Genomic DNA, 132,319 nt, shown 5'->3' with positions numbered 1-132,319 from the left:
AGGTGCATTTTTAGTTTGTTTGGAAGGCACAATGTCTTTCCGTGATGTACCCCCTAAAAGGTAAGAAGGTAAATGTTCAAGTGCAAGTGGCATGTATAATGAAAGGCTTGCAGGGCCAAGCCCAGTTGATACTACGAAGTTGAGAGGCAAACAAACTTGTCAAAAAGCTCAATAATATCCACAATTCATATCAATAACATAGGTCTTATTTCATTTGATGCACAAACGATAAAAATTCATAATTATAATTAAGATTAATTTGCTTCAAACCAGATTAAAATTGGGCCTGTTGCAAGTTACTGCTACTGCTGAGGAAGTGAATCTGTGTATGTAATTTAAAGTACAAAAGTATAATATAAATAATAATATAAGAGCGTATAAGACTTACCAAGTTGTCACAATGAGAACCTACTGTTTTATAGATACAATAGATACAAACGCTGAGTTTAATGTTTTATCCACTATATTGAGACATATATGATAATAACTCATAACAGGAATGACCTGTAGAACTGGGTTTAGGATTGATGAGTGCATAACACTTAGTGTTCAGTTCCACATCCCCCCACTAGAAGGCAGTATGCACTCAGCTCTTGGTACGCAAATGGGAACAGGGTAAGAAAGAATCCAACTTTCCCATACTCTACGTTTCCCTGATTATATTGGAGATTTGAAGCGTATGGCTTCATCCTTAACCCGTGTATTTAGTCTTTCATTGAGCTATGCACTGTCAATTTTGCCATCTTACACTTTGCTGAACAAAATACACTTAAAAAAAAAAGCAACTTTTGATTTAGTACGTCTACATTTCTGTACACAACTGTATGACTTGATGTCTATAGTAATTTCTCCGGCCATTAGATGAGACTTCACCAATGTTTGGAACAGTGCGTGCTGAAATACTTCCCTCTGAAAGAGAATTGAATACAATAAAGAGAAATAAGCACAAAAGACTCCATCAATCTAAACGCGCTCTTCTCATCCACTCAAAACGAAAGGAAATAAAGAATAGCTCAAATAGTCCAGCAAACTGCAGAGACTGGCTGCATCTTTGTGTGTGCGTGTGACTGAAAAAAGATGACAGCTTTCCTTTCATTAGTTTCTTTTGCAGCATATTCTCCTTTTTATTCCAATTCAGACTGAAAGGATACTTTGAATCATAAACATGTTTTGCATTTTTCATGCTCTTAAAGAATGTGTTTGAATGCATGTGTTTTTGTGTCAGATCTGGTCAGTAAGGACATACTTTTACATGGTTGTCATGGGGACAGCATTCAGTGGGAGGATTCAGAGCACGCACACACAGGGGTAAGGTGTGCTGAGCTTCCTCGCTATTATACAGAGCGCTGCTAAATGCTCTGTGCATTAATGAGTCATTCTGCAAGTTAGAGTATATTTTTTGATTAAAAAAAAAAAGATGAAGTCTTGTTTTTCTTAAGAAAAAAAATGTATCCATTAAGGAAAAACAATATTTTATTTACTAAGGAAAACATATTATAATCTCACACAATTATTTTGTGCACCCTGTGTTTCAGTTTGCTGAAAATTGCCTTGATGTCTTGTGCACCCTGTGTTCAGTTTTTTTTATTTTATTAAGGTGTATTAAAGGTATGGTTATCAAAAATGTTTTTGATTTTGTTTTATTGTTCTCACCCTCATTGGAGAAATCTAGCATTACATCACTTGCTCAGCAATGGATCCTATACAGTGAATGGGTGCCGTCAGAATGAGAGTCCAAACAGCCACTCCAGTCCATCAATTAAAACCTTGTGAAGGGAAAAGCTGCGTGTTGGTAAGAAACAAATCCATCATTAAATCCTACAGTGAAAAAGCCCATTCTGTGTCGTCCTCTCACATTATAAATCCACTGACATATTTGTTTAGAACTGTTGGGACTGTTTTCTCTTGTAAACAGTGCTTGATCTGTGCATTTCTCTTCTGATTCAGAAAAGATTACTTTTTTTTTTTTTACTGGAGAAAGCATTACTATAGATTATGGACTATTTATCTATCTATGGATATTTTGACCAGAAGCAATGATGGATTTTTATTTTTTTGGTGTGCAAGTCATGTAATGCTAATTTTCTCCAATTCCAGTTCTGAAGAAACAAACTCTTCTACATCTTGGATGGTCTGAGCAGATTTTCATTTCTGAGTGAACTATTCATTTAAACAAAAGTTTTTTTTTTTTTTTTAAGTTTGAAGTTTTTGAAGTGAGTGAGACTTGAGTTCCAAATGACTAATAAAAATGTTATTAATAATAAAAACAATAGGAAAAATTCTATTGGGGTTTTGTCAAGGGAAAGAGGGTGGTGCTGACTTCTGGGTTGTCCTACAAAAATACGTCATCACAGTATTCCATTTACTACTTGCACAAACATTTGGCAGTAACTCTGTCGCCCCACTGAGTAATGGGTTTTTTTTACTACCACAGTATGCAAGAGCACACTTGCAATGCTCAAGTTTCTAGCTAACTCTCTCTCTCTCTCTTTTTCTTTTTTTTTGTTGTTGTAGTAAATCAGAATTAATGAGCAGTTCTGGGCAGATGTCAGAGTCAGATAACTAATTAAACAACACAGGAAATTGCTCTTCAGGAGAAAACACTTGCATGTGAGTGTGTGTGTCTCTATGGGAGATTTATAGACAGGGAAGATGGGTAAACAAGGTCTAACCTCGCTCTGACCCGTCCTCCTGGCACAACATGAAAAACAAACATCAAACATAGTACACACTTAGATAAAATGTCTACATATATTTCTATCACAGTACACTTACAAATATATATTTAATAATGAAACTAAGATGAAACAAACACATTATGCTCTTCATAAATACATGTTAGGTTCTTCACACAACACACACAAGAGGAAGACTCTTCTTCCTTACGGATGTGAAGAGTGTCTCTCCCACAAGGAGCCACAGGATGTGTGGGACAAACCACACACACACACAGGTTTATTATAGCGTCTTCAGACAATGAAAGCAGTGTTAGGAACATTGTGCTCTCCTTCTTGCAACAACAGTTCAGGCAGAGAGCAGATTAAGCTTGTGTTCTCCTACAGATTCAAGACACTAAAGTCTTTATATACTGTAAAAAAAAAAAAAACTGTTTCAGTGTATATATTTTAGATGTGTATTATCTGCTAGTTGCCAAGCTTTGTCATTACTGTTTTGATATTACAAAGAAACTGATGTCCCTGTATGCCAACACACCTTTATGCTATACATAAAGTAACGCATGTATTTAACCAATCATTTATTTGTTCTGCCATATAGCCTACAGTGATTGTTTTGAAAGAATGTTAAAATGCATTGAGGCAAGTTGGAGATAAACTCTGCAGGACAGTGGTGGACAGTTCGGTGACCCCTGTGCTAAATCAAACCCTAACCTGAACTCTAACCCAAACAAATCTAAAATCCACAGGTTTCACAGAGATCCTGATGGTGTTTCTCAAATGTGTGTGTGCCTGTTTGAAAAAGACAATGACTGGAGAAACAGAAGGGAAGAGCTCAAATGATCTGGTATCAAACGGTTTGATCAGACACACACAGATGTCATGGTAACATGTGCCAGGCAGGTGGCACGGAGCGGACAAGGTCATTAAGTTTTTGATGTAACTTAGGACAACCGCAGGTGATTACTCTAAGATCAGATAGCTAAATACACACAAGGTTAATACTGACACACGTTTACTTAGCTATCTAAATGGGGACATTGCATAGACTTCTATTGTTTTTATACAGATAGTTATACACATTTTTAACCTAATCCCACCCCTCACAGAAAAGCGTTTTTACGATTTCAAAAAAACTTTGTTTACTCTATTTTTATACCAGTTTTACAGATGAGGACTTCCCCAAATGGGTGTTTTTTGGCGATTCTGTCAGGTTTTGCTCACTTATTGGGTACAAATTTGTCCCAAAAATATGGTAAAGTAGGCACACACACACACACACACACACACACACACACACACATCTGTCACATGGGTCCTGGGTTATTTGAATTTAGAGTTTTTGTCTAACTTTAAGCAACTGACAGGCACCTCAGACATTCAAAGACAGACGAGCCACTTTTTACTGACAATTAATGATATGTGTTACTGAAAATGTATGCTGAAAAACATGGCAAATTCTAAAGGCTGTGAATCTTTAAAAACACTAATAATTATTAAATGTATAGCCAATAAATATCAAGATGAATATTTGTAATCTGTCCTGTACATTATAATGATATGATGCCTAAATTGACTTGTAGCATTTAAAATTACTGATTTTTAGTTTATTTTAAACAAATTTAGACCTGATATTAGGCCAGGCAGGGGTAAAAAAAAATATGAAAAACAAATAAGTCCCCAAAGTAAACATTAACTGAAATAAAATAAAATGTTTAACAACAAAAATTATTTCAGCTAGCTGCCAATGAAACATTTTTCATTAAGTTAACTTGATGTACTAAAATAACTAAAACTAAAATTGAAACATATAATAATAAAAACAGACATATTTAAAAAATAATAATAATAAAATCAACAAAATCACACAACAAAAGTACAAAAATTTAATTAATTCAAACTATGAATAAAAATTACTATTAATAATAGCAATCTTCATTGCAAATTTTTTTAGTTTTTACATTAAAATTATTTTTGAAAATTGAAATTTTAGTAGTTGGATAATGCATTATATACTTTCAGCCCATGGCCCTCAATCAAGTTAGGTTTTTGGACCTCTGCATTAAACGTTTAAGCACCAAAATAATATAGAATTGTAATATCTGCAATTTATGAGTTATTAGCCATAATACACAAATAATTATTGACTTATCTATATTATCAGTTCAGCAGCATTTAGAACAAAATGAGGCTAAATTCATCAGTTGAACATTCAATTTAGAGTAAACTACAGAAAGAGACATTATAAAAATACTTTTTCTGAACCTACGATGATGAAAACCTTTCGTGTGCAGGGACATATGAACATATCTGACATCACTTCCTGCCTCGGTCACAGGATATGACATCACTGGTTCTGACAATAAAAAAGAACTATCTATTAAAAGGAGCAAGAAATGATAGACAGGTTGATGTTATGTTTATGTGTTTGTCCTTTCTGAGGGTGAAGGTTTTTGGGTCTTCAGGGAAGCAGCCGTGTAAAAAAGGTGGTATGAGGTCTTTCATGTCAAATGACCAATTAATGGAGCTGAAGAGGCCCTTAAGTGTGTCATGTTTGCACACACCCTCCCTCAAACATCCACACACTGGCTGAAAAGACCCATTTTGCGGCTCTCTAACACATCAGGCACTCACACACCTGTTCCCACGTCCACTCTCTCACACAGACACACGCTGCCCTGGCACTAAACCAGAAGCTCTCACGTTAATTGTGTCCTGACTTTCACTCCGGCTCTCTCAGGTGCAGCATTGAACCCTCTCACACACATATACAACCGTGCACACACACACAGCTCTTTGAAGATCTGTGAAAAGAAAAATGATTTTTTTTATCCATTTTAATTTTGTACTTTCAAAAGAGCCAGCTGAGCTCTCCCACTCTCCCCCTTTTCTCGATTTTCTTCTTGCAAAGACTCTGTTTAGATTTTAGTGCAGTATAAAGGAAATAATGTAATATTGTATTTTGCTTTTGGATTTCTATAAGCATTTTTTTTTATTTGATAAACTTATTTTTACTTGATATTATTTAAATTTAAATACCATGTAATCTGTTAAGTCAATGTGTTTTGTTACTTGTAATTAGTTATTTGTACTTTTCTCCTTTTTTTCTTTTCGTCAAAAATCTGAAGGCAATGACAAGGAAATTTTTATTATTTGTGTTTATTTTTTTAATTTATATACACACGTTTATGGAAAAGGAATGGTTTGTACCTTATTTTATGATATTTAATAATAGTTGACTTTATTTTTGTACTCTAATTTTTTTTAATACCATTAATAATGTGAAGGCAATGAGAAGGCAATTTGTTATTATTTGTATTCATTTATTTCTTGAATTGTTTTTTATATTGATGTGTTTCTCAATTTATTTCAAGTTTTTTCTTCAATATTTCTTTCTTTCTTTCTTTTTGCACTGCATTAAATAATGAAATATTTAAATTTTAGGAATATGATGCAAGTTTTCACATATCATCTTTTATTTGAACTAAGTCATGCTTAAAAATGAAATCTGATTGCATTAGATAAAGGAAATAGATTATAAAATATCAAAACATGCACTTCTTATTTAAAAAGAAAGACAGCGTAAGTCCACATTTCACAGTAAGTGGTTTAGTGGGTTTAAATAAATTAAATGAGATTTTATGTTTGAAATGCTACATGGCTTTATACTGTTATCTAATGCAAACTAAGTATGTGTATGTAAGTTTACCTTGAAATATCAGTTTCAAAATCATTCTGATGGTACAATGACTTCTAATATGGCGAATGGCTTCTGTTTCTTTCTCTTGGTATTCTGCGAAAAGGGCGGATTGCTTTACAGCAACAATAGCACGCCTACAGCTATCCGTAATTATGAATGTGATACATTTAAGACAGTGATGTCGCAAAAATACCCAAAAATAAATAAAGTTGCAAAATTTCTGACTGAGCACCACTGAACATGACAACACCTTTAGACAAATAACTGAGGGAAACTAATATCTGCTGGTTGAAATCATTTGTATTTATTCATTTGAAACAATACAGATAAGCACATTCATAACAAATGTCATTAACACAAACATGTTACATGAAAGAGAACCTGACCAATCAGACACTCCACTATACAAAAATGAAACATGCTGAGATTTCATAATCAGCTTGGCCTAAGCTTGAGAGGGGCTTAATATTGAAATAACAGTCACATACACAAACCCTCTTACACACTCACACAGAGACTCAAACACACATCTGAATCAATATTTATGCCCATTGATTCTCTCAGCTTCACAGGATCAACAGTGTTAGTGTTAAGGCAGAATTGCGAGTCCTAATTTACCTCCCCTTTACTCAGCATATGCACACACACTCAGCTCATTTTAAACATATGATGGTGCGGTGATAATGCGTGGGTTTTAGTGTGAAGTGCCTGATCAATACTTGTACAGGCATTAAGATTTCTGTTCCAAAACCTAGTGCTCTGCCTTGCTGTCTACTGACTTTAATGCCTATGTAGGCTGCACTCTTTTCATCATGACACTGCATGAGTGAATAACTTGAAATCTTCGACAAGGACAGCAGTTCAGCGTGGCACAGAAATATGCTAGATTTGACTCACTATAGAGTCTTGTGTTAGCAAGTTGCTAAGATGAGGATGTGATACTCAAATTACTCCAGTCTTCAGTGTCACAAGATCCTTCAGAAATCATTCTAATATGCTGATTTGCCCAAGAAAAGTATTTCTTATCCGTGTGTGCTGCTTCATATGTGGAAACGTAATACCTTCTTTTCAAGATTCTTTGATGAATAGAAAGTTTAGAAGAACAGCATTTATTTGAAATCTTTTGTAACATTATAAATGTCACTTTTGATCAATTGTTTGCTTGCTGAATAATTTAAAAATCTTTTGAACTGTATATATGTATATTACATTAATATGCAAATTGTGTTCTATGTAGTTTATTTAATAAATAGAAAGAACAAGTATATGTTTGATTAGGTAGTGTTTTTTTTTTTATGTTTTAGTATTTGCAGTACTTTTTAGCATTGAATGAAATAAGTCCTTATCTTTTGATGACTGTTTTTTTTTAAGAAGGTGTGTGTGGGTATTTTTTTTTTTTTTTAATGTGGGGTGTGTGTGACAATCTGTTGCTTTTTTAAATAGAGTGTTGAAGGGATGATGAAGCATTTTACGAAGCACTTCCGGTTCCATCGTCCTTAAGTCAATGGGGATTTGAATGGGTTTTAGTTAATATGCCTATGTTTAACACAAGCTCAAGATATTTTCATGTTTTATTCTATAACATAAAATACAGTAATATGTGCTTGTGTGTGTGTGTGTTTTTTTTAAAGCTTTTACTTGACTGAGATGAAGGCGGTTGCTAACAGCACATCACAGAGCTTATTTTCTCCAATAATCCAAAAACAAATGGAAAATTCTTATTGTTTTTTTTTTTTTTTTGTCAAAGGAACCAGGGTAATGCTAACTTCCTGTTTGGCCTACAAAATAGGTCATCATAAACACAGTCATTAACACTGACATCTCCCCTCTTTCCCTTCAGAAACACAGTGGCATGGTTGATGAGGTTTTCTGTGTTCAAAAGACGACTGCTGCAAAACATCTAGTCGATAACAGTGTCATCTGTGAAAGGAATCGGGCCTGTGAATGTGTGTGTGTGTCAGATGCAGGTTCTCTTGGCATGCAGCATTTCTATGAGGAGGTTGTTGCATGGCACCTCTCCGCTCAGGTGTTTGTAGCACAGGTAGTCTTCGGATTGTGTGCTCAGTGCTCTGAGCTCGGGAAGGCGCAGCTGAATCTGGGTAAACCTGTCCGGGAATTGCGGATACACACACAGTGTGTACTCCAACAATGCAGCGTTCACCTGCTCGTACACGCTCTCCACGCAAGGCTGGTTTTCCAGCAGTTTCACATCTGCAGTTAGAGAGAGACAGCAGGGTTATTATCATTAACTAAAACTATAAAAACATTTACATTACATTTACTTCTATATATAAAATTGACATATTTATAAATTGTATATAAAATAAAATAAAAATAATACAAAAAAATGTAAACTGAAATAATGAAATACAAAAAATGTCTTCAGCTAGTTTCATTTTCATTTAGTTTAAGTTAAGTAATAAAATAACTCAAATAAATTAAAATAACTAAAACTGAATAAATAACTAAAAAATAACATACTATATATACAAAAAAAACTAATAAAAATTTCAGCTATATGCCAAGGCAACAGCATTTCTTTCTTTTTTTAAGTTGAAGTATAACTAAAATAACTATAATATATATATATAGATATATATATATATAATATATATCTATATATATATATATATATATATATATATATATATATATTTTTTTTTTTTTTTAACTTTTTTTATATATAAATATTTTAATTCAGGTAACATGTTTCATTTTCATTTACAAGCTTAACTTGAAGTACTAAAATAACTAATAAATAATAATAAATACAATGTGAACATATTTTTCAAAACTGATACAAATTTTAGCTAGTTGCCAATGCAACAGTGAGATACATCGATGGAGTCTCAATAAAGACTGCACGAGTGGAAAATGGGTTTTCAAGCACTTTCTGAACGCACACAAATACAAACGCGCGTGCACGCACACAACTCTCTTATGTACTTTTATTTTGAAAAGCAGCTTTTGTTGGCGCTAAATTGCTCTCACTTAAGGGAACGCGAACAATAAAGGAGCATTTTCTCCTGAAGCTGAGAAAGAGAGGGCCATGGCGGCATGGACAAATATGGGGTCAATCCATTAAACTTCTTTTGAACCAGAGTCTCGCTGTAGATGATGTGTGTGCGTCTCCGAGTGGATACGGGGTCCGGATCGCTGCCTTTGTAAACGGGAGCAATTCAGCATGCTTTCATTTTAATTAAAGCCCATTACCCAGTTACCGCGCGCCCCACGGCACACAAAACATGCTGCCACTTACAACAAATAGCCCGATACACGAGCATCCTCGTTAACGGAGCTCGAAATCAATGCAATATTCATCTTTTGAGAAGTTAATTAGCCTCGGTCAAACCCCAGCAGAGGAAATATGGATACACTCAATAAGACACGGAGGACGGGGTGACGGGCGTTGACGCCGAGCCTATGAAAATGTCTTTTATATTAAACTATTAAAAACATCAGCAGCAGCATTTCTGAACAGAGAAGAGACTCAGAAAAAAAATAATAATATTATTCACGCCTTTTCCTTATTAGGCCTAATAGGAAGTTTTGGCCTCTGGAATTAGTAAAGAACTAGGACATAACTCATTAAAACAGCTGAGCGGAACATGTTAAGGGAAACATAATTAAAATAAAAATTATAAGACATGCTACCAGGAATCGAATGATACATGTGCATAACTGAAAAAAAGCTATCATTCCATCAGCCAGTCACGTTAGAGGAATTCAACAAGTGTAAGCGAAACATTTACTTTAAGGAGATTTTAATACACAATCTTAATAAAAATGACATATCGTGGGAAAGTTTTTTTTTTTAGTCTTTTGAAATAGTACATTCTAATAACATTAAAAAATATATATTATTAATAGCCATGATTCATCATTCCTCAAAATATGAACTGCTAAAATCATCTTTATTATGATGTCAAAACCATGAGCACATTAATGCACTAGTGCAAAGTTTTTTTTTTTTTTTTTATAATATGCTACTTTTATTAATCAACGACACATTAAATTGATTGTATTTGTAAGTCACAGTTAACACATTTATGATGTCACAAAAGATTTCTATTTGGAATAAAGGCTGTTTTTAAGCTTTCTATTCATCAAAGAATCTTGAAAAAAAAGTATCATGGTTTCCAGAAAAATATTAAACAGCACAACTGTTTTCAACATATAGTAATAAGTTATGATGTTTCTTGAGCAGCAAATCAGCATATTAGTATGATTTCTGAAGGATCGTCAATGAAGAGTGGAGTAATGATGCTGCCATTTCTGCTTTGCAATATATTTAATTAGAAAACAGTTGTTTAAATTGTAATAATAATAAAAAAAATGTTTAAAAATCCCCAAAGGTTTGAACTGTATAGAGTAAATGAATGCCCATTCAAACCTAGTAGTTCACACAGAAAGACATCAGCTATTTCTCCCAGTATTTTTTTTTTTACCAAGTTTAATAATCACATTAACTTTAAGAGTTAACATGATTATTAAACTTGTTAAAAGTTAATAATCATATATAATGTTATTCAAGGTTTCTTGCACTATTCAAGAACACTAAACCCAAAAAGTGGCCTATTTGCAAAATTAAGTACTTTCTCTCAAATTCTCTCCATTTTAGAATCATAATTTTCAGGTTTAAGTTGATATTTGTGTGCTGTCGTCTCACCAGGGTTGAAGAGGATGAGGTATTTGAGACAGGCGGTTTCTCTGCGGTCCAGCTGAAGCTCTCGTAGACGGTTCACCAGCTCCTGACCTCTCTGTATCATCCCGCTTAGAGTGACCCCTGCCTGGGCCAGTAAGGACGCAAGCTCAACCTGACACACACACAAACATATCCTACATGAAATCAACAGATCAAGTACATATATGTGCCTATTGTGTCTATTTCAAATGGGTGTGTGTGTGTGTGTGTGTGTGTGTGTGTGTGTGTGTGTGTGTGTGTGTGTGTGTGTGTGTGTTACCTCCTGTCCAGTGATGAGAAGCACACTGTCCTCTTTCCCATGATGCAACTGTCTGGCGATGTAGTCCAGCACAAGCAGCTCACTCCAGCAGTTATGTAGCAACTTCATCTGATCTCCCACCTGTGGAGCAGAGAGAAAGTATATATATATAGTAATATATATATATATATATATATATATATATATATATAAACTCTAGAGGAAACGTTTTTATGAAGAAAAAAGCAGAAGACATCAAGTCTCCATTTTTTTTATTAATTTGAATACATTTTTATTTTGTACAAAATATTATTACTCAAATGTTGCACTTTCATTTAATAAACAAACTTAAGGTATATTTATTAATATTTGATATTATTTAATATATTTACAAATGATGTCATATTATATTAATATTATATATATTTTATATATATATAGTTTATATATATATATTTAATAACTATATATATATATATATATATATATATATATATATATATATATATATATATATATATAGTTTCTCTATAAACGGTAAAGTAAGTAAAAACAAACAAATGAGTCAATTATATAATTTAAAAGTATAGAGATATAGGCCTATAAATATGATAAAATGAAAAAAATTTAATTATTTGATGAGAAGTATTTTAATTTATTTATTTGAAATTTTTGGAAAATGTTATTTTATTCTATTTTTATTTTTTATAAAATTTTTTTCTCTTTTTGATTTTTTTTTTTTACCATTTTTTCCCCTTATGAGTCTATTTGCCTTCTAGGAAAAAGAACAGAATATTCATCCCAGTTTTCTAAATCTCTATATGAGACCATTTTTTCCCCTTATGAGTCTATTTGCCTTCTAGGAAAAAGAACAGAATAATTTAATGAGAGATATTATTTTTGTTTTAAATTTTCATATTCAGTGCAATACAATGTGAATGTGTCATTGTGCCCACACACATACACATTCAGACATGTTTAAAAGGAGCCTCACCCACACAAAATTTCCAGAGAGCTGCAAGTTTTCTACCGCCAACACAAAAGCATTGAGTTACTGTATAAAAATGGAATAGAATGGACTGAACCATCATCCAGGTTAGCAGAGATGTGAGTCAGGCTTAATTGAATAGCCAACTGCTATTGTGCGTATTCACAGTCCAATTAGCAGGTGGAATTGGATTGAAAATAGGCAGTTATGTGGATGATATAATTCTACAGAAACAACTTTCAGCTCACTGTTGCATATACTGTTGCATATATACAAGATTTGTGACCCTTCAGGAGCCTCCCGGGGTGGCACAGTTAATTGCAGCAGAAACGCAGTTGTTATTTTTTTTTAAAGTGCATAGAATTGGACGGCAGCTCCACCATTCCCTTTATTCCACGCTCCTGTTGCCATGACAAGAGATCGTACGGCACATTCTGCACACAGTGAAGGAAGCTGGAATCTGTCTGTTGCTGTAGATACGCAGGTACATCGTGTTACACTGCTACACGATCGACAAAAACACACATGCAAAGCTTTCTATGCAAATAGAGGAAAGCAATACTAAGGTGAATGTTATTAAATACCACTTCACCATTCTCTAAACAAATCATTTCAAATCTAAAGAATGACATTTTTGTAGTTATGTAATCAGCTGATTAGTTGCAAGCAACCAGTGTTATTAAATATGAAAATCAAATATACGCCTTTATAGTGCACTCAAAATGCAAAAGAGAAATAAACATGGGGCTGAAATGACATGAGGGTGAGTAAATGGTGATATTTGCAATTTTCATCTATGCTTTTAACCTTGTCATTTAAAAACAATAAAAAGCAAGTAATGCTAGCTTATTTAAGCTTACTGAAGTAGCTAGTGAATGTTGTGACGTTAGTTAGAATACAAAGAAACAGCTTCAGAATAAAGCGCTTTTGAAGCAAGTCATTTCATACTTGAGAAGAGAAAATCTTTCTGCATTTCCAGCTGCCTGAATGAACAAACATAACACTTTTATTAGCCTGAAGTGAACCTGCTGCAATCTAGTGTTTAGCAATGCTACACTACTACACTAATGCTACTTGTTTCAACCCAACATTTTTAAAGAGTGTAGCCATTACTGTAAAGAATCAAGGAACGATCAAATGATAGTATGATTTACAGCAAAGTGCTCATGGTGAAAGTAGAAATAACGTTATAACTGCTACCTCAAGTTCAGAGTCACATTACAAGTGCTACCGCAAAACACACCACAAAATGACACATTGAAAATGATACAGAGTCAGGGGAGATGCACATGCTCTGAACAACAAGTGCACAGAAGTGGCACACCGCACAGGCATGACCTGAGCCACATTTAAATTCCCACATTTCCTATTCATTCCCATTAAAATTGTGCATTAATAATGCAAATAAATTAACAAACAAATGAATAAAAATTTATTCTTTGCAGTGAATGGGTGCCGTCAGAATGAGAGTTAAAACAGCTGATGAAAACATCACAATATTTCATACGTTTACAGTCCATCAATTAAATGCAAAAAGAGTGTTAAGAACAAATGCATCATTAATGTATTTTAAATTTAAACCTCTGCTACCAGCTAAAATATGAGTCCTCAATCCATTATAATGCTTTCTCCAGTAAAAAAGTCATCTTGTCTGAATCAGAAGAGAAATATGCACAGATCAAGTACTGTTTACAAGCAAAAACAGTCCAAAACCATTCTGAACAAATACGTCAGTGGATTTTGATGTGAGAAGACAACAGGAGATGGACTTTTTCACTAGAGGAAGCGTTATTATGAATTATGAACTCGTTTTTGCCAAAGAAAAAACAGCAAAGAAAATAGGTTTATCAATTAAATTGACAAAGAGCCCAAAGAAAATAAATCACAACAAAAATAAATGATACTAAGTGCTACAGTAAGGACTTCCCTTTTGAATACTGAACCTTCAACTTACTACCAATAGTGTACTAGCATTTTTCAGCTTGTCCTCGGCGGCATCACCATAAGTGCTGTGTGAGGCCGCTTCTGGAGAGTGTCAGATGCCCTTGGCACCCCAGTCTGGGCTATTATATGGGACAGAGAAAAAGCTTTGCTCTGAAAAGATTATGAGTAAAACAAGACCCTTGTCCATTTCTCAGCAGTAGCTGTTGACTCTGAAATCACACATGGACACATTCACATTCACATCCACACTTGAACACCACAACACTTCCCTGTCAGCACTCTAGATACAGTGGTGTGAAAAAGTGTTGGCCCCCTTCCTGATTTCTTATTTTTTTGCATGTTTGTCACACATTAATGTTTCATATCATCAAACAAACAAATATTATTAGTCAAATATTAGTCAAAGATAACACAAGTGAACACAACATGCTGTTTTTAAATGAAGGTTTTTATTGTTAAGGGAAAACAAAATCCAAAACTACAAGGCCCTGTGTGAAGAAGTGTTTGGCCCCCTGTTAAAACTGTGGTTTATCACACCTGAGTTCAGTTTCTCTAGCCACACCCAGATCTGATTACTGCCACACCTGTTCACAATCAAGAAATCTCTTAAACAGGACCTGCCTGACAAAGTGAAGTAGACCAAAAGATCCTCAAAAGCTAGACATCATGCCAAGATCTAAAGAAATTCAGAAACAAATGAGAAAGAAAGTAATTGAGATCTTATCAGTCTGGAAAAGGATATAAAGCCATTTCTAAAGCTTTGGGACTCCAGCGAACCACAGTGAGAGCCATTATTCACAAATGGCAAAAACATGGAACAGTGGAGAACCTTCCCAGGAGTGACCGGCCGACCAAAACTACCCCAAGAGCACAGCGACGACTCACCCAAGAGGTCACAAAAGACCCCACAACAACATCCAAAGAACTGCAGGCATCACTTGCCTCAGTTAAGGTCAGTGTTCATTACTCCAGCATAAGAAAGAGACTGGGCAAAAATGGTCTGCATGACAGAGTTCCAAGACGAAAACCGCTGCTGAACAAAAAGAAGATAAAGGCTTGCCTCAGTTTTGCCAGAAAACATCTTGATGATCCCCAAGAGTTTTGGGAAAATACTCTGTGGACTGACGAGACAAAAGTTGAACTTTTTGGAAGGTGTGTGTCCCATTACGTCTGGCGTAAAAGTAACACAGCATTTCAGAAAAAGAACATCATACCAACAGTGTATATGGTGGTGGTAGTGTGATGGTCTGGGGCTGTTTTGGTGCTTCAGGACCTGGACAACTTGCTGTGATAAATGGAACCATGAATTCTGCTGTTTACCAAAAAATCCTGAAGGAGAATGTCCGGCCATCTGTTCATGACCTCAAGCTGAAGCGAACTTGTGTTCTGCAGCAGGACAATGATCCAAAACACACCAGCAAGTCCACCTCTGAATGGCTGAAGAAAAACAAAATAAAGACTTTGGAGTGGCCTAGTCAAAGTCCTGAGCTGAATCCTATTGAGATGCTGTGGCATGACCTTAAAAAGTGGATATTACATGGTGATGACATGACCATGTAATAACATGACCAAATAATTGGTTAAAATATAACCAGAAAAACATGCATTAAGAAAATCAAAATGGTCAATTTCCATTTCTTGTTGACTTTAAAATATTATAAACAGAATGAATTTTGTAATAATAGACCATTTGCAAATGTTAATATACTGCTTTTTTCACGTGGCTTCAAGTTTAATTAATTGCGACATATCCGTCATTCAGTTAAAAGATTTGTTTTTTTTAATTACATAAATTTTTTTCTTTGCTTTTAGCATTAAAATGTCTTAACTTTTTACTTAAAAATGCCAGGTTTAATTATTAAAAAGGTAATGTCATGGGACAGTTTTGTTTATTTATTTATGAATGAATGAAGTTTTTTTTTTTTTTTTTTTTTTTTTTAATTTTTATAAATTCATTTATTCTAGCTCTATAGATAATGCTATTTAAGTTATAATATCGTTCAAAAGTTTAGGGTCAGTAAGATTTGAATACTTTTATTTAGTAAGAACACGTTGAGTAATCATTTCAAACTTTTTTTCAGCACAGATGATAATAATCAGAAACATTTCTTGAGCAGTACATCAGCATATTAGAATAAAAGATCATGTGATGCTGAAGACTGGAGTAATGATGCTGAAAATTCAGCTTTACATCACAGGAATAAATGACATGTTAGAATGAAGAAATTAATACTTTTATTCATTAAATTATTTAAAACTGTAATAATATTTTATAATATTACAGCTTTTACTGTATTTTTGATCAAATAAATGCAGCCTTAGTCAATCTAAAAGACTCATATCAATCCCAAACTTTTGAAGTCATCGGTGTATTGCAGGCATACAAAAAACAACAACAACAAAAAACACCCTTGGTCTGCAAGTTTGGTAGTGTGCTTTTCTGAACATTGCTAGAGACTGGTTGTAAATTGAGATGCACACAAACCATCATAAATATCTTTCAAACTGTCAGTAGACACACACTGTTTGTCTTCAGAGGGTAAATAAACTGACACTTCACATCCGGTGTATATGTGTGTATGAACACACCTGTTCAGGTAACAGTGTGAAGTGGAAACAATCTATCAGCACAGACAGAGGAAGTGATGATGGTATTAGTACTACAGCATCCTGTCTCAGTGTGTTTGGTACAGTCAGTCAGTATGTCATGTCACTTACAGAAACTACCATGCTATCACCGTAGCTTATATGAATATGGTATTTTGGTACAGGTATAGGCCTATATCAAAGTACCATGGTATTACCAACTGACTCCATGACTGTACACTCTCAGAAAAAAAGGTGCAAAAGCTGCTGTGTTGCCTTTTCAAAAGGTACACTTTTGTACCTTATTTAACCTAAATGGTGCATATTAGTACCTTTTGAAATGATACTGCCCCAGTCACAGCTTTTGCACCTTTTTTTTTTTTCTGAGAGTGCAACACAACAGTGTTATTTTAGTTTCACTGATACTATTATATTATGTTAATATTTTGAATCAAATTTTATTTTTATATTGTAAAGTTTCACTGTAATTTTAGTTAAAGTTTTAGTAATTTTGCTGAGTGTTTTTGTCATTTTAATTTAAAAAAAATTTATTACTTTATTTATCTTTATCTATTTTAGAACAAGTAAAACTGAATCAAAATGAGAAATGTTGCCTTGGCAACTAGCTGAAATAATAATAAATTAAAGTTTTTATACTTTATTTTATATTTTATTTTATTTCAGTTAATGTTTATTTTCTTTAAGTAAACAGATTATTTTTATGTTTATCATTTTAGTTTTAGTTAACGATAACCCTGCACAACTTAGTACTTTTTTTTTTTAAATAAGCGATTAATATTAATTCTGAAACAATGAAGCCTCTTCAGAACAGCATGACATAAGAATCCAAAAATACACAGTTAGTTAATGACAGAATATTTTGTCCGTTGAAATCTGTGTATTTTGCCTAAAAACAGCACGCTGCAAATGCTTAAAGACAATAATTATAGGCAATCATGTTAGCCAGATGAAACTGTGTCGTTTGTCCTCTGAGCCAGAAATATGATCTCCATAAATCAAATTTATGGACCATAGAAGCACATTTACTGCATTTTAAATTGACAAAATAAATACTCATTAAATGCTCAGAGTAAACACTGATTACTGTCTAGAAAGGATTGAAAAGTGGAGGTAAATATGGATTTTACTGGTATTTATAAATCAGTGAGAACAGAAATATCAACACTCTTAAAATGAAAGATTCTTCAATAGTTCTTAGGTTCTGCAACGAATGTTATATGTTATATAATGTTATATGTGTACTTGGGGTCCTTTGGAGATGAAAATAAAAGTTCTTTAGGTTCTTCAGATCAGCGTATTGGTTTCTAAAGAACTATTAAATAAAAAGGTTTCAATGGAATGTAAAAAGGTTTTCTTATTTCATCAAAATAAAAAACCTACTTTGTTTCTAATTGAAATCCTTCAGGAGGAATAATAGTCAGTTAACTATTATTTAAAATATTACAACTATTTTCTGGAGGAATCTGATGAATTAAAAAGAGTAAGACTTGTTGAATAAGAAAACTCTTCAGCCAGACTGAACACACAGACACTGCAGCATTCACATTCTCCCCTTATCTGGAGTGGAATGCTGTTGCTAAACTCCCACACACACATGCATGCGCACGCACACACACACAGGTACCGAGAAGCAAAAGCACAGTTTGCACTAAAACTGAAAAAAAAAAAGTAAAAGATTCAGTCCTTTCTGGTGCAGACACTAAAAGATGTGTCTTATTGCTGTCTTGGTTTTTTTTTTTTTTTTTTTTTTTTTTTTTTTTTGAAGCTAAAATTGTATTGTGATATTAATGCTGCTTTTTCAATACGATGTTTTCATTCTCTCTCTCTGTTTTTTTTTTCAGATTTTAATAATATTTCAGATTTTAATTTGGCCTTCCTTTTGTTTTCAAAGCCTCTGTTTATCTCTATTATGTGTGTGTGTGTGTGTGTGTGTGTGTGTGTGTGTGTGTGTGTGTGTGTGTGTGTGTGTGTGTGTAGCGTTTTGGGTGTTTTATGAGGACACTTCCTGTGTACGTATAATTCAAAAGGCTTAAACACATACTGTTTTTTTTTTTTTTTTTGGAAAATCTAAAAATGCACAAAGTTTTTTGTGAGTGGTAGGTTTAGGTGTAGGATTGTATAGGGAGATAGAAAAGTACAGTTTGTACAGTATAAAAACCATCACACCTATAGAGAGTCCCCATAAACCACACATACCAACGTGTGTGTGTGTGTGTGTGTGTGTGTGTGTGTGTGTGTGTGTGTGTGTGTGTGTGTGTGTGTGTGTGTGTGTGTGTGTGTGTGTGTGTGTGTGTGTGTGTGTGTGTGTGTTGAGAAGGTTATTCCATTATGTGTGTGCAAATTCACAGCGTATCACTGTCCATGTGTGCGTGTACGTGTGTGTATAATGGCCAGTGTTACTATGTATATTGTGTGTGTGACTGAAATGCTGTAACGTTATTGTGTTCATACTGCATTGTCAGCAAGGTTTGGAAACTACAGAGAGCGACAGGAGCTCAGAATGAACAAAAGAAAGGAGTGTATCCTCTATTTCCTCTAAGACAACAAACACTCTTGAGTTTATTTAAAGAGTCTTCAGGACCACCAAATCTCAAGTGTTTTATTTAAAGACCCCTCAGTGCCATGGGTTATAATGGACAGAATATAACCGAAGCTCTCAATTTATGATTGTCCTGAAAATGTTGAGCCTTCTGAAGAAATACAAGTAGAAATACAGTATGCAAGAAACGACCCCTCTTCAATTCAGAATGTATTAATGCAAGATTCACGAAAATTCTGCATCAGCAAATAGTTTTAATAATTAAATAATCAAAGTTTTAATTAATCAAAAGTGAAGGTAAATACTTTTTATTTTTAATGTTGCAAAATATTTCTATTTCAAATTAATGCTGATTGTTTTACATTTCTATTCAGAGATTCCTAAAAGAAATGTATCACTGTTTCCACCAAAATATTAAGCAGCACAACTGTAAATCCAGACATCTTATGCTCAAAAACATTAATAAATCTTTATATAAATGTGCACAAAACATGCCCAATTATCATTATTCACTCTACTATGTCCCGGCTTTTCCATCAATATCAAACCATCATTACAGTCCAGTGTTTCCTGCTATTTGTGTCATTTATGCTACAAAACCTCATATATGCTTGGTCTTCTTAAAATTACCAGAAAGCCATAATACTTTCCTCGAATACACCTGTTGATTGAATCACATGAGACATCACTGTCCACACGCTTGAGCCATTATAAACATGACAGCAAGCCAGAGCAAACACAGCAGGCTTGGACTCTTCAATACACACACACACTCGCTGGTTTTCCATGTCAGCATCATTTCATCATGCCAACTACATCCGTTCTATTCATGCAAACATTGTGTGTGTGTGTGTGTGTGTGTGTGCGTAAAAAAGGCCTAATATTACTTCAACGTATGAAATTAAATATCAGTAAAACTTCATTCATGTACAGTTTTTTTTAATAAAATACAAATTAAGAGTTAAGATTATATATATGCATCAGCTTTGCACTTATAATTTAACTTACAATCTGCCAATAAGTGAAAAAAAAATGCTCCATTTAATGTCAAATAACTTGACATGAACAAGCTTATAAATAAATAAGCTTTTTTTCCCAAATCTGTAATTTTATTATCATGTTTGCATTTTCTTGTTACTGGCCATCATTTTAACCTTGAAATCAGGCATATTTGAACAAATAGTTGTAACTTGGCTTAGAGGAAGATAGGAATCGTGTCTTTGTGGCATAATACAAAATGTCTTCACCTTATAAATGGTGGCAAAAATGCATACATGTGACATGCTTGAGCAAAATATTTTTGGAATCAGCATCCCAAAATTAGTAAGAAACAAGTATTGGATTTTGTTTATCAAATACGATGCAAGGCGGTTGTATCAAAACAGGAATACATTATAAGATATTTTGAAGGGTGTTTGTATCAGTTGAGAGTAGTCATTGAGTTGATTTTTTTAAGTTTTTTTGTAAATGTTGACAGTAGTCAAAGTCAATGGCTTCCGTCAATTCAGCATTCTTCAAAATATCTTCTTTTGTGCTCAGCACAAGAAAGAAACTTGTATAGGTTTGGAACAACTTAAAGGTGAGTAAATGATGACAGAATTTTCATTTTTGTATGAACTTCCCTTTTAATTCAGTTTCACTCATGTTCACACTTACCTTGAGCTCCTTAAAGAAGATGCAGCTCCGCGCCCACTCCACTATAGAGAAGAGTGTCTGATCGGCCATGTGGCACATCAGGCCAAAGGTGCTGAGCCGTTCCTGTTTGGATGCGAGACGTGTATTCTGCTCCTGATTGGCCGCCGTGCTCCGAGAGTTCTGTTCCTGCTGCAGGTGGGCCAGGTGAGCACTTATCTTGCTTTGCACCTGCTGCTCATCTTGCTCACAGCGAACAAACTCCAGAACCAGCGGCGGTACCGTTAAGCCCGGCAGGGCGAGCGGCGGGCTGGTCGACACTCGCGTCTGGTCAACGTACGTGTAGCCTGAAATGGATTCTGGGGAGCTGGCGCTGGTGTAGTGGTCTGAGCTTGTGTAGTGGTCCGGGTACTCTGACTTGATGGCACGGCTGGGCAGGGTGGGATACGTTGGGTACTGTGCTGGCAGAGGGGTGTGGGCTGGGATGGGGACGGATAAGCTCAGGGAACTGGGTGTGTAGAGGTTGCGTTCGTAATCGATAGGGGCCACCGAGGTGCTGATGTCTGGATGCATGATTTTTGGAGCTGGGGTGGACAGAGCGGTGCTGAAGCTGTAGTCAGACTGAGGTGATGACAGCAAAGGAGGCGTGGCTTCCATCTTTAAGCCGCTCGCCCGGATGAGAGCTTTCTTTTGCTGCTTTAATGCCCGGTCTCGTTTGTACATGGGGCCAAATTTATTGCGCCCTCCTCGCATCCTATCCGCACGGACAGCTGTGGGCATAAATCATACCATATTACATCACATTGAATAAATAATGTTAATTTACAGTATAATATTGATATTTAAATGTATTATAAAAAAATTGTATAATTGTATATTATAATCGGTCTAAATAATATATTTTTACAAAAAGTATAATAGCCTATAAAAACAGTATGCCACATGTTCTGAATTATATATATATATATATATATATATATAGTAGTTATTTTATAGTATAGTTATTTTATATGTAGTTATTTTATAGTACAATACTGTATAGTAATATTATATAGCATGATAAAAAACTATTGTATAATTGCGTATTACAGTCAATCCAAATAGAAGGTGGTTTATATAAAAAGGATATAATAAAAATAGTATGCTACATGTTCTGTAGTGTGTGTGTGTGTGTGTATACACATAATTTTTATAACATAATAATAATAATTATAATATATACAATCAAATTTTGTATAATTATAGTCAAATAAATGTAAAATAAATGTTCAGTACTCTGCTTCAAATCTAATTTCATTTCTTGCTTTCAAGTTTTCTTTCTTCCTAAAAATAAATAAATAATTATAAGATATTTGTGAAACTTCGAAAGGGTTCTTCTATCACATTGAACTGTTTAACCGATTTGGTTCTAATTGCAATCTTTATATTTAGAAGACCCTGTTCATGTTTCTTCTAGTCCGTCTCTCTAAAATTCGTCCTTCTATTAACTCACGAACTAGTTAAAAATACCTCTATAGCCTGACTGATTAAAAATAGAGCTGTGCTTAAATGAATACTTAACCTTGATCCAGAAGCAAAGCGCGCTCAGCCGGTAAGGCAAAGGTGCCTGCAGATAATAGCGACCTTGCAACAAAAGCGGCGATTTTTTTCTCACTGTTGATTTTTTTCTCGTCTTTTCTCTAATTCTACAACTACATCTGAATCTACTCAACCGGCTGCAATGCAATTAAAATTCTTATTCGTTAAAAAAAAAAACATGGTCTTTCAAAATATGGTTTAATAGTTTTTTCAGCCAATTTGTCGATATTGAGCTGTCACAATCTTTATATAAAAATTTAGATTCTAATAATGAATTATAAGATAACAAAAATAGTAAGAACATATTAAGATATATATAACAAAAACAAACAGCTCTAAAAATGAAAAATGTAATTTAGGAAAATATTTTCATTTGTATACATTTATTTTTATTATTATTATTATTATTAGGCTATTTGGTCTACAATTATCCTTTCTGAATTTCAGATTTATGTAGCCTAGTTGTCTGTACCGAACTGAATGTGAGATTAAACATATTCCGCTCACCTTCCAGCCGCATCCCGACGTTCAGACATTTCTGGAAGCGGCAGAAAGGACAGCGTTTCCTCTGGGTTTTATCAATCTTACAGTCCTGACTCTCCGCACATGTGTACCGTTTGTTATTCTGTACGGTCCTCTTAAAGAAACCCTTTAAATGAAGGGGGAAAATACTGTTTCATTCGACCACGCTAAGAAAGAAAACAAACATTTTAAAAGACTATTCTATAGCTAGAATCAATATAAATACATTGCCAAAGTGACTTTTAAAATGAAAATCGAAATATAATTTATTTCATATCTAATATATCGACAAAAAAGTCTGTCCCTTTATATAATGAAAAAAAGGAAACTGCATTTGTCATCTTAAATAGCTGTTTCTACTTGAACTGACCCTTAAAAATAGCCTTCTTTGCTAAAAGGTAGCTATAGGCTAAGTCAGTAAATTCAGTAAATTATTCAGGATAAATATATTAAATATTTAGATCAAACAAATGATTTTTATACTTCAATTAAACCTGATAATTAAGATGAATGTCATCACATAGGCTAGGTAGATTTGAGGTTACTCGAAACGTTTTAAGTAGGCTATAGCCTATTTAATCCGTCTGATTTAATACCTTGCAGCTCTCGCAGGTTAATAAACCATAATGATATCCAGAAACTTTATCCCCACACACCGGACACAACTCTTCCAGGTCCGTATCATAACTGTAGTCCATCCCGCCCCGCCGAGCGCCTGCGCACAAACATATGAACACACACACTTTTAAAACAGAGTTTCTTCAGTGCTTCAGCAAGCAACCTTCTTCTGATCGAAAATTTGTATATGGTTCTTGCTGTGGTTCAGCACCATAACCATTGAAGGTTTTCTAGAAACAATAATAATGATAATAATAAAAATAAACAATATATTAATAATATAGGCCATAAAATAAAATAAAAAAGATTGATCCACCGAAACCCTTGCTGACGCTAGATGTAGGCCTAGGTCTAACCTTTATTTTAAGTGTAACGTGATATGAAAAGAACTATAATAAGGCCTTGAAATGATCACATTCAATATATACACCCTAAAAATAATTTTTAGAAGATGTAAATACAACAAAGAGTTTTACAGGAAAAACTATTTCAGCAGGCCTATTTCTACTTCAGAATTTCGCGTTAAATTCAACGTTATTAGCCTACATAGCCGTTTCTGTATTTGTTTGTGAAATTTACTAGCAATTTCTGCGTAAAATATTTCTACACCATGCAGGTATTTACTTTCCTGTCATTGATAAATCTACGTTTCTTTCGATAAAATGTTATAATTGACATTTTAGCATTGCCATTTTTGTGAGTTTTAAAAGTAAATATTAATAAATGTTTATAAAATCACCTTACAGTTAACGAAAATATATTACTGCGTTCATTTAAGAACTAATACTTGCCAACCATGTGCCTATTTAGTTAAATATCAATATATTACATCTGTCATTATGAACTTGGTTATGTGTTGTAAAATGTTATGTTTATTAATAGAATAATCATCCTTTGGTTGAAATGCAAATAGGTTCAAATGACTGAGACGACAGCATGTGATGTTGACGTGAAAGGAAACTCTTACCTGTCAGTGACTCTCTGCTCCTCTGAGGAATTTAATCTCCAGAGCCGCGACCCTGCGCGATCCTGCCGCCTCAGTGCGTGAATGTTTCCCCAGAAAAACCCGCGTGATGTGTGCGAGGACAGCGCGAGGGCAGCAGCTCTTTAGTGTTTCGCCTCGTGCGTTCACACAGTGGACATGCCCTCATATTCACACACACACACACACACACAAGAGTCGATGAGCGACAGAAAGAAGGGCTTATCTGCAACAGGTAGCTATAGGGAGGAGACAACAGTTTCCAAGCGCTTGCTTCAAATGAACTCTGAATATTTACAGAGAATTTTATATTTAAAAACAACTCCACATACAGTCAGGTTTGGTTTCAAATCGACCTACTTATTTTTGTTGTTAATATGCATATAGATAGGCTATATTTAAAGGTACAAAAGCTATCACTGCGGTACACTTTAAAAAAATACTAATATGCACCATTTAGGTTCTAATATTTACATTTTAGGTACTAATTTATTAATTTACTTATTAATGTACTAATACGCGCCTAAAAGTGTACTGCCCATAATGACAACTTTTGTACCTTTTTAATCAACCTTTATATCACTTTCATATCTTAATGTAACCTTCAGTTTATATATATATATATATATATATATATATATATATATATATATATATATATATATATATAATATATTATATATATATATATATTATATATATATATATTCTTAAAAAAAGTGTAATTTAGAAGCTAAATAAAATAAACTACTATTTTACGTGCTTTTCTCCCATTGAGATCTGATTGGTCCAACAACCGATGATTGTCTTCCAACACCATCATCTTCATCACAATCATACTCGACTAATAAATCCCAGTAAATGTCTCTTTTGTCGAGCTATAAAGGACATCTAATTACAAGAATAACATGTAAAAAAATAAAAATAAATAAGAAAACACGACGAAAATAGATAGGCTACCAATTTCAAAGACCGTAAAGTATCACTGAATTATTGTGATGCAAGAATGTACCTTTTCATAAATTTATTTTTCAAATGTTTTGCCTGTCAAATGAAAAAAAAAAGGTTACACGTGAAATATTTCAATTTAAAGAGGTTGTTTAATATAAAATTAAATTATTAATGAAAATCAAAGCAAAGAATTGCTGTTATTTCTTGACACTTAAAACATTTATCCTCATGTCCTCGTTGCATTTTCATATGACAGTCACTGTGTCCTTTGAATCACATATGAACACACACACACACACACACACACACACACACACACACACACACACACACACATGTTGGGTTTCCATGTTTTATGGGGGTATTCCATAGGCGTAATGTTTTTCTGTTGTACAAACTGTATTTTCTATTCCCTTACCCTAACCCTGCACCGAAACCTAACCCTCACAGGAAACTTTCTGCATTTTTAGATTTTCAAAAATCTATTCTGTATGATTTATAAGCTTGTTTCATCATGGCGACCAAAAATGTCCCCACAAGGACAAAGATTTTGGATATTGCCATCTTTGTGGAGACATTATATCCCCATAACCGTTAACGTATGGTAAACCTGAACCACACACACACTGTATAATTGCATGTTTTCACACTGCATCAATCAAATCGTCCTGCGCAACTGCCATTAACAGCATAAATTGATAACGTTTAATTTCTTTTTATGAAGCAATCGGTATTGGTTTTCTAGCCGCACACACACGCTCACAAGCACAAAAGAATCTGTCATTCTGTGACTTGTGCACACGAGTGTCTCCGTATGGCGCATTTCCCATCAGTCATTGTGCTACTTAATCAATAAAGGACGTGGAAGACAACGGCTGCGTCCGAAATGGCATACTCAATGAGTAGGTACTTCATTTCAATAAGTAACGTACTTAATTATCGAACGCTAAAAGAGTACGTACTCTACAGCCAAATCTCGTGAAAAAGTACGAATGCGATCTGGGCTTCATCCTCCTATGACGTACTGTAATAACAAGCGAAACAACTTAAAAGACAGGCTACGAGCGACAGGTTTGATTCATCTATCTGTAAATATTTTGATGTTGATGAAATTTGCTCATTTTGTGGTCTTGTCTTGTTGAAGTAAACAGCGGCCCTTTTATTGTGATCGTAGTATAACCTATACATTTTGTGTTGATTGAAGTTTTTAGATTTTTAACTCTACTAAAATGACTAAGATATTATTTTTTATTACGAAAACCCCAAATTGTTATTTCTTCAATATGTTAATTTCTTTATTTTATGTGTAAAATTGTTCATCTACATGCAAAACTGGCCTAAATCTCCTTTGTTTTCCTCTTTTTCTTGTTGAATTTCTCTAGTTTCATCCCTGAGGCTTATAAATAACAAAAACAACAAAACAAAAAATATGTATTTTTTTATGTATTATGGTTATATGAATATTATGATTATTCAAAGATATTTATTCTTTTTTTTCTGTGTATATAATCTCATACTATATATGCAAACCCATTATATTTATGTTTTCTGGTTTTTGTCATTATGATCATGTTAAAGATACAGCCTTTCCCCGAGCTTGTAATTATAAGTTCTGCAGTAATAATAATAAAAAGAAAATAAGAAGGACAGGTGCACAAACACCGCATAGCACCAGTAACTCCACAACCCTACCTAGTACAGTTTTCCTCAGCGTTTGTAATATTTGTAATATCTGCACAAAGAAGATCTCGTCTTTGGAAAAGACTGCTGATCTTATACTGGAAAAATTTAAGTATTATTACTGTAAAAATTAAATTTACCCCAGAATGCGTTGCTAGCTCACCCCAACACTTACAAACAATAATAATGATAAATGCTGACCAATAATTAATTATATATTTTTAGTAAAACAAACAAATTGTCATTTGTTTTGTCATATGCCATAGCTATGAACACACACTAGACAAATACAGCCAAGGTGAATACATCTCAATTTTGAGTCAAGTAATGAATTAATGCATATGTTAATTAACTAATTAGGCTATATTTTATTTACTGACAACAACGGGAAACATGAATGAATGAGAAAAAGAATAAATGAAAGTAACCACGACGATAAATAAAAACAAGTCAAGGACACATGAAACAAAGCTTTATTCAAACATATTGTTCTGGCAATAATATATTTACAGGCGGTGAATCCACATCCTACTGCCATCTCAACAGAGGTTAGCCAATTCTGCAACTTTATTCTGATGAAACAGCTGACCACTGTGTCCACCTTCAGCTGTCTCTGCCGTCCATCACTGCAGTCAGACTGAATCTGATCATGGATGGGAAAGGGACATCAAGAGAGGATGAGGAAGACCATGATGACACACCTTAACCACACAACCCTGAGGCAAGAGCGGGAGAATCACTGTGTCTGCTCAAAAAACATTTGTGTGCCTGCTCTCCTTGAGCACCACTACCTGTAAAGCATTTAGACAGAGTAAAACATTTTACAGTTAATGTTGTCAGCATTATATTTCATTTCATATGTTTACAATTACATGCTAATTTTTGATATAGCTTCATTACTTCTGTGGTGTAGTGGGCTAAAGCACTGAACTGGTTCGTGTGTCCTTGAGCAAGGCTCTTTTCTCCAGGTTGCTGCAGGGGGATTGGGGTCCCTGTAATAAGAGCACTGTTAGTCACTTTGCATGAAAGCATTTGCCAAGTGAATAAATGTAAATGTGATTTTTAAATGCTTTTTTGTGTCTTTGGCACAGATGCTCAATAAAGCTGCTTATTTCTTAAAGTTTTTTTCTTCAAGGTATTACTATAATATAAATGCTTACATATATTTCATACAATTTCTATTTGGGGCGTTTAAAGGGTTAGTTCACCCAAACATATGAATTCAGTCATTATTTACGTGTGTGTGTGTGTGTGTGTGTGTGTGTGTGTGTGTGTGTGTGTGTGTGTGTGTGTGTGTGTGTGTGTGTGTGTGTGTGTGTGTGTGTGTGTGTGTGTGTGTGTGTGTGTGTGTTTTCTGAACACAAAATGTGATTTTGGTCAAGTTTGTCCTGCTGGTTTCTGTTCATACAGTATCAGTCAATAGAGCCTGACTTTCAGAAGCTTCATGACATAATTAGATGATGCTTTTGAAGCTTCTGAAACTCATGCTCCATTGAGTACTGTTGTATGAACAGAAACCAGCAGATCAAACATAACCAAATTCATGTTCTCAGTTTCTTTTGGTCTTTCCCTAGATGCTCTCGCTGGCTCTGGGGTCACTGAGGATGAAGAGGCCACAGCGACATCCGGTCCAGATGAGGCAGTAAGGTGCTGCTGTGGACTTCTCCATCCTCATTGTTCACACCAGTCTGCAGACATTTCAGATCACACAAAGATGCACAAATATAATACACAAGCTGTTATTTTAACAGCACAATGTCATTTGGTCTCTGTATTAGTAGTAACAGAATAATCGTACGTTATATTTTTGTTTGAGGTTTTCTCTTTTTTTCACAAATGCAGCCGTCACCTTTCCTTGCAGTTCCTGCTCCACCACAAAAGATCTGCAGCAAATGCACAGAAATCAAGAATCAGAGAAGTGCTGTAATAGCTCTGTTTGAAATTACAATAATTAAAATAAACTACAACTTAAGATTTAAAAGATGTTTTATTCATTTCAATAGTGTACTCACTCAAAGTCTTTGATGGCAGCATTCCTTCATCAGTCACTCTGCACCGTAACATCCAGACAAGTGTCAAGTTTCCTCTGATTTATTTGCTCTACACTGCATTTATATGTTGAGGTAGTTTCTGATGTGTTGACTGGCTTTTTATCCAACACAAATGTTCCTTGATTTACCAACAGTACTAATGGACAAATAAAATAGATAACTTTTGTTTAGTTATTAACATCACTTACATTCATCTAAAGCAGTGTTGACAACAGTGAATTCTGCATAATAGCATACATACATAACTCACTCAGATGTCTGTTCATGTTGTGATGTGCTCATCTGCAATTATTTTAGAACATTTTCCTTTCTCATATTAAATAGACATTTAATCATCTTTAAGATGTATAAATTGTATGTAAATGCACTTTGGAAACGTACGTGTTCTTCCTGGAGCTTTGCTGTTCGCTATACATAATAAATAGTGTTTTTACAGAAAAAAAATCAAACATATAAGTTACTGTAATGTTACTGTCTAGCGCAGGGGTGGTGAACGTCGGTCCTGGAGAGCCGCAGCCCTGCAGAGTTTTGCTTCAACCCTAATCAAACACACCTGAACAAGCTAATCAAGGTCTGAAGGGTTATTAGAAAGCTACAGGCAGGTGAGTTTTAATGAGGGTTGGAGCTGAATTCTGCAGGGCTGTGTCTCTCCAGGACCGGAGTTTGCCACCCCTGGTCTACACCTAAAGCAAATCAACAGTTTACTCTACAGTGGCTCAGTAAATATGATTTTAACTCAAGGAACCGTGTTTTGGTTTGTAATACTCCCATTTGTAAGCACTCTCGTTACTGTTCTCCATCACGTTCGATGATGACGTATCCTCTCCCATGGACTCCTGGGATAGAATAGTATCCATCGATGAGCACTCCAGAATCTGGGATGAAGCAGTAGGACATCTGGGGATTTCTCGCCAACTCTTTTATGAATACTACGGTTTCGGACATACTAATCTGTTCACATACTGTTTTCTCCTTCTGTACTACATAGTAGATAAGTAGGCATATTAGGACGCAAAGTAAAGGGTTAGTTCACCCAAAAATGCTGAAAGCTGCAAAAATGCAAAAAAGCTGACCTCATACGTCATCCCCCCAGAACTGCTTAGTTTACAATAGTGAGCGCAAGCTAGATTAAAGTGATTATTACGTTTTGAATATGGATATTTTCTTACAAAAATGCATGATTCGCTACAGGAGGCTTTTGTTCATTAATATTAATTAATACAATTCTGGAAGATATTTGAGTAGCACAGATCAGAAGGCGAGTGCCAGAACAACATCCGAACTAAAACACAGGTCACATGTCACCGTTTGATGGAAATAATAACATGTTTCAATGTTTCAATGAAGCCTGAAATTCTTACATGTTGTTTCCCTGTTCCTGACTTCCTTTTGTCAGCCAAAATACCCCCCCCCCACAACAACAACAACAACAACAAAAAAACATGGAAAAAATAATGTTAATAAATAAATTAAAATCACCGCTACTAACATTGTTGAAGGTAGTGTAAATAAATATAATTAATTTAATTAATTAAGGAATAGCAATAAATACAGTATTAAATAAATATTATATATAAAAATTATATTATAGTAGTATAATATTTATACTTTATATATTATAGGATAAAATCATTATAATTCTACATTTGGCACATTGTTATAGGCCTATTTCAATATATTAACATTAGCCACACCCAAATCACTGATATCACAGAACCAATAAAATGCTTTGTCATTGTTTACTAGTGTTTAGTGCATATGTTAAAATAAATGGCTATAATGTATATATATATATAAACACACATCAATCAAAAACACCAAAGCACCATCAAGACTAAAGTCTAAGAAAATATTAACAATAAGCTTAAAAGGATCGTTATTATTGTACTTTTGTTATTGTAGAACACATGGTTCCTTTTCTCTGACTTAATTGATGTCTGTCTTCGATTGATATTTTTATCTATGGTCTGTCCATCAAAATATTGTTCCAGAAAAATGAAAAACATTTTAAGTGACAAAAAGAGACTTTGAGTACCTCAATAAAAAGACTCTAGCAAGGTCGAAACCCTGAACGTCCAATGGAGTTGTCATGTCTAGCTCACATAAGAAAAAGGAAAAATGAGAGATTCAAAAGAGTCTTCTTTGTAGTCTTTGCCCCTAGTGGCCTTTCCATCAACATGACTTAACTATAGTTGAATAAAATGGTATTCCAGGATAAAAGATGACTAGAAGAAAGAAATAAAGAATAAGAATTGGGGGGAGGGGGAAATCAATAAACAGTATTTGTTTTCATACTGGCCACACTTTACCTCTTAAGTGCACTCGTTAAAAGTAAGATTAGTTAATTGACAGCTTGTGTAAAAATGATTATTCCTAACCTTGTATATAACGGTTTATATACTCAACACTCTTGCTGTAGTGTGCTTGTGTGTTGGAATGGTGTGTGTGTGTGTGTGATTGACAGCTTGTGTAAAAATGATTATCATGGTGTGTGTGTGTGTGTGTGTGTGTGTGTGTGTGTGTGTGTGTGTGTGTGTGTGTGTGTGTGTGTGTGAACGTGTTGATCTCTCATCTTATCTGTCCTTCACCCGCACACACTTTCTACACTTCTGAAGATTGTTTCTCAAATACACACACTTACACATGTCAAGTGTGTTAAGTACGTATAGGTCTATAACAGCAGGATTGTGTCTGTCCATCATGTATGCATCATAAATTGAAAGAAAAACTTTATTTTATGTTCAAAGAATGCTGTTTGTTCAGTAATACATGAAGTGAAAACTGAATACATGTGAGACTCGATCTGACCTTTATAAATTACTTGGTTTTTTTATGTAACCTATTGTAGTTTAATTCACACACAACAAATAACATTTTGACTTGAATAAAGACAGTGCATTTAAAGATTTCCATATGATGTTTTTAGAAGATAGATAGATAGATAGATAGATAGATAGATAGATAGATAGATAGATAGATAGATAGATAGATAGATAGATAGATAGATAGATATGATGTATTTGTATGTGGTGTGTGTGTTTGTGAGTGCAGCATTGGGCATTGAATGAAAGAAACTTATTTTTAAAAGTATCTAATATTATATTTGTATATTCAAATATATACTAGATAGAAAATGAAGGTGGTATGTGTGTGTTTGTGAGTGAGGCATTGCCACTGGCCCTGAGCTCTGCTGCAGTGACGTAAAAATGTTTCACCCTGAGACCCTCGAAACCTTGAGCCCATTACAAAGATTATTTCAAACGCTCTAATTCACGTACAAAAAACCAAAACAAAAAACCTGCCAGCCATATAACTAACTCTGACCAAGGGCTTTATTAAAACAGCCATGTGTGTCTGTGTGTGTATCAGGAGTGTTTAGTGTGTGAAGGTCTCTGTGTGTTTTAGTTTCTTATCTGAGCCATCAGGAGTATTCGAACATTCAGCTCAGATAAGATTACTGTCAGAGTGAACCTGTGTGACTGTATGTGTGTTTAACACAGATGACAAAAATCAGGAGTAAAAAAGAGAGATTTATTAATTATGAAAGAGAGACATTTAGTATATCCTAATGAGTGCTGTTCTGGTTCCCTCTATGACAAACAATAAGCAATAAGCTATAAGAAGTCATGATTTTTTATGTCGTTAATTGGTTATTCGATGCTGTACAAACCCAATTCCAAAAAAGTTGTGACTGTACAAATTGTGAATAAAAACAGAATGCAATGAAGTGGAAGTTTCAAATTTCAATATTTTATTCAGAATACAACATAGATGACATATCAAATGTTTAAACTGAGAAAATGTATCATTTTAAGGGAAAAGTTTTAAATAAATTTTAAATTTCATGGCATCAACACATCTCAAAAAAGTTGGGACAAGGCCATGTTTACCACTGTGTGACATCCCCTCTACTTTTTATAACACTCTGCAAACGTCTGGGTACTGAGGAGACAAGTTGCTCAAGTTTAGGAATAGGAATGTTGTCCAATTCTTGTCCAATACAGGCTTCTAGTTGCTCAACTGTCTTAGGTCTTCTTTGTCGCATCTTCCTCTTTATGATGTCCCAAATGTTTTCTATGAGTTAAAGATCTGGACTGCAGGCTGGCCATTTCAGTACCCGGATCCTTCTTCTACGCAGCCATGATGTTGTAATTGATGCAGTATGTGGTCTGGCATTGTCATGTTGGAAAATGCAAGGTCTTCGTTGAAAGAGACCCCGTCTGGATCGGAGCATACGGTATGTTGTTCTAGAACTTGGATATTCCTTTCAGCATTGATTGTGCAACCCCATACCATCAGAGATGCAGGCTTTTGAACTGAGCGCTGATAACAACTTGGGTTGTCCTTGTCCTCTTTAGTCCGGATTTCGTCCCTTTAGACAAATTTTGATTCGTCTGATCACAGAACAGTTTTCCACTTTGCCACAATCCATTTTAAATGAGCCTTTGCCCAGAGAAAACGCCTGCGCTTCTGGATCATGTTTAGATATGGCTTCTTTTTTGACCTATACAGTTTTAGCCGGCAACGGCGAATGGCACGGTGGATTGTGTTCACCGACAATGTTTTCTGGAAGTATTCCTGAGCCCATGTTGTGATTTCCATTACAGTAGCATTCCTGTATGTGATGCAGTGACGTCTAGGGGCCCGAAGATCATGGGCATCCAGTATGGTTTTCCGGCCTTGACCCTTACGCACAGAGATTGTTCCAGATTCTCTGAATCTTTGGATGATATTATGCACTGTTGAGTGATGATAACTTCAAACTCTTTGCAATTTTTCTCTGAGAAACTCCTTTCTGATATTGCTCCACTATTTTTTGCCGCAGTATTGGGGAAATTGGTGATCCTCTGCCCATCTTGACTTCTGAGAGACACTGCCACTCTGAGAGGCTCTTTTTATACCCAATCATGTTGCCAATTGACCTAATAAGTTGCAAATTGTTCCTCCAGCTTTTCCTTATATGTACATTTAACTTTTCTGGCCTCTTATTGCTACATGTCCCAACTTTTTTGAAATGTGTAGCTCTCATGAAATCCAAAATGAGCCAATATTTGGCATGACATTTCAAAATGTCTCACTTTCAACATTTGATATGTTTTCTATATTCTATTGTGAATAAAATATAAGTTTATGAGATTTGTAAATTATTCCATTCCTTTTTTACCCACAATTTGTACAGTGTCCCAACTTTTTTGGAATCAGGTTTGTACTTAAAAGCATGGAATCTGTAGTAAAAATCACTGTAACTCATAAACAGAATGATCTATTTCCAGAAAATTGGCAGCAAAGGCAATATCATGTTCAATAAACTGGTTTTATTATTATTAATTAGAGGAAGAATTGTTTATTCTGATAAGATATATAACTCAATTGTTGGCAAACTGAAGGAATAAATCTTATTTTTGTGACAGTCATCAACATCATATTTTGTATCTGAGCTCATATTTAACCCGGTCTAATGCTTCTGGCTGGTGGTGTTCTCGTAACTTCTGCAATGACTTTTAATTAGGCTGAACGTGGAAAACAGTGGCGGCACCCATTTGTTGTTTACAAAAAAAGGTGGATAATATGAGATAAGCCACCAAAACAGTTCCTTTTCTTGTTACGCATGTAGCAGAATCACTTTTAATAAAAATAGTAGTAATATTTGAAATAAGTTGCAGGAAATGAACAAGGGCTGTAAATTAAACAATTAGGCCTTGCTGGTAAAGTTTTTTCTAACACAGTGGAACATATTAGAGGAAGCTCAGCATTTTCATTCATTCGAAAACAGTAATCAAACAACAAGCTACTGACAACAACAAAACAGAAGCACTTACTCTTGGCTAGATAATCGTAGATGTTATAAGCTATCTGAAACTGAATGTTTAAACACAACCTTATAGTTTCAAACAACTACTAAACTATCTGAAACTTTCGTTTTAATTACAAATGCTTCTCAGTCAAACTCCGAAAACTTTTGGAAATGATTAACTGTTAATATTTGGCTTTATACCTGTCAATGTGAAAATGTGAATGTGAAAATGATAATTTTTCATTTTCACATACAAATTTGCCCGATTTAAGCACTATTGTCCTTTGAAAATGTAAAAGAGACACATTTTAGTTAGCTACTGGTCCACTGAGCTATGAGGGATATACATTTCTTTTAATTAACATATTTTAGCATCATCTTCTAATGTAAATAGTGCAAAATTACAGGGACTCAATCAATTTCTAATATTTTTTAGATACGAAACTGCATGTGTCTAGTTGTGGACAGGTAAACTGCATGTTTTTACAGAGAGAATCAATGTAGTGAGAGAAAATAGGAAGAGAAGGAGAGTTGTGCTAAAAACAGTCACAATTTCTGCACTCCCTGCAGGAATAGGCGGAGCCTGACACAGGAAACAGGATCTTTACTTAGAACTCACATAGAACTCTATTATTCTGTAAAATGATTGAGGATATCTGACTCTCTAAGTTTGCTAAATATGTTGTATTGTTCAGTTTAGCCAAACTACTCAATCATAACAGATTGTGATGGAGAAAAGGAGAGAGAGAGGAAAGAAAACTGAATGAAAAGTGAATAAGGTCATGGACATCTAAATTAGTTCAAGTGGACACTCAAAAATTCTGCTCACAAGTCAAAAAGAGACAAAGACATGCTTCTATATTCAGCACCTAAAGGCAACTCTGCAAGTTTTGCCATCTGAGATTTAGACAATTTACACATTAATAAACTTTTTTCTCTCTCTCTCAATGGCCAGTCTTCCTGTAATTTTGCTTAGGCTTCATTCTCAATTCATGAAGATAATATAAGGTCAGATAAATCAGACCCATATCTAGTTCTAAGAAAATCAGAGGTATCAGAGAGCAAAGATACTTTATGTGTTTTAATTGACTGGATTTCTATCCATCAGGGTATTTAGCCACATAAATATGTATCTGCTATTCCTTTTCTATATGCAAATATAACTTCACTTCTCTGATGATGCTAACAGTGTGCAACTGCCTGACCATGTTTTCAACAGCCTTGGCTTTAGAAGTATTTTTCCCATAGGGATTTTTATTTTTATTTTTAAATCTTTGTTTGAAAGTTATAAGCAATAAACCAAACCAATCAGCTATGAGGAACATTATTGATTTTACTTAATACTGTGGTACTTAGTGACTTCAATGTGGGTAAGAACTACTGTCCCATGAAGCATTATGATGGATAAAAATAAAACTATTGAATTAAAGATGTCGATTTCATATATAAAATATGTTTGTCTATATATATATATATATATATAGTATATATATATATATACATATTAAAGTAGTTTGTGAACATAGGGAGAGTGACTCGATTCCATTATCCACAGTGCTTTGTAAAAATTAATTACATTATTATTAATTAATTAATTATTTATGATTGGGACCCAACTGTTGTACTCTATGGTGGACAGCAAATTTTTCTGTTATGTTTCTGTTTTATACTAATTTTACGTTGCATTAAATTTACTGAGTGGTAAATTCATTTTGGGATTTTTCACAAATGTGACAAGCAACAAATGCTGAGTTTAACTGACTGTACAAAAATACATGCTGCAGTTCCTTCCTGTATATATCCACTAATATAGTATATAGGACAGAAGCATGTTAGCTAGTTGCTCACCATCAGATGATTTACCGAAGCAGTTGATCCTTTATCAATCTTAAAACTGGCCGATCCTGTCTTAGTATGATCTCAAAGTTCACACAAGCTGTATTTTCCTGCCTTTTTACAAATCTTCAAATAAATCTTAAGAAATGCTGCTATTTTTCTCAACTGTGATAAGCATTTTCTTTAATGTTATTTGACTGGAGGTGGTATTGGGGGAGAGGCATATACATTGCAGAGAGCATTTGATTGGACAGAAATCTGTGTGGTGCAGGGTGAGTCATCAATAATTTTGTTCCATTTTTCCAGAAGATAATGAATGTAAATCATGTGTACATAGACTAGAGAAATTTGTCAACATTTAGCACATAGATGGCCATAGTCATATAGAGCATGTTAGGATCTGCAAGGCCTCAGAACCGAAGAAGACCAAACAGAGACACTGATGATAAATTAACACACAGAGACATGTTTATCAGGCCATCTTTATGAAACAAAAATAAGTACAATGTCATTTTACATGCTGTAAACATTCAAATGCAGAGAAGAAAAATACGATTCTAAACAGATGAACAATGAATATCAACAGAAGGACAGACAGCTGAGCGATACAGTCCGTTTGCCACCCGGTCTTTATATCATCAACTACAGATGCACTTCAAGGCCTCAGATGGTAAAAAAACAGAGAAACATGGCACGCACAAAGAAAATGATTACCCCCCCCCCTCCGCTATCTATCAGAGCGACCCACGCATGCTATCCTCGAGCGTGTCGCTATACTCTACCCTCTCATTGTCTGCTGCTGCGGCAAAAACAGAAATGTAAACTTTCAAAGAGTTAAAACCACATGAAATTCCTCCAATGTTTAGTAATATTTGGAATGTTCGTCTGTACAACACGATGAAGTTTCATTAAACTCAACCCTCTGGCCTTCCTGAGAAATGGCTCATCTGGTAACAGGTAAAACACATAATAACGTTCAAAAACAGGAATAAAATGATCAAAACAATGAGGAATTATATTTCCAACAAAACTACAACTACGCCAAAATACAAACACATAAACCCTGTTCAAGCATTCACACTTCTTTGAAGACACGTGTGAGAGGAAATCACACATGTAACACACACACACACCTGGGATAAAGAGTGTGCTTATTGCATTTCGTTACCCCGGCGACTGGCTCAAACATTACCGGAAGTCTCCATCCTGAAAAAACTATGGTCAAAAACATGTATAATGTGGCACACTCAGCTTTGGTACTCAAACTTGTGAGCTGCAGATGATCATTTTGACTATTTAAACCTCTAAAGCTCAAATGTAGCTATAATCTGAATAAGAAACATTATTTTTTTGAATGAAATTCAGCACCTTGGCATCTTCACTATTTTATCAGGCATATTTTATCAGTGACATCCTGTAACACAAGGACATTTCATATCATAGCCAGAGGCTGCATTATTCAACAATGGCTTGCAGTGTGTTCATTTGTGGTTTTTCTTTTCATTTTGATCATTAACACAATGGTCAAAGAGTTTGTGGTTTTCCAAAGGCTTGTTCCTGAGTTAATCTTTACAGGCATCTTGAAATCTAATTTGGTAAATCGCTACATTTGGTGCACTTCGAAATCACACACAAATCTGTCAAGAGTTTTACATTCAACTTTGTCATGTAATAAATACATTTGGGGAAAAACAACTAAAACACTAAGTTGGAGTCATGGCTTATGTCTTGAAGGTGGAGCTGTTGGCAAGCCAGGGGTTTTGATTGGTTGTGCAGGAGTACAGTACCGCCTTAAACAGCAGTGGGAGCTGCTCCAGTGGAATGGCCATCATCTTACCTATAACCAATAATGACATAATTAGCCGAGCTACATTTTGATTGGCTAACTGTTGCACATTCAAACTGTGTATTCATGTAGTATCATGAAGTAGATGCGCAACAAGATTTTAAATAGGAAATAATAAATCTCTATGAAATACTTCACACCAAGTCTGAAATATTGTGTTGCAGTGATTTGTGGATTAAATTAATTTGAAGCTAAAAATGTTTTCCACTTAACGCTGGAAATAAGCTGTGAACATCATCATTTGTATGCTGCTGACAATCATAAAGATTTGGAGCAAAATGTGGTTGAGTTGAGTGAACTGTAGCTTTAAAACACATCACTGTTCAAACATTTTGTAAGATTTATTTATATTTATGCTCACCAGGACTGCAATCAATTGGAGTGGAAATACAGTAAAATTTTGGAATATTATTGCAGTTTAAAAAACAGTTTTCTATTTGAATATATTTTAAAATGTAATTTATTCCTGTGATCCAAAGTTGAATTTTCAGCATCAATACTCCATACTTATTATCAATGTTGAAAACAGTTGTGCTGTTTAATATTGTTGTGAAAACTGTGATATTTTTTCAGGAATCTTTGATGAACAGAAAGTTAAAAAAACATATTATTTAAATATATTTTTTTGTAACATTATAAATGCCCTCACTGCCACTTCTGATCAATTTAATGCATCCTTGCTGAATAAAAGTATTAATTTCTATTTATATACTACTCTATTACTCTATAATTTCAAAAAATTGTACTGACCCCAAACTTTTGAACAATTTAAGAAAAATTCATCTTTTTGGGTTTATTCACTCTCTCATGCAGTTTCCGTCTGGTATTATACGGATACACACCTGAGGTGTGGCGTATCTCGGAAAGGCAGGTGATGATGTCAGAGAAGCGTTTGGGTCGACGAGGGTGGAGTCGTTCTGTCAGGTCACGACACACGGACCAGTAACGTTCACTCAACTGTTCCAGTGTGGACGTGTTGCACAAACCTGCCATATCTACAACACACACACACTCAAATTACACACATCCGCTATCACTGCGAAGATCTCAGTGTAAATCAAGGTTAGTGTAGTGTGTGTATTACCTTGATTGAGCAGGGTGATGGTCTTTAAGCAGCTGTACTCCTCGCTGCTGATATTTAGTTGATGAAACTTACGGAAGAGAAAATTTAAACTCTCCATGACCTCCATAGCACCCTCACCAAACCTGCATACACACATGTATACATTCATAGATATTTTGGACCAATGAGATTTTACAGTGGGTGCAGTTACTGTGCATTACAGATCACTACTGTTCATACACATTTAGCTCACCCCTGTAATGTTAGGCTGGACGGTGTGTACTGGTGTGTGATGTTGGCCAGTTCTCCCAGTATCTGTCTGCTGTGCACAGTGAGCGAGGAGAGCAGGATGAGCTGATGCCAGGAAGCCCCCAGTAAACGAGTGCAGTCTTTGATGGACAGATTGCTGTAGAAGGGTAAACGCTTCAGCCAGACAATCTGTCTGAATAACAGCTCATCAGCTATACGGCACAGCAGAGCCAACAGCTCCGACTGAGTCACATTATACCTGAATAAATTACAGAACCTTAGAATTAAACAGGCTGCTTTTGCTTCAGCGTCTTTAAGACTTTATATGTAAATGCCCCCCTAAAAGAACAATGAAAACCTTTTCCATTATGTGTTGAAGGCAGGGTAATATAGAATTGATGTAGCAATGGAACAAGTCTTACCCCTCTTCTATGACCATGGGTGTAGTGAGAGGTGTGAGATCTTCAGCAGCGAGTAGCTGGGCTGACAGTGTGTGCGATTGCGCCTTCAGGCTGCTGCCAGTAGAGGGCGGTAAAGGATATTTACACAACAGGAAAGAGTGTGTCAGCTTAGGACTGCTGCACTGATCTCTACAGGACACAGGGTATGTGCTCACATCCACAGAACGGCTGCACAGCGAACAAGAAAGGAAATTATACATCATACATGTCTTATATGCAAAAGCATTCTTAGCACATAAATGGAATTTGATATAAAAGCCAAAAGTCAACATGAAACAGCATTTGCAACAGTGTAATTTTAGTATCATTGATATACTATTATATGTTTTGATCATATTTTGAATTAGGTATTATTTTTATATTTTCTCTTTTTAGTTTATTTTAAAATTTTCTTTAAGTTTATTAATTTTGTTGTGTTTTTACTATTTTTATTTCATTTTTTTTTTACAAAATATATCTACATAATATTTATAAAGTTATTAATTTATTAGTTTTAGTTATTTTAGTACTTCAACTTCAACTAAACAAAAATGGGAAATATTGCCTTGGCAACTAGATGAAATAAAATAATTTTAAGTATTCTATATATATTTCATTTAACTTTTAAATAAAGTAACAATTTTTTTTTTTTTGATTTTTAGGTAACGATAATAACTCTGATTTGCAACAATTTTAAATTCTGTCACATATTTAAAAGTGAATATTATTTTATCTATAGCATTTAATCCATTAGGAGTTGACCAGATGGTGAAAAGTGTCTATTTATGGAAAGGACCGAAGAATAAGATGATGCTGGAAAAAAAGGAAAGTTGTTTCAGAGGTGGAACAAAGATTATATTTAATTAAAAAGCTAATTATGAAAGCAAACATTTGTATTATTTGTGACAGTGAATTAAAAATAGCATCAACTTTGAGTGTTTCATGTTGAATTGATTATTTTTGTTGTATTATGAATTTGATTTTTATTTGTATATGTTTGTTGTAGTATGAATTTCATTAATAACACAATTTTTTTTTTTTAAAGATTATGAAAAAATTTATATATAAAAAATTTAAACAGTAAAAATAGCACCAATTTTGTGAGCCTCCTTATCTTGTATCATATAGCATATATACGTTCCACAACACAAATTTTATTTAAATGAAAGGGATTTAAACATTTGTCATTATGAAAATAGCATCAATTTTGACTTATCTTCTTGTTTCCACTTTTTGTCTTGTTTCCACTTTTTGCCCGTGTGGAATAACCTGCCACAATATATATCGAAAATCTCATTCGGGTCACACCTGCTTGACAGTCGGAGATACTGTTTCCAGGTGAACTGTGGTTACTGTAGCCGTGGTCCCAAAGCTCCTTCTTTTTCCTGCCAGACATGATTCGTTCGATCTCCTCCAGCGAGATCTACACAGAGAGAAATAGAGAAAATCAGTGATGAATGCATGATGATTCGTTCGATCTCCTCCAGCGAGATCAATAAACTCATGTTTGAATGTATAGCATATAAACAAAATCAATAGCGATGAGGGGTGCTTGGATAGGCACTCAGCTCAATAAGATCTATTGATTATCTTGTTTATATTGTGTCAATAGTGGTGTGTGGTGCTTTTATGGGTGATAGGGTTAGTATAAACTTTTGAATTTTTAAACATCTCTTTATCTTATTTAATCTATTAATTAATGTTTGTTATATTATTTGGTTAGTTTTTGAGCATTTATTTTTCTTTTTTTCTGATTTTTTTTATAAAAAAAAAATTTTTGTTGCACTGTTGTTTGTGGAGAAGAATGAAACGGACTGAACAACTTACAAACATCTCCTAATTCAATTTAATCAAAGCCATTTGTCCCTGCATATGAAAAGGACAGACACAGGTCTGTGCGTCCGTGTGTAAAAGCCTTCGAACATCTCATTCGGGTCACACCTGCTTGACAGCGTGGAAAAAGATAAGGTTTGACCGCCCTCGGAGATACTGTTGCCAGGTGAACTGTGGTTACTGTAGCCGTGGCTCCACGTATCTGATATGGAGTTTTTTCAGCTCCTTTCTTTGCCCTAAAAAAACTCCTGGCCAGACATTGATAAGGGTTCGCATTCATTCGATCTCATTTCCAGCTGAGATCTATTCATATTTGATTTAGAGATTTAAGGTTTTATGTAGAGAAAATCAGTGTTTGAATGCATGCATGTTAGTGTTGGTTTAGAACGCCGCTTGCGTTGTTACTATTTCTGGGAAATAAAGGATGGAGAATGGCGTTGTCAATACCCGTCATCGCGGTTTGCTGTGAATGAAAGCTGCAGTCAATATTGTTGAGCATTCCATGTGAAGTATGGGGTTGGGTTAGTTCAGTGCGGTTTGGTTTGATTTGAGTTGAGATTGTTTTGTTGGAGTGTAATGTTGTATTGTTATTTTTTTTTTTTTGTTTTAGTTAATTATATAATAAAATAAATTAGATATGGGAGGGGATCGTTATATTGAATTAAAGGGTTTTTGTCATCTAGCGAACAATTCGGACTGAAAGCGATATAAACCCTTTTTTTTTTGTTGGCAATCCTGTGTCGTGATTGTGTTTTTTTAAACAGGTTTGTTTTTTTTTCCCCCCTCTTGTTTAATTATATGTGAGGAATGAATGACAAAGAAAATTCAGCTTGCTAGAATGAGGAGAGGGACTATAAAAATGATGGGGACAAGGCAGCAATAAACCACATTGGGTGATTTAGTGCATATAACAAGGACGGGAGGCAGCGAGGACACAATGGAGAACAGGAGCGACTGTGCTCTCCATCTCATTCACATACAGACTGAGGTTGCAGGCTCGTATCCCTCCTTTACTCCTATATTTAGATTATCTTGCCTGTATACATACTAATAAGACAAGAGAGAGACCCTAATGTTGATTAGGACCAAGCTTTCTGTTTGTATCAAGAGCATTTTTTACAACTTTTGAGCGAATCGCCACAGCTCGCTGGCCCATCCATGGCTTTTCACTTTCCGTTAATCTGGCAAAGCAGCTCATATGTTTAATATGGATATTGTGATGATTGTACCGAGAGGAAACATCCTCATTAAATACGATATCAGTGCAGAGACCTATAGACAAGGTTTCGCTCCTTAGAGTCTAGTATCCGAGAGTCCGAACTGCATAAGGCGAAGAACTCTATGGTGATTAGAGAGAAAAAACCATCGAAGAGTGTGGGTGAAACTGAATTCTAGAACAGTATCTTCGCTGCTTTCTCTCTGAATCCAGGTCTGGGTCCCGGGAACGGGACCCTAGGACCGCAGCGGATGCCGCGTCATTAGCTGATGTCTTTGTGGCTGCAAGAAAAAAGAATATGATGGACACTGGTAGTGACTCCCGACACACTCCACAGGAAACCGGTTTGGGTTGGTTAGACGGCATAAACATTTTTTTCATGTTTTTGCGGACAAAGGGCCACACAAGTGCCACAAAATGCTCTAAACTAACTGCTTGTTTATCAGAGGCAGCGCAGCAAAGAACCAAAACCAAAGGTACTGTTACAAGATCAAGACGGTGACCGTAAACGGGAAAGAACTGAAGGCCCTAGTGGATATTGACCATTTAACAGGAAAGAACTCCATCTTTTTAGGGCCCTACTCCTTGAATATTACCTACTTTGAAAGTTGTTCATTTAGCTTTCCTGTGATGGCAAAGGCTGATACCAATGTTCAGCATCATGGTACTCTATGCAGTCTTCCGGTTCACTGTCACATGATCCAATGTCAGAAATCGTTCTATCCATATGCTGAGGGAGGGGGTGTTGATGTTCAAGAAAGGGTGAAAACAGAATTGCTGTGTACATACTTTTGTGGAAATACTGATGATTTTTCTTCCTTTTTTTTATTCAGAATTCTGGATTTATGATTAGAAAGTTCAATAAGAAAAACAGCATTTTGTTTGACAAATAGAATTCTTTATGTAACATGTTTAGTATTCAATTTTTTTGGAGTGCACCACTTACTGGCTTGCACTATTTCTGTTTCTTATCTTTGTGCTATTTGAGTTGAAGTTACCGTGGGCATGGAGGTTGGATGAAGCGTTGACTCAGGTGTGCGTCTTTCCGTCATCGCGCGGTTTGACACAAAACATGAGGCGCGTGCGGGTCAATATTTATGGTCTGAAGCATTCCACTGGAAAACCAACTGATGCTATGTCAATGAAATAATGGTTATTTATTTTTAGTATTAACTATTTAAAAAAATTATTATTGTTTTGTTTGTTTATCTATTTACTTTGATTAGATAACTTGTAACTAATTTGTGGGTTTTTAAAAGTGTTGATTGTATGTTTTCCCCTGTCTTGTTTAAAGTGAGCTCACCGTCTGTGATAAATACAGTTTCTGTTGTCTCATTTGGGGAGTTAGTTTTGTTTTGTTCAGTTCTTCTTAGTTTCGTATATTTTAAAACTGTTTTTGTTTACTTTATTAAAGTCTAGCTAGGGGACTAATTTTGTTGAGACCCTTATTTTTGATTTATTTGTAACTGAGACCTTTTGCTTATTTTTGAGTAAAATAAAACCTTTTTTTTGTTGGCAATCCCCCTCGTGCCCTAACTTGGCGATATCCTACAGCTACGTAAACCCCCCAACCACAATTTTCTTACCCGTACAGGCCCAATCATTTTGTTTCTCCCTCCTGGCATCCCGTCTTCTCTGATTGCTGAAAAAGAGATAAAAAGTTATGTTTTGGACTGCATACTTCCATACTACAAATACTATTTCAAAAACATTCAGTATATATTAGGGCTGTCAAATGATTAATCATGATTAATCACATCCAAATTTGTTTACATAATATATGTGTGCATACGGTGTATTTTTGTATGTATATATTAAATACACACATGCATGTATATATTTAAGAAGAATATGTTTATGTTATATATTTAAATCCAGATATAAATATATCAAATATAAGAATATAAATGTATATACTGTAAATATTTTCTATGCATTTATGTGTGTGTATTTATATATACATAAAAAATATACCCTGTACACATACATTATGTGTAAACAAAACTTTTATTTTGATTCAATTTGACAATCATTTGACAGCCCCATTGGCATAGTGTTTTTTGTATTAAATACTGTATGATTTATTATTATTTTCCAGAATGTGCACAATACGAGCACATCTCAAATATATGCATCAGTGCAATTCTCTCATTATGTTGTTATATGTTCAATTTGACAAATTAACTGGCAAGATCAACCAAGCTTTTTAACGTCTCTTTTTGGACTGATTTCTCAATGGGGCTGCAAAAATGTAAGATATATCTTTTTTTTTTTTTACATAAACTTGATTTAAAAATGACCCACATTGGTATACCTTAATGTAATGCATTATACAGCATATAAGCAGGTTGCCAGTATTGTAAATCAAATATTGCCAGAGGGATGAAAGAGGAAGTTGATGGTTGATCGAGCAATAAATACCAACAGCTCCCTCTGGTGTAAACCGCAGGCAAGCACAATCAACAGTGTTTTTCGTAGGCTAAAACCTAGAAAATGTGTGTTATTTCCATGTTTATGTGTATGAGAGAGAGAGAAACAGACAGACAGGGACAGCATGCTCTGGATCAAGAAATCATCCGTTATCAGCATCGCAACCCAGATCTACTATCTGATTTCTGTGCATTTTTTTCTTCAGGCATGCCCAATCAAACTCTGATCTATATCTCTTCATTTACATAGAAGAAAAATCAGATATCTGCTTCTAAGCATCAAAGAGCAGATGAGAGGGGCTAGTTAAGACGTAAATAAATACTAAAAAGTGCATAAACCTTGAACATTTTGTTTTTGTGTTTATACAAAAGGTGTGCTGCATAATTAGGGTGAAATTGTAATTCTGAATGGATGTGTGTGAAAAAGGAGAAAGAAAAAGAAAAATAACAGGTAAAGATAAGAAAAAACAAGGACAAAGCAGAGGATAAAAGGATGTTTTAGCTGATTAATAGCCAAGTTTTAAAGATCTAAAGTTTTATCATATTTTTAGCATCAAAAACCTAAACTAAAAAGAAATCATGGTTATTTTTATTTTCTTTTAGATTATGATGATGATAAAAATGTGTTTTTATTTACAAAATAAAATTTTCATTTATACATAAATTATATTATTTTTGATAATAAACTAGAATTAGAATTAATATAAATTATATTACATTGTTATTTTTTAATTATATTATTTTTATATTCATATATTATTATTATTAGATCTTATTAATTAATGTTTTATTTTTAATCAAGTTTTGTTTTAATAATAACAATAACATCCTTGATTTAAATAGGTTTGTCACTGTATTTCTTAAGCACAGGTGTGTATGTTAACATGCCCATGAATGTAAGCATGTTGGATTTAATCAGGACAAAATCTGCTGGTTTGAATCATCATCACCTGTGTGTGTGTGTGTGGTTGTGTGTTGCTCGTGTTTCTCTCACCCTTGCGGTTCATTCCCATCTGAAGGCATTTCTGCAGTCTGCAGTACTGACAGCGGTTGCGTTGCTTGCGGGACATCTGGCAGTTCTTGTCCCTGTTGCAGCGGTAGATGCGCTTGTTGCAAATACTGCGTTTGAAGAAGCCCTTACACCCCTCACAGGAAATGATGCCATAGTGCAGCCCGGATGCCCGGTCCCCACAGATCAGACACCAGCGCTCACCGCTGTCCTCTACAGAGAAAGAAAGAGAGATGTGATTTAAGTACAGACCAATCTAAGAGTGAGGCCTCATTTTCGAAATTAACAGGGAGGTCCATAGTAATTAATATCAGCTTTGTCTAAAACAATAGAAGTCTATGGTACGTCCTTATTTAGATAGCTACGTAAATGTGTATGAGTTCTGCTAAGGTTATCAGATGTACAATAAAACATGAATAATCTACTAAATAATACCTTATTAAAAAACTAAAAATGCCATTTAAAACAGATACATTAATACTTTGATTTTATAAATATATTGATAAAAGAAAATACAATCTAAAAACATGTAAATAAATAAAGTAATAAAATATATAATTTTGTTTGCAAATAGTATTCAAATACAATAAAATTTAAATAAAATAAAATCTAAACATGTAATATATAAATAGATGACAGTATTATATTTAATGTTGTTTTAATGCATTATTAAATTAAATTAAAATAGTTCTGTTAAAGAAAATAAAATCTAAAAATAATGAAATAACAATAAAGTGAAGTATATAAAAGTAACAAAATACATGATTTCATGCTATTACTAAAATACATTAGTAATTAGTAATAAGTAAAATTAATTTTATATAATATAAATTATATTTAAATGTAATATATGTTTAGTATTGGATTTATTAAATATTATTTAATATAAATATATAAAAATAAAATTAAATTATAAAAATTAAAAATAAAATAATTTATGATATTAGAATGTATAAATTTTTTTTTTTGTATTAATGAATAAAAGAAAAAGGGTTAGAATTTTTTTCTGATATACATAGCAGCATCAGTCAATGGGATATAAATATATCTGCAAACATAATCTGACAACCTTTTCCGTTGATATTAAGAACAGGAAAACAAGAATGACACACACAGCTATCTCTGTGACGTCTGATAGTAGGTTAATCTAAGTTTACTGAGCTGTCGAAATCATTCTAATCTCAAATTTATAAAGTTAAATAAAGTTCTAAAAGTTCTTATCTAAATCACAGTGCAACAGAGAGCAGGATTACGCAAATATAGCGACCCACACACATGCCAGGAATCTTCTGCAGTCTCACTGTGCATTTGAGATGACTTACAGCATCATGCAGCGTGACCCAGATTTCACTACAAACCACAGAGACAGAGCTGACAGGAAAGGGGATGAGACACATAGAAAGTGAGACAATTGATTGAAATCTATATTTAAACAATATCACACAGTCTCACAGTTGGACTGATATTAAGAATATGTACAATTCCACATACGATCTTTGCGATTATTATCCAAATCAATCTATCAATAGTTTTAACTGCCCAGATGAACTGAGTTACAGAAATTATTCGGCTAAACTTGGCAGACATGTTGGTTTCTCAAAAATGCTGGTGAACTGTAGAGGGAGCAGGTGAGTGTCGGGGTCACGGAAAGGTCTTCTAAAAGCCTGAGTGTCATAAACAGTACGGAAAGCACTCAACCTAACCCTGAACTCTAGAGCCATTTTACAACCCTCAAGAAGGCCATGTGTTGTAAGGGCACAGTATTGTGTAGATTGGGTCAAACCCAGGTCAAACTTTATAGCCAACGCCAACTATGGAACGCACATTTTTAAAATTGAACAGGGTGGCATACATGAACACAAACATCCGCTCTCTCTCTCACTCAATCCAATGTGTCGGATGTCTAAATAAAAGCAATAATAGGATTTTTTTTTAATCACCCACAGGCTAAAAAACTGGCATCACTGTCATTATGCAAAAAAAAAAAAAAAAAAAAAAATTGCATCACATTCTGTCAGAGATAGAATGAGGTAGAAATAATACAATAAAAGTGGTGGGTTGCAAGTTTGCATCCTAGAAATCAGTCAACGTACTGATCAGACTCAGACAGCAGGGAGAACAAAACCATTTTAAATGCATATAATAATAATATGAAATTAACCATATCATTGTTCAAAGTTTGCATAATAAAATCAGCATACAGTATGCAAATTTCAATCTTTTTTTTTTTTTTTGACAATATTATAGACCAGCAGTCGAACCAGTGTAGTTTATTTCCATCTTAACTGGTTTTATGTTTGATTTTAAGGAATTAAAATCTAAATTAAAAACTTTTTCTGATATACATATCAGCATCAGCTATTAAAAAACACAGCCAGTCAATGTGCTATAAATAAATGCAGATATTTAAATGGGACATAACAGACACAGTTTCTGTCAATCTCATGTTAATAATATTTCACAATATTTTTTATGTATTTTTGATCAAATAAATGCAACCTTGGTGGGCATGAGAATGCATGTGCTCATAGCACTTTTGAGGTCATGCACCAACAAAGTAGTGTATGAGTGTTTAAAATGTTTATCATTGCATAATGCATACTGTTTCACATGCAGTTTAAACAAAGTATGCACACAGTGCTTACTGCATATAGTATATAGTAATCTACTACTCTTCACTCTGAACAGGCCTGTGATTCTGCTGATCAGAAGGAACAGTCATTTCACAGTCAGTGTGTAATGATGATGCCGGCCCATCTAGTTCACAGCAGGAGCAACATATCCCTTGATTTCCCTACATCCCTCTGTCATTCTCACTGCACTTCTCTCTATCCCCCGTTCATGCTGTTCTAGATCTGTCAGTGTGTATTACTGCCTCCTACATTCAGAAGCAATGGAAATCACAAGCCTTCTGTGTCTCTTGCTATCTTTCTAGCTTGTTTATATCACTCTTAAAGTATCTGAAGATTGAAATAGCTGAAGATGTTGATAGAAATATACATTTAAAAATCGACATTTCAGCAATCAAGTATCCTTTATATTGGTTTCTAGTCTTATTTAGCTGGTTGGCTAAATAATCAAACCACTGTGCATGCTAAACTTATAGTGATATAGCAATACATTTGTCCAACCTAAAACAACACATTGAACCCTTTTAAAAAAGCATGCTTAATTGTACTGAATGTGCACTTGTAGTGTACTTGTAGGTTATAATATTAATTAAATAAGACCACTTAAGTGTACTTAAGCAAATAAACTTCCATTGCATACACACTTTTAGTACACTTTAAAATTAAGTTTTACTTTAAAGTACATTTTTTAATCTTTTGTTGTGCTTTAAAGTACACTTATTTTGACGTGTTGACCAAACTCAACTTGAAATTAAAGCAACATGTAAATTTTTGAAAATAATTTATATTAGTTTACCATTAATTACTAAATTTACTAATTAATTACTTGATGTGTTATTTGACATTACATTTAAATAATATAATTAATTATATTTTATATAGTTATAGATTTAAATTGCATATTGATAATTACAAGTTTTAATAGAAATTGCATTAAAGTATATTTCCGTTCACCATAAATGCTTGTCAGTATATCCGGCAGTACACATTTCAAAGACAATATTTCAATTATAAAATTATATTTAAAGATGTACTTAAGTCCTTCTTAAGTGGGTTAAACAAACAGCATTTAATATACAGTGCATTTAAACTATTACACACATTAAAACATAGTATCATATAGAATTAGACATACTATCATACATTTTTTTATTGTAAATAACATGCAATTAAGTGTCTGTAAACATTATATTATACTGTCATCATTTACTCACAAGTTGTTCCAAACCTTTCTTCTGCTCAACACAAATTATTATATTTTGAAGAATATTGGTAACCCAAACAGTTTCTGGTCCCCATTGGCTTCCATAGTATTTTTTCCATTCTTTGGAAGTCAGTGGTTACCATCAACTGTTTGGTTACCAACATTCTTCAGAATATCTTCTTTTATGTTTAACGGAAGAAAGAAACTCATAAACGTTTGGGAAATCTTGAGAGTAAATGATGACATTATTTTTTTTTGGGGGGGTGAACTGTCCCTTTAAATTTGCACTTATGAATATTCTTTTCAAGTATATTTTTTCTGTATTAAGTATTCACAAAAAGTGTACTTCTTTAGAAGGGTATTTACACTACAAAGTGTAGCTGTAAATTTCATTTTCACAGAGGAGTGTAACTTATCAGTCTTCCTTCTGATTGGAAGGAATGAAGGATTTAAACCTGCAGAAGAACCTGGTGTGACTGGATCCAGCATCTAGATCATTGGTCTTTGAGCCCCAGTCCTATTTTTTGGGGTTTTAGATATGCCTGGTTACTTTATATGTTCCTATGTACGTGCATTGACCTAGTTAACACATGTTGTGTGAGAGGGTCACCACAGGCAAAGAGGATTATGGGAAATGCACCCCTAGAGTGTCCAGAATGATTAGGGACAAAAATTTCAATGCAACGTAGAAAAAAAAGAAAACCTCACAAACACACATAAAAATGTTTTGTTGTGTTTAGACAGGTGTGTGTTTTTGCTCCCAGCTGAAGGCAGAGCGTAACATACCGTATGAATTAAGCAGATGATAACTGCCCGATGGCGAAATGTATCCATCTACCACATCTCCTCTATTCTCTTTGATCATTATATCTTTCATCAATTATTCCCAAGAGTCTCCCGCCTCTTTCTGTTTGACTTTTTTTTGTCTGACTCTCTGTCTATGCAAATGAACTCAGCCTCAGCCAATCAGAGAGCTCCATTTCAGAGCATCAGGAATCTCAGCCAATCAAAATCCATCACTTAATGCACATGTCCAAATTCGTAGCGGCACATCTTTTGGGTCATATATAGTTCATCTCAAATACAGCAAGCTAACACTGAGGATGCTCACTCTGTAGTGACTCATCCAGCATGTGTGTTTAGCTTGGCAGTTTCTTCATGCGAGAAAGAGAAGAAGCAGGCATTTCTCCAGTTATCATTTAACTCTTTAGACGACAAGCAGCTAGTCTTGTTTATCTGATTAGTGTCAACACGACTGGAGAGTCAAGGTAAATTTGTCAAGGTAAGAATTTCTTATGCTTTCTCTTTTAATGTATTTGTAGCTTTCTCCATCTCTCACTGTAAGTTCAGCTGCTCTTTTGTCTGATTCAGTTGGTTCAGCTTTATGCATTGTGACACTGACCCAGTTCTACTAAATACATTTTGCATATGGAAAAGCAAGTGACTGCCTTGCTAATTAGAATCTAATTATTATATTAAAAGAAATCATTGCCTGTATTGCATCAAGAACTATTATGGCATTGTGATATAATTATGACACCTTATTATATACCATGGTACTGAATGATTATCATATCCATGTACCATATACCATGGTACATAGATAAAAAAAACATACTAATACCATGGTACTTTTACATTTACCCAGCTACTTAATGGTTATAACATTCATTTACCATGGTATTTAAAGGGTGCGCCAAAGAACATCATGATACACATAAAAAAATACCACAGTATTTTGATATATACCATAGTATGGAATGACTACTACACTCAGAAACCAAGCTATTTACATGGTATTTCAAATTATATGCTTTCCCTGAGCACATGATAATAATTATATGCAAAAAAAAAAAAAAAAAAATCAGCATATAATTATACAATCTCCCAGTGTGATCTAACCCACGCATTTAATCAAAGGATAAATCTACATAAGATTCAGAATATTTAACATTGAGGTTGGGATATGCAAAGACACACCTGGTGCATTCTGGGAACATTCAACGCTGTCGGTGAGTTTGGATGCATAAGAAACCATCGACCGTTGGCTGTGCCCTGAAATTACCATTTACTACACGTCAACTCTCTCCTAGCAAACCGATCACTGCTTTTCTCATTTTTACGGCTGCGATATACATTCATTGATGTCGTTGGGTTTAACATGCGAGCGACTCACTGACCAATGAGTGCAAACTGCAGTAGGAACACTGGAACATCATCTGATAAGACATTTCAGACACTATATTTGTGACCTTCAGACCTGAAAAACTACTAACAGACAAAATACTGACCTATAGATGTCAAATTAGCTGAAAAAAAAAAACAGCATAAACTTCTCAAACCTTCACTCAACAAGGACAGGATGGTGTAAAATGTAAGGTAAGCAATGCTGCACTTTTGGTTTTTATTAAACAGCTATCTTGGAGTTTAAAATATTTGTTCTGTCAGGTCAAACGCAGCATTCAGTGGTCAGATACTTTCATAGAGTGACACTACACTGAATAATTAAATGTTGTGTAATATTTTAATATTATGAATACTATAGAAATTATAATATTAAAGGAGTAGTTCACCCAAAAATGAAAATTTGCTGAAACTTTTCTCACCCTAAAATTGTCTCTTCATCAGAACAGATTTGGAGAAATGTAGCATTACATCACTTGCTCACTAATGGATCCTCTGCAGTGGGTGCCGTCAGAATGAGAGTCCAAACAGCTGATAAAAACATCACAATAATCCTCAATTAAAATAGACTCCAGTACATCAATTTACGACTTAAGTGAAAAACTGCATGTTTGTAAAAAAACAAAAAACAAATCCATCATTAAGATGCTTTTAAATTCAAAACAAGTTGAAGTTATGTATCCATAATATTGCTTTCTCCAGTGGAAAAGTCTTCTTGTCTGAATCAAGGGAGAAATATGCACAAATCAAGCAGCGTTTACAAGCGTAAACAGTCCAAAACAGATCTAAAAAAAATATGTGGGTGGATTTTGATGTGAGAGAACACAGGAGGAAGTATTATTATGTATTATGGACTCATATTTTGGCCAGAAGTGACAGTTTGAAGTCATAATAATGGATTTGTTTCTCACAAACACGCACCTTTTCACTTTACAAGACATTAAAGGGATAGTTCACCCAAAAATGAAAATTATGTCATTAATGACTCACCCTCATGTCGTTCCAAACCCGTGAGACCTCCGTTCATCTTTGGCACACAGTATAAGATATTTTAGATTTAGTCCGAGAGCTTTCTGTCCCTCAATTGAGAATGTATGTACGGTATACTGTCCACGTCCAGAAAGGTAATAAAAACATCTTCAAAGTAGTCCATGTGACATCAGAGGGTCCGTTAGAATTTATTAAAGCATCGAAGATACATTTTGCTCCAAAAATATCAAAAACTATGACTTTATTCAGCATTGACTTCTCTCCCGGGTCTGTTATGAGCGCATTCACAACACTGCAGTTTAGTGATATCCGGTTCGCGAACGAATCACTCGATGTAACCGGATCTTCTTGAACCAGTTCACCAAATCGAACTGAATCGTTTGAAACGGTTCGCGTTCAACAATAAGCATTAATCCACAAATGACTTAAGCTGTAAACTTTTTTAACATGGCTGACACTCCCTCTGAGTTCAAATAAACCAATATCCCGGAGTAATTCATTTACTCAAACAGTACTATGACTGAACTGCTGACCGAGCCAGATAACGAACGAAACATTGACTCGTTCTCGAGTCAAGAACCGTTTCTGTCGGACGCGTCCGGTTTGAGAACCGAGGAGCTGATGATACTGCGCATGCGTGATTCAGACTGACACACAGCGCGTCTGAACTGAACTGGTTCTTTTGGTGATTGATTCTGAACCGATTCTGTGCTAATGTTATGAGTGCGGGTAAACCGAAGGCTTGAATCAAGGGCAATCATCGCCAATGAAGTCATTACGTCGAGCGCAAAAGAACTGGTGAACCGTTTTCAGCAACCGGTTTATTGAATCAAACTGTCCGAAAAAAACGGTTCGCGGAAAAGAACAGAACTTCCCATCACTACCGGTGATCCGAAAACCGATGCAACCGGTTCTTGACTCGAGAACGAGTCAATGTTTCGTTCGTTATCTGGCTCGGTCAGCAGTTCAGTCAGTGTACTGTTTGAGTAAATGGATTACTCCGGGATATTGGTTTATTTGAACTCAGAGGGAGTGTCAGCCATGTTAAAAAAGTTAACAGCTTAAGTCATTTGTGGATTAATGCTTATTGTTGACGCGAACCGTTTCAAACGATTCAGTTCGATTTGGTGAACTGGTTCAAGAAGATCCGGTTACATCGAGTGATTCGTTCGCGAACCGGATATCACTAAACTGCAGTGTTGTGAACGCACTCATAACAGATCCGGGAGAGAAGTCAATGCTGCATAAAGTCGTAGTTTTTGATATTTTTGGAGCAAAATGTATTTTCGATGCTTCAAAAAATTCTAACGGACCCTCTGATGTCACATGGACTACTTTGAAGATGTTTTTATTACCTTTCTGGACGTGGACAGTATACCGTACATACATTCTCAATGGAGGGACAGAAAGCTCTCGGACTAAATCTAAAATATCTTATACTGTGTTCCGAAGATGAACGGAGGTCTCACGGGTTTGGAATGACATGAGGGTGAGTCATTAATGACATAATTTTCATTTTTGGGTGAACTATCCCTTTAATTGTTGGACTGGAGTCATGTGGATTACATGTGGATTATTGTGATGCTTTTATCAGCTGTTTGGACTCTCATTCTGACGGCACCCATTCACTGCAGAAGATCCATTGGTGAGCAAGTGATGTAATTTCCTCAAAATCTGTTCTAATGGACAAACATCTTGAATGGCCTGAGGTTGAGGAAATTTTCAGCAAATGTTCATTTTTGTGTGAACTATTTCTTTAAATATTATAATATTGAGAAAAAAAAAAAAAAATCCAGATCACCAAAATACTTTTAGCCAATTAGATGCCTACAATCCCTGCTTGATATTGGTGCCTGATTGCTGACCTAACTTTGACTCCACTGCCACAGGGAGTGAAGGTGATGTCACCGGTATGTGTGTGTACAGTATGTGTGTGTGTGTGTGTGTGTGTGTGTGTGTGTGTGTGTGCTTCTGGAATGCTCTTCCGCCGCTTTACGGCTTAATTGGTTTCTCACATAAATCAACTGCTTTCTCTAACAATGTTTGACCCTGACTTGTACAGCTTTACAACAGCATGCATGCATCAGAGAAGGATTTGTTGGCAACATAAGATTAGAAGCTCCTGAACTAATTCTAACCCCCAAAAGATGCAATTTCACCAGAGCTTTGGAGAATGAGAGAGAGAGAGAGAGAGAGAGCTTGGTGATGTGCTCTACTATTGAAGCTAAGTACTGCAGTCACATTTTACTCTGGATGCTATTTTTTAATTCCCTCTTTTTTTGTTTTATTCCAGAATGTCACAATAGACTTAACTCTTAACTCTTAAAGGGATAGTTCACCCAAAAATGAACATTCTGTAATAATTTATTCACCCACAAGCTGTTCCAAACCTGTGTGAGTTATTTTCTTCTGTTGAACATAAAGAAGATATTTTGCCATTGACTTCCATAGCAAGAGGAAGAAATACTATGGAAGTCAATGGCTACCAGCAACTGCATGGTTACCAACATTCCTCAGAATATCATCCTTTGTGTTTAACAGAGGAAAGAAACTCATGCAGGTTTGGAACAATTTGAGGGTGAGTAAATGATGAAAAAATGTTCATTTTTAGGTTCATTTTAAGAATGTTGTACTATCCATAACTATGTTTTTTATATATATATATATATATATATATATATATATATATATATATATATATATATACATAAAAGAAAAGATTATTTTACACAATATAATGATCACTATTCTGTATTATCTAAAAATATGTTTGAGACACAAAGCACAGAAATGAGTAGGTGTCAGCATGGAGATCAAGCACAGACAGTTCCCTCACCTGTGTCTTCCTGAAGGGAGTTCTCTTCATAAAAACCTGCAGATGAGAGAAAGAGTGAGAGGATATGAAGGGAAGAGAACAAGAGGACATTAGGAAGTTGGTATTTATACAGCAGATTTAAAAAAATTCTAAAAGACATAAGAATTAATGATTCTACTTTTGGAATCTGTTAATGAGCTTTTTGTCCTTATCAACAAATAGTTTCTATATCTATTGTGCCTGTGGATTTACAAACTGCAAAAATCTGACTCATTTCAGTAAATCATTTTTTTCACACTGTTCCAATTAAACAATTTATAAATCAAAGTGAAATCATTAGCTAAATGCTAGTAATAACTGTTTTTGACTTATATTATATTATTATAAATTAATGTTTTCTAGATTTATTTGTTGTGTTATTGTAGTATTAATTATTTATCATTATAACATTTATTAATATTTTGAATTTAATTTAATTTAATTTTTTAGTTTAATTTTAGTAATTTTGTTAGCATTTTATTTTTTTTATTTAGCTTTAATTTATATCTATTTCAGTTTTAGTAATTCTAGTAATTCAATCTAAACTTGTTTAATTTTCCAATTGTTCATTTTTTCTATATAGATGAATATATTTTACTTTATTTTACTTTATTTTACCTTTATTTCAATCAACACCAGTTTAAAACTATTTGTAGTTTTTTAATAGTTTTAGTTTTCGTTAACCAAAACAAAAAGGTTTTTTTTTTTTTTTTGTGGATTTGTGTTTAATACCATGTCTGTCGTTGAGACATTTTTTAATATTTTGAATATAATTGCTGCTAAATCATTTACATTAAAAATGCTTTCTTTGTAGCTAGCTGCTTTTCTTAGCTTGTTTTTCTGAAGGGTAAATTGACTTTAAATTATAAGTAGCTTTAACAGTTTTGAGTGACACGAGGATGAGTAAATGTTTCAATTTTTCATTTTTGGGTGAACTATCCCCTTAAATTCCTTCAATAAATATGTTTGCAGGCATTTCGGCTACTATCATAATCTATTTCAAGCTATAATGAACATTAAAATGTTCTTATAATGGACACACAACAGCAGTTCCTCGTACCACACAAAACATCAAGAGCGCTTTAAAACAAAGCCTCCTCTCTTTCTTAAAACAACACTTTCTCTATCTATCTTCTTCTCATACACACATACACCCATCTGCCCAGTCCTCTCACTTCTGTCCCTCAGGACGTGACCTCCGCGACCTCTTCAGAAAGTGCCACGTGTGTGTGTGTATGAGTGTGATCTCTTTGGCTCGATGACAGCTGCGGATTTCTGATCTGCCACACGCAGGGCTCCACACACACACTCCAGCTATCCACAGCATATGGTGGAGCAGAACACACACGCACTCCACCAACCGCAGGCTCCTTGAAGATAATCTAATATCTGTGATGGCTGTAGGCCATTGGCACTGAGCTACAGTAGCAAATGCTCACCGTCTGCTTTCTGTGTCATACATTTTCTCACTCCATCCCACTCAACCCTCCTCAGACCATTAAGCTACAGTATTTAACTTCTGGATGATGTTAAATGGGTAAGATATCTAGGGCTGGTTCTCTTCAAACCAGAAGTACTGCTATAATTTCCATTAGTGGTTTACTAAACTGTCTTTTTCAGTTATATATACACATACAGTAGCTCTAAAAAATTTTTAGACATTCAAATGTTTGAACATCAATGTAATTGTTACAGTGCTATGTAATTAATAGCAAAATATCAAACAAAGTGGCATTTGCATGTTGCACTTAAGTTTGGCAAACAGAGTGTATTAGTTATCATATAAATTTTAGTATAGCTATTGTTTTGTCAAATTTTGTCAAATGTTTTTATTCAAACAAGAAATAAAAATACATTTATAATATATATATATATATATATATATATATATATATATATATATATATATATATATTATTTATTTATTTATTTTTTTTTTCAAAATATATACTAATTAGTATGATATTTTCAATCTAAAGCATTGAAATTCATACATTTTGTGCCTTTAAAGTTTGCAAATACTTTGTGGTCACTGAAAATATTTATAAAATTACTATTGTAAAATGTAATTTAAATTATAAAATGTAGTGATATGAATATAATGATGGCAAATAAAATGTTTTTATAAACAATATTAAATAAATTGACTAAATGTGTACTTTATTTACAATTTAAATGACAGTTTAATGTCATCAAATGGAAACATTTTTATGAAAAATAAATATATCAACATTAATAAACGTTTTTTATAAAAATAAATATATTGATATTAATATTTAAAAAACATTTTAAACACAATTTAATAATAGAAAATGTAAATGTTTACAAACAATGCTAAATATATTTATATTAATATTAATAAATGCAATTAATTTTATACACAATTTATTTTATATAAATGTGTTTAAGTGACAATTTAATAATAGAACATTAATTTAAAAATGTATTATTAATGTGTACATTTATTGATATTAATATCAATGTTGATTTTTATTTATAAATACAATTTATATGATATGTACATCATAAATTGGGGTCCATGAGAAGCAATGGAACAGGTTGTAAGCTAAAAAAAACAGAATGATACTGCGCTGCACCACCTGTATTCACATAGGACAAACAAACACACACACACACAGTCCAGGCATGCATATACACAGGTATAGAGGCATATGCGTATAAGCACACTCACACATACCAACACCCCACCCCCCGCCTGCAGAAGAGAGGGATGAGGCTGCCCAGATGCCTTCTGTTCCACTTGGCTGATGGAAGGAAAGAGGGATCGGGAGGGGAGCTGTACAGATGTAGTAGTGATATGTAACCTGAATATCCATTTATTTTCCATTTTCCAGAGCTTCATCATTCAGATCCTAGGACATGAGATCCAAGCTGACCCCCCTGGTCTCTGCTCATCACAATGTGTGTGTGCATATGAGTATGTGTGGTCATCTACACTCTGCACACATATTCAGGCCTTAATTTAAGATTTACATACACTGAAAAAATCTGGATTAGGATTTGCTTAAAGAAAAAAAAGGCAACAATTTTCACTCAGTGACTGCTAGTAAACATCACAAATAACTACAGAGAAACTGCAAGTAAAACACCGATTCCAATGAGATATTGAAACATATTCCAATAATCTTTTTTTTAAGAGTGTGCTTGAATCACATATAAAACGTTGTGTTTTAAACAAGCTAATAAACTTAATGTGATCTATATTTTTCAGTAATAAATGGGTAATAAATAGATTAAAAAATTTGTAATAAAGATTTTTGCACTCAGAAAAGATTATGGCATAGTTTATTAATAACTCTTACATCATTTTTGCTAATCTATCAAAAATCTATTTATTATGAACTATTTGCATGCTTTTGCACAGAAGCAACTACTTGCATTTTCTTCAGCTTCAAGTTAAAAATCTAATTGCTTGATTTACAATAGAATCATATTTTAATTTCTGCATGGCAGCAATTTATTGCATGGTGTTTTAGAAGTGTTTCAAAATAAGAGTTGGTTCAAATATGAAAAAGAACAGAAAATGTTAAGCTGGATGTTAAGCAATCTTTTTAAGATGTTTATGTTATATCTATAAAAATGAAACCTAAAAGATTTCAAAAACACAGATCCAACACCTTTAAAGGTACAGTCCTGCCAAAAATGAAAATTCTGTCATCATTTACTCACCCTCAAGTCATTCCAAACCTGTATGACTGCTGAACACAAAAGAAGATACTTTGAAGAATGTTGGTAACTTGGTGACTTCCATTGTATTTTTGACCACTCAATGGAAGTCAATAGAAACCGAAGCTGTTTATTTACAAATATTCTTCAAAACAGGTCTTCCAAAGAAGAAAGAAAAGTCATACAGGTTTGGAATGACATGAGATTTAAAAGAATTTTCATTTTTGGCTGGACTATCCCTTCAAAATGCAATAATGGTTTTCTGCTTTAAAAATGCAATTTATACAGCAAAATTAATGGAAAACAAAAACTCTCATGGGGCAGAAAAAATCTACCTGTTCGACATGTCCGTCAAGGTTTCTATGGCAACACGAGGGTCAAAACAAGGGGTCATGGAGTGGCCAGGGCAAGGGGGGGTTTTATGATCCCTGTGCGGGTGGGAGGACAGGAAGTTTATCTTCTATGCGTTTATGACGTGTGTTTGTGTGTTTGTTTATTTGTGGGGGAAGGGCAATGAACCTTACAGGTAAAATCTTTAATCACACACACACACATGCACATGCACACAAACCCCCTTTCACAGTAATTGTACGACTAGTGGAGGAAATTCGAGTTATTTTTTAGCTTGATATTTAAAGTCTAATTTATATAAATCTCCAAAAAATAATTACTTCTTATAGTAAAAATGTATTTAAATGCATGTGCATGTAAAGCACATACATGTTGGCATCTCCTTCCTCTTTCTTCTTCTGCTCTGTAAGGTCAGTGAGAGGAGAAAGGTCACTCAGAAGTGAAAGGTCAAGGCTGTTGACTATCCAGTTGTATTCTGGTATGTGCAGTGACCAATCCAGTGTTTCTATAGCAACACTGATCAGCTAGACTTAACATAACTGTTGAATTGATGAGTTTCAGGTTCTATAAATATGAAACCTGTCATGCTGAGTTTATGTGTGTTTGTGTTGTGTGTGTGCATATCTGTGCCCAATAGATGCTGGAAATGCAGCTGTAAAATCTAGAAGTCCTTGCAACCTTTGTGCGCGCTAAAAACAAGCTGGTCATCTTAAGAGTGTATGTGCATCTACTTCATGGACTGAAAGCTTCAGGCTTTTCTCTCTTTAAACAATATATATATATTTCTTTATTTATTTATTTTGCAAAAAAAAATGACATGAACAATTTTTTTAAAAAAATATAAAGCCATTCTTCACCATTTGATCAAATGTAAGTTTTATACTGTAAAACTTTTTTTCCTTAAAAATTACGTAAAATGTACTTCATGTTGTAACATATAAATTAACTGATTAAATTTATATATATATATATAATTATGATTTTTGTCATAATCGTGTCATGTCTTAATCCTTACCTTACATTTTTGTCATAATCGTGCAGCCCTAGTATAGTACTTTATTTGTCCTTACATATTAAATGTTACATTATTCATTAGTAATTTTTGTTAAATCATTCTCTTATTACCAGTCCATCTGACACACCTCTTTCCAGAGGGTGAAGACATGAGCCCGCTTTACCAGCAGAAACCAATGATTAATTACATAGCAGGGAGATTAATTCACTTTCTGCAAATTTCACATTATTTCGCATATTACCAGGGTCATAATCACTATAGACATTGAATTTCACATTATCCAGGGTCATAATCACTATAGACATTGAATAAAACTACATTAATAGCTGAATTTTTTTTTTTTAAATGATTTATTTTGAGTAACATCTTTAGACTGCAAATTGCAACAAACAGTGTAAACGATTTTTTTTTTTTACATACAATCTGTTATTTTTTAATGAATTTATTTTCACTGATTAAAAATGCTACAGCTGCTTGTTTGTTGTCATTGACGTGTTTTTGTGGCGCTCGAGGGTAATTCGCTCAAGTTCAAAAGTTCATCTTTTACGATTCCTCACGGACGTGCATATAAAAAACATTCCTCAGCAGCGCTTTAAAAGACCTCACTGTCCCCAAACTCCAGCTCTGGACGTCCATTCATCACATTACACACATTTTACTCCATACAGGGGTAAAACTACAAATTGCATAAACACCCAAATTCCTTTGAGAAAGCTCTAAAAGTAGACTACACTATTTAAAACAAACCTGGAGAGGATACTCTGAGAAACAATAAAGCAAAACAATACACTTTGCCCGAATTATGCCCTCGTTAATCTATAATAAAATGCAAAATTGTAACTGAAGCGTCTTAATTTTCATCTGAGACCGCATAACTGTGCACGAGCACCAGAAACTCACCGCTGCCCAGTAAGTTGTCCCGTTTGGAGAAGTCAAATCCGTTGGGTCGGTTCTCCACCTCCATCCTCCCGTAGATGAACTGAGCGTGTTTCTCCGCGGTCCGCCTGCACTCTGAGCTCTGACCTCTGTGAGCTAGTGATGTGTCATCCGCAAAAGATGCGGCTCTGAGAGCCGATGCTTTGTAGTGAATCAGAAGAGCCGGCTCGCATCGAGTCGAGTGAGAGCCGGCTCCCAGTTTTTTTTCCTTTTGCCGCTTACCTCAAGGCAGAGCTTTGTTTTGATTGGTCAGCAATCGCATCGCGGCCAATTAGATGTGAGGATATGGGATCATACCATTATGTAAAAACAGAGAGGGGGGGTGAAACAGGGCAGATAATCACAGAAAGAAGAAATAGGATCAGTCCATCAAAGCTGAGGCATCTGTTTTTTTTTTTTTGAATGCCAATCTTCACTGAGGACATTAATACTGTTTGCTTGAGTTTGGTTCTAGTTCTATTCTGTGGATTTATTTGCTGTTTTGTTGTTAATTTGTGCAATAAAATGTTTGATTAAAATATTAAACAAAACAAACAAAAGAATGGTTTTGTAACAAAATAAATGCACAAAAAATTAGGCAATTATAAGGATTCTCATAAAAATACTGCACATGAAAGGGTTTTCAACACACAAACCATTAATTTTTGCAAAGTTATGGTAAAATAAAGGCCTACAAAAAAATCCTCAATTAAGAGCCGTTCGGGAGTCGAAAGAGTCGGCTCTTCTTTGGGAGCTGAGCCAAAAGAGCCGGCTCTCTGAAAAGAGCCGAACTTCCCATCACTATTTTGATCCGGGTTTCTGATGAGATCTGAGCTTTGAATTACTGTTGGCCCTCTGCTCTCCGCGCGCTCATGTGAAAACACCTTGCTTTGCAGTTCATCAATAGCAGACAGACAGACAGACAGATAGATAGATAGATAGATAGATAGATAGATAGATAGATAGATAGATAGATAGATAGATAGATAGATAGATAGATAGATAGATAGATAGATAGATAGATAGATAGATAGATAGATATTTTTTTCACTTTTATCTCTCTTATGTTTAATAATGTATTTTAAAAATAGTTCATTATTCGTAGTGGACAAATAAAATAAACTGATTATGAAAACTGTGTGTTTTTTTTAATAGATCCACACACATCGGATAATTATAAATTCAATAAAAAAAGTTGCAATATTTATGATATTTGAACGCTTTTGAGTTAACATATATTTTGAAGAATGTCTTATTTTTTTTATATAATTTACGACATAAATTGGCATATATTATAATACAAACAATTTGATTAGCCTACTTAAAAACATATGATTTTTTTAGTAGCATTTTTTTAGGGATTTGCGCATCCAGCAGGTGGAGGCGTTGCGTTAAGATGAGATAGAGAGAGAGAGCGAGAGAGAGAGAGAGAGAGAGAGAGAGCTAGAGAGAGAGAGGTTGTAGTGGTGGTGATGATGATGTTGGGTCTGTAGTCGCATCAGCGCACACCTCACACACTCAAAGACCGGCGAGATGTGGCGGATAGTGGAGCTCGTGGCGTGTTTACTTATGATGTCCAGTCATGTATCATCTCTGAACAAGGTAAGAAAGAGTCAAAGTTTGAGAATTAGTTTTGCATTTATGTGCATTTATTGAAACAGAAAAAATTTAATTGCAGAACTAGATCATGCAAAAATAAATAAATAAATCTCTTATTCCATTACCAAACATCTCTGTAATCATGCTAAAACGTTTCATTCTTTTATGCGCGAACTATTAAAATATAGAACATAATTTTTTTTATTTTATTTTATTTTTTTATTTATGTAGGCTACTCCACGCATGATATAAGTTATCAGTTGGAAGTTTAGTCTATGGAATGACTTTCTGAATGACTTGTTTTTAAAATAAAAGCGTATGTTCAGATCATTGGTGTTTTTGTAGCTTCAGAGATTATTCGCACGGGTGGGCGCTTTGAAAGTGTTTGGATTAAACTCTCAGCAGTGCAGACACACTGCGCGCAACGCACCTCGGGTGCGAGATCAAAGGTCTCGTGTTCTGGAGTGAAAAAATATCACTGTCTAAAATCCCAGGTGCTCATCCTGCTCCTGAAGCTTTCTGCAGTGCTGCTCGAACTATAATCTAGCGTACACCTGCACAGAAGAACACTCGCTTGCTCTTTCACAGCTCTTTAGTCTTAATGTTACAGTTAAAAGATCATCACACAAGACGCTTTTCAAAAATGGCACTTCTTTCAGCATCTTGCAGAATGATATCAGATTTTTTTTTGCAAGACTGTCAGTGCATGGTTAGCCCAATTAATCTGAAAGGTTTTGAGGAATGCAAAATATATATTCATATCAAGTTCCTTTAGCACAATATATGAAAATCAAATGTTGCCTAAAGGTTTTTCCAGAGGTTTCCACCCCACATAGTGCCTCAAGCATCTTTTCATTTTTTCAGTGGATGAAAAATTGTGGCCAAAACTGATAGCTGGTATAACAAATAGTGTTTTGGTTGTTGCTTTAAAAAAGCATAAGAAATCCCCTCCAAAATGATAATGCCTTTTTTGACTGAGCTCTGATTTAATTAGTTTCCAATATTGCCAAAAACAGCTAAAATTATTTCTATTTTTTTTTCTAATTAATTTTAGTATCAGCTTTATCTCTGATGTTTCTACTGAAATTCCTGTCATTTATAGTGCAATTAAAATATGTATAGCCTGATAATTTACACTTATAAGAATTTGGTGAGTACATACTGAGATCTCTCACTTTTGATTGCAGATATTGGTTTCGCTTTGCAAATCTGAGTGCTCTTTTCTTCAATTCTAGAGGAGATTACATGTTTTTTTTTTTTTTGTTTTTTTTGTCCTCAGGAGAAAGATCTTAAAAAGAGAAGTCTCCATTTGTTCTTTATTTCATCTCATTGCTGTCTAGTAGAAATGCTCAATATATTTTTTTCCCCTAAGAGTGCCTGTCCTTTTCAGGTAATCCATAAGACCTTGAAACACAGGTGTGTTTGATTTGAACCCAGGAAGGTAGCAGAACTTAGAATCCTAAATCATGGGTTTGAGTAACATACAGTAGAAAAAAAATGCAGAAACATCTGAAAAAAATCCAGCAAGACAGTGGCTTTTGAATCCATCATGAAGATTTCCAGTAACCTTTCATTATAATCTTCACTCCAAACTCCAAATGTATTTTTTTGGTGACATCTGGTGACAAAACAAAGTTTTTCAGTTGTTCACCCCAATTGTTCACATTGCACCTAACGAGAAGTGTTTACCACTTCATTGGAAACTTTTCTTTAAGCCCTTCCAGCTGTGGCGGACAGATGAAAGGCTGATGTGTGCACAGAGAAAGTCACTTCGACTAAAACGGTTGATTTACCATGAATAAAACTGCACATGAGAACACGACACTGAGACGTCATGACGCATCAGGAGCTGCACTTATCACAGGTCACGGCTCACTGGAGAGGACGGCAGGGCCCCAATCCTCACTGTTGTTGGATTTTTTCATCTCATTCCTTCCACAAAATTGTTACCTGTTCTGAGCATAAGAAAACAGTATTGATGAAATTCTGAGGAAATAACATTTTCTATATTACATTTTCCCATGAAAAGCCCAAATGCCATGATACTAGGGTCTTGCCAGGACATTGTTATATGGTTACTAGGATGTTGTGAATGTTTTTTGCACATTGCTAAGCAGTTTTGTAGGTTGTCGCTGACTGGCCAAGTCTCTGATATTCTGGTCTTTAGATATGGCTCATAACTTCAATGTAAGCAATAATAATACTTGTGCTTACTTTAAATGAATAGTTCACCAAAAATGAAAATTTGCTGAAAATGTCCTCACCTTCAAGCCATTCAAGATGTAGAAAAGTTTGTTTCTTCATCAGAACAGATTTGGAGAAATTTAGTATTACATACTGTAACTTGCTCATAAAAGGATCCTCTGCAGTGAATGGGTGCCGTCAGAATGAGAGTCCAAACAGCTGATAAAAACAGTAAAATAATCCACACGACTCCAGTCCATCAATTAACAAGCTAATAAACTGTACTTCTTTAAAAAAAAAAAAAAAAAAAATCCATATTGGATAATCCATAATAATGGATTTTTTATTGGAAAAATCCATCCACTGTTGTCCTCTCAAATCAAAATCTGCGCACATATTTGTTTACATCTATTCTGGACTGTTGCTTGATCTGTGCATATTTCTCTCCTGATTCAGACAAGACAACATTTTCACTGGAGAAAGCATTATTATAGATAGAGGACTCATATTTTAGTGAGAAGTAATGGTTTGAAGTTTGATAGATTTGTTTCTTACAAACATGCAGCTTTTCTCGTCACAAGATGTTAATTGATGTCTGGAGTGGTGTGGATTATTGTGATGTTTTTATCAGCTGTTTGGACTCACAGTCTGACGGCACCCATTCAGTGGATCCATTGGTGAGCAAGTGATGTAATGCTAATAATGAAGAAACAAATTAATCTACATCTTGGATGGCCAACAACTTTTCATTTTGAGATGAACTATTTCTTTAACAAAGTGCACTTAAAAGTGGGTCAGTCCAATTTAAGAAATTTCGAGGGGTGTTAGAGGAGGGGTTGGAAGAGAAGAGAAAGACTGTATGAATTAGTGATGGATAGAGAGAAAAAAATTCACATGTTTTCTGTTTTTTTAGTAAATAATTGATTTGTTTTTTTTTTTTCTAAATTACTAATAATCTCAGTTGAAAGTGGAAGGACGAAAGCCAGTCCGGTTCATAGCATGGGATTACAGAGGATTTGACCTACAAGAAGGATTACTCATGTTCTTCTACTTTTATCTGTCCTCTCCTTGTGAAGTTTACATTTCAGAGTTCTCACAGTTGTTATGTCAGCTGCTGTGTGAATCAGAGATTGTGCATTTATCAGTGCATGTATGTGTGCCACACAGGGTTTGAAGCATAGTCCGTTTGGCTCTGCTGATCAGTGTGGATCATCATTCTGCACCTGTGATGGGTGGTTAGTCCCTGTGGTTACAGTCAGAGCTGATATATGGGGCAACAAAGAGAGATGTGGAAACTAGTTCAGTTTGGACAGAATAGACAAATGTTTGGAGTCAGTAAGATTTTTTTTAAACATATTAATACTTTTATTCTGCAGGGATGCATAAAATTGATCAAAAGTGCAGTAAAGACATGTATAATGTTGCAAACGATATCTATTTCAAATAAATGCTGTTCTTTTGAACTTTTTATTCATCAAAGAATACTGAAAAAATGGATCACAGTTTCCGCAAAACTATTAAGCAGCACAACAGTTTTTAATATAAGAAATGTTTCTTGAGCAGCAAATCAGTATATTAGAATGATTTCTGAAAGATCATGTGACACTGAACACTGGAGTAATGATGCTGAAAATTCAGCTTTGGATTACAGAAATAACTTAAATTTTTTTTAAGTGCTATAATATTTTACAATAATATTGTTTTTACTGTATTTTTATTCTAATATTTGTACATGGTAATGAAAATTACTTCTAGTCAATTATTTTTTATGCTTGTAACAAGTGAAAATCTGTCAGTGGAACAAAACATGCAGAATCTTTTTTAGATGATATGTGACCTTGGACCACAAAACCAGTCATAAGGGTCAATTTTTCGAAATTGAGGAAAATATATTGAATAAATAAGCTTTCCATTGATGTATGGTTTGTTAGTATAGCACAATATTTGGCTGAGATACAACTATTTGAAAATCTGGAATCTGAGGGTGCAAATAAAATCTAAATATTGAGAAAATCGCCTTTAAAGTTGTCCAAAAGAAGTTCTTAGCAATGCATATTATGCAATAGGAAATTTACAAAATATCTTCATGGAACATGATCTTAACTTAATATCCTAATAATTTTTGGCATAAAAGAAAAATCAATAATTTTGACCCATACAATGTCTTTTTGGCTATTGCTACAAATATACCCCAGCGACTTAAGACTTAATCTAAACCTTGCACAGACATGCCGCTCAGGTAAATATATCATATTTTACAGTAATATTGAATAGTTTACTCTAGAATGAAAAATTCTGTAATTATTTAATTGCCCTAATTTCGTTTCAAACCTGCATGCTGCATGCATGTTCTACATGATTTAAGAGTTGCAGCGAAGACTATTTTCAGTTGATAGCTGTATGACTTCATAAGTATTTTAATGTAGTGCATTTAGACTACTATGGTACTTTTATTGTGCTTTCGGAATGTTTAAATATAGTGTAAATAACAAATATTACTACAATATACAGTAGTTCTATCTGTATAACTCAATATAGCTATTAATTCTACGGGATTTGTCATGCTGCCAGCATCTCAGTGGAAGAAATGCATCCCTGCTGAGGAAAAGTGGATTCGCTTATTTTAGCACAACACAGCTGACACTTGCCCTCTGTTTGTTTGGACTTTGGTTGCTATCCTAAACATTCCAGATAATAGCTGGGAAAGGGTGATGGTACATCCACGGTGACATGACATTGGCTAATTATATTCGGAATAAATTGCCATCTAGGTCAATAAACTGATGCCTCAGAATAATCCAAACACACATAGAAGTGCGGGGGAATAGAATAAAAAACATGTTCGAACAGCTAGTTAGCTCATAAATCACACACATGCCCTTCACAACCACATTATCAGAGGTGCAGATCAAGCAATAAGATCTTCCTCACGCTTTAAATTACCAAAGCTGGCAGGGTGTGATGATGTGCGTTTCTATTTGTTTTTACAGAAGGTCTCAGAATTGCTGAAGAGCATATAAGTAATCCAAGATGTTAAAAGTTAGCAATTATATGCAAAATTTGATGTAAAAAAAAATCATGTTAAATGTGAAAACGAAAACACACACACACACACTCACACACACACACACACACACATATACCTGCAATAAATTGACTAAATGCATTTATACTTCCTTTAAACAGTATCCAAATTGATCTGAATTAGGACACACTTTGTATGATGTGATTTCTGTTCTCGGAGGTCAAAGGTCACCCTGTTGAAACCATCTGCTTGTTTTCCACCCAGTCCACTGACAATAATGGCCCAGAAGACAGATGAACGGTAACTCTGTAACCCTAAAGATGGTGTATTCTAGAGCTCATGTGACTGATTTACTCATGTTCACACAGACTAGTTGATTTTAGACTGGTCTGTTGAAGCTGAAAGGTTGAGAAAATATTCTGTGTTGTTGGATTTGGGTTTATATGATTAACAGCAAAAGTACATTCGCCATTATGACTAAACACTAATGACATTTTAGTAATTGAGTAATAATGGACATGTGGAGCTGGGAAAGAGGAAAGGTCGTAGGTCACTATGGCACATGTGGCTGAATCCTGTCGTGTGGCACTGGTGACCTCTTGACCTCAAACTTTCATATCTTATGTCAAGAAGACAGCAGTTAAAAGTGCTGATCAATAAACTCAAGCCTTAGGTTGACTTGAGACTGACCTGACTGATTTTTTTTTTTTTTAAAAGACATTTGAATGTTTTTTAGGTGAGTGTGAGTGTATTTTAATCCCTACAAAGATTTAAAGTGTGCACAGTTTTGAAGTGACACCGAAGTAGGCCATGATGTAATTTCCTTCACTTTCTATCCATTTCCTTTTCAGATCTTCGGGGAGGAACAAGTCCGCATGACATCAGAGGGATCCGACTGCCGCTGTAAGTGCATCATGCGGCCTTTGACCCGGGATGCATGTGCTCGCTTGCGGACAGGAAGTGTGCGCGTGGAGGATTTTTACACGGTGGAGACGGTGAGTTCCGGAGCCGACTGTAAATGTTCCTGCACGGCTCCGCCCTCCTCTCTCAACCCCTGCGAGAACGAATGGAAGATGGAAAAACTCAAGAAACAGGCACCAGAACTGCTCAAAGTAGGCCTCATTCACTTTTTACTTTTAAAATGCATCCCTTAATAGTTTAATTTATTTCATGCCCTACTGGCAAATTGTTCAAAAGTAACATTCCCATAATGTTTACAAAAATATAAAATGGAATGTTCCCTTAACATTCATATAACCAAGAAAAACAAACGTAATAAAGGGGAATTTTTTTTTTTTTATGTTTTATAACATTTTATAAAATTGACATTTTGAACACTTAGAGAACTTTCATAAATAATGTTTTCATAACTTAATGGGAACATTAGCAAAACATTCTTAAAACATATTTTTGTTACCTGGGTAATGGGTGTTATATATGCTACTATAAAAATACATCACTGATGTGCTCTTTTTGAGGTTAACAGCACACTGATTCACTAGAGAATGTTGGGACGGCAGAATTCATGTATGTGGCGCACGTGTTCGCAAGTGTGTTTTTATAGCACCTGTCCTCTTTCCTCTGCACCATTCCTGTCTGGTTTACTCTTTCCGTCTTTTTTCTGTCCATCTGTCTGAGCGTTCCAGTCCATATCTCCAAATTACACACACACTGTGATGAGAGCCACATGACAGTCCCGCCAGGTTTAGTTCTTTGTTACTACAACTCTGCTAAAGGCCTCAGAATCATTCAGCTGCCTTTAGTCAGTAGTTAAACACAATGGTTTTAATATTTCCTCCTCAAATATTTGGTGATCTTGTGCTGTTTAGCTCCAAACATGTGGCACTGTTTTGACCTCGCTGAAGCTTTTTCATATCTGTTGATGTCACATGAAGCCATAAATAACCATGAAGTCAAGCTGTTACACGACTGAACTCTCTGCAGCAGGCATCAACAATAAACATACTAGGAATTCACTCTCACTATTTTTATTTTTTTTCATACTTGGCCAGAGCCAGGAATATATTAGTTATTATATAACTAGAAACATTATTGCATTATAACTGCTTAGTTAACCTCCAAACTAATTTTCCACTGATGTTTGAAAGCCTGTTTCTTTGCTTGCAGCTGCAGTCCATGGTGGACCTTCTGGAAGGAACTCTCTTCAGCATGGACCTTCTCAAAGTTCACTCGTACATCAATAAGGTGGTGTCTCAAATGAATAACCTGGAGGAGGTGAGTGTGACTGTACTGCCGAGTGTGTGTGAACATACACATGTGGACATTAATGAGTCAAGGCTGGATTTAACTGGACTCAGGACACTCTGTAGCTACTCACACTGCTCTGGCTAAAGTTATTATACTGCTCCACTTTGGCTTGAGGGATGGGGAAATAATGTACATGTAAGAAACAGCAGGACAGAGCGAGGAAATGTCCAAAGGAAGAAAACCACAGTTATGTAATTGTCACACTTATGTACTGTTTTTATTTTCAATAAAATTTCAAAAAAATTTGCTCAATATTGGGTAAAGCTGGGCTAGAAATCTGCACCGCAAAAGAATTCCAGCATGTACACTCTGGTTCATTATCAAATACCTAGTTACAAAGTTTGAGACCACTGGTGAAAATGCTCCTGTTTTGCATTTTTGCCATCCAAAAGTTTGGGAATTGTAAGATTATTTTGTTTTCCAAAGAAATTCATACTTTTATTCAGAAAGAATCAGTAAATAGACCAAAAGTCAGTAAAGGCATTTAAAATGTTAAAAGGGATCTCTATTACTTAAAAAAAAAAAAAAAAAAAAAAAAGCTGTTATTTGAATCCAGCTTTCAAAGAATAATGAAAGGATTTTTTTACATTTGTGTTGCATTTTAAAAATATTAAGAGACACAACTGTTTTCTACACTGATAATAATCAGAAATGTTTCCTGAGCAGCAAATCAGCATATTACTTCTGAAGGATCATGTGACACTGTAGACTCGAGTAATGAAAATTCAGCTTTGCATCACAGAAATAAATTACATTTTAAAATATATTCAAATAAAAAGACTGTAATAATGTTTTACAATATTAAAATATTTCACTGCATTTTTGATCAAATAAATGCAGTGTTTGTGAGATAATTATTTTAAAAACATTAAAAATCTTACATAACAGTTTGAGTAAAAAGTTGAATTAAAAGATGAACATTTAAGTTTATACAGATGTATTAATGCAAATATTTTTGTGTAGTTGTGTGATTTAAAGTTGTGCATCTCATCTAGATGATAAAGATGAACCTCTCTCGGGAGAATGACTTTGTGAGAGACAGTGTGGCGACTCTGACCAACCAACTACGGCAGTACGAGAACCATTCTGACATCATGATGAGCATAAAGAAGGAACTGTCCAATCTGGGCCTTCAGCTGCTGCAGAAAGACTCCACCGGCTCGGTCCCTAAAAGCAAAGCACAGGTAATGGTCATGATCTTTCATCTCTGACTTTGGCCATTTGAGTTGATTATGTTAAAAAGATAAAAACTGAAGTTCTAGTTAATTTGCTATGCTGGAAATGGATGTCAATCTTGAGATTGTTGCAAACTGTGCTCTGGCAGTATATAGAAAAAATATGCATACTGTGTGCAATTGTAATAGGAGACATACTTATATAATTACATACAGAATATGTAAGTTTTTATGGAGTTTTTGGGATGAGATCTCTAACATCTGTTGAGTTAGACATGCATTATGTTTGTAGGACACACTGGGGACAAATATCAAAGATGCTTCAAAGTTTCCAGCAAAGAAACCAGAAAAAGGGAAACCTCCACCAAAGCCAGTAAAGGAAAAGCCGGCCAAGCTGAAGAAAGAGACCAACAAACCCGGTAAACCAGAGCAAACAGAACTGCCCAGTAAAACCAAACCATCACAGAACCAGCCAGGACTCATCCGGGGAATCACATACTACAAAGCCACCAAAACTGATGAGACAAGCAACCAAAAAGGTAAGACACAGCCAATTATTTTCTATATAGCCAAACCGAACCCTAAAGGATTTGGCATTGAGTAAATACATTATAATTACTTATCAGATTTAGTCAGATTGTGAGGACAAATGTTCACCAGTTTTGCCCACAAAAGTTTAGATATGTCACACACACACACACACACACCCACACCCAGAAACACTCATTCTTATAGAGACAAACTTGTTTCCTTTGTGTTCCCCATAGAAGCACAGCTGCTTGTATCCAGTTCAGACACACGCTTCATTCGATATTAGCATCGTCACACTCTCATAACCTAAAACACATGTGCACACATTCATATCAGCACAGCCAATAAACTGACAGTAAACAAACAGACAATAAAACACTTCATCTGTTGAAAATATTGAGTTACATAGATCTGGCATACAATTATTAATATGCCGACTCGTGCACACACATGCACAAACCTGCCCAATTGTAATCAGATGTGAGAATGCAGTTCATGTTAAGAGCAGAATAAATTGTGATATGAACTTCACGATATACTTCATATGGAAGCTTATTTCCACCACGGAATAAAAAAATAAAATAAACTTTTATCAATTTTTATCTCACAATTCAGACATTCTTTCTCGCAATTCTTAGTTTATATCTCACAATTTAGATTTTTTATTCATATTCATTTATTCAGAAGTGTAAGATTTACCTGCAATTCTGAGAAGTCAGAATTATGAGATAAAAAGCCACAATTACAATTAGTTTTTTTTTTTTATTCTGTGGATATATAAAAAAATATATATGAAAAAAATATAAAATATCTAAAAAAATATATAAAAAAAGTAAAAAAAAGTTGTGATTGTTAGAGTTAGAGTTAGGAGTAAGAGGTAAAAGTTATGATTTTTAGATTTAGAGTTATGATTATTAGGGTTAGAGTTTGAAGTTGTAGATTTAAATTTACGAATTTATAACGTACAATTGCAAGATTCTCAGAAAAAAAGTCAGAATGGTTACATTTTTATTCCAAGATGGAAATACATTTCCATAGGATCAAAATACTAACATAGAGAGATATACTTTATGCAAATCTGCCAGATGAAGTGATATTTTGATTACATTTTCCAGTTGAGCATGTCCTTGAATGTGCTCAAAACTGGAGGTTTTGTCAGATTTCTCTCTCTTTTGGGAATATTTTTGGTCCTAAACTATAGCCAAGTACAAACACACTGGAGTCTCAGTGAAACTGGATCTCAGGATCTTGGGACTTGATGATCCAGCACTCACATTAACAGGATACTAGTGTAGGATGCCAGCCAGAGAGTGACTTTAGAGTCTGAAATGATAGCCAACATGCGCTAATGAACTAGCTTCAGTTTCTGATGCACACATGACATTCATATCGGCTGCAGGGTTTCTACAAAAAATGGTCAAATGTCTCCAATTCAACAGTGTTTCCATTCATATTGGGCTTCACTTCCTTTTTAAGCGCTAAATGTGTTCCTCTTGCCTGATGGTCTCCATGGTTACCGCCGTTTACTTGGCCGTGTGATTGCAGCAGCACTTCTTTTCTTTGAATTATACAATAACATTTCTGAAAGCACCCCAATTGATGCCGTTTATAGTGACATGTAATGCGGTCTGATCTAATCTTGTGTTATCCACAGGCATAACCTAATCGCTGCTTCCCAAATTGGGTCCTGACTATGTCAGTGCACGCTAGAAACAATCACAAGGAATTTGATTAAAGCATAAATTACTGTAAACGAATGGCCCTTAGATTAGTCTGTACACTAGCACTTTGGAAATGTCTCACGTTGCAGTTTTGGTTTACAGATAAAAACAAAATGAAGTTGAGTTTTAAAAATCTTGTGCTTCCAATCTGTAGGTTTTATTCTGCATACCATTTAAAGTTGGATGTTAGTTATTTAATGATATGAAAAGCTATTCAAGATTAGGGGGATAAAATGTAAAATTAAGAACAGTGGTTACAGTCCAAGAGACGTTGTTTAAAGAAACCTTTGATTTGCAGGTGTTAAATTATAAGAGACGTTGTTTAAAGTGAACTTTTATTTGAGTGTTTGCTATGATGGTTTGATTGTCATTTGATTAGTAATGTTTGGCTATTTTATGTGTTTTTTTTTTATTTTTTATTAATGCTGCTCCATATTCTCAGAAGTACGCATTCTTGTGGCTGCTAAAGGAGTGCTATAATCGCAGTTGTCTGAAATGCCCACAGTTAAATGAAGTAACCGCAATCAGATGGTTATTTAATAATCGTGACAGGCCTAGTGTAATTAGATTTTATTTGTTTTTGTTTGTTTTTTATTTTTTGTTGTTATAAAATTTTTGGGAAAGTTTTAAATTTTTTTTTGAACTGCAGACTAGTAATTCAGATGCAAGAACTTACAACTGAAAACACCATTTAACAAACTTTTTGCAAATTCTCTGTGGATGATTTTGAGTAAATTTAGAGTTTTAAATTTGATAACTTATCATGTGTTTCATAACTTAATCTTTGACAAGCTACAATAAAGGTGTTCTGTTGTTTTACTGGACTCTTTGCTGTTTTTTTAAAGTGTTGGTTTTTGGTAAATTGGAAACCAATGGTGAGTCAATTTGACCCCATCACAACTGATGGAACCAAATTTGTACATCCTTTCCAAAACACATCTGTGTGTGGAAACCTTGCATGCACATTCATGACCTTAAATGAGAAAAAAAATTTTAAATGATTTAAAAAAATTTTTTGTTTGTGGAAACCTTGCATGATATATATATATATTATATATATATATATTATATATATATATATATATATATATAAATAAATATATATATATTTAACCAGTGTCTTGAGCAGTTCAAAATTAAAATGTGGATTAAATTGATTGCATATTTCCAAGTTGGAAATCCTGACGTTCCTGTAACACAGCATTAGTCAGAGTAGATGCCATTTTTAATTTGACTTATTTGACGAATATCAACAAGTAAGGATTACTCTTAATTTTTTATCATTGTCATTACTTTAATATTGAAAAAAAAAAAGAAAAGAAAAAAATACTGGTTTAAATTCCTTCACAGCAATGTATGTTATTTTGGATAAAATAATTCGCTAAATGTATATACTGTCTTTAGATCCTAGGTCACTTCTAATTTTCATAATCTGTGCTTTATGTTCACTAAATGTTTACTGTCAGCTATAATTGTGACGTTACTTCTTTTCTCAGTATTTCATCAGTTAAAGCAAACTGTACCTCAGAAGCCTTGTTTTTGTTCACGTCAAATTGAATATGGCTTCTCCTGTGACTAAGGTCTATTTAACTTTGTTAGCGTGTCTTGGCTATAGGGCTGGATTTGTTTGACTGCTTTAAGATAATGTATAACAGAGCTGTGATTGAGATTCAGTATGATCTGTCCTGACAGGAATGCAAAGTCAATACAAAAGCCAGCAGACCGAGCACAAGTCAAGTAAATATGTTTTAATAAACATAAATTACTTTTACTATTAAATGCGGTTTATTTTCGTCGTCCCACCCTGTGATCTAATGTACAGTAATCAAATCCAGCCTTTCGTTAAATATAGCTTTCCCACAATCCTGCGCTACCCCAGCAGGTGCAAATATGACAAACCCTAGTGTGATTGAGCGTGTTATATGCTCGACATGAGAAACCAGGTGTTTTCATATTGTTGGAGAGCAGTCAATTTATAAATACTTTGTTTTTAGATGTAAGTCATCTTGTCCTGGAAGTGTTGACTAATAGAAACTAATTTAAAACTCAAACTTTGACATGTCAACAAGTTTTATTGGGATTATAATGTTTCCAGAGTTTTTATATACCCACACAGAGCAGGTGTAGGAAATAAATAGGTCTATACTTGGCTAGAATCTGCTCTTGTCTATTATTTCAGAATCTGTCAGTTCATATGCAATACCAGTCAAAAGTTTGAAATAATTAAGTTTTTTTTTTTTTTTTTAAGTCTCTTATGCTTCCAAGGCTGCATTTATTTTGATCAAAAATACAGTAAAAAGTGTAATATTCTGAAATATTTTTACAGTTTAAAAGAACTGTTTTCTATTTGAGTATATTTTATATTGTAATTTATTCCTGTGATGCAGAGTTGAATATTCAGCATCATTACTCCAGTCTTCAGTGTCACATGATCCTTCAGAAATCAATCTAATATGCTGATTTGCTGCTCAAGAAACATATCTTATCAACAGTTGAAAAATGTTTTTGCTGTTCAGTTTCAGTTTTCAGTGTTTTTTTCATTGAAGCGTGAAATGTGAGGGGATTTTAATCTCTCTCTGTTTTTATGTTTCTCTTTCTCAGGTGAAGAGAGACCTGATGAAACAGACATGGTGCTTGAGGTAGAGGTAGAGGAAGAGGAAAGTACCATATTTTCCGACACCTTAGCAACAGAGACAACCCTGGCAACCGTGCCCACGACAACAACAACAACCACTCCTCCCACAACAACAACAACCCTGAGGACGGCAACAACTAGCAGAACATTATACAGAGAGGAGCGACCGGCTCCAACCATTGCACTTGTGCTGGACAACACCAGCAATAACTCATACATCGCAAGTACGTTAGATTTCAACACAATCTCATGGCAATTTCGAACTGATGGCTAATTCGGATTAATTCGTAGAGTTTTTCATATGATTTGCTTATGCCCCAGTGATGGTTAAGTGAGAGCTTCATGCATACTTTTTTGAATTCATGCCTACTTTGATACATACGGAATCAACAGCTTGTAAAATGGTTACGTTTTCCTGTGAGATCAGATTGTATTTAGAATGAAATACACACAGTAGAAAAGAAGCATAATAAAAAATTTTCCTAAACTAAAACCAAGACAAACATCTTGGTGCATGTGTGTTGTTGAAGCTGAAGTTCGTGTGTTATTGGCAGTTAAAGAGCACAGCTGTGAAGGGACGCTGGCTTCGGTTGATCTGCCGGTCAAACAGCACAGTTACGGTAGGAATGAGGGCGCATGGATGAAGGATCCCGCCGCCAAGGACTCCAAAATCTACGTCACCAACTATTACTACGGCAGCAACCTTGTGGAGTTCCGGAACTTGGACAACTTTAAACAGGGTTTGTAAGATAATTCATCCAACTTAATGCTGTAATTATTTATTGAATGCAGCTGTCTAGATAAAGACAATGAAAGACATTCTGGGCAATACCTTTTGTGTGACTCAGATCATTTCACAGAAGACACTGTGTTTTGAATTAAAAGGTCTTCATATCGTTTTTAGGAAACAATGATAGGGTTTTTCCTTGGAAAAGGTTTAGATTTCTGAATAAATGTAAATGTGAATGGTGTCAATGTCTGTGCTTGAAAACAAGCCAGTTTGCTTTTGTGTCTGGTTGTGTGCTGCTCAGTGAATATGTGTGTAAGTGTGTGTGTGTGTGTGTGTGTCAGTCTGGCCCTGAAACAAGAGAAAGAGTTATGAAGATGTTACAGTTGATTTTAATGTGCGTTTCTGTAAGTGTGTGTTTGTGTGCCTTTTTAAACTGGTATTAATAGACTTCTAAAAATATTTCCTGTTAAGAAAGAGCCAGGGGAGTCATACACTGAATTTTTACAGGGGCAACAGTGCCAATTTTGACTTGCTTGGCAAGATAGGCAAGATAACCATAGGGAAAAAAACCCTTTAACTGCTTTAAGTTTGGTAGCAATTTACATTGTTTATCTATATATCTATATATTGTATTTATTTATTTATTTAAAAATAGTATCTATATACTATAGATACCCAATATAAAATCTAAAATAAAATTATTGTATTTATTTATTTATTTAAAAATAGTATCTATATTATTACTGTATAATTATATTATTTTTAATTTTATATATATATATATATATATATAGAAACCACATGATTATAGTTTTGTCATTTTGATTTGTAAATTTAAATCAGTTTGAAAGTGACTTTACAATGAGCTTTATAAATTGCTACACTGTTGACAACAGCAAATGGACTTTTTTGCCAGCGAAGTTTCATGAATGTGTACCTTTACTCCAAAAATATAGCAACATTTTACACACTTCTATCTCTTTCCCTGGCAGGCCGTTGGAGTAACTTGTACAAGCTGCCTTATAACTGGATCGGGACGGGTCATGTTGTGTACAGAGGAGGGTTTTACTATAACCGTGCCTTCACCAAGAACATCATCAAATACGACCTCAAGCAACGGTTTGTAGCCGCCTGGGCTCAGCTCCATGACGTCGTCTATGAAGACACCACACCTTGGAAGTGGAAAGGCCACTCTGATATCGACTTTGCCGTGGACGAGAACGGACTTTGGGTCATTTACCCATCTGTTGATGATGACTACGGACAGGCCGAGGTCATTGTAGTCAGTAAACTAGATCCCAATGACCTGTCTGTCAAAAAGGAGAGCACGTGGAGGACAAAACTGAGTGGACGAGAACGGTTCGGGAACTGCTTCATAATATGTGGCGTCCTGTACGCGGTGGACATTTACAATCAGCGGGAAGGGGAGGTTTCGTACGCGTATGATACGCTCACAGGGGCCGAGGCGTCTCCGCGTTTACCTTTCATTAATGAATACGGGTTCACCACACAAGTCGATTACAACCCGAAAGAGAAGGTTCTGTACGCCTGGGACAGTGGACACCAGCTCACCTACAACATCAACTTTGTAGAGCAGGAAAAGAAATGAAATCAGACTTTATCAATTTTATCTACTCGAAGCAAAGGCCACTTCCTGTGTATCTGATTGTAACTGTCTCATTGATTCCACTGACAAACGCTCTCTTGAAATGAAACGGTTCATCGTGTCCTCATGAACTTTAATAGCCATTTGTTAGAGATTACAGTATATAAGAACAAAGGGATTGCATAACCGCTGCTCTAGAACTCACTGCCAGATCTAGAATCCCAACTAACGAAATCTAAAGGCCCTTTCACATGATTCACATTAACATTCCCAATGCATTGAACTCCATGGAACGAAGCTATTACCAACTTCTTCTTATGTTCATCCCATATGCCACTGAAAGTTTTGAAGCATGATTACTGGAAAATTTGTATGACGTTCCTTCTTTTTTGCCACTTAACCTCAGGACAGGACAGGTTTTGCACATAACATTTGTCCTGAAGTCCAATGAAGTTTTAATACAATTCATGTGAAAGGTTCTAAAGAGTTCACAATTGACCCTTCGCAAAGACCCGCCCCTTTTAGTTTAGTTAGTTAGTTAGTTGTTACGTCCGACAAGCCACATCTCTCTCACGCCCACAAATCATGTTCTCACGCAGTGAAAAATACATCACTGAGCAAAAAGGACACTGTCAAAGCCTTAGCTTTCAAATTTTGTCATTTGTCCGGTTTGTGGCTCTTTATATCTCATGACAGATCACTGTAGCACCTCAGTTCAAGCGGCACATGAATTAATCATCTCTTTCTCTTTACTAGTAATAGTGTGAGATAAACATGAATGAACATCAGAAGATACCTTGTTTCAACTGTGGAAAGACATCAATACACCCCATTTTTCAAGTTCAAGTCTACCGACATTAATCTACTCTCCTGTCTGGTTAGTTTGTCGGACAAAAATGATTCTCTGCAAAAGGGTCAATTACAGCTTCTAGAATTTTGAGTAAGTTTTAATATCTATTAAAAAGCCCTTACAAATGTTTACATAATTTACACTGTCCTAACCAGGCATGCTGCAATAAAGCAACAACAAACAATAAAAATAAAAATGCAATTGAATTTTTGTATATAATACATTTAAATTAAATGTAAATATTAAATTAATGAAGAATAATAAATAACATTTAAAAATGAAATAATACAATGCAAGTAAATAAATAAAGTTTTTAATTAGGCTTTTTTTTGTAGAAAAAAATATCTTAAAACATTATAACTTTACTTGAGAAGCATAACTGCCTAAAACCTTTTTATGGATTTAATACAAGTGTATTTTGTCTCGTAACTCCAAAAAAAAAAAAAAAAAATGTACAAATCAGCTAGAGCAGTAAGACAAAATACATTAATATTTAAAATATAATGTATTTTGCATCTCAAATGAATTAATCATGTTAACAGCATAGATATTTTAACAGGGAAATTAGACAAAAACATATATTTAGAATAGGATTTGCCTACCAAGGGCTCTGAAATCCTGCTGATGACCCATGTCTTACACATCGCCCCGGTTATGACATGTGTAAATCATTAAGTTAAGAGTTTTGTGACATGCTGTTCTTTAATAAATAAAAGCTTGTCATGTCAGCCACACCAACAACATAACGTAACCTCATGTTTCATGTACCTGTAATGATATTTTATAAACATAACAAGCATCCAAGAAACACCTGCGGGAAAATTGGTGTATGTTTTCACATTAAGAATGTGCCAGAAAATTGTATTTCAGTGTTTCAGCCCATATAGCCTCAGCAGACTGGTAAAGCATGATATCATAATGGAGAAAGAAAGATTTGTGTGCTAATGAGAGCATATAATTATGTTTGGGAGTCTCTCTAATGACTGGGCAGGGTTATGTATAGAATATTTATAACAGACAGGTCGTGTGAGAAAGCCTGTGACGCATGGGTACGGATACGTCGTGTATAAACAGTTTAACGGCATTTAGAATGTTGTTTTAAAGCAGTTTGTCATCCTCGTGTCCTCTGTAAATAGCAGAAGTTTTAGAAACAAAATATTTTCAAGAGGAGGAGGTTTTTTTTTTTTTTTTGTATGTGTTTTGTGTGTTTTTTTTACACTCTAATTGGATTTTGTTAAATGTGTGCTTGGTATTGTGAAATGTATTTCTAAACAGATTAAAAAGACTTTTGGGATGGAAGTGGGAGTAGTTTTTGGTTTGTGGGATTGTGTGGGTTTTGTTAAGAAAGCCTCGGAGGCCATGAAATCATCTTATTGTGAATGATTCATCCATGCATTTTATATTTGTTTTTGACTTTGCAATCTTTAATCAAAATGTTACTTGCTCTTCTTGTTATATTACTTGCTTGATATACATGCAGTGCTCACTTATCACAATCCAATCAACAACGTATGGATAAAATGTAAACTTTTAATTAAATTTTTTACGTGATATTTAGTTGTTTCATTCTAAAATATACCACAATACAGCAGTAAAGTCAGTTGCAAATTCCATTTCATGGATCATAAATATTAGGTGAAAAACATCTGCTTAAAAAACTTTGCCAACTGGCCAAAATAAAATGAGTTTGAGTTGAAGTACTAAAATTACTAAAACTAAAAATTAAATTAAATAAAAAATAACTAATGAAAATGAAAAGAGTGCATCACAAAATTACTCAAAAGTGACTAAAAATAAAATAATATTATGCAAACTTGCTCTTCTGATATTGGTCATTCACATAATTTGTGCAAATAAGTTTTTATTATTATTATTATTATTATAGTCCAATCAACAACTGGTTGCTAAAATCAAGTTTTTTCTTCTTTTATAGTTGTTTTGCTCTGAAAAAAATGTTGCATTGTGGCAGTAAAGGCAGTTGCAACGTCTGTTTCATGTCGACTTTATGATATTTAATAATAACTTGTTACAATATTTTGAACTGGCTTTCAGAATTTTACTTAGCAAGGCAATGATGGGTGTCACATTTCTGACCTCTAAAAAAAACTACATTGCATTGTGGGATCAGTGTAAACAGTTCTCCATTTTCATAATTAGTGTTATATTTGACTGAGAACTTGGATCTTATTTGCTTAATTTTCTCCCTGGTGTAATAGTGTTTACAGAAAATAACTGGTTGCACATGGTCAGAATGTAATTATAATTTTTTATGACGTAACATTTAACAGATTTTTAATAAGCAAGACAATTACTGCTTGATTTTTTTTTGCCACAACTCATTCTGGGAAGTGCCAGAGCATACTGTGAACATCAAACTATTTCAGGTAATCTGTAAATATACAAGAGATCACAGTAAAGCAAACACAGATAATCAGTGTGATTCTACAGATCAGTGTTGTTACATCAGTCATTTCCTGAGCCTGTTCACTGTGAGCACATGCTATACTGGGTACATTTGGTTTAATTTTATCACTACTGCTACATCATATTATATATATATGTATATATACTATATATATAATATATATATATAGATATATATAGCTATATATATATATAATATAATGTCTCTGTATATATATATATATGTATATATAATAATATTATTAGATATATAATATATATAATATATATATATACATCAAACATATGTAGATATAGACATATTAGGTTAGCAGATATACAGAAAAAAAACATATATATATATTTATATTCCTGTGATGCAAATAATTTCAGCTTTTTTTTTTTCCCAATTATTATATACCATTATCCTAGAAAATCATTAATTCTATATAATATGTCTATAGATACCTTATATGTCTACTATATATAGAATATATATGCATTTATTATAACTAATCTAATAATATATATGTCTATATATATATATAGTTTCAGGTCAAAAGTTTGGAAACCATTACTATTTTTAATGTTTTTGAAAGAAGTCACTTCTGCTCATCAAGCCTGCATTTATTTGATAAAAAATACAGAAAAAAACAGTAATATTGTGAAATATTATTACAACTTAAAATAATAGTTTTCTATTTGAATTTTACTTTAAAAAAATAATTTCGGACGACATTATTCCTGTGATGCAAAGCTGAATTTTCAGCATCATTATTACTCCAGCCTTCAGTGTCACATGTATACATCCAGTCTATCACATGATCATTTAGAAATCATTCTAATATTCTGATTTATTATGAGTGTTGGAAACAGTTCTGCTGTCTAATATATTGATGAATAAAAGGTTAAAAAGAACTGCATTTATTCAAAATGAAAAAAAAATTCTAATAATATATATTCTAATAAATCCCCTTTTCTTTACTATCACTTTTTATCATTTAACACATCCTTGCTGAATAAAAGTATTGATTTTTATTTAAAAAAAAGAAAGAAAAAAAAATTACTGACCCCCAAATTACTGACCAGTAGTGTATATTGTTATTACAAAATATCCCGCCGAGGGTTTTATATTTTTAAAAACATCTTCTTTTTTTTTTTTTTTTTTTTTTTTTTTTTACTTTTTATTCATCTACAGAGTATCCTAAAAAAGTATCATCACATGTTCTGAAAAAATATTAAGCAGCAGAACTGTTTTCCAACTTTGATAATGAATCATCATATTAGAATGATTTCTAAAGGATCATGCGATAATGATCCTAAAGGGGGAATTCAGCTTTGCATCACAGAAATAAATGATAATTTAAAATATAATAAAGTTTTTAAAAACATTGAGTGAGAGGATTTTAAATTGTAATAATATATCACAATTTACATTTTTTTTTCTGTATTTTTGATCAAAGGGGGTCAATGCAGGCTTGATGAGCAGAAGAAACTTCTTTCAAAAACATTAAAAATAGTAATGTTTCCAAACTTTTGACCTGTACTGTATATATATACATATATCGCAGTGAGGATGTATGGTATATGACTGAATTCAAAGGGTGTTTTGTCTGCCTTTGTTGCAATGGTTAGAGTTCTTGTCAGTGGATAATTGGTCAGTTAATGTGTTTTGTTGTTTTTGAGTGGTTTTCTCTCTCTGATGGGCGGTTCTGTGTGGTAGTCCAGTGTTTTTGGCAGTAGTCACGTCTCGGGGCCGAAACAGTCACGTCTGTAAATCATTAAGATTGGATCTGAGGAGGAGTTATTGGTGTTTTTGTAGTTGTGTTGTGGTGTTATTAGAGTGTTAAAATTGTATTAAATGCTGTTTATTCAAATTTAATCAAATTTCCAATGGAGGCAGTGGCATGAAGACTTGCCTGAAAGCACTTGTGAGCCTTTATGGTTTCGCCTTGAGCTATAGCGACAGCTATTTTGAGAACGCCGCCGCCTGTTGCGAGTGTTCTGCGTAGGAGAATTGGCTTGGATCGGGGCCCATAATAAGGCAGACCCTGTCCCGCCTTCATTTGACAGGGTAGCCACAAATGCCTCTACGCAGCCACCCAAGCTGCCATGGACCGCCCAATCGCTATAGGTTTCTCAGAAAAACAGATCAATGTTGAGATCTTGTCTCTATCTCAAATCAGCAGTTTTTAAACAAATGCAGACCAGAACAGCCTGACCTGCTGCCGATTGTTAATAATTTATACCGATGGGACATGATCGTAACATTAACAGATGTTTTTTTATTTTTGAGAACGCCTCCAAGATCTAGCGATCTTTATAGTCATTAACTAAAACTAAATTTTCACTACTTGAAATAAAGTATCACACATTACTAAAATAGAAATTTTAAAAAAGTCGTCCCTCTCCCTGGGTGGAGGAACGCCCAGATTAGAATAATTATATATATACGGTATATATATATATATATATATATATATGCTTCGAACCCAGCAGCCAGCACATATCGTATATATATGTAGGCGGGGCAGATATAATATGATACGCGATCCGGATACTATAGATTCGCCTTGCAGATATACTATATTATATATATCTTTTAATTTTAGTTTAGTAAGTTGATTTCAACGAATAATTTTAATTTAGTTTAAGTTGAAATATTAAAATGACTAAAACTATATAAATAAAAACTAAAACTTAATAAAAACCGACATAATACAAAACACAATTACTAGCAAATTAACTAAAAAATTAAATGAAAACAGAATAAATAAAATAAAAACAAGCAAATAATGAAATCTAATTTAAAATAACACCAAAAACTATATTAGTTCATAATTTTATATTAGTATACTAAAATATCTACCACTGTTTTCAGATAATACGTTGCCCACAGTGCTGGAAAAACCAGGTCCAACCAGATTAAGGAACATGGAAACTGGTTTTTCGTTGGACTACAGTGGTCTACCAGACCTGATGTTCTGCTGACACATACATTCAAGCCACATATGTGTTTGTGCATTTGTTAAGGCCTCAGAGGGTTTAGGGATTAAAACTGAGCCCCAGATTAGATGGAACAGAGGGATCTCACTCTCATTATCTAACATCTCATCCTGTGGTATTTGGGTTGTGGTAGCAGGGGTTAGTTAGCTATGGTCCTCCAACTGTGCTTCTACATACAGACACTAAAGTGTCATATGTTATAATTTATAATCCCTCTAAGGCTTCCTGGGGTTAAGTGCTGCGGTCAAGGGCATGTTTGAAAAATGGCATTTGTGATTCTTGTTTCTGGTTCATCCTCAACCAAGACTGAAGGTGCAACCATATTCATTTCAATACTGATGTTGTTATTGGTAACTAAAATTATTACAATTATTTCTATTCTAATATCAGAATTTTTCTAAATGATTTCCGCTGCTGATTTAAGAAATGTTGCAACTATTTGCAGGTCTGAAAAATAAATCTAATCTAATGTTAATAAATAATGTAATTGTATAGCCTATACATACTACTAAAACAACACTCGCTGCAGTGTGATGTTTTGATTGTTTGATATGTGTAGGCTTGAAACTAATTTGCTTAAAGTGAATCAAACTGAGACCCTTTATGAAAGTGCTCAGAGTTCAGTTAAAACAATAAAAAGTAATAAATAAATACAAATAATTTAATTAAATTTAAAAAATGAAATCTTCATTATTTACTTGCCCTGATGTTTTCTGAAACCTGTATGATTGAAATTCAGTCAAACAAAGAAAAATACACAAAATCATCATAAAAACAGTCCATTTGACTTGTGGACTATATTACTGAAGCCATAAAATTGGCCTGTGTCAGGAAAAAAAGACAAGATTTGAGTAATTATCAGGTCATTAATTTTAGTAAAAACATGGCTTCTTAATAAGGCTTATAATAAAATGACAAAACTCAGTTCTATTTTCCTGCTGCCTTTAATTTTGAGCATAGCAGGCGATAAAGAAAATGTTATTAAAAAGAGACGTTTGTGTAAATTTTTTATTGATCATGAGAGCAGTAATTCATCAAATAACAGTGAAGAGCATTATGATCAGGCATAAACCCAAACCCACAGCACAGTAATGCTCTCTTTTGGCATTTTATAGAGCTGATTCAGGTGTCTGGCCTGCCAGATCGGGAACTGCGGCATGCAAATGTTTGCAGCATCACTCGATTTGCTTTATTCCTCAGTGGAAATACAATGATATTTAGTATATTTAGTGCAGATGATGCTGTCAGATTTGTTTAATAGAGAATTCCTCAATCGGAGTGAAAATATCTTCAGTGTTTTAATGTGCACAATCCAAACCAAACACAAGGAAATGAGGAGCTTTAGTTTGGAGCTGATCTTGATGTCCGGATAGCAAGAATTCTTTATGAATGCCCTTAAATGGGAGAATCATCAAAATAAGTAAACAATTCAGATTTCCAGGACGTTTCTTTGCCTTCATGGGAATACGAAAATGACTCTCTTCTTGCACGTTCTCTTTGTCTCTGGAGCAAATTATGAATATCAGCTCTAAATTAGGAAACTTAAGGAGGCCATGCTCTTTGAATTGTGTTTTTAAGCATGGCAGAGGAAATTTTTATTTGGACTTGACCCAGGAGAGAAATCTGAATAGCAGGATATCCATGCAACAACAATGAATGGGTTTAAAGGCTTCATTAAATATTTTTTGTAAATAAATTTAAAAGCATTAGCAATTATTCTCTGAGTACTTCAAGTCTCCAGTGGAAGAGATTGTGTATATATTTTTAAGAGGCATCTGAAGGTTTTTTGCTCTCAGCTGACCTTGACTATTCAGTCAACAGCAAATACTTTTCTGCAAAAATCACGTGTCTGTCTGTATCGTGGCTGAAACACTCACACAGTCCTTCAGAAGAAGATAAGAGAGACTCAGAAAGAACACAACGGACTCTTTCTTTATCCGGCTGGAGCTGGAGGCGAGGAAAGGTCTGCACATGGACAAACCTCTGCCTCACACATGCACGCACACACACACACACACACACGAATGCAAAACACACACATGCCACAGACAGTGAGTGGAGATGATATCTCTCTGATATGTCATTCTTATATGCCACTACTGTTCTCAGGAAAAAGTCTTCATTTGGATATGTATGGTGAGCAACTAAATTAAATTAGAAGTTAGCCAGGAAGAACACTTTCAACACCACCACTGCAATGCTAAATCACCTCTTTTGCTGTTTATATATATATATATATATGATATATATAATATATATATATATATATATATATATATATATATATATATATATATATATATATATATATATATATATATATATATTCTTTCTTCTTCTTCATAGGAAATCAATTTAATAAACATTTGCACATGGATGGTTGGCTCAGATCAGTGGTAGGAACCAGATGACAGATTGAGAGTGAGAGCAGATAGCGTGTGCATGTGTGTTAGATTTTCAGTCAGTGTTCATTGTTATTGATGTACAGCAGATCTTTCTTTGTTTTAATAATGAGATTGGCTCGCAGATAAATGGCCTCTGAGAAGTGAGATGCTATTCTTCTCTCCATATGAGCACACCAGTGATTAACTTTGACCTTTGCTATGACCTTATTAGCTATGTAATTATTAATGATTTAAGAAGATGGCCCCAAAAATGCATTTGGACTTTAACCCAAAAAAAAAAAAAAAAAAGAAAATAAAAAAGAAATCAATAAAAAAAAGATTTTTTTTTTTTTTTTCATTTTTAAGATAGCATTGGCACACTTTAAGCAATAAATAAATAAATAAATAAATTTTTTTTTTTTTTTTTATTTTAATTACATTTTTTTTTAATTTAAATAATTAATTAATTAAATAAATTTATTTTTTTTTTTTATTTATAAGTATATTTTTATTTAAATAAATTAATAAAGCAATAAATGTAATGTTCAAAATCATGATCAAAGTGTTGTCACACATGTACTGTACCTAGTAGTCTTGGCCCCACCTCCTCATTTAAACTGAGAAATAGTCCCTCCCCTCTTTCAATGACACACCACCTTTTCAGACTTTTAGGGAGTCTGGCATCCATTTGATATATTAATCTCTCACTCAATACAGAGTCATAAAATGAGACTAAATTAAGCTGTTACATTTCTACACCAACCAGTACAGTTCTACTGCATTATCATCATTACTCACTCAGACGCTGGTCAGCATCTCCACCCTGGCCATCCATTAGCTGATGAAGAAATGACAGTAGTGTATAATGGCATGAAGGCCTCCAAAATCTCAATCAGATGTCTGGCTGCTCCTTTTGAGATCATCCATGAAATCCCCAGATCCAGTGCAGTGATGTGATGTGAAAAATCTGTTTGTTTAGATTTTTCTGGTCCAGGTTTTTTGTGGGATGCTCACTGTAAAATGACAGCAAAGAATTACGATTAAAACCAAATTCCATAACCACAGGTTAGATCAGAAACAGACAGATGAATTTTAATTTTTGTTGTAGAGCTATTTTTAAAATCAGAACTAACCTCACATTACTCTGCTGGAAGAGCCAAACCGTTAATCTGCGTGTAGAAATTAAAATATGGAGGAAATATAGATTATATAGGCAAAGCAATTAACTATATGAAGTGCAGTTTTATGTTAAATGGCCTGCTTTCCCCTATCCATAAGTATTAAACTTCAGAGTACATTTCATCCCACAAAATTTGTGGTATGTACATGAATGATGCCAAAAATCACGCAGCTTGAAGAAAGGTATGTTATTAATTTTAAGTCAAATGTCAAATTTCTGAAATAAAATGAACAAAAAAATATATTGCATATTGCAATCTTAAACAATTGCAATTTTAGCAAGCATATTTTCTATAATTATATATAATTATATATTATATATAATTATTTTTACTACAATTATTTAATTATTTTTCACAGAACTGAAAGGGAAGGAAACCCATGTATTTATATTTCTGTAGAATAAGGAAGGATTAAAAAAGGCAATATAAAAACACCAATTATTTATGACATTAAATAGACCATCATTTGAACCACTGAGATAATGACAGTCCCATTTGTTGTCTTTATTATTTTTTTATTAACATAAAAAACGTAGACAGTTAGACAGCCAGTATATCAAAGCATGCACAATTATTTTGCAAAAAAAAAAAAAAAAAATCACGATTGTTATAGACATTTCACCATATTTCTGAATTATGAACAGTTGAAACATCCACTTGTGCCAGCCAGTTTAAAACTGCACACACATACACACAAAAATAGCACAAATTTAAAGAATCTAAAGGCTTTACCTTCACCAATTCATGAGCTTTTTATTAACTTTTTTGTCGTCTGTTTAATGGGTTTTATTAACTGTTTATTAAACGTTTACTGAGTACCCTAAGCAACATGCAACTGGTACTTTCACTTTCTTCACTGTTCTGTCTCTGTGTACTTTCCTTTTGTATCCCTTTCCCCCTCAATGACTTCCTTTTATCTCTCCATCACATCCCCATGTCCTTCATTTCTCACTTGATATCTCACTCATTCAATCTTGCTCATGCTGTGGCTTGTTAAAGGCTATGTGATTAATTAGCTCATGTCAAGCTCTGCTCTTTGTTACCAGAAACAAAGAGCTATTTACGCTGTAGATAAATGCATACTCTCTTTCAAGCACCACACATTTATACTCTTTCTCTATCTCTCCCTCAAACTGAACACAGGCTTGCAGAGCGACTGCCAAATGCACAAACATGTAAAATGTCACTGACTTTTAATACACACTAGCATACATGCACATTGGCTTTGCTTTATGTAAAATGTTCGCTTATAGCAAGATAAATTGTGCATGTGGCTGGATGCTGGCCATTTTCCCTCCTGTGTGCCAGCTGTTGTCCCCAGAGATAGAGGTTGTGCCTTGTAAACATAAAAGAAACACTCCTCAACTGGCAGTCCTGCATAGCAACAAAAGGCTCAAGGCCTTGCTGGTTAGCACAAGCCCGTTATTAGCTCCTGCTGGTTGATTGCATAACTACATCAAGTTTTTAAAAACCATGTGACCTGTTCTGTTATTTTATAATATTTTGTGTGTGCATATATATAGTGGGATACTGTATTAAACTTTATTAAAATGTGCAAATTATATTGCTATTTTTTACATAAACTTTTCCTAGTAACACCTTTGACTGCCAGTAAAGATAGTAAGAAAATTAAATGAATGAAACATCGATTAAGGCTACAACTGACACGATCACTCGGGGAAGGAATGAGGAGACACAGGAGAATACTTTGAGACTTTAATCCAAAAAGCAAAGTTATACAAACACAGGAACTCATGGATGACATTTAACAGCCGACGCTAGACACAGGGAAACACAAGGCTTAAATAGACAAGGAAACTAATGAGGGAACACCTGGAAATAATGAACATGATGGAAAACACAGCTGGAACCAAATAAACATAATGAGGACATGAACAGGAAACATGACCAAAAAAAGGAAAAAGGAACTAAGACAGGGCTAAAACAAGGAAACACAAGTCCACAACACTGACATAACTCCCCCTCCCAGAGTGCGCATCCCGCGCCATAAAACGGGGAGAGGTGGGGGCGCCCTGGAGGCTAGTACAGGACGGAGACACAGGAGGGCTCCATGGCAGATCAGGGAGCTCAAGGAGCCATGGAGGGACAGGCAGTCCCAGGAGCCAAGGTGGATCAGGCTGTCCAGTGATCAAAAGGCGGATCAGGCAGGCTAAGAAGCTATGGTGGAGCAGGCAGACTAAGAAGCTATGGTGGAGCAGGCAGACTAAGAAGCTATGGCGGAACAGGCAGTTCAGGAGGCCATGGCAGAGCAAGCAGACTAAGAAGCTATGGAGAATTTCATCTTTAAAGGGCCTCCATATGCGTAACTCAGGAACAGTGACCCTCCCTGGGCTAAACTCAGGGACTAGAGCCTTCTATGTGCTAAATTCGGGGACAGGAGCCCTCACTGGGCTAAACTTGGGGACAGGAGCTCTCTCTGGGCTAAACTCAGGGACTGGAGCCCTCTCTGGGCTTAACTTGGGGACGGGAGTCCTCTCTGGGCTAAACTCAGGGACTGGAGCCCTCTCTGGGCTAAACTCAGGGATAGAAGCTGACACTGGAGCGAGCTCTGGGGCTGGAGCCAACACTGGAGCGAGCTCTGGGGCTGGAGCCAACACTGGAGCGAGCTCTGGGGATGGAGCCGACAGCCTTTTCCTTCTCAGGTTTCTTGTTTGATTGGTGGTGAGGTAGGAAGTTGCCTATCGGCTGAGGGCTTGTGTGAGCCACGGCCGGCGGGCTTTCTTTTTTGGTTGGTGTTGAGTTAGGAATTTGCATCTGACTTGGGTATTGAGAATGCTGCGGCTGGCAGGCTTGACTGTGGAATGGCCAGTGGAGGGGTTCCGGATCGGGATCAGAGACTCTCCAAACACCGGTTAACCGCCTCCTTCCAGTCGAGGTTGGTGGTGTCTGGGAGCTCCATGGAGAGATGGTATGTTATCCAGAGCCAGAACAGAGTCAAGACGGTTTCCCCATCAAGGGAGCTGGTGAGGGCAAGCGGCACAAACGCCCTCGCATAGATGATAGGGTCGTGGCTTGCCTGAGCCATGGCATTGAACATCGCTCATTCCTCCATTTGGGCAGGGAGAAACAAACAGGAAAAAAAAAAATACTTTTCAAAAAACAAAAAAACAAACATGGGTAGAAGGGGCACCACTTACTGTCACGGTCAGCTGTTCTGTCACGATCACTCTGGGAAGGAAGGAGGAGATGCAGGTGAATACTTCGATTGAGACTTTAATACAGCAAGCAAAGATATATAAACACAGGAACTCAAGGATGACATTTAACAGCCGACACTAGACACAAGGAAACATAGGGCTTAAGTAGACAAGGAAACTTATGAGGGACACCTGGAAATAATGAACATGGTGACATGAAGGAAAACACAGCTGAAACCAAATAAACATAATGAGGACAGGAACAGGAAACATGACCAAAAAAGGGAAACTAAGATGGGGGAAAAACAAGGAAACACAATTCCACAACAACAGAACCATCCTGAATGGCAAACCGGGTTATATTGCAATTTTGTTGATTATTATTATCAATTTGAATTTTGTAGCATCATCACTTTTATTTCCATGGACAGTGAATTAATAATCAGAGATTCAAACCTGATAAGAGAGGCAGAAAGCATGCAGTAGAAGCTGCAGAAGTGGAGTGAGCAGATGAGAGTGAGTTATTTCCGCTGCAGATGATTCTTGTTTCTGTATTTCTGCATTGCCTGGAGGACATCTGCTGCTTTTAACAAATACAAAACCCAAAACAAACCTCTTTCTATTTTATCACATCCTGCTTCGTGGGAAATGAACATATTTGATTGATCCCATACTTGATTTCTTTAAATAATATGAAGGAATCATTTAAGATCCTGGACCAAAGACAAAAGAAAAAAAAAAAAAAAAAAAGAATCATCATAAAAGCTGATGAACACATGTAGCGTTATGAAGGTGCTGAGCTAAAAATTGAAATACAAATACAGAAAGTGTTTAGCGAGTGCTATTGACATACATTCCTCTGCACACACCTTAACCATTAGTATTTCTGAGCAAAGTTGGATGGTGCAAAACTCATTTTAGGTGTCAGGTTGAGCTTAAATAGGACACTATGGCAGATACTTTTTTAGCATTAATTTTAGTGCTGTCAAATGATTAATCGCGATTAATCGCATCCAAAATAAAAGTTTTTGTTTACATACTATATGTATGTGTACTGTGTATATTTATTATGTATATCTAAATAAATCATTACACATACAGTAAATATTTTGAAATATTTACATGTATATAACATTTATATATTTATATTCTTATATTTTATCTTATCTATAAATATATTTAATATATAAACATAACATATTTTTCTTAAATGTATACATGCATTGTGTTTGTAATTATATATACATAATAAATATACACAGCATACACGCATATATTATGTAAACAAAAACTTTTATTTTGGATGTGATTAATCGTGATTAATCATTTGACAGCACTAATTAATTTCAATGGAGCAAAGATCAGAGTTCATTGGGTAACAATTAAGCATCATGAGCAGTGTTTGCATGAGTAAAATGATCTGATTGTTATCATGGGATTTTCAATCAATGCATTTTTTCCTCTTGGAAGCCCATCTTCTCTTTACTGTGTGGTGATTGGTCGAGCTTTCACATGGGCAGGGCTTTGTAACCAACAGCCAATAACTGCAACAATGATGTGCTCAGAAATACAGATGCAGTTGGTTTAAGTGTGTTGCAACATTTACTTTAATGTTCATAATATTGTCTTTGTCTACTGATATTGTTAACATGGAAAAAAATAAAATTATGAGCTTTACTCATTTACGAGTTCATTGCAGTATACATTGTTATATCTACCAAAATATAAAATGAATACATATATAAAATATAAATGTATATATTTAAATACATATAAATGTATTAATATGTAACTGCATTAAATTGATCAAAATTGAAAGTAAAGAATTATGTTGTTGCAATATTTAAATTAAAAAAAATGTCCTATTCATCAACGAATCCTGAAAATCCATTGTTACTAAGTAGCATAGCCATTTACAACATTGATAATAATGTTATATATATATATAATAATTTATTTATTTATTTTTTACAAAAAAAATAAAAATAGCTTTCCTCCAAACATCAGTCAGCATTGTTGAGCATGTTTGGAATTCTATGCCACTCAACTGAGTCTAAATTTCCTTGATATATTTGTCATAAAACATAACCACAAAAACACTTTGCTCTGTTTACAGTCACACGTTCGTGAGACACATGCCAGATTCTGGGCTCTGTGCTGGCTTTTGATTTTGACATGGGTTTGTTTGGTTAGCGTTTGAGCATTAGGTATGTGTTTGTGGATGAAGGTTTGTAAAGTAATTGGCTAGTCAAAACAGTTTTAGATCAATCTATCAGTTAGCCAATCCCCTAAAGAAAACCTTTCTGTCAACAAAACTAATTAATTAGCAGTGAGCTGCATAGTGATTTAGAAAAGGGCAGTAATCATATATCATGTCACACTAAAAGGATTTGTCATTTTTCAAATCAATTGTACATGTATGTTTTGGCAAAAACAAAGAGGCTTTATTTAAGAAATGTGAGACACTCCATTGTTCAAATACAACATGGGGGGATTTCCAGTGCGGTGAGCGTAGTGAGGGGAATTTCCTTCTCTGAAAGCTAGATTGTGTATTTATTGCCTGATGTGTCTCACATTTATTTTAATAGCAAAAAATGATATCATCCAATAAAGATACGGGTATTGCAGAATGCACAATGTTGGATATGTGATTGCAAAAATAAACTAGAAATTCCCTATATTTTTTTTTTTTTTTTGTGAGCTGTACAATGCATAAGGTGCTCTAAATACTAGGTATGCAAATCAACAGGAAGTCATTAATAAGTAATGAAAATTAGAAATTTTGAGGCACTATGACACGAAATCACGTGAATCCAAAACAAGCTTAACTATACTGGGACTTTTGTTTACTTTTTTTTTTTTTTTTTGACATTTTCATATGTTCTTCTTAGTGATTTCTTATCAGTTATGTGCATTAGTTTTGTAATCTTACGTTGTTAAATTAATATTTACTGCATTATTTGTGCCATGTGTTACTATGATGGGGTTTTGTATTTGTGTGCACCTTCTATATCTTAGTATTTCCCTCAGCTTGTGGAAAAGCTACTTGTGGTGAACATTGATTCAGGTTCAATCCGTAAAAACTATAATGCTGCTACCATATTTTTAAAGTAAAGTTCTGTCAAACACAGCCTGTTTTTTACTATAACTTTCACAGATTTTTACAGTCACAAAACCAGCTGCTTTCTGTGTGTGTGAAAGAGAAATAAGGATCAGGTGAGGATGGTCATTAACTCATAAACCTGCTGATTCTGAAGTCACAGGTCATTCACCTGATGCCCTCCAGACAGACAGCATGCTGGAAAAGCATGAGCATCTACATCATCCAAGCGAAACCAAGCACAAACATCAGTCTGACTTACGCTTCATCCACACACACACATACTGTAGGGTTTGCTCAGTACATTTTAACTGCTACTTGAATGTGGAAAATATTTTCTGCTTTTCCACAAGGTCATCAACCTTAGTGTAAGATCAAAGAGTGTATTTCAAGGTCATCAACCTTAGTGTAAGATCAAAGAGTGTATTTATGAGCGCACGCGCTCATACCTAATCAGAGATTCAAACCTGATAAGAGAGGCAGAAAGCATGCAGTAGAAGCTGCAGAAGTGGAGTGAGCAGATGAGAGTGAGTTATTTCCGCTGCAGATGATTCTTGTTTCTGTATTTCTGCATTGCCTGGAGGACATCTGCTGCTTTTAACAAATACAAAACCCAAAACAAACCTCTTTCTATTTTATCACATCCTGCTGTCGTGGGAAATGAACATATTTGATTGATCCCATACTTGATTTCTTTAAATAATATGAAGGAATCATTTAAGATCCTGGACCAAAGACACACACACACACACACACATACCATCATAAAGCTGCTGAACACATGTAGCGCTAGGCAGGCACACAGCTAAAAATTGAAATACAAATACAGAAAGTGTTTAGCGAGTGCTATTGACATACATTCCTCTGCACACACCTTAACCATTAGTATTTCTGAGCAAAGTTGGATGGTGCAAAACTCATTTTAGGTGTCAGGTTGAGCTTAAATAGGACACTATGGCAGATACTTTTTTAGCATTAATTTCAATGGAGCAAAGATCAGAGTTCATTGGTAACAATTGAGTTTACATCATAGCAGTACTGTTGCATAGGTAAAAATGATCTGATTGTTATCATGGGATTTTCAATCAATGCATTTTTTCCTCTTATATTTTCCTCTTGTCTCTCTTTACTGTGAGGTGATTGGTCGAGCTTTCAGCATGGGCAGGGCTTTTGTAACCAACAGCCCATATAACTGCACGCAATGATGGGTTAATCAGTAAATACAGATTGTTATCGTTTAATCGTCTTATCCTTGCAACATTTAATGGAGCAAAATGTTCATAAAAAAACCATTTACTTGATTTTTAATGATTTTTTTATTTTTGTAATGATTTTGTTTATGTGGTTTAAATTATTTTTGTGGTTTTTTGCTGTATACATTGTTATATCTACCAAAATCTAAAATTAATACATATATAAAATATAAATGTATATATTTAAATACATATATCTAATATTAATATGTAACTGCATTAATATTGATCAAAATTGAGGTAAGAATTATGTTGTTGCAATATTGCAAATAAAAAAAATTAAATTCATCAAAATCCTGAAAATCCTTGTTACTCTAGTAGGATAGCAATTTAATGGACAACATTGATAATAATTCTGTTTTATATGTTTACATATATATATATAGCATATATATATATATATCCATATATATATATATATATATATATATATGTTATAATATATAATTTTTTTTTTTTTTTTTTTTATTTATACATTTTTTTATAGTTTTCTTTGAATGATTATTTAGTTTTGTTGTGTATGTTTTTTTTTACTGTGCTCTATTTATTTTTTTATTTATTTTTTATATTTGTCATAAAACATAACCACAAAAACACTTTGCTCTGTTTACAGTCACACGTTCATGAAACACATGCCAGATTCTGGGCTCTGTGCTGGCTTTTGATTTTGACATGGGTTTGTTTGGTTAGCGTTTGAGCATTAGGTATGTGTTTGTGGATGAAGGTTTGTAAAGTAATTGGCTAGTCAAAACAGTTTTAGATCAATCTATCAGTTAGCTCAATCCCCCTAAAGAAAACCTTTCTGTCAACAAAACTAATTAATTAGCAGTGAGCTGCATAGTGATTTAGAAAGGGCAGTAATCATATATCATGTCACACTAAAAGGATTTGTCATTTTTCAAATCAATTGTACATGTATGTTTTGGCAAAAACAAAGAGGCTTTATTTAAGAAATGTGAGACACTCCATTGTTCAAAGACAACATGGGGGGGATTTCCAGTGCGGTGAGCGTAGTGAGGGGAATTTCCTTCTCTGAAAGCTAGATTGTGTATTTATTGCCTGATGTGTCTCACATTTATTTTAATAGCAAAAAATGATATCATCCAATAAAGATACGGGTATTGCAGAATGCACATGTTTGGATAATGTGATTGCAAACATAAACTCAGAATCCCTCTTTAGGTTTTTTTTTTTTTTTCATTTTGTGAGCTGTACATGCTGCATAAGGTGGCATCTAAATACTAGTATGCATAAATCACAAGGAAGTCATTATACGTAAAGAAAATATTAATTTTGAGGCACCATACACGACAACTCAAATCGATGTAATCCAATACAACTTCATCGTTGGGACTTTTGTTCTACTCTTTTTATTTTTTTTTTGACATCTTCCATTGTTTCTTCTTTAGTGATTTCTTGAGCATTTTGCATTAGTTATTGTAATCTTACATTGTTACACTATATTTACTGCATTCTTGTGCCATGTTACTTATGATGTGGTTTTGTATTTGTGTGCTACCTCTATCATCTAAGTATTTCCCTCAGATTGTGGAATAAGCTACTTGTGGTGAACATTGATTCAGGTTGCAACGTAAAAACTGATAATTGCTGCTACCATATTTTTAAAGTAAAGTTCTGTCAAAACACAGGCTGTTTTTTTACTATAACTTCACAGATTTTTTACAGTCACAAAACAATGCGCTTTCTGTGGGTGACTCTTTCTGTTGTGAAAGAAGAGAATAAGGATCAGGTGATGAATGGTTCATTAAATCATAAACCTGCTGATTCTGAAGTCACAGGTCATTCACACCTGATGCCCTCCAGACAGGACAGCATGCTGGGAAAGCATGAGTGAGCATCTACATCATCCAAGCGAAACCCAAGCACAAAAGATCAGTCTGACTTACGCTTCATCCACACACACAGCCACATACTGGGTGGGTTTGCCTCAGAACATTTTAACTGCTACTTGAATGTGGAAAATTATTTTCTGCTATTTCCACAAGGTTCATCAGTCATTAGTTTAGTGTAATAGTGTGTATTTATTGTAGGATAACTTAGTGTAAGATCAAAGAGTGTATTTATGAGCGCATGCGCTCATACGAGAGAGAGAGAGGGTACTACTGTACAAACCACACTCTTATCTAAAGTGACTTACAGTGCATTTATGGCAGGGTTAGGATAAGATGGTTATAGGGGTTTTGTTCAAGTCTGGTATAGCTGATGTTTCTCTTGCTCTGGATTTATTGAATTATTGCATTTGATAATTTCTATTGTAATTGCAATTAATGAATGTAATAATATGCAATATTATTTTTTATTGTGCATATTGCATAAAACATTATGAATTATATGCATCTGTTCCATTAAGTGTATTAATGGAAAGTGTATATTATGTGCTTTTTATTTTCAATTTTTACATTTTTGTTTACACTAAAAAGGTCCTATGGTTGACAAATTAACTTTATGTTAAACAAATTAACTTTAAAATTATTAGCTTTAAAATTTTAAATGTACAAATATTGTCATAAAAAGCTGAGATTCAAATTACAACTATACCAAGTATTATAGATAGTATATATATATATATATCATATATATATAGATATATAATATAATATATATATATATCTATATATATATATATATTCATATATATAACATAGTATGTACTGTATATAAATATTTAAGCATTTTAAAAATTTTGGATTAGGTTTTATTTTTATATTTACATATTTACATTTTTTTCCCGACATTTGATTAATATTGCCTGTGGGAATTTTTTTTTTTTTAGCTTATTTTTTTATTTTAGTTTTCATTTTAGTAATTTTACTTATTTCAGTTTTTTTTTAAGTTTATCTTTAAGTTTTCATTTTAATAAATTCTTTATATACTGTTATAGTATTATTGTCTATTATTAGCTTTTGTTTTTATATTTTCATTTAATTTAAATTTTTTAGTTTAAGTTTTAGTAATTCTGTTCTGTTTTTTTGTATATTTCTATTTAGTATTTCTATTTAGTATAATATTTAATATATTTTTATACCAATTTTCAATTTATTTATTTTTATCAATTTATTTTACTTACATTTTATTTCAGTTAGTTGCCAAGGCAAAATGTATCATTTTTGTTTAATTTTTGTAAGTTTAAATTTTTCATTTTTTTTCAGCTTTTTTTTTTTTTATTATTATAGATTTTATTAGTTTTATTTTTGGTTAACAATAACAACACTGATCCAGACTACATTAATATGGGTAGACTATCATACTGTTATTGTTAATGCATTTTCCAAACTGTCCATTTTCTTATTTTCTATACATGATGTTAATTTTACATACTGTTGGGCTTATGCAATTTAGGCTAACATTAATATAGTCCATTGTTTTATAAAGGACATTTTGTTTAAAAATCCTATTCAGATTTTTAGATTATTTTTGATTCCATGTGTGTCTCCATGCAAAAGCAAAAATAATAAGTATGGTTTACTTAGCAACACACATTAATGCTGTCAATATTTTTTTCTTATTTTGTATTTTGGTTTGCTTTTGCTTCTGGGATCACTGTCATTTGCATTTTTTATGGTTTATTTAATTAATAAATAGCTGTCCAAGAAACTGTGTATAAATGGGTTCATGGGACGCGACTGACATTCCACCCCCACTATGTTTCTCTCCCACTCATTCTTCCAGTGAATTCTCCTCAAATTTTCCAGTCTTCAAAGGGATAGAAAGGTCAGAGATATTCTCCCAGAGAAACACAAAGAGAGGGAGACAAAGCACGTGTCAATCCCATTAACCTATAGACTTGACTTTTAACCCCTGGATTACTGAGGGACTTACAGACAACTCAGCAGAGTTACAGAATCATAGAAAATCTAAACAGATGAAGTATATTAAACCATGTTTCAGGATGAGCTTTATAATAACTGTGATTTTGTTTAGGTGCTGTACCAAAAATAGCCACTGGGTGACACCCCAAACTGAACTTTCTTGTCACAAATTTATACATTTATTTTGCAATATTAATTTTATCACAAAACAGTTACCAGATATGGAACCTTGAGACTCAGACCTTTCCAATGATATGTATTTTGTCAAGAGTTTTGAGGACAAAATATTGTAGTAAATTTTTCATCTGACACTTGAGGCCGCCCCCTAGGGGGAGGAGCCTGCTAAAAGCTTTTAAAGTACCATTTCCATTGTAAAGCAATGTCCGATTTCAAAATTATTTTCATAGGATCAACTTTGATGGGACTAATAATGTTTTTCATAGGATCAACTTTGACCTATGTTTTTCATAGGATCAACTTTGATGGGACTTGGTGGAAGTGTGCCATTTGGGTCAGGGCCACAGTTAAGGAGTTAAAGAAAAACAGACTCACATCTGTGGTCAGTGCTGTGGAAAATGTTTTAGAAGGAAACAATTGCACCCAAGAGTGATGGAATATAAACAAAATCATAGAATGGGTTGTCATGGTATTAAACTGTAAAAGCTGGCTGTTTCAGGGTCTGTTGGCAAACTGTCATTGCAGTTACGCCCAATAGGATATACAGGCCATGTTTCCTGCAAGTGGAAGCTTTATTTCCACGCAGCAACAGATGAAAATCACTACAGGGATTTGGAAAGTGACTTAAGACTGTTAAGAAAAGAAAAGCAAACATTTGGATCATCCCGATTATGAATGTGTAAACAGAACAAAGCTGTTCAGCTGTGCTGATCCTGCACTTACTAAAAATGACGTATGATTTTTTTCTTTATAGTTTTAAAGGGATAGTTCACCCAAAAATTCTGTCATCATTTACTCACCCTCATGTCATTCCAAACCTGTAGGTCTTTACGTTCATCTTTGGAACACGAATGAAGATGTTATTAATGAAATCTGAAAGATTTCTTCCCCTCCATTGACAGTCTGCGCAACTACCACTTTGATGTTTCAAAAAGTTCATAAAGAGATTGTAAAACTAATCCATATGAATAGAGCGGTTTAGTCCAAATTTTCAGAAGAGACGAATTTACTTTAGGATTTTATACATTAATCAACACACACATCAGTTATGGCAAATGGAAGCTCAAGCATGCTTGCTGAGGTTTATTCTCATGTGTTACACAGCACATTTAAACATCTGCTACAACCAATGAGGTCTGTTCTCGCACATCAAGCAAGCACGGTTGAGCTTCTGTTTACGTTCACCGATCAATGTAAATATGTGAATAAAAGGGTAAATTAAATCTGTAGATAGATAGATAGATAGATGATAGACAGACAGACAGACAGACAGACAGACAGACAGATAGACAGACAGACAGACAGATAGACAGATAGACAGATAGATAGATAGATAGATAGATAGATAGATAGATAGATAGATAGATAGATAGATAGATAGATAGATAGATAGATAGATATATGAGTGTAAAGTTGCTTTCAGAATGAAGTTTGTATATTGCTGAAATGGCCAGAACAGAGACTTTAATATCAACACACATTCCTCAGAGATCAACTGAACGACACACACACACACACAAACACACACACACACACACACACCCCTACATACTGCATTGACAACATCTGGCACTCTGCTGAACTGCTGTGTCTAAGTGTCTCTGATAAGCTAAAAGAAGAAACCAATTTAGTGCTTTTCCAACATTGGCCGACTGCTAAAACATGCCATTTTATACTAACCAGGCTCACTGACATTAATACATCTTCGTTTCATCTTCCATTGTGGTGCTGGGAATGTTGCATATTCTATATACAAATTTAACATAAATTTCTGCTGAGCATCACATTTTCTTTACCAATCCTCCAATCTACACTCCACTAGACAGACAGTTAAAAAAAAAAAAAGACATGTGTTGTGTGTTTTTTGTTTTTTTGATCTTTGGGATGTTTTTTTTGTGAGATCATTTTAATTAATATCAGTAGCAAGAACAGATCACCTCCCTTCCTCTTCCTTACTCGTCCACACACTCTTATTGGAGAAGTGTGTTGTTTATGCGCCACTAGTGGAACCAAAGAGAAGTGAGAAAAACAACGACCCCCCCCCCAAAAAAAACGATTCACATACATTCCTACCAGTTGTTTCTGACAGATACAAGGTTTATCATGCAGTTTGCATGTTATATGGAGTGCAAAAACATTTAATTTCATCAAACATTTAGCTTAGTTTTTTTAAGTTTGGGGTTGGGACGAAAAAAGTATCTTATGCTCACCATTAATTTGTGTAAAAATACAATAAAAACAGTAATATTGTGAAATATTATTAAAATTTAAAATAACTGTTTTCTATTTGAATACATTTTAAAATGTATTTAAAACATTTCTTATTATTATCCTGCTGAAAACACTTGTACTGTTTAATATTTGTATCTAATCTATGATTTATTTTTTTCAGGATTCTTTGATGAATAAAAAGTTCAAAAGAACAGCATTTATTTGAAATAGAAACATTCTAAAATACTTCACTACTTATTTTTTTTATATTTTTTTTGTCATTGTTTATTAATGTTATTTTTTATACAGTATCTTTTTTTTATTGTGGTTACAGTGTGAGTTAGGATTTCTTGAACATTCAGCAGTAACCTTTTTCAAATAAATGATTAAAAAAATAGACTTTCAGGCACAAATGGCACCTCAGTATTTCCTCAGTATGACCTGAGTGTATTCAGAACTAAAGAGTTTAGAAAACTGAAGATTACAGGCAGAATCCACTACAGTGCAGATCACAGGAGGCGGTCATTATGATGTCATAAATAATGGCCCATAAGGAACAGAAAATCACTCTAATTGGCTCTCTGAGCAGGTTGATAGGTTAATAATAAGCAAATACTAGCTTGTTTTCTACTGGATAGTTTTAATACTCTGACCTTGACAGCCAATTATGCCGGAGAAGTGACGTGACATACAGCCAACTATGGAGACCCATACTCAGAATTCGTGCTCTGCATTTAACCCATCCAAAGTGCACACACACAGCAGTGAACACACACACAAATATTTTTAAAATGTACAAATTTCAGAATTAGCTGAAGAAACAACGGAATCTGAATTCTTCCTGAAAAAGTAGTAAATTAAACAAAATATATTTTAATTAGGTCTGTTAATTAATGAATGAATGTTATTGAATGTTATTGAAATATATATAGCGCTATAATGTTCACAACGCAGAATATCCTATCTGCAAGCAGGAAAATCATTTATGACCTTAAAAATGGTCCAGGTTTCATTTTTATTGCTCAGTGAATCAGTGAATATGGCTTGCTATATAATTCATTATGACTAATGAAATGTGCATAATTAATTTAATAGCTTGAGTCTGAAAATGCCGTTATTAAAGAAGCCTAACATCTAAAGTCAAGACTGAGGAATCACAGTGTTGCGCTCGGAATGAGACCTACAAATAGATATCTCTATACTTGTATTCTGCTTCCAGCTAAATTAATATTACATGATGTACAATAAACACAAAAGCTTAAGTGAAAAGTGCACTCAGTAATGTTTGTATTGCATTAGTCTATGTGACAGTCAAGTGGACTTACTGACCCCTAGTGGCGAGGAGATAGCATTACACTAGAATTTTAAACATTTTATAAAAGTACTACTAATTTCATGATGTGAAATTTTTTTTTTTTTGGGGGGGGGGGGGGTGTGGACTGCATTCAAACACCTATTCTTCCCCAAGTTTCCACATTCAAACATACTTTACAAAAATCCTTCCTCTTGCTTACTTATACATCTAGGGGAAAACAGACATTTGGGAATAATCAGAGAAACAAACACTCAATTACAATAAACAAATGTTTTTTATATATAATTAATAATTAATCTCTGTTTGAATAACAGAATGAGTTCAGACATTCAGCATGTTTAGTCTAGTATGATGGGGGGAGCTATTTAGACTGTATATATAAGCAGTAAAGTAAGATATAAAACAGATGGCCATCTCAAACAAACATCACAAGTTTATGTGCTCTCCAGAGGACAGACGTCCCAGGCTTAATTTGATGTTTTGTTCCTACTGAAACATTACTGAATCTGTTCCAATAAAATGTAACAAAAGAAATCATTTATTTTCCATGTTTTAAAAGACTAGGGAAACTTCTCTATGGTCTTTATAGTTAGTTATATGTCTCAGAAACCACGTGTGTGTGTGTGTGTGTGTGTGTGTGTGTGTGTGTGTGTGTGTGTGTGTGTGTGTGTGTGTGTGTGTGTGTTATATCATCAGCATTCGGCATTCTAAGTGCTGTGAATGGAATGTGGCTATTCATTCAAATAAAACCAGTATCACTCCAGACAGATGGTGATTAACGTGTGTATCTTTTTTCCAGATCAAGGTTATGAGAAAACAAGCACATGAGCCAAGACAAAACTCAATATTTGTTTTATGTACGTTTCAGATTTCTCTATTCATTAAAATCTATATGAGTAAAATGATTCGATTTGAATTTAGTGTTGCTATTATTAATATGTTCAATTGAAAAATCTGCTTTTCCATATCCATATGCCTGTATATAAGTCATAGAATGAGTTTACCTTTAGGCTTGTTTGAGATGCAGCGCCGCTGCGCAGATATTTTATATTTAGAATTGTATTTTTTTGCTTCCATTATTATTATTTTTTGTACAGTAATTATATGTATGAGCTTTTATTTTGTCAGAAACCGAGGGTCAAGCATATTGACTCCCATTCATTTTTGCGTCACTTTGACAGCGAATAACTTTACATCTGAGGCGTTAAAAGAACTCCATTTGTCCATTATTTATTTCTAAAGATATACGACAAGGTTAAAGGGCTCCATTACCTTCTATGTTACATTATGGCCCCGTAGAAACAGTTTTTTGTAAAAATAGGGCTAACGATTGCGTCATAACCACTCGACTCTCTGTGCGCACAGTAGAGAAATTACCATACAGACAGGAGGAGAAGCTCGCAGGCAATCGGGGAGACGTCAAGAGATATGGCGTACTGGCGTTACATTTTAAAATACTATACAAAAATAATTAATCAGAATACTTACTCCTGCCTCACCTCACGCCAAAGAATCCCCGCTCAGCTCGCCGTCTCTGCAAGCTTAACGATGCCAGTTTGCACGCACAGCTACTAGAAGATTTACATCTGTCAGACAGGTTGCTGACGTCATCAAGCTTAGTTTGAGTCTGAGCTGTCAGAAACGGAAGTGCTAAAAATCGCTAAAAATGGGCTTCACTTGTCTCAATTGAGTTCCAATGGGGTCGCTGTGTCCATCTCTTTTACTGTCTATGCATCAAAGTAATGCGAGAGCGATTCAAAAGCTTAAAGGGATTCTCCACCCCAAAATGAAAATTTTGTCATTAATCACTTACCCATAAAAGCTTTGTTCATCTTCGGAACACAATTTAAGATATTTTGGATGGAAACCTGGAGGCCTGTGACTGTCCCATAGACTCCCAAGTAAATAACAGTGTCAAGGTCCATAAAATGTATGAAAGTCATCATCAGAATACTCCATCTGCCATCAGACGAGCAATCTGGGTTATATGAAGCAACGGGAACACTTTTTGTAAGCGAAGAAAACAAAAATAACGACTTTATTCAACAATTCCTTTGTCAACAGTCTCCTCTGTGTCTCCCCATATCACCATATGCTGCTTATGCTCTTCTGTATCATCCGTGCCACAAGGATGTGCTGTTTCTACGTGTATTTAGCTTTGATTTTTGATTTGAAAGAGAATCGTTGTTTATTTTGTATTTACATTTGCTATATACAAACCCTCTTTTCTGCAGAACTACTTCCACCACGTATTCAAATGTCAGTTTGACAGTTTTACTCCATTACTAATTCGAAAACGTCAATTCTGCTTCATTAAAAGCTTATTGTATTACTGTATTAAAAGCTTATTGTATTATGTAGAGTATTATGAGAGAGATGGACTGAGAGAGTGTGATTACTTGCATCTGATACAGCATTCATTCTTCAGCTCATTCTCACATTCACAATGAAACATTAGTTTGAATGTCCACTGAGAAAAGCAATATCTCTGTCATACTATCTTTTCATCTGTGTGTTGGCTGCATCTTACAAGCTGTTGTAGAAAGTAAAAATAACTTCCTTGTTTACAACCATGTTTCAGTCTCTTTCAATATAAAAATCTTGACTCTTTACTGCTGACTCTCTTGTCACCGTCTAATGGTGGAATAATGTAACTAAAATCACCATCATGAACACACAATACTAAATACTATTATTAAATACTACTGTTATTTCTATAAAATATTATTTATTGAATAATAATATATATTTTTTTTTAAAAACAGCCATCATAAAAGTTGCTAGGCAATTCAGTCAAAAGTACAAAGGCAGCGCTCTGATATACAGCACTAAAGTTAAAGTTATAAAATATAATGTTATGTTATGAGACCTTAGCCAAAACTGTTTGCTCTGGAAAAAATAATAGATTAATGAGACCTGTTAGATTTACCCAAAATATATATACTGTTATATATATATACTGTTACACTTATGTTTATTATTCATACATCCTGATATGCATTCCTATAGTATACACCAATACTGTGTATACTGTATTCTGCACTGTTGTTTTTGTTTAATTTGCTCCAGTTTGCACTACTATACAGTATCTTGCACTAACCATTGTATATATAACCTTCTGGAATACCTCTCTTTTTGTCTATTTTATTTTTATTTGTACCTATTTGTGTTTGTCTATTATGCCAAACCTTGTGAATATATATATACACAGTATATATATTGCAATGCCACAGAGTGAATCTCTGTTAAATGAGCCACATTTGACAGTCATATCAGTGTGAAAGAGGCCAAATGGCCGGAGTTCACTATAAAACCCCAGCCTCTGGTCATTTCAGTTACTAGTTCAATGAGCATGATGAACGTCTCATTCGGTCTGTAAACATGTTCACAGTCAGAAACGAAACACTTTTAAAAAAGCTACTTTACTGGAATAACACAGCAATTAGATACTGATCTCCCCCATTTCCCCTGATGGACATGTCTATTCCTGCCCAGCACAGGTTTTCCAGTATATAAACCGGAAATGTCCACTCTGAGAGAGAGAGAGAGAGAGAGAGAGAGAGAGAGAGAGAGAGAGAGAGAGAGAGAGAGAGAGAGAGAGAGAGAGAGAGAGAGAGAGAGAGAGAGAGAGAGAGAGAGAGAGAGAGAGAGAGAGTCTGTTATCTTAATCAGTTGGAAGTCTAGAATCTTACATGAATAAGCAAACATGCACTTCCGTTTTTCTAGGACATTGTGGTATTCCGTAGGCAACTTCGTGGAGCAGAATAACAAATAACAAAATCAGTTTATCAGTTTACAAAATCTATCCGCTTAGCATATCAACCACAACGACCTGGGACAGTCAGACACAATGTCTGGGTTTGATAATAGCAGTTATGGAATGCAAGATTCGTGATGTCATCACACTGAAACGTACATCCTCGCTCGAGCCACACCACAGAGCAGAACGAGCTTTACTCTGACTGTTCAGACCGCGTCCTGAGACTTCACATGCGAGTTTGTTTCTCAAAACAACCGGTTTCTACAGTTAGAAGAGTCTGTTTTACTTCCGAACTAAAATTCAGTTTTTGTTTTAGAAACAGGCAGCTGACGTTATGGAAATCAAAACTATCCTGTTTGTTATTCTGAATGCGCACACATGCACTGCCATCTTTAACGGTAAGTTTACCTATTCATGCATGAAGAAACTGAGATTTTGATTTTCTGGTATTTTCCCTGGTGCACTTGAACTTACGCGAATAACTGAAAGGAAGAGTTGAAGAAAGTAACTTTTTATTTTTTTATTATTAATTTTTACTCTCTCTCTCTTTCTCCTACTTGTTATATATAGGCTAAATAAAGAAATATATATATATAATATAATTTATATAAAAAAATAATTAATATATTTTTTATTATATTATAATATTATGATTTTTATAATTAAAATATTGAGATATTAGTCCTTCTCTTCACCAATGCAGCATCTAATCATTAAATGTTTTTTGATATTTTATTTATTGTAAAAATAAATAAATAAATACGGGAATGAATCAATCTTTTTTTTTATTTTTTATTTATTTTAATAATAAATAATTTGATAAGTGAATTATTTAATTTGTGATATTTGTGTTATATAAAAAAAAATTAAGTAAAAAATCTTAGATCAGCTAGAAAGCATCTACCTTGTTCCAAAACACAGCTAAAAGCACCAGCCAACAAGGCTTTGGAATATAACCTTTCATAAAAGTTTATACTCAAATTTAATCCTTCGCAGGCACATCAAAAGCAACATAGAATCTGATAGAGATGCTGTTTACAGCATTCCTAGGAAATGTCCCTGCAGTGTGTTTCGGTTGGAAGTATTATTCGCATTATCGAGCTCTCAGATATGGTTGTTTTCCTGTATTTATCTAGTAATGTTACATAGGAATTTACTAGTATTTCTTTTGTATGTTTGATTACAGTTAGTGCTGAAGACAGTTTAGCTGAAACTGCAACAACTGTTCAGCCGGTTCATCCACAGGATCCTCATGATAAACCCAGCGGTATAGTTCCTTTAAATACCATCTTACATTTACAAACTGGAAATGAAGTTATGACCCCCCACTTCAAAATTATTTTTAAAAGTATTTTAAAGTCTTTTTATTTTTACAGAAAAAAAAAATGTAAAACACTACAAAAAAAAAAAAAAAAAAAAAAAAAAAAAATATAATATATATATATATATATATATATATATATATATATATATATATATATATATATATATATATATATATCTCAATGGTCAGTGGTTTAACATTGCATTATATGTAATTTTACTGTAAAATGCTGTCAAAAATGTTTTTTGAACATAAAAACTATAAAGTACTTTATAATTTACTATGAAAAACAGTAAAAGGACATTCCCAGAAGTCATCAAATGATTATATATCATATATGTCCCAGTCGCCTTTCCTTATCTGGATGTGTTATGAGAGCATCACTGATGGTTGTGTTTGGATACAGGCCCCTCTGGACGCAGTTTTTTTGTTCAGCGTGTCTATGAAACCCAGACTGATGAGCCGTTTGAGTACAATATGGATGAGACATCGCCCGACTCTTCTTTAATGCCAAATAAAACTCATGAAGGTACTGTACGTACAATATCCAGCAGACACACTGCTAACAGTAACTATACAACAAATGAAATGGCCTTGTGTTCGTTTTGGACTCTGAGGTTTTACAACCCCAATTCCAGAAAAGCTGGGATGTTTTGTGAAATGCCTTAAAATATGTTATTTGTTCGTTCTTTTTAACCTTTATTTAATTGACTAAAGTACAAAGAAAAAAAATCCAATGTTTTCACTGACAACTTAATTTGCAAATATACTGTAAACTAATTTTGATTTTGATGGCTGCAACACACTCCAAAAAAGTTGGGACAGAGGTATGTTTAACACTGTTTGTACTGCAAGCCTACTACAATTGGGGTTGTGGTTTAAAGGCCCGTTCACACCAAGAACAATAGCGATAAGTGTTAAAACTCATTCTAATTCTATGAGAATAAAATTCACACTATACCAATAACAACACAGAGGAAGGAGATTAACACTTTCAGAATGATTTCTTCCAGCTAATGAATGATAAAAATATTGACAGCCAATCAGATTCCTGCTTTAATGAGCTCAAGATTTTAAAGGAGCAGATGACAAAAATGATGTGTGCATTTATAATAAATAGAACATTATTGTCTGTTGTTTTGAATGCTAGTTTTCATTCTTGGTGTGAATGCCTTAAACATCTTTATCAAAGCCTCTCAGTCATATTCATATGTCTAGTGAGAGCTGTCACTGATGCTGTTGTGTTTTTGTATGTTGGGTTACAGAGATACGCCAGCAAGCATCTCAGTCTAATAAAAGAGCACATCCATGTATTAACACTGATCTGAATGCAGCAAAATGCAACCGGACTAAAGTGCTGGTATTCAATATCTCAGACGAAGCTGCTGACTTCCTTAAAGGCCCAATGGCCACACGCATCATGCCCTCGTTCTACATCATCATCTTCCTCATTAGTTTGCCCCTGAATGCTTTGGCCTTGGTAACGTTCACCTGTAAGATTCGAGAGAAGAAACCAGCAGTGATCTACATGTCTCACCTGGCGTGTGTGGACCTGCTCTTCACCCTGCTGCTACCTCTGAAGATCCACTACCAGCTGAACGCTTCAGATTGGGTGTTCGGTGAGGCGGCGTGTCGTGTGATCACTGCAGCTTACTACTGCTACATGTACTGCTCCATACTGCTGCTGATGATGTGCATAAGTGTGGACAGGCTGCTGGCTGTGGTGTTTCCCATCGCCTCTCTGACCTGGAGGAAAGCAAGGAAAGCCACATTCATATGCACATTAGTCTGGCTGCTGGCGCTCGCTGGTACGGTGCCACTTCTCTCAATGAGACAAACATTCAAGATTAAGAATGTGGGCGTCACGTGCCATGATGCGCTGATCCATGATGATCCTAAGGATCAGCTGTACATGTACCTGTTCTTCATCCTCTCCTGCCTCTACTACTTTGTGCCATTTATTGTCACCTTAGTGAGCTACTCTACCATCATATATGCGCTCCGTACCAAGTCTAATCAATTAGCAAAATCCTCATCGCTCTCAGAAAAAAGAAGGAGAGCTGTGATTATGGCTTTCACCGTGCTGATGGTGTTTGTGATATGCTTTGCTCCAACCAATGGCATCCTGTTGTACCACTGTGTTCAATTAGCTACTACTAAAATCAACAGCAGGGAGGGAGATTCATCATATGCGGCTTACCTGGTGGCTGTGTGTTTGGGGAGTGTAAGTGTTTTTCTGGACCCTCTGCTGTACTACTATGGCTCGTCTCAGATGAGACAGAAGATCAACTCTGTGTTTTGGTGGAGATGGGGGAAAACCACCTTATCAAATTCAAACACTCAGACAGAATCCTCTCATGTGAGTTGTGAGTACAGTCAGGCACGCATTAAGATGTGAATTGTTTCTACATAGAGCTAATGAAATTTCAGCAGTTGTATACTCATATATTTTACTATTGACAGAAGATTGAATTCAAAGTTATCTCTATTTTGGCTACAAATCCTGATTTATGTTAAAGCAGGATTAATATTCCTTCCATGCTGTTGCTGTAAAATTAGAGTTAAGTGGCAGTGAATAGAATATTGTATAGCAGACACTTTTTAAAAAGATGCTATTTTATCATTTATTTGATACACTTACATCTATTTATCTATTTATTATACATATAAGGGCTTTAGACTAAAATTTGTACAAATGAATAGATAATAAAACAGATCATGTTGTTATTTAATATTTTCTGCAATATTAATCAGCATTTTCTAAAAGTTAAGCACCTACTTTCACTAAATATTTGTTTAGAAAGATATAATAAAAACATTTCAGGCTCCATTTAGTGTCTGTTTGTGGAAAGTGCCAGCAGTCAAAATACAACAAATATAAAAAGCAGTCAATCCCAGAGAGTGTGTGCATGGGTGGGTGGAACAAAGCCATGCTGCAGTCACTGTAATTAATTTTATACATAAAGACATGTTATCTGTGTATATTATCAGACTTTTTTCCATGTCTGTGTTCAGTTAAGATATAACCTCTTTTGCTTTACAGGATCACTGCACTATATTAAATTGCCGGTTTTAATTGACAGCTTGAATTTGTAAATATCATCATATTAAATTATATGTGCATATGAATTATATATATATATATATATATATATATATATATATATATATATATATATATATATATATATATATATATATATATATATATATATATATATTCTCAGATTATTATTATTTTATTATTGATCTGAGCGTGTATATTTGCAATATGGAGGCTAGTTGTCAAACAAGTTTATTTTATTATCTTATTTTCTCAGACTTTTAAGTTCTGGTCTCAACTATAATCAAATTTTGAATGGAGTAAAAAGTGTAAAAACTTGCCCTGGTCTCCCCTATATCATATTGTTTTGCTGAAATATCTACTGTATATAATTCTTTTCTCAGGTCTCAGTGATAAAACGGAAATGCTAAAATCTTGTCTTACAGCAGAGGCAAGTTTTATGTTCAACAATTTTTTTTTTAATATATAATTTTTTTATTTTTTTATATTGTTGGTTTTTTATAATATATTATAAACTACTAATTATTATGAAGTTATTGGTTAGTCTATCACTGTACTGAATGTGCACAGCCATCTTAATGTTGATTGGTCAATCCTCATCCTAACCACAGGCTCTACTCTTCACCACAATGGTAACCTCACAAACTTACAAACACCAGAAACCCTTTTAAATGTCAAAATAATACAAAATTAAACACTAACAGATCTCCCCCTATATGAATTGAAAACTTTTACTCTCCTTTAACAGGAGCAAAGCATGCTGGGAACTAGAAATCTGCTGTAGCTCATTCCATGAAGTTTTGTGTATATGTGTGTATATTTACATTTATATAAGAACATGTATGTGCAATATATACTCAATAAAGAATCGAACTTTGTGAATATTTGATGTATTTTTTTTCTACATTTCTAAATATATTTATCAATGTATAGCCATACATTGTCAATGCATATATTGCTCTTTATTGAAAAATATAACCACTGGTTTACCATACGGAAATGTATTATGTAATATATTGCATTATATTTTGCAGTATATTCTTGTCACGTAAGGGTAGGCCTATATTTAGAATAAATGACTGCACCAAGGAGACGGACATTTTTTCACTGATAATTACTTTATTTTGCACAAGCCAATAAATTGATTTAATTCTTTAGGTGTTATTGGAATACATAACACTTCAAAATCAACAAAAATCTTCACACTAAACTGAAAAGGTTGTTGCTGCTATTTTGTTAATTTAACAGGACAAAAATAATGAAAAAACACTGCAAAAAATGATTGACAAAATACAGCAACAGCACAGAAATACTATAAATAGAAGCAGGAGTGCTCGTGAGTGCTCATCTCTTCCTCTTTACTACAAACCAGATTCCAAAAAAGTTGTGACACTGTACAAATTGTGAATAAAACCAGAATGCAATGATGTGGAAGTTTCAAATTTCAATATTTTATTCAGAATACAACATAGATGACATATCAAATGTTTAAACTGATATAATGTATCATTTTAAGGGAAAAATACGTTGATTTTAAATTTCATGGCATCAACACATCTCAAAAAAGTTGGGACAAGGCCATGTTTACCACTGTTTGGCATCCCCTCTTCTTTTTATAACAGTCTGCAAATGTCTTGGGACTGAGGAGACAGTTGCTCAAGTTTAGGAATAGAAATGTTGTCCCATTCTTGTCTAATACAGGCTTCTAGTTGCTCAACTGTCTTAGGTCCTTCTTTTGTTGCATCTTCCTCTTTATGATACCCCAAATGTTTTCTATGGTGAAAGATCTGGACTGCAGGCTGGCCCGGACCCTTCTTCTTCTACGCAGCCATGGTCCTTCCCTGAAAGAGACGATGTCTGGATGGGAGCATATGTTGTTCTAGAACTTATTCTAGAATATATCTTTCAGCATTGATGATGCCTTTCCAGATGTGTAAGCTGCCGATGCCCACACGCACTCATGCAACCCCACACCATCAGAGATGCAGGCTTCTGAACTGAGTGCTGATAACAACTTGGGTTTTGTCCTTGTCCTCTTTAGTCTGGATGACATGGCGTTCCAGTATCACAGTCACAGTGTCTTAAATCACAGTATAGAAATTTATAGGTAATGTGAGGTAATGTCTTGTCTAATACAGGCTTCTAGTTGCTCAACTGTCTTAGGTCTTCTTTGTTGCATCTTCCTCTTTATGATCAGCAATCATATCATACTTTTGCTTATGGAAAAAGAATGGTGTCATCATATTTCAAAGCACATTCTTGCATCAACACTCTAGCTTATTTGGTGAACAAAGGCTCAATATTTATGAAAAAATATTATAAATAATATTAAAGAATTTGGGGCCCTTGAAGTGTTAAATTTTACAGACCTCAATGAGGTATTTAAGATAAATTGGATAACTGAGTAGGCCTACATCAAAAATAAAGATGCTGTGTGGAATATATTCCCCAAGATTATATTTAATATTTGGGTGGCGCTAATTTTCTTTTAAAAATAAACTTTTCTATTGATTATATTCCAATTAAATTGGTGAGCTTCCATGCTGGCTTGGCAAATAATTGATAAGCAGAACTCTGTCTTTAATCAGACAGCTTTTGTCATACTCAGAATTGCGAAAAGACCAACAAGTGGGCAAAATGCTAATGTTTCATGTTGAGGTCAACATGAAATGGCTAGGGATTCGTTTTAAAAAATGGCTCATTTCAATGATTCAGAGTCGACCCTTTGAGAGACAATAAATTTATACAGTGATGATGTTTCCTGCCCATGTCTTCACTCTGGAGTTGTACAAGTCCTGAAGGTTGGTGGGTGCACACTGTGTTGTGGGCCCACTGGTCCAATGACGGTAGCCAATGATCCGGTAGAAGGATTCTTGCGTGTTGCGTCTTTCCTTTCATATAACGCAATGATATCAGATTAAATACATTTTTCTTACATGTTTACCTCTTTTATTCATCTGACTCCAAAAATGAAAAGGGGTTAGAAGAGATGTTTGATATATATTAAATTTAGGTGTATGTTTGACTATCCTGTTATACTTTCACATTTATTTTACTCGTTCATTAGGAATCTATGTCGCTCAGGGTGCCCCACGACGGCCGTTCTTGCGTGTTGCCCCACGATCACAAACTCGCCAGTCTCAACAGCAGTCAGAGGTTATGACTAATACTATTTAATAGGGTACCCATACTTAACATACTTTAAATAGTATTTCCGTTTTGTCCTCCTCAGCTACCCATGTACAACTTAGTTAAAGCTCAAAACAATAATCAGCGGTTCTGCTAGCACTGTCTGTCTAGTCCCCCCCCCCGACAGTCATATAACTCGTACAACTTGATCAAAGCTCCAACAATAATCAGTGGTTTATGCTAGCACTACCTGTCTAGCCCCCGACAATTATATAACTCCGTACAACTTAATTAAAGCTGAGACAATAACCAGCGGTTATGGCCAGTACTTCTATTAGCCCCCCCATAGTTAATGCAACTGAGTACAACTTAACTAAAGCCAAGCGGTCTAGCCAGAAATCTAAAACCTCACCTGATGTGCCCTATGCTCCATCTAGTCTGAGTTCTAGTATGCACTTACCCTGGACGCAGATTTGCGGAAACATAGCCTTCACTTAATCTACTTGAGAAAATAATTTCAGGACAACCAGAATAAAATCAAACATAACAATTTATTAATCAGGTAATCAAAGTAATAATTCAAAGTCCAATTCAAACAATATAAAAAACACTAATCAATCACAAATAAACATTCAATAATTTTGAGATGAGAGAATGTAAAAGTTACCTGATAATTCAGAGCTACGCACAGCAATTATGCGGGATATCTGTTTACAGATTCCCTGAGCTCTTTGTCACCTTCCCTTATATATCCAGCAGGACCCCAGAATTGCCAAATGGCATTTATTGCAGGGGTTTAGCATATTACCCTTTGAAGATTGGTTTCTTTGGTTTCTATGGGAGGCTGTATTTACATACTGGAGGTAATTTGTGTAAAAAACCTGGGAGTAGTCTGTTTATAATGTTTGTGGTTACCTGTTCTATTGTTAAAAGAATGAGACCCCTTTTACCAGACACACAGAGACCTTTTGTAAAAACATGAGACACAAATTATTGCATTGTTATAAACTCTGAATAAGAAAGGTAGTTTCAGTGTTTCCTGTTAGGAGGGAGTGGGCAAAAGGAGTGAAACGTTTATGCATATGGTGTGGGCCATTTGTCTGTCCCTCTCAGTTGGGTGTGTTGCTTTAGACTTGCGAGACAGGATCTAGGTGTTGGTTCTCATAAAAGTTCCTTGCTGTGATCTTTTATCTGATCCAGTCAAAACGGCATCAATAACCTTACACACATCTGTTTTTTTTTTTTGTGTTGCGAGAGTGCATTGCAGTCTTCTTATTTCTGATTTGCTGGCTGACCCAAACAGAAGTGCACAGCACCGACTCATTAACAGCTGAGTAAAACTGTGTCATCTGCGCCTTTTTTCAGTTGACGAAGGAAGTACAACCTCTGCTGTTACATCCCTGTTATTTAAAAAGTTTAAATTGGATATGCAAAACTATTTTGTGGCTTTTGTGGTGTTGTATAAGATTATTTTGCTAGATGTCTCTAACTTTATTTCTAGGATGTTTGGAACATTAATTCAAATTGAAATGTATGATGTAACTCTTTTAACAAGATACCACTGATTCTAAATGTACAATCTCTTTTCTTACGCAACTAATTATTTTACTTGTAAAGCATCAATCATGTAAAGAAATGGGCTAAAGCGAAGCCAAATTTCGATCCTTTTATAAAAGAAGTTAAACAGTAGGCTATGGTACTATTTGCACAGTATTAGAAACAAAAAAGCTGAAAAGACTTATCAAGAACTACTTAAATTTGGTAAATTAAATGATCTAAAAATATATTTTAATTTCATATTTGTTGCGAGATGTATATGTTTGTACTAATTTTGTAGGATAATACTAAAAATAAAAATCGGTTCTTTTGAACAATTCGTTTCAAGAAACCTATTCAAAACACAAATTCAGCAACACATTTACGTCATGGCGTAATATGCTAGCCTAGTTAAAAGTTAATTATGTTCCATTTTCTTAAAAATATATTTTAATAGAATGCTGTTTACTGAAACCAATTAGGCTACCTGCAAGTAAAACTGTCATACAGCTCATGTTATATTCGTAATATTTTCACCACTGGGACTTGTAATGCTAAATGTGTTTTTTTAGAATTGTGTGATTTTATTTGTATTTTTATAGAGTGATGGCAATCATTACATTTAAATGACATGCTGTTATATTAGCTGAGCGCGTATCGCCTGACCTCAGCGGGCGTTTACCTTTTTAGATATTTTTGTTGACAATGGGAGTGATCTACTTCAGTTTTTCGTTAATCTTGCCAGACTGACTGAACAGCTGTGCTCGGCTCGGCTCGGCTCAACCGGTTCATCTGATTCAGTGAAAAGATTCTGCTAATACGGCTGATTCTATCTGACTAGAGATTTTGGAGTAAAAATCTGGAGTTCGACAGCTTATCGTCATGGGGATCAAAACGTTGTTGTTTTCAGTTGTAATCGCACATACATGCATTGACGCCTTTAATGGTAAGTAGCCTAGGTCACTTCGACATTCATGAAAAAATCTGCACCATATTTTATGTTAGATTATGTTATCAGATGCGTTGTTAAAACAAACAAACAAACAAACAACAACAAAACCGTTTAAATGTTTAGGTTAAACTAAATTAAGAATTCAATAGATGTTGCCTGCAAGGCATTATTAGACAAAACACAAAAGGCAATTGGATTGTATGGGATCAGTTTTCCGCCAAAAATACTGCAGTCAGGGATCAAAAAATAAGCGTGAAACAAAACTTTAAAAACACATGTAGAAATGCACAAAACATGAAAATGAATGCCGAGTCAGAATAACAGACAACATGGTCACAGATCAAAAAAAAAAAAAAAAGCATAAAATGATATTGCATAAACATTAATGCAAAATTATCTGATTGCGTGCAAAATTATGTTTTCCTTGTGTCACACATGTCTGTTTTTGTTCCTGTGTTTAGTTTGACCTAGGGCGAATTACAACAGAAGTGATGCCCTATACTTCCTTTGAAGGGCAGAGCCCTTGAAGTGTGTTCTTTGAAGGGGTGCAGGGCATTACTGTCTCGTATAAGCATTTGGAACTCCCTTGATGAAGGAAATGACTGACCAAATGTTATATTGACAACACTGCGTTTGTGTGCAGTGTTAAGTTGTCAATAATTTGTTTGTGTTAAGCATTCAGTTATATATTTGTTGTTGTTCTTCTTATTATTTTATTCAAATATTGTCTAATTGTTTAATTACAGTTAAACTTTTTCAGACTAAACTTGCTGACACGTCTTAAATCATGTTTCCATCACTGACAAAAAATAATTTGTATTACATTAAAATAAAGACAAAATGAATTAGCCTATTCTACTTAAGTCGAAATCAAACCAAACTTTGCTTTAAAATGCATCGCAAGATCTCCTAACTGAAGATCACATGATCACAAACGGAAGACACTTCCATGAAGTGACCATGGCAAGTTCCCTTCACTAACAGACTTCTAGAAGGGCCCTTCATGAAGGGATTCAGCTGTATGTATCAGTTTAGTAATTTATTTTATATGTGGGCCCTGTTTATATTGTTTAATTTTATATAGGATAATTAAAAAAAAAATCGATTTTTAACTGTACACATTTTCTATGTAGCCTACATTCATCTTGCTGCATAAAGTGTTTATGTGAGTATTTGACATGGAATTACTATACACGTTTGCAGTTGTCATGTTTTTAGTGGTTAATTTTAATATTATAGTTAGTATTGGTGGGGCCCATTTTCCTAATCTTGCCTAGGGCCCCAAAAACCCATAGGCTGGCACTGGCTGTTTTTCCCTTCGCTCTTGTTTCCTTGTTCGTTGTTTTGTTTCCCAGCCTTTCTTATGTTATTTTCCCCTTTATTTACCCAGTACTTCTTTTATGCTGGATTCTTAGAATTATGGATAATTAAGCAATTTGGTATCATTAATTTTATTAAAATTGCTTCTGATATTTTTGAATTAGTTTGTTAGTTTTTAGCAATATGTTATTCATAGTGTAATGTGTGTTCTGAATTATGAAATGAAGTTTGTCCATTTTAAAGATTCAGATATTTGGTGCTAATGGGGAACAAAACTCTTTTGCTTTCTATTATATTTGTGCATACAAGTAAGGTAACTACATGGATTCTTAGCAATGCTTTCTATATACCTGCATGTCTTAAGAGTCTGTTTTCCCCAGAATCATTAAATAATCTGCATGAAATTAATTGAAGGGAGAGGTTATTATGTGAGTATAGTGGACGTCCATGACATGCGGAGTCCCACAAGGCTCAATTCTTGCGCCGCTCTTGTTTAGCCTGTATATGCTCCCACTAAGTCAAATAATGAGAAAAAACCTAATTGCTTATCACAGCTATGCTGATGATACCCAGATTTAACTAGCCTTATCGCCAAATGATTACAGCCCCATTGACTCCCTCTGCCAATGCATTGATGAAATTAACAGTTGGATGTGCCAGAACTTACTTCATTTAAACAAGGGAAAAACTGTAGTCATTGCATTTGGAAACAAAGATCAAGTTTTCAATGTGAATGCATACCTTGACTCTAGGGGTCTAACAACTAAAAATCAAGTCAGGAATCTTGGTTTGATTCTGGAGACAGACCTTAGTTTCAGTAGTCATTTCAAAGCAGTAACTTAATCAGCATGCTATCATCTAAAAAACATTGCAAGAATTAGACTTGGAGAAACTTCAATGCCTTTATCACCAACAGGAGACTATGGTCTTCTCACTGGCCTTCCCAAAAAGAGCATTAGACAGCTGCAGCTCATCCAGAACGCTGCTGCCAGAATTCTGACTAGAACCAGAAAATCTGAGAATATCACATCAGTCCTCAGATCCTTACACTGGCTTCCAGTTATATTTAGGATTGATTTTAAAGTACTTTTACTCGTTTATAAATCACTCAATGGCCTAGGACCTAAATACATAGCAGATATCTTCACCTGAATAACCTAACAGACCACTCAGATCATTAGGATCGAGTCAGTTAGAAATACCAAGTGTTCACACAAAACAAGGGGAGTCCGCTTTTAGTTATTATGCCGCCCACAGTTGGAATCAGCTTCCAGAAGAGATCAGATGTGCTAGAACAATAGTCACATTTAAATGCAGACTCAAAACTCATCTGTTTAGCTGTGCATTTATTGAATGAGCTCTGTGCAATTTCCAGTCTGATTGCACTATATTTTATGTATAATCATTTTCTATTCTTAACTGTTTTAAACTCATTTTAAACCTCTTAAATCTATTTTTAAATCATTTTAAACGTTTTTAAATTCCTTGTTTTACTGTTGTGATTTTGAATTACCACTTTGAATTACCATTGTGAATGAAATATAATAGAGATCCAATTAAGAGATAGGCTGCTAAAAGTGCTAACAGGAAATTATTTAGCTTAACATCATAATCAAGGCCCCTTTGCAAATGAGACCCAATTCTCTTTAGTAGCTTGTGTGTTTTCTCTGATGGTGTTTTGGCCTGTTTGTTTACAGAAAGCTCTGTAAGTAGCTTTGAACAGACTGATGAGCCAATTGATGACAGTGAGTCTTCAACGCAGATGTTTGATGAATTTGGTTCAGGAGGATCAGGTACTTTTTCTGAAGCACCTCCTTTCACTAAATAGTTGAAAATTGCCTGTATCACATCCTGGCATAACCACATAGCCCTGGTAACTTTCAATAATGGTGATGTGCTTTTGTATGTTCGTCTGCAGTGATACGGATAAGCAGTTTTGCTGTTATAACAGACATTGATTCTACTCTGGACCAAGCAGAAAACAACTCCTCCTCACTGCCCATCTCAAATAAGGCTGTTGACTTCCTCAAAGGCCTGCTGGTCACACGTGTCATGCCCTCATTCTACATCATCATCATCCTCATTAGTTTGCCCCTTAATGCTTTGGCCTTGGTAACATTCACCTGTAAGATTCGAGAGAAGACACCAGCAGTGATCTACATGTCTCACCTGGCGTGTGTGGACCTGCTCTTCACCTTGCTGCTGCCTCTGAAGATCCACTACCAGCTGAACGGTTCAGATTGGGTGTTCGGTGAGGCGGCGTGTCGTGTGATCAGTGCAGCTTACTACTGCTACATGTACTGCTCCATACTGCTGATGATGTGCATGAGTGTGGACAGGCTGCTGGCTGTGGTGTTTCCCATCGCCTCTCTGACCTGGAGGAGCACATCGAAAGCCACATGTGTATGTGTGCTGGTCTGGCTGCTGGCGCTCGCTGGTACAGTGCCACTTCTCTCAATGAGACAAACATTCAAGATTAAGGATGTGGGCGTCACATGCCATGATGTGCTGATCCATAACAACCATGCAGATCAGCTGTACATGTACCTGTTCTTCATCCTCTCCTGCCTCTACTACTTTGTGCCACTAATCATCACCTTAGTGAGCTACTCCACCATCATATATGCGCTCCGTGTAAAGTCTGATCTCTTAGCTACATCACCCTCATCTTCATACAGCCGAAGGAGAGCTGTGATTATGACTATCGCCGTGCTGACTGAGTTTGGATTGTGCTTTGCTCCATCCAATGGCATCCTGTGGTACCACTGTTATCTTTTAGCTAATGGATTCAACAGCAGGGAGGGAGATTCGTCATATGTGGCTTACCTGGTGGCTGTGTGTTTGGGGAGCACAAGTGCTTTTCTGGACCCTCTGCTGTATTACTACGGCTCGTCTCAGAGCAGACAGAAGATCAGCTCTGTGTTTAGGAGGGAAAAAACAACCACACCATGTAACACACAGACAAAATCCACAGATGTCACTAAAACCAGGCTTTTGGTAAAGTGTGAAAAAAACTGATCAAATATGTGGTTTCCATAAATTGCATTTTTGATATATTATATTATAAATATATTATTCTGAATTTACATCTTGCATCAATTGTTAAAATGGTAATACTTGTTGAGTTTGACTGATCAAAAGCAGAAGGGACATGTAACAGTTGCCTAAACAGAGATGTCTTTTGCAATACTTAGATAAGGCTTTACTTCCCTATTTTAATGTCACATGTAATTTTTTTCACACTGTCTTTGACTCATAAACTTCAGCAGGTTGTTTTTGCTATAATACTGTTAAGACTTCTATATGTAAATGTCTGGACTCTGTGATTGTAGTGTAAGGTTATTGATGCCGTTTTGACTGGATCAGATAAAAGATCACAGCAAGGAACTTTTATGAGAACCAACACCTAGATCCTGTCTCGCAAGTCTAAAGCAACACACCCAACTGAGAGGGACAGACAAATGGCCCACACCATATGCATAAACGTTTCACTCCTTTTGCCCACTCCCTCCTAACAGGAAGACACTGAAACTACCTTTCTTATTCAGAGTTTATAACAATGCAATAATTTGTGTCTCATGTTTTACAAAAGGTCTCTGTGTGTCTGGTTAAAGGGGTCTCATTCTCTTAACAATAGAACAGGTAACCACAAACATTATAAACAGACTACTCCCAGGTTTTTCACACAAATTACCTCCAGTATGTAAATACAGCCTCCCATAAAAACCAAAGAAACCAATCTTCAAAGGGTAATATGCTAAACCCCTGCAATAAATGCCATTTGGCAATTCTGGGGTCCTGCTGGATATATAAGGGAAGGTGACAAAGAGCTCAGGGAATCTGTAAACAGATATCCCGCATAATTGCTGTGCGTAGCTCTGAATTATCAGGTAACTTTTACATTCTCTCATCTCAAAATTATTGAATGTTTATTTGTGATTGATTAGTGTTTTTTATATTGTTTGAATTGGATTTTGAATTATTACTTTGATTACCTGATTAATAAAATTGTTATGTTTGATTTTATTCTGGTTGTCCTGAAATTATTTTCTCAAGTAGATTAAGTGAAGGCTATGTTTCTGCAAATCTGCGTCCAGGGTTAAGTGCATACTAGAACTCAGACTAGATGGAGCATAGGGCACATCAGGTGAGGTTTTAGATTTCTGGCTAGACCGCTTGGCTTTAGTTAAGTTGTACTCAGTTGCATTAACTATGGGGGGCTAATAGAAGTACTGGCCATAACCGCTGGTTATTGTCTCAGCTTTAATTAAGTTGTACGGAGTTATATAATTGTCGGGGGCTAGACAGGTAGTGCTAGCATAAACCACTGATTATTGTTGGAGCTTTGATCAAGTTGTACGAGTTATATGACTGTCGGGGGGGGACTAGACAGACAGTGCTAGCAGAACCGCTGATTATTGTTTTGAGCTTTAACTAAGTTGTACATGGGTAGCTGAGGAGGACAAAACGGAAATACTATTTAAAGTATGGTAAGTATGGGTAACCTATTAAATAGTATTAGTCATAACCTCTGACTGCTGTTGAGACTGGCGAGTTTGTGATCGTGGGGCACACGCAAGAACCGCCGTCGTGGGGCACCCTGAGTGACATAGATTCCTAATGAACGAGTAAAATAAATGTGAAAGTATAACAGGATAGTCAAACATACACCTAAATTTAATATATATCAAACATCTCTTCTAACCCTTTTCATTTTTGGAGTCAGATGAATAAAAGAGGTAAACATGTAAGAAAAATGTATTTAATCTGATATCATTGCGTTATATGAAAGGAAAGACAGCAACACGCAAGAATCCTTCTACCGGATCATTGGCTACCGTCATTGGACCAGTGGGCGGACCTTACAGTAGTTTACACGGTCATTCTTCAGTGATGTTGCTGAGTACTGGAAAAGAATTGATATGTAAAATGAGGGAAGGCCATATGACTTTCAAAGAAATTAGGTCTTGATTTTTTCCACAAACTAGTAGTGAAATAGTAGTCCATGTAAAGATTCCTTTGTGAAAAAAATAAAATATTTGCAAAGTGAGTAAAAAAAATTGTTTATAAATAAATGCATGTCATCAAATGTCAACCTGTTGTTACTTCATTAAAGTGGTACTATTGCTTTCTGAAGCCTGTGATTATTTATTTTTTAGGCCTATTTCTGAACATGATGCTTAGAAGCTGTAATAAGTTAATCCTGTTGGTATGTTTTGTTCACAATTGGATAAAATCTGATTGTTCTAAGATGCTGATGAAAAACACAAAGCACAACCATTCTTAAACATTTTAGCATTAAATATGGCATTGCATGCAGTCATTATATATGCTACCTCTGCCACCTGAACGCTTCAGATTGGGTGTTCGGTGAGGCGGCGTGTCGTGTGATCACTGCAGCTTACTACTGCTACATGTACTGCTCCATACTGCTGATGATGTGCATGAGTGTGGACAGGCTGCTGGCTGTGGTGTTTCCCATCGCCTCTCTGACCTGGAGGAAAGCAAGGAAAGCCACATTCATATGCACATTAGTCTGGCTGCTGGCGCTCGCTGGTACGGTGCTACTTCTCTCAATGAGACAAACACTCAAGATTAAGGATGTGGGCGTCACGTGCCATGATGGGCTGAGTCATGATGATCCTAAGGATCAGCTGTACATGTACTTGTTCTCCATCCTCTCCTGCTTCTACTACAAACCTGATTCCAAAAAAGTTGAGACACTGTACAAATTGTGAGTAACAAAGGAATGGAATAATTTACAAATCTCATGAACTTATATTTTATTCACAATAGAATATAGATTGCATAATGTTGAAAGTGAGACATTTTGAAATGTCATGCCAAATATTGGCTCATTTTGGATTTCATGAGAGCTACACATTCCAAAAAAGTTGGGAAAGGTAGTGATAAGAGGCCGGGAAAGTTAAATGTACATGTAAGGAACAGCTGGAGAACCATTTTGCAAATTATTAGGTCAATTGGCAACATGATTGGGTATAAAAAGAGCCTCTCAGAGTGGCAGTGTCTCTCAGAAGTCAAGATGGGCAGAGGATCACCAATTTCCCCAATACTGCGGCAAAAAATAGTGGAGCAATATCAGAAAGGAGTTTCTCAGAGAAAAATTGCAAAGAGTTTGAAGTTGTCATCATCTACAGTGCATAATATCGTCCAAAGATTCAGAGAATCTGGAACAATCTCTGTGCGTAAGGGTCAAGGCCGGAAAACCATACTGGATGCCCATGATCTTCGGGCCCTTAGACGGCACTGCATCACATACAGGAAGGCTACTGTAATGAAAATCACAACATGGGCTCAGGAATTCTTGCAGAAAACATTGTCGGTGAACACAATCCACCGTTGCCGGCTAAAACTCTATAGGTCAAAAAAGTAGCCATATCTAAACATGATCCAGAAGCGCAGGTGTTTTCTCTGGGCCAAGGCTCGTTTAAAATGGACTGTGGCAAAGTGGAAAACTGTTCTGTGGTCAGACGAATCAAAATGTGAAGTTCTTTTTGGAAAATTGGGACGCCATGTCATCCGGACTAAAGAGGACAAGGACAACCCAAGCTGTTATCAGCGCTCAGTTCAGAAGCCTGCATCTCTGATGGTATGGGGTTGCATGAGTGTGTGTGACATGGGCAGCTTACACATCTGGAAAGGCACCATCATTGCTGAAAGGTATATCCAAGTTCTAGAACAACATATGCTCCCATCCAGACGTTGTCTCTTTCAGGGAAGACCTTGCATTTTCCAACATGACAATGCCAAACCATATACTGCATCAGTTACAACATCATGGCTGCGTAGAAGAAGGATCCGGGTACTGAAATGGCCAGCCTGCAGTCCAGATCTTTCATCTATAGAAAACATTTGGCGCATCATAAAGAGGAAGATGCGACAAAGAAGACTAAAGACAGTTGAACAACTAGAAGCCTGTATTAGACAAGAATGGGACAACATTCCTATTCCTAAACTTGAGCAACTTGTCTCCTCAGTCCCCAGATGTTTGCAGACTGTTATAAAAAGAAGAGGGGATGCCACACAGTGGTAAACATGGCCTTGTCCCAACAGATAGTGTGTGCATGGGTGGAACCAAAACATGATTATTGACTGTTTTGTAATTCTGGAGGCAAAAAGTTAAGCTGCAGTCACTGTAATTCATTTTGTGCATTAAGACATGTTATCTGTGTATATTATCAGACTTTTTTCCATCTCTGTATTCAGTTAAGCTATAACCTCCTTTTGCTTTACAGGTTCACTCCACAATATTAATCAACAGCTTGAATGTGTAAATATCTCTGCATATTAAATGATATGTTCATATGAATAATTTATGTATAATTTGTGCACATTTTCTCAGATTATTATATTTTATAACTGATCTGAGCGTTTATATTTGCAATATGGGGGCTAGTTGTCAAACAAGTTTATTTTATTATCTTATTTTCTCAAACTTTTAAGTTCTGGTTTCAAAATTATAATGAAATTTTGAGTAGAGTAAAGAGTTTAAAAACTTGCCCTGGTCTCCTCTAAATCATATTGTATTGCTGAAGTATTGTACTGAATTACTGTATATAATTATTTTCTCAGGTCCCATGGACAAAAAGGAAATGCTAAAATCTTGAATTAACAGTGGAGGCAAGTTTGCCTATTCATGTTCTGTCGCATTATATTTATCTGATGTAAAGATAGGCATAACCTCCTCATTCCATAAATAACGTTGACGTCAACATGAAACGGCTTGGGATTCGTTTTAAAAACGAATGGTTCCAATGATTCAGAGTCGACTCTTTCTTTTGAGAGAATTTTATACATGGTGCACTTTCAGATTTCAGAACTTTGCGGGATGTTTTCATTCACTTAGAGGTGTGTTACACACTGCATGAAAGGTAATTTTCCAAAAGCTATAATAGGGGCACTCTAAGAAATGAATTACAGAGGGAATATGCTTAGAGTGCACACAGAGATCTGGGGCTTCATGAATAAAGCTTTCCGTAGATTTCATGCTAAAAGTGTACGTACGCACAAAAGCTAGATTTGGCCAGAACCTGTGCCAAATTCCTTTTATAAATCCCTGCCAGCGGAAGATTTTGCGTACATGCGTCTCCTCTCCAAAATCACCATATATGGAGCTTACAACGCCTAGTTTTACTATGCATAACATCATAACAATGCCTTTTTTGTGCGTAAGAAAAGTTTATACATCAGGGACCTGGGGTCTCATTTATAAAACTCTCCGTAGATTTCATCCTAAAAGAGTACATATAGGCAGAAAAGCTAGATCCTGCGCAAAAATCCCTTTATAAATCCCAGTCAGGGGAAGATTGTGCGTACTTGCATCTCCACCTCGTCTCCTCCCCGAAATAACCATATATGGAGTTTACAATGCCTTGTTTTACTATGCATAACCTCATCTGCATATCATTTCCATGCATATTCCCATGCACGTGACACCATGTTTAACACCGAGACACAAATATGAGATGGGGACTATAATGCCATTCGTGCCATACAAATAAATTTTTATTGCTAAAAATTATCCGGTATCCTTGTTATGTTTTATAATAAATATATGAAAATATCCATGCAAACAAAATGGTTTAAAGTTGTTCTCAGATATATTTTAGAATAGAGTTGATCTCATCCTTTTACACTGGCCAAATAGTATGTCAATTGTTTTAAACAATTCAAATCAATTAAATGTATGCAGTTTTGCAGATGAACATCTTTTAGCTATTTTTAGTGGAAACAGATAAGCCCATATTTATTGCAGTGTAAATACAATTGTATGATTCGGCTCGTCACTGACAAAGTATTTTAAAAAGGAAACGTGCAAATCTTACCGTTTCAAATATAGTGGTATTTGTCATTATGCTGTTGAGATGCCTTCACACGACATCGACACCTCCGTGCATCTGAGCTGCGGTTGTACAGTAAGCTATTATCATTGGTCCTACATACCGGACAGTGGACCGTTCGACCACTGAATCCAGCAGTGTCCACCATAATATCGAAGTAAGTGCGCATCATTGATCTTTGTTCTCACTAAAATATTTCTCATAACGTGATCTGTAGTTTAGTTTAAAGATGAATTATTGTTCACCTATAGCACTGTCATTTAAACATAGCACACCACAGGAAAATTATTTAGTCTATTGTTAATAAAATTATGTAATTATGTTTTTTGTAAAATTATGTAATTTCAGTGTTTATCTCCATTAATGCGAGTGGAGTATTTAATGTAAATGTGTATATCGCCGTGAAAACAGAGTTTAAAATCGCTGTTTACTTAATTTTCTCACTCCAGGAAAAAGAGTTCGTACGCATGGTCTAGAACAGGGGCCATCAAACTCGGTCCTGGAGGGCCGGTGTCCTGCAGAGTTTAGTTCCAACTTGCCTCAACACACCTGCCTAGAAGCTTCAGGTATACCTAGCAAGAGCTTGATTAGCTGGTTCAGGTGAGTTTGATTAGGGTTGGAGCTAAACTCTACAGGACACCGGTCCCCCAGGACCGAGTTTGGTGACCCCTGGTCTAGAATGTCCGTACGGTGCGTACATATTTACAGCAAGTTTATTTTTTATAAATTACGATATGTGCGTGGAAAATTGCGTACGCATGTTTCTATGCCCATTTTGTGCGTCCGCGACGTTTATAAATGAGACCCCTGAATCTGGCTTTTGTGCGTACATACAATTTTAGGATGAAATCTACGGAAAGTTTTATACATGAGGACCCAGGCCACTGTAGCGTCTGCCTGAGAGGAGAAGTGCAAACAGGTTGTGTCCGGGGTGAGAGGGGTCTGTGATGATGTTTCCTGCCCATGTCTTCACTCTGGAGTTGCACAAGTCCTGAAGGTTGGGTAGGTGCACACCAGTTATCCTTTCATCTGTCCCAACAGTCCATTGCAGTCTTCTTATTTCTGATTTGCTGGCTGACCCAAACCAGACAGTTACAGAAGTGCACAGAACCAACTCAATAACAGCTGAGTAAAACTGTGTCATCTGTGCCTTTTTTCAGTTGACGAAGGAAGTACAACCTTTGCTGTTGCAGCCTCTGCTGTTATTTGAACCGTTTTAATTGGATAGGCAAAACTCTTTGTGGCCTTTGTGGTGTTGTGTAAGATTATTTTGCTAGATGTCTCTAACTTCATTTCTTAATGTTCGGAACATTCAAATTGAAATGTATGATGTAACTTTATTTTTAACAAGATACCACTGATTCTAAAATTACAATCTCTTTTTTTACACAAGTAATTATTTAACTTGTATTACATCATTCATGTAAAGAAATGGGCTAAAGCTAAGCCAAAATTTGATCATTTTATAAAATAAATTTAGTCTAACAGTACGGTACTATTTACACAATATTAGAAACAAAAAAGCTGAAAAGACTTATCAAAAACTTATCAAGTCACTTAAATTTGGTTAATTAAATGTTTTACATTTATACCCCTGGCATATATATTTTTCTTTACATATTTTTATGCACGTTTTTTATGACGTTTTTCATATTTTCGTATTTGTTGCGAGATGTATGTTTGTAATTTTGTAGGATAATAATAAAAATAAAAATCGGTTCTTTTGAACAATAAGGAACCTATTCAAAACAGATTCAGCAACTCGGTTCTTTTTAACAATAAGGAACCTATTCAAAACAGATTCAGCAACACATTTACGTCATTACGTAATGATAATCTAGGCTGGATTATGACACTTAATGCCTGATTTACATGAAACAGTTTTGGAAACATTGAACAATATTTGGAAAAGCAAGCACAGAACATGAAAGCAAGAGCAAATGGAGAAACAGCAAATGTCTGAGAGCACAAAAAAACTTACATATATAAGTAGTATGTTATATAATATGAAAATGTGTGTTGTGTTCAGATAATTTTCCATTAATATCTCAGTTTTGTGCAATATGGTATTCATATAATTTTTCCAAAGAAAGTAATATAATATAACCAAGGAAAATGTGTGTGCAACAGTTTATTGCTTCTGAAATGTAAGAAAGAGATACATACGAATTAACCACCAGTTATGAAATTAAGAAATGAAGTTCATACATTCTAAAGATTCAGACATTTGATGTTTTGCTTTCTATTATATTTGTGCATACAAGTAAGGTAACTACATGGACTCTTAGCAATGCTTTCTATATACAGTACCTGCATGTCTTGAGAGTCTGTTTCCCCCAGAATCATTAAAGAATCTGCATGAAATTAATAGAGATCCAATTAAGTGATGGGATCATTATAGTGCTAACAGGAAATTATTTAGCTTAACATCATAATCAAGGCCACTTTGCAAATGAGACCAGAATCATGTGTTTTCAGTTTTTCGTTAATCTGTAAGCAGCTTTGAACAGACTGAGCCAATTGATGACTCGCACTTCGATGAACTCGGTTCAGGAAGCATCAGGTAACTTTTTCAGCACCTCCTTTCACTGATTAGTTGAAAATTGCCTGTATCACATCCTGGCATAACCACATAGCCCTGGTAACTTTCAGTAATGGTGAGTATGTTCGTTTTTCTGCAAACAATATGGGTAGTTTAAGTGTAGGCAGTTTTGCTGCTACAACAGACATGAATTCTACTCTGGACCAAACAGAGCGCAACTTCTCCTCACTGCCCATCTCAAATAAGGCTTTTTATTTGGTCTGGTGGTCAGTTTTTGTGCTACTCGTTCTACATCATCATCATCATCCTCATTAGTTTGCTTGCCCCTGAATGGTTTGGCTTTGGTGACGTTCACTGTAAGATTCGAGAGAAGAAACCAGCAGTGATCTACATGTCTCACCTGGCGTGTGTGGACCTGCTCTTCACCCTGCTGCTGTCTCTGAAGATCCACTACCAGCTGAAAGCTTCAGATTGGGTGTTTGGTGAGGTGGTGTGTCGTGTGTTCAGTACAGCTTACCACTGCTACATGTACTG

At 34.7% G+C, this 132,319-nt stretch overlaps 5 protein-coding genes across 6 annotated transcripts; 3 read left to right on the top strand and 2 right to left on the bottom strand.

Annotated features, from left to right (window-relative positions):
* Positions 1-7,800: 7,800 nt before the first annotated feature.
* nr5a1b (nuclear receptor subfamily 5, group A, member 1b) lies at positions 7,801-24,898 on the bottom strand. The gene is made up of 7 exons (XM_042778668.1): positions 24,714-24,898; positions 23,725-23,843; positions 23,114-23,255; positions 21,053-21,798; positions 11,340-11,459; positions 11,045-11,192; positions 7,801-8,586 (listed from the first exon to the last, which is right to left on the bottom strand). Exons 2-7 carry the CDS (start codon positions 23,824-23,826, stop codon positions 8,333-8,335), a joined length of 1,512 nt encoding a protein of 503 aa, XP_042634602.1. The 5' UTR covers positions 23,827-23,843; positions 24,714-24,898; the 3' UTR covers positions 7,801-8,332.
* A 12,619-nt stretch (positions 24,899-37,517) lies between these two features.
* LOC109082583 (nuclear receptor subfamily 6 group A member 1-B-like) lies at positions 37,518-63,067 on the bottom strand. Its single transcript, XM_042778667.1, is given in 10 exon segments — positions 37,518-38,877; positions 39,729-39,881; positions 39,971-40,092; positions 40,203-40,457; positions 40,621-40,827; positions 42,580-42,767; positions 45,280-45,329; positions 47,111-47,338; positions 56,970-57,005; positions 62,941-63,067. Coding segments are annotated over 10 exon segments (1,419 nt in total). The 5' UTR covers positions 63,005-63,067; the 3' UTR covers positions 37,518-38,761.
* Positions 63,068-64,422: 1,355 nt separating this feature from the next.
* LOC109046172 (olfactomedin-like protein 2A) lies at positions 64,423-82,451 on the top strand. The gene is made up of 8 exons (XM_042778666.1): positions 64,423-64,557; positions 70,615-70,875; positions 71,891-71,998; positions 73,027-73,215; positions 73,499-73,745; positions 78,060-78,317; positions 78,648-78,833; positions 79,816-82,451. The coding sequence occupies exons 1-8, from the start codon at positions 64,489-64,491 to the stop codon at positions 80,430-80,432; spliced, it is 1,935 nt and encodes a 644-aa protein (XP_042634600.1). The 5' UTR covers positions 64,423-64,488; the 3' UTR covers positions 80,433-82,451.
* A 26,474-nt stretch (positions 82,452-108,925) lies between these two features.
* LOC109046258 (proteinase-activated receptor 1-like) lies at positions 108,926-113,537 on the top strand. 2 transcript variants are annotated; one of them, XM_042778663.1, is made up of 5 exons: positions 108,926-109,289; positions 109,374-109,455; positions 110,244-110,324; positions 110,788-110,910; positions 111,647-113,537. In XM_042778663.1, the coding sequence occupies exons 2-5, from the start codon at positions 109,392-109,394 to the stop codon at positions 112,777-112,779; spliced, it is 1,401 nt and encodes a 466-aa protein (XP_042634597.1). In that variant the 5' UTR covers positions 108,926-109,289; positions 109,374-109,391; the 3' UTR covers positions 112,780-113,537. The 2 variants fall into 2 exon arrangements, with proteins under 2 accessions (XP_042634597.1, XP_042634596.1); XM_042778662.1 differs by having other exon boundaries at positions 108,926-109,293.
* A 5,196-nt stretch (positions 113,538-118,733) lies between these two features.
* Positions 118,734-123,899, top strand: LOC109045978 (proteinase-activated receptor 1-like). Its single transcript, XM_042778664.1, has 3 exons — positions 118,734-119,056; positions 122,080-122,175; positions 122,301-123,899. Exons 1-3 carry the CDS (start codon positions 118,993-118,995, stop codon positions 123,398-123,400), a joined length of 1,260 nt encoding a protein of 419 aa, XP_042634598.1. The 5' UTR covers positions 118,734-118,992; the 3' UTR covers positions 123,401-123,899.
* Positions 123,900-132,319: the final 8,420 nt, after the last annotated feature.

This window comes from Cyprinus carpio, chromosome A21 (assembly GCF_018340385.1).
Source record: "Cyprinus carpio isolate SPL01 chromosome A21, ASM1834038v1, whole genome shotgun sequence".
Classification (NCBI taxonomy): Eukaryota; Metazoa; Chordata; class Actinopteri; order Cypriniformes; family Cyprinidae; genus Cyprinus; species Cyprinus carpio.
Note: the sequence above shows the minus strand (reverse complement) of the source record. Positions and strands in the feature narration are given on the sequence as shown.

Excerpts from the sequence above, each read along its gene's own strand:
- nr5a1b (XM_042778668.1), bottom strand. The coding sequence starts at position 23,826 with ATGGACTACAGTTATGATACGGACCTGGAAGAGTTGTGTCCGGTGTGT. Across the intron at positions 21,799-23,113 it reads CGTCGGGATGCGGCTGGAAG|CTGTCCGTGCGGATAGGATG; the intron begins GTGAGCGGAATA and ends TTATGCCCACAG. Across the intron at positions 11,193-11,339 it reads TTCTCATCACTGGACAGGAG|GTTGAGCTTGCGTCCTTACT; the intron begins GTAACACACACA and ends TGTGTGTGTCAG.
- LOC109046172 (XM_042778666.1), top strand. The coding sequence starts at position 64,489 with ATGTGGCGGATAGTGGAGCTCGTGGCGTGTTTACTTATGATGTCCAGT. Across the intron at positions 78,318-78,647 it reads CAATAACTCATACATCGCAA|TTAAAGAGCACAGCTGTGAA; the intron begins GTACGTTAGATT and ends TGTTATTGGCAG. Across the intron at positions 78,834-79,815 it reads CTTGGACAACTTTAAACAGG|GCCGTTGGAGTAACTTGTAC; the intron begins GTTTGTAAGATA and ends TTTCCCTGGCAG.
- LOC109046258 (XM_042778662.1), top strand. Across the intron at positions 110,325-110,787 it reads TCCTCATGATAAACCCAGCG|GCCCCTCTGGACGCAGTTTT; the intron begins GTATAGTTCCTT and ends GTTTGGATACAG. Across the intron at positions 110,911-111,646 it reads GCCAAATAAAACTCATGAAG|AGATACGCCAGCAAGCATCT; the intron begins GTACTGTACGTA and ends GTTGGGTTACAG.
- LOC109045978 (XM_042778664.1), top strand. The coding sequence starts at position 118,993 with ATGGGGATCAAAACGTTGTTGTTTTCAGTTGTAATCGCACATACATGC. Across the intron at positions 119,057-122,079 it reads ATGCATTGACGCCTTTAATG|AAAGCTCTGTAAGTAGCTTT; the intron begins GTAAGTAGCCTA and ends GTTTGTTTACAG. Across the intron at positions 122,176-122,300 it reads ATTTGGTTCAGGAGGATCAG|TGATACGGATAAGCAGTTTT; the intron begins GTACTTTTTCTG and ends GTTCGTCTGCAG.